Source organism: Hippopotamus amphibius, chromosome 8 (assembly GCF_030028045.1).
Source record: "Hippopotamus amphibius kiboko isolate mHipAmp2 chromosome 8, mHipAmp2.hap2, whole genome shotgun sequence".
Lineage (NCBI taxonomy): Eukaryota > Metazoa > Chordata > Mammalia > Artiodactyla > Hippopotamidae > Hippopotamus > Hippopotamus amphibius.
In genome coordinates this window covers 53,954,432-54,098,610 of record NC_080193.1, presented here as the reverse complement: position 1 = coordinate 54,098,610, position 144,179 = coordinate 53,954,432, and the positions used below count along the sequence as shown (strand labels likewise).

The 144,179-nt window shown below is 37.9% G+C and overlaps 1 protein-coding gene across 1 annotated transcript; it reads left to right on the top strand.

Annotated features, from left to right (window-relative positions):
* Positions 1-66,030: 66,030 nt before the first annotated feature.
* Positions 66,031-132,830, top strand: DARS1 (aspartyl-tRNA synthetase 1). The gene is made up of 16 exons (XM_057744765.1): positions 66,031-66,226; positions 68,198-68,255; positions 72,029-72,121; positions 83,160-83,262; positions 102,938-103,040; positions 105,711-105,791; positions 106,799-106,858; positions 108,541-108,652; positions 109,570-109,704; positions 111,752-111,899; positions 124,670-124,816; positions 126,274-126,316; positions 127,697-127,777; positions 128,851-128,962; positions 129,143-129,214; positions 132,468-132,830. Exons 1-16 carry the CDS (start codon positions 66,161-66,163, stop codon positions 132,557-132,559), a joined length of 1,506 nt encoding a protein of 501 aa, XP_057600748.1. The 5' UTR covers positions 66,031-66,160; the 3' UTR covers positions 132,560-132,830.
* The last annotated feature ends 11,349 nt before the right edge of the window (positions 132,831-144,179 follow it).

Sequence of the window (144,179 nt, the reverse complement as noted above, 5' to 3'; positions counted from 1 at the left end):
TTCACGGCTTCTCTTATGCAAACTAACAGGGGCTCCGCAAACATGTTATTGCGTAATTCTAACACTTCCTCCCAATTAACAATGATATGCTAGAGAAGTCCAAAAATAATTTTTAAACCACTTTACTGAGGTATTATTAACATATTAAAAGCTATACAGGGACTTCCCTGGTGGCACAGTGGTTAAGAATCCGCCTGCCAATGCAGGGGACATGGGTTTGATCCCTAATCCGGGAAGATGCCACATGCTGCAGAGCAAATAAGCCCTCTAGAGCCCATGAGCCACAACTACTGAGCCTGAGTGCCACAACTACTGAAGTCTGTGAGCCCTAGAGCCTGTGAGAAGCCACCTCACTGAGAAGCTCATGCATCGCAACAAAGAGTAGCCCCCATGCGCCACAACTAGAGAAAGCCCGCATGCAGCAACGAAGACCAAACGCAGCCAACAAATAAATTAATAAATTTATTTTTTTTTAGAAAAAGCTGTACATACTTAATGTATACAACTTGATGAGCTTAGGGATGAGTATACACCCATGGAATCATCACAACAATCTATGCCATAAACATATCCATCACGTCCCAAAGTTTCCTCCTGCCCTCTCTAAAAACAATTTTTGCATCCCATTTATATTTTAAACAAATCTCTAGATTTCGTTATAATATATGCATTGGAACATGACTATAAAATGATTTTCAAAAAAGAAAGTCTTGGCTTCAGTGCTATCCTAAAAATTGTTATCATATTATAGGCAGTGGCAGGCATCACTATTTTAAAAGAGAAACCAAGTACCAAAGGAATATAGTGGGAGCTTGTTCAGGGTGTACATTGCCTACAGAAAACATTGTGGTGAAAAAGCAATTGCTCAAAATCCTTTTGAAGTTCCCTGGAAATCACTTTCAGGGTTTAAAAGAAAAATTTTTTTAATAATGAATAGCCTTACCTTTATTCAGAAGACTCAATAGAATCATGGCATGCTAGAGCTGTAAGGAATCATCCTAAAGGTAATTCTAGGACAAATGGCCCTACTCTACAGATTAGGCACTCAGGTCCAGAGAGGTGATAAAAGCAGCTCAGGATCAGTCTTTTAGTATCTCTCCAACAACTAGTCAGCCCTGGGCCAGAGTTCTTACATTTGCACTAAACTCAAGAGCTATTCCATCTCTTCCCAGACTGCAAATTAGATAAATGTGAGAACTAACATACACGCACCCAAGGGGGGAGAATTTATACCTCTGAGTGTACGTGAGATTAGTAAGAAAAAAGGTAAAATGGCAGCATGATTGAGAAATATTCCTTTAGTGCAATTTTGTTTTATCAATGACTTGGACTATCCATCATTTGTTTTTTTTTTTTTTTAATTATTATCTAAAAACTACCTAGCCAAAATCTCATTTTTTGGTGAGGCCTAGGAGGGTTTGACTAATCAAAGGTACAAACTCACCAGAAGGCACACACCGAGCCCTCATGTCAGGTCAGGCAGATTACAGGAATAACCCCAAGCAGAGTTGTATTAGTCAACCTGATATATATGGTTATAATGCATGTTTATGGAAAGCCCCGTTACGCACAGCAACTCAAATAGAGCAAATCCTTCACAGATGCTGGGCTACAAATTCTGTTCTCAAGCGGACTTAACACTGTCCCTCTCCAAGCTATTGATCACTCTGCCTCCCAGAGGAAACCAGCCAGTACCCCATATGGGCAGCTCAAAAAATGGCTTTGAACAGGTGCTTCCACGATCTCTTTTCAATTCCATTTTCTTGGACTTTGTAAAGGGCTATCAGACACCAGGATTAGAGACACAATGCAAATACACAACCAGATTTATTTCCCCATTGTCCTGATGTGACCTTCTGCGCTGAATATTCCATCTTGTGTATGGAAGCTAGTCTCCTCCAGATTATGTAAAAATTATTGGGGGAAGGGTGTTGCCGTCAAGGCTGAAGTTCTTTGATGGGATGGAGAGAGTGATTCACTAAAATTCTTGTTATATTCCTGCTCCCATAGCCTCCTCAGTCTCCTAGGAATAAGGAAGGGATATGGAGACAATCACCTCAAGGTACCCCAGTTTCCTCAGTGCATTTTCTTCGTTATTATTTTCTAGATTTGTAAATGTGGGTTATTTTGAAACCTTCACCTCCTACTTTCTTGGTCTCCTATTAATTAACTCCATTGTTATTTCTCTGTTCATTAGCACCTCCGAAAGAGAAGACAGGAAAGGAGATGAAACTTGCCTGTAATTAGTCAATACCAAGAAGATACTTGATTTGGTCAATACTGGAGAAAAAAGAACCACAGAACAAAGTGACTTTAGAAATCATCCCTTTGTAGTGGTTAAGATACCTTAAGATGGACTTTGGCTGCAAGGAAGAGAAAACCTGACCTTGCTAAAGAGTTAAATTTGACTTTAAGAACTAAAGACGTGATTGACTTCATATGCAGTAAGTCCCCTACATACGAAGCTTCAAGTTGCAGACTTTCAAAGATGCAAACATGGAGCTTACTAATGAAGACCTGATGGAATTGGAGGCCCAGAGAAAGAACAAAGAGAGACAAAGTGAAGAAGAGGTAACTGAAGAAGCAAAGAGATTCACGATGCAGGAAATGACAAGTGGATTTTCTTTATTTGAGGAGGCACTGTTAGTTTTTGAGGCACAGGACCCGAATGTAGAACAGTAGCAGAGAGTGTTAGTTGGGTACCTAGGCTAACTTTGTTGGACTTACAAACCAATTGGACTTAAAAATGTGCTCTCAGAACAGAACTCGTTCGTATATAGGGGACTTGGTATAATAAGTCCATCAGTGAGCAGTTCAAAGGTTGATGCAACGGGCCAAAGGTCAGCCTCTTCCCACCTCCAGGCCCCACCGTGCTCAGAGCATTGGCTTTTCATCCTCATGCTTGTTTACACATGGAGGCAAAACAGTTGTCACAGTTCCAGGCATCTCTTTTGCCCACAATTGCCTTCAAGGCAGGAAGAAGAAGGCAGGGAACAGGCTTTCTCCCCATGTCTCTGCCACTTTCTCTAAGAAAAGAACCCTTCTCAGAAACCCTCCAGCAGCCTGTCCCTCAGGTCACAGGAGCCAGGCCTAGCTGCAAGAGAGGCTAAGCAAAGTCATATTTCATCTTCCAGTCTCTACTTCACACCGAGAAGTAAACAAGGAAATGGGGGTGTTGAAATGGTTACAGGGTTAGCCAATCAATAACATTTGCCATAGGTGAAAACCATCTTATTTGTCAAATGTGAAAACTGAGACCAAGAGAATTTAAGAAACTTACATTTAACATTTTTTGAGCATCCAGTGGATGCTGGACCCACAAGCTAGTTGGTGACAAAGCCAAAGCAAAAAGCTGGGTCAGCCTGACCCGCAGCTCTAGGCCTGGTGTATCAGATCACACCACAGAGGAGAGGACGGTGCACACTGGAGAGACAGCAAGCAAGTTTTCTGCATTAGGTAGATGAAATCGCTTTTTAAAAAATAGTTGGGTGTTATTTGATTTTTCTAGAATAGTATAGACACAAACACCTCTAGGAATCCCCTGGCAGTCCAGTGGTTAGGATGCCACACTTTCACTGCTTGAGGACCTGGGTTCAACCCCTGGTTGGGGAACTAAGATCCCACAAAAACAAACAAACAACAAACAAAACCAAAAAACTCTCTACCAGACATTAGCATTGGTAAAAAGAAAAAGATGCATGGGCAGGGGGAGTTTTGAAACTATTGGCCAGTAGTGGTACATTGGGACCTATGATCCTGCGTATTAATGACCATTGTTAACACTGATGCACCTTTAAGATCTGGAGGAATTAAATATAAATTTCTTCTATATCAGGTATCCACAAAAAATTGAGAATCTACCATTCAAAAGACTAAAAAATAAAAATATGAAAACACTCCACTGTTTTGGAAACATTTTTATCAACCGTGATTTCATGAATGAAGAAAATGGAGCTAAACAAGTTTCAATGACTTGTGTTGAGTTTTAAGGAGACTCAATGACACAATGCAGATCAGTGATCAATGTAATTTTTATATGATATCAGGCTGTAGAGCTTAAGTCATACATTTAAATAGAATACATATTTTATTATTCTGGAGCATGTCATCTCTGCCTAATTTCCCAGATAACTCAGGTGAAGACAGGGACATTCACCTGAATCACCTTTGGAAATTCACCCCAACGTCGACACTATTTCCTGAATGACCAGGATAACTACAACTATGGGCCTATATTCTCTATGGACCTACAAACACCTTTACGTGGAGACTTCAAACGACAACTGCAAATTGTCTAATTTGTAGCTTATATATGGAAATGAGAGTTTCAAACTCATACTCTGGTATGAATATTAACAACTGCAAATTACCAACACAAGCTTTGGCCTAAATAAATGGTCACAATAACCCTACACACCGAGGGCACTGACACAGGTACCCTGAGCTAGATGTGTCCTTAAATCTTCCAAGGAAGGAGTGGGGATGGTGTCACAAGGCTGAGGATCTGGGAGCCAAAGAAGACCAGGTCTAGGCCAGATCAGGAGCAAATAGGTGGGTGTTTACCTCTGCTCAGACTACAGACAGCTCCCAAGAGACCCTGTGTGACTCAAGCAACTACAGTAGCAAAAGCACTGAGAAGTGGCCTTCTACTCCATGGAAAGTGTGCTCCCACCTTGGGCAGGGCTTGGAGGGAAAGGGGATTTCACTCTCTTCGCCCTCTTCCCTGAGACAGTGTTCTGGTCTAACCAAGCCCAGTTCTTTGGAGAAAGACAGAGCCCTCTTTGTTATATCCAGGGGAAATCCACATTAGATTTAGCAGGGAGGTCCTTTTTTTATTAATTATGTCACTGTGTAATTCTATGCATATGAAGAAGCCCCAGAAAAATACGAATTTATAATCATGTTCTTATTCTATTGTACACAAATGATTTTTGTTCCCTAACTCAAACTATTTACTTTAGAGAGACAGTGAATATTAGGGACAGAAGGGGCTCTACAGATGACCGACTTAGACCCCATCCTGCGACGGAACAGAAAAAGATGCCCTAACATTGCTAAGAAAGCAGCCACGCCAGCACTGTAATCCAGAGCTCCTAACTCTTCGATTCTCTTATGTAAGAGAGAAAATGCCGCCTTCTCTTCTGTGGCCCTGTTCCCGATCACCTATTGTGGGAGACATGTCCTTCGCTGGAATCCAGAATGTATCTTACTGTGAACAGTTTTGTAAATGGCAGTTGGTAAAGCTGAAATCATACTACTACTTCAGAGTTATGTTTTGGTATTTTGTGGGCTCCCAAGTCAACCTATTATTATTTCTATGGGGGGGAATGTATTTAAGTTTCTAAATAAGCAACTTGCGCATGCAATTTTGGAATAAAGTCAGTTCGTAAATAGCCTAAAGCTAAAAACCCTGTAGTGTAGTTCTTGGAAATTCTTGCGTGGTGGCAGACACCCCGTGACTCTGAGGTGGCAGCAATGATCGGTAGGGAGTTCCCCAGGCATTTTCACTGGGGTCTCTTCTGCTCGTGCCCTTCCAAGTGTCAGAATAGCTGCACCTCCAGCAGATGCTGCGGCATAACAGAGCTTCGCTGACGTACACAGTGCTGGTGCGGTGCACACGGAGATGCACCACCCAGATCCCTGTCAAGGAGGGACTTGCCACCCAGCTGCAAGGAGCGTGGCTGATAGAGGACCTCCTGCTGTCAGCTCCTTCAGGGCCAGCCTCAGCTAGAGAGACACTCTGCCCAAGACTGTGCTTTCCTGGCATAGTCTGCATCTAGTGACTGAGCGAGGCAGCAGGATAAAGGCCAGACATGCAAATGGGCAATTCTGTCTCCAAAGCCCCCCAGTGGGTTGGCCAAGGTTCTATTGGGCTTGCACCGCAGTGCAACATTTTCTTCTGCCCAATGCTCTTACTTCCTCCTTCCCTTGACAGATGTTTGTTTATTTTATAAAATACTTTCTTTTTTAGAATAGTTTTTAATGTACCGAAAAATTGATAAGATAGTAGAGAGTTCCTATATACCACACATCAAGTTTCTTCTGTCACTAACATATTTGCATGGTATAGTTGTTACAAGTAACAGACCAATACTGATACATTACTATCTACAAATCTAAATTTATTTAGGTTTCCTTAGTTTGTACCTAATATCCTTTTTCTGTTCCAGGATTACATCCAGGATACCACATTGTATTTAGATGCTACGTCTCTTTAGGCTTCTCTCCTTTCACAGGTTTCGATCTTAATAAATAACTTGCATCCCAAATTCTATCTTATCTGTTTCCAGAAAGTCTAATCTGTGATAGTTGGTTGCCTACTCAACAGCCATTCTCCCTTTTTCTTGCTAACATCTTTCCAATTTCTTTCTGAGCAGTGGGCCCGGCCTCAAGACATGAATCACAATGGTTCTAATCCAATAGGGTAATCCCAATCTAGTTTGCTGGTGATTGATGCAGTGGTGGCCATGTGACCCAATCATGACCAACGAAATACAAGGAGACTTCTGCCAGGGGCTTTCTGGGAAGATTTTCCACCCTGATAAAAATGATCATAAAAGTTCAAGGAGAAGGGTTTTTGTTTTTGTTTTATCCCCCACTCCTCTCCCTATCTACTGAAGGCTCTGTCCTGTGAGGCAACAAGGCAATGCAGAGGGCAAAGGCTCCTGGATCTTTCTTGACATCATGAAGCTGCAGAACCAAAACTAGAACTGGAATTTGTGTTACGTAAACGATAAACATCTTTACTTTTAAGACACTGCCAATTGAGTTTTCTGTTCCTTGCAGCTGAAAGCATTTCTAACATGCACTCACTCAGGGTGGCCCAAGCAAAGGGCTTATAACTAGGAGACAGAATCTCATTAAACTTTAATAACAGGTCCAGGCTTCACAGAGCCTGAACTGAACAGGAGTTCTGGCAGAAATCCTCACTTGCAATTTCAGAGGTCTTCACTCTAGCACTTGACTCTATATATCTTTTTTCTGCCTCATATTTTCTGCTTCCTCACAAATACAGCTCACTTAGGATATTTTGAGTCTCTCTTAATTTAATGAACTTTCAGCTTCAGACCCCACTAGAAATTCTCAGTATATCTCTGTTGAAAATCTTCATGGAGAGAGTATAATTGACCCAGCATATCTTTTTCTGCCAGGTCATACAACAGGTCACTGGCCAGTCTACAGATTGTCTTTGGCATGTCCATTCAACTGTGCTTGGAGGAGCAAGGTCACATGGTATAAAACCGAGCCAGACAGAGCTGCCCCTTCAACAGGACTGTGCCTGGAACAATGGGTTGGTCAGTCACAGTGACATATGGGGCCTGGCAGAGAAGCAGTTGGGAGCAGAAAGGTGGAGATATCAATGCCCTGCACTCTTATCCCTCATCTCCGTCCCTCCCCACCAAATTAGTCCAGTTTTTTGTTTGTTTGTAAAGTACTGGAAACATTCCTATCTCACACAAATAAAAGACAAGGTGTCTCCAGATAAACTTTGGTCACTACTAACAGGAAAGAAAGCAACCAAGCAAGCAAGAGGGAGAAGGAAGGAAGGAAGGAGGGAGGGAGGGAGGGAGGGAGGGAGGAAAGAAAGAAAGAAAAAAGGAAGAACAGAGCAAGGGGCTATTGTCTTTGACAGGCACAGACAAGTGTTGATGACAAAGACTTGGCACATTAGCAAGAGAGGAAGACAAAAAGCAAAGCCATGGAGAAATGAGGTCCAAGTCAGCTTCCAACTCAGCCCAGAACCAATGGGAAACAGAGATGGTTTCATGGAAGACAGAAGTTTTAATGGGTGACATAAATTATACTAATCCAGCAGGCTCCTGTGGTACAATCCTGCCTCATGGAAAGCATTCCATGGATTCAGCCTTACCATGGGTCTTACCATTCTTCCCACAGGAGTGTCATCTCCTTTCCCTGACATCGGCATTGTGATACATTCTTACTGCACATCTCATCAGAGAGGCCCGAGTTAATTCCATTTCTAAAAAGGCAAAAGTACCCAATTTACCCCTGAGAATAAGACATACAACAGGAAATGCCGACCCAATGTATCTAAAAGCAAACAGTGAACTATGAAAACGGGATTTTACTCCATGACTACCAGAGGTTTCTTGCAAGCATTTGCTTTGCAGAAACCTTGGCTTTCATTCTTCTCTTGATTTTTTTAAGCTGGTCTTTGAACACAACTCAGTAGGTAGTTGGCCCTTTTGATGTTTGGCACTGCAATAAAAAGGATGAGTTATTTAATTTTCTGCAAAGGCAACCAAGCCTGTTCTGTATGTAAAGAGGCAAGCCATTCAGGCATATATGACTGCAGGAGTGAAAGCTTTTCTTCTTTGAAGGTTCAAAGTTAACCTGTCAACTGAATTCCAAGGAACTGTGCATCAGACCCTGAAATGTAGAAACTAAGTCAGGCAACCTGAAGTGTGGGCTTAAAGCAATTAACAGGAACATTAAGAGGAAGTGAAGGATTGCTTGTGGTAGAAAAACGTTTTTTTTCTTTTTTGTCTTCAATTATCTAGGTTGACTGTCTTCTTACCAAATAGAATATTGGCAATCCAAAGGAAAATCCCAAAGAAAATGAAGTTGGCTATGTCGACAAAAGCAAGACCAATTAGAAATCTGGCCTGATGTATAGGATAGAACACTGGCTAGTGGGAGAGATCCCTTTAGCCTGAACGGCCTGGATTGGTCACTTGCATGGAATTGAGTTGCTGTGTTGTGACAGAAGTTTTTATTCGTGTATAAACAAGGCCTGAGTGGAAGTGAACAACGTTCAACAAACTTACCGAATGCCTATATGAGCTAGGTTGTGTGGTAAGTGCCAGGAATACAGAAACAAAAAAGACAAACATCCACCAAAACTATTCCATGAAACAAATGTAAAAAGGATAAAGTGGAAGTAAACTAAAATAGATGTGCATAGAGTTTATGGGTTTGCAAGATGGTTAGGCACCTTGAGTTTCATGAGCTTTCCAAAGCCTCTGGCCTACTTGAATCCAATCCAATCACCTTAACATGAAACTAAAGACCTTCTACAATCTGGTCTCAAACATTTTTCTGCTCTTCTCCCCTACCAAACATCTTCAGCCCCACATTATGCACACTGGGGTGAACACAACTATTTTCAAATGCACTGTAACTCTGCAGTTTCAGTCAAGCCATTCTCTCAGCCTGGAGTACTCTCCCTACCTGCATTCCTCATGTCTCCCTTTCTCCCTGCCACCATTCCTTCCGTCCTACCATTCCTGTTAGATAGTTGAAGCCTACTGAGTGCTAAAGCCTACATGAGAAACATCACCGATTCCTCTTGGTCCAACTTCCATGCACCCTTCTGGGCTCCTATTACGTTCTGTGCATGCCTCTGGATGGGTGCACACTGTCTACACCCAGCATTACAGTCACAAACATAGCTACATCCTCCACTAGATGGTTGTTTTCCGGCAGGGAGTCACCGTCTTACTCATTTCTGTAGTCCTGCTAGATTTACACAAACTAGGTACTCAAACATGTTCTTTAATGGACTGCCCTGAGTTGAAGAAGGACAAACAAGACACAGGAATGTGTTCTTAAATAAGCCTAGCCAATTTGTAAAGTGCAAGTGGCCTATGAAAATTCATACATGCTTTTATTAGTATCTTTTGTTATTTTCTATAGCAGCATGTTGTTTTTTCTACGGCTTTCCCCTCCAGATTTCTGTATTTCTTGATATTTCTTGTTTTTAAAACTTATTTTTGTTCTGAACCACTCGTGTTTTGTGTCTCTATCTGTAGCAGGAAGTCAGGCCACTTCAGGAAAGCATGAACCAGTATACGCTAACAGAGCTTCCTTATCATCAGAGCCCCTGTGCTAGACATGTCAAGGAAATGGACATTCTGAAGGAATGTTCACAACACCATCAGCTGGATAGGGTCTCTTTGTTCCAGAGCATGTCGCTCAGCTATACAAGGAGAGGCATGTGGGCAGACAAACCTCAAATAAGGAGCTTCCCATTTGCATCCCAAACTGATCTCTGGGCTAATTTTAGTTAATCCTTCCAAAGACTAAAAGTGGAAAACAAGGTCTAGAGAGCAGACTGTTTCATGTCAAGACCTACAAAAATTCAGAATGGACGGAGGAGAAGGAGAAAGGACAACAGGGAAGGTGTCCCTTAAATGAATCAAGTTGCTCTGGCCTCATGGACTTTTGAGGTTTCAAGAAAGCGGTCAACATTACTATTGGCAGCTCACAGAGTCACTCATTCAGTCAACCATTCAATAAATATTTGCTGAGTGTCTGCTAGGTGGCAGGAATGTTTATAGAACTGAGGAGGACAAACATGGTCTCTGCTCTCAATGAGCTTTCAGTCTAGTGAAGAGGCCGGATCTTAAATAAACAATTGCACAATTAATTGTGAGAAGTATCACTATGGAAAGTATATGGTGCTATGAGAATGTGTAATGCGGGTGTGTGATCTAGTCTGTGGGGTCAAGGAAGGTGGCTCTGTGGAAATGACATTGAAGGGCTCAGGAAGACAAGTGGATGTTTGCCAGGTTAAAAAGTGAAAAGAATTTGTTTCAAACAGAGAGAATGTGAACATAGATGCAATCAGGCCTAGAAGTCAAAATAAGAAGGTAGACTTGAGAAATGAGAAAAATGGGGTGTGGATTTATATATTGGTGGAACCCTTCTCTGACTGCACCCACTAAGCAGCAGTGTGTTCTTACAGCACCCTGTCTCTGTCCTCCAGAGTTCATAATTGTGTGGAAGATCCATTTGTGAGTGTGTGAGAGTGTGTGTGTGTGTGTGTGTGTGTGTGTGTGTGTGTAAGATCCATGAGGTTGAGATTCATTTTATGCTTTATTCACTGTTGTAAGCCTGGCACCACCACAGAACTTAGAACATCGTATGCACTCAGTTTTTGTGGAGTGAATGAATGACCAAGTGAATAAATGATTGGTAAAGTAGTAAAAATACCACAAAGTGTTGGGTTCCAATCCTGGTTCCAGCACTAACTCACTATTGATCTTGGATATTTCATTTAATCTCTTTGGGATTCATTCCTTTTTTCCATGAGAAAAATTAAAATGTTGAACAAGATTACCTCCAAACTCTTTTCCAATTCAAAATTCAAATGTGCCCTATTCCCGCAGGTTTTATTTTTTGTTCCTTTTCTCGTTTTCATATTTTCCACGGAGTAGTGTATGTTTTCCCCAGTGCTTATTATCTGCCTGCTCACAGGCAAAGCCCAGCACTCCAGGTGCTGTCACATAAAGTTAGAATTTGCAAGTTTTCCAGACCCTGGTCAATGGAAGAAAATTCTGAAGAGCTGGCCTTTCCTCTACCCCAAATCACTTGGGTTATCAAAAGACTAACATCAAAGCTGATTACTAAGAGGTTCCCAGCCAGGTAGGCCTTTGCTTGCTTTTACTACTTACATAGTAAGATAACATTAGTTAAAAAACAAAATTCAAAAGCTCTTTTCATTTATATTTTTGGCTCTTCCAGTAAAACAGATTATGTAAAACTAATTAACCATCAGAGGGGTAAAATTACCCCTACTATATCCTATGCTGAAACACACGCTCACACATATATACATATGCAGGATAGATTCCCAGCAAGGTGCATTTTTTCCTGAAAATTTTCTTAGAATTAACATGATTCTATTTCAGTGGCTTATTAATATGTGGTTTTTAAAATGCCTGTCTTAAAAATGAATGTGTATAAGATAGCGTATTTATTTTTCTATCTGAAAAGTACCCCAATTAATAACCTAAAGTATCCCTAGTGGCAAGAGTTGAAATAGCTTATGCTTTCATTCTATGGATTATAGCAGGAGAGAATATGTTAAGTGCCTAGTTATTTACACTAATCTTGGTCATAATAATATCAAAAAGTTGAATTATAATATTTTAAATACCCAATCAACTCTACCATTCTTTGTGTATATAAAGCTTTTTTCAGCAGAGAACAAAATTATTTTTTAAATTGATTTGGAATCCTCTGAAACACTGTTCCTATTTCTCTGAGTGTCCCCACCCATGAAACTCAAGACATAAATCTACAGCAATTTGCACAAAGAACATCTAACATATAACTATGTATCTGAAGGAGGACAGCCATGTTCAGGAAAATATGTCTGTTTTCTGTCAGGAAAGAGAGGAGTATATCAGATCTAATCTTCAAGCCTGCCTCTTAATTATTCTGCCTCAAGTACTCGTCCCTTATGCAAGTAAAGGCTGCCTTATTTAACTCAGGATGATCATATTATGAACATAGAAAGTAATGGCTATTCTGGCTACTTGAAAAGACCAAAGGCAAACCTTGGGTGTGTATTCTAATAATACAATATAAAATATAGTAAAGGGGAGTGCTTGGGTGGAACTTTTATCAATTTTGTGAGAAGTGGTAACATGCAAAAGCTTAAGAGCAATGTGCTGAAAAGGATGACATCTCAACAAAATAAAGTGGCATCCATCTTAGTAGAATTCATCTGTTTAGTCCGCAGGAAGATTTGTGAGAGCTTAAGCAATTTTCTTCTTGCCAAGAAAACTGGCTTTGCTGTCCAGTTTTTTTCCCATAGAAGAGGGCTTTTATTTTTTATCAAGATAGTTTATATATATTGATATTTCATATATTACATATTTCAAAAGTATGTATTTCTCTCTTGAATCTTAATTACAGAAATACCTTTTTTAAATAGTTTAATTGAGGTATAATTCACATACCATACAATTCACCCATCTAAAGTGTACAATTCAATGGCTTTTAGCATATTCAGAGGCATGTATCAATCACCACTACTAATTTCACAACACATTCATTACCCCCAAAAGAAACCCCCCATCCTTTAGCCATCACCTCACAATCTTCCCATTCCCTCAAGCTCTAGGCAACCACCAATACACTTTCTATCTCTATAGATTTGCCTATTCTGGACTTTTCATATAAATGGAAGCATAGAATCTGTAGTCTTTTGTAACTGACTGGCTTCTTACACTTAGTATATATTTTTAAGGACCATTGCAGCAAGTATCAGTACTTTATTTTTACTGGAGAATAATGTTCCATTGTATGGATATACCACATTTTATTTATCTACTCATCAGTTGATCGGCATTTGAGTTCTTTTCACTTTTGGAATATAATGAATAATGCTGCTATGAACATTCGTATACAAGTTTTTGTGAGGACATATGTTTCATTTCTCTTGGGTTTTTCTATAGCTAGGAGTTACCATAGATCATACGGTAACTCTAGGTTTAACCATTTGAGAAACTGTCAGTCTGTTCACTGAAGCAGTTACACCATTTTATATTTCCACCAGAAGTGTATGCGAGTTCCAATTTCTCTACATCTTTGTCAATATTTTTTATTGTCTTTTTTAATACAGCCATCCTAGTAGGTATGAAGTGGTATCTTATGATGGTTTTGATTTGCATTTCCCTAATGACTAATTATGTCGAACATCTTTTCATGTGTTTATTGGCCATTTGTCTATCTTCTTTGGAGAACTATCTATTCAGATCCTTTGCCCATTTTTAAATTGGGTTGTCTTTCTAATATGAGTTGTAATAGATATATAGTTTTAAAGGAAACTCAGTATGTAAAAATACAAATTAATAACTCAATACACATATCTTGATCACCTACTATGTGCAGTTTAGGGAAGTGTTGTGTGCAGAAAGCAAGGAAAAGACACATCAAGAAGCTTACAATTATTAAATCGGGAGAGTGAGACAAATTCACTAATTAAGGAAAATCATATCACATTAGAAAATCAGAAAGGGCTTCATGGAAAACTTTGTGTTTATAATGGATCTCCTAAAGTGGGGAGAATTTTGAAAGACAGAGAAATGCAGAGGGCGTTTCAGGTAGAGGGAACAGCATAAGACAGGGCACAGGGGCACTGTGTTCAAGGCATGATAGAACAGCAAGCAATTGTTTGGCTAGAGAATGGAATGAATAAAAGGCTAGATGACGAGGCTGGGAAAGGTTAGGTGGGACCACATCTTGGAGACTTAAACGCCAGGTTGAGGGGTCTGTGTTCAAATCCCTAAATCAGTGCTTCTCAACTGGGAAAGCAATTTTGGCCCCCAGGGATACTGGCAATATGTGGAGACATTTTTGGTTGTCACAATTAGTGGCACTATTATTAGTGGGTAGAGGCCAGGAATGGTGGTAAAAATCCTCCAATGCACTCCAGCCCCTCCAACAAAGAATTACTAGCCACAAATGTCAGTAGTGCTGAGGTAAGCCCTAGAATTACCTCAACTTGCCACTTTGAGAGAGTTTTTATGCTGCAACACACAGAGAATGATCCCAGCAGAGCCCATTGACTCCCCCATCCATCAAGTTGAGAAGATGGAGCTGAAACGCTGGGGGGATCAAGATAGCCAGAGTTCCTTATACAGAAGAGGGGAGAACTGCACAGAGAGAGAACTCTAGAGATGTGCAGAGGGTTCCCCTTGAGAATTCAGCTAAGTACTGTTAAACACATGCATGTGAGGAAGACCCAAGTTCAAGCCAGGGGAAAGAGTCACCTGAAACAATTGAAGAGAACAATGCCTATGTTCACACAGGGTAGAGAATAATGCCTGTTACCACCAGCTGGAATGGAAGACATCATGATTCACACTGTTCCCACCCAACAAGGTAAAATTCACAGTGTCTGGAATCCAGTCAAAAATTACCATACATTTAAAGAAGCAGGAAAATACAACCCATGATGAGGAGAAGAAAAAAAAAAAAAACACCAATCAGTTGAAACACAGATCTTAAAATCATCAGACAATGATAAAAAAAAAAAACCCTGTAACTGTATTCCATATTGCAGAAAGTTAGGTAGAGTCATGGAAGCTATACATAAAAAATAAATAAAACTTCTAGAAATGAAAATTGCAATGTCTGAAATGAAAATATACTGGATGGGATTAAGAGCCAAGGAATGGCAGCAGAAAAGTTGACTTGAAGACATAGTGATAGAAACTATAGAAAATGAAATGCAAAGGGAAAAAAATTTAAAAAGAAAGAAAGGAATAAAGGAAAGAAAAGGGAGCCAGTGAGCTGTAGGACAATTTCAAGGGGCATAATATACATGTAATTGGAGTCCTCCAAATGGTTTCGATATAGAAAAAATTTTTCAAGAATTTACAGACAAAATTTTTCCAAATTTGATAAAAAACTATAAAGCCACAAATCCAAGACTCTCAACAAACCCCAAGCACAAGAAACAAGGAAAACTATACCAAGACACGATAATCAAATTGCTCAAAACCAATGATGAGGAAACAAATCATTTTAAAAAATCAGAAGAAAAAAAAAGTATTACACACAGAGGAACAAAGATAAGGATGGCAGCAGATTTTTCAGTAGAAACAATGCAAATGAGAAAACAGTGGAGAAACATCTTTAATGAAGTGGGGAAAAAACCTGTCAACCTAGCATTCTATACCCAGGGAAAATATCTTTCTCAACAAAGGCAAACTTTTAAAAAGTTAAACCTAAAAAAGCTGAAAGAATTAATTACCAGTTACCCATGAAGTGGTATAGTGTTATTTGAAAGTAGACTTAGATTAGTTTTAAAGAAATATTGCAAACCCTAGGGCAACCACTTAGAAAGTTATTTAAGGAAGTATAAGTGATATGCTTAGGGAGGAGAAGAAATAGAATCACATTAAATGATCAATTAAAACCACAGAAGGCAAGAAAAGAGAAAGATAAATGGGATGAAAAAAGATATACCATGCTAATGCTAATCGAAAGAAAGTTGTAGTAACTATATTAATTTCAGACAATGCAGACTTCAGAATAAGGGAAATTTTCAGGACTCAAGAGGGGCATGACATAATGATAAATGGGTCAATTCTCCAAGAAGATATAACAATCCTTAACGTGGATACTCCTAACAACAGAGCATCATAACTCATGAGGCAAAAACTGGTAGAATTGCAAGGAGAAATAGATATGATAGTTGGAGACTTCAACACCGGTCTTTCAGTAACTGACATATCCAGCAGGAAGAAAATCAGTGAGAATATAGTTGAACTAAATAGTACCGCCACAATCAACTGCATCTAATTAACGTTTATAGAATATTTCATCCAACAGTTACCGAATACATATTCTTCTCAAGTTCACATGGAGTATTCACCAAGATAGACCATATTCTGGGCCATAAAACACACCTAAACAAATTTTAAAAAACAGAAATCATATAAAGGGTGTTCTCAGACCACAGTGGAATTAAACTAGAAATCAGTAACAGAGAGATAGCTGGAAAATCCTAAAATATTTGGAGATTAAACAGGATGCTTCTAAAAAGACTAATCATACCAAGTGTTTGTGAGGTGTACAACTGCAACTCTCATACTGCTCATGGGAATGTAAAATAATACAACCACCCTGGGAAATAGTTTGAGTTCCTTAAAAAGTTAGACATACACCTACCACATGACCTACCCATTCCACTCCTAAATATTTACCCAAGAAAAATGAAAGCATATATTTATATAAAGACTTACACATGACTATTCACAGCAGCTTTATTTGTAATTGCCAAAACTGGAAACAATTCAAATGTCCTTCAGGTGTATGCATAAATGATTGCGGTATATCCGCACAACAGAATACTCCTCAGCCATAAAGAGGAATGAACTATTCATGAATGGTACAATCTAGGTGAATCTCAAAATAATTCCTGAGGGAAAGAAGCTAGACAAAATGAGAGTGCATATTGTATGGTACCTTTATGTAAAATACTAGAAAAATGCAAACTAATCTATAGTGACAGAAAGCAAATCAATAGTTATCAGGTGATGCTGGGTGGGATGGGGCAGGGAGAAATTTGGGGAGTAATAAATATGGAATATGTTCATTATCTTGACTGTGGCAATGGTTACATGGGTGTATACATAAGTCAAAATTTATCCAGTTGTATATTTAAGTGTGTGCAGTTTATTATGTCAATTATACCTCAAGAAAGCTATTTTTAAAATGTATATAATAGAAAGGTTTGGGGGGAAAAATGAATTTATATAATGTACTTATTTCTTTTGCCCTGAACCAGATTAAGACATTTTCTAATCTGTGTCCTTTTTTTTTTTTTTTTTTTTTTGGCCACATCACATGGCATGTGGGATCTTAGTTCCCCGACCAGGGATCAAACCTTCAGCCCCTGAACTGGAAGTATGGATTTTTACCACTGGACTGCCAGGGAAATCCCTTAATATAAGTGTCTTTTACTGGTTAGTTCACCTGGCTATCACAAATCACTGAAATCTAAAATCATAAATGATAAACCAACTTCACTGCAGCCCATCTCATTCTATTTTGTTCCATGAATTATTCTTTCAGCAAGCAAATACGTGCTTGGCTGTGAGAGTAGCAAGGTGAGAGTATGTGGAGGGAAAAGAGCCTCAAAATAAATGATAGTAGGTCAGGAACATTATTTTCTTATACAAAAGACAGCACACTATATTTCTACAATAAGGTATTTTATGTCTATGCTTTTCCTGAGCATCTTCTTGCAAATGTCAGCTCCTAGATACGGAATCACATTATTTATGAGTGTTTTATAGAGCATCTGTGGCTTAAACATACTATTTGATGAGAACAAGGATGTTCCTATCAAATCTTAATTTTGCTCTAAAAATCTGTTCAGTTATTTTGCAGCTGCTTAACACAAGTGAGGCCTTCTGGGGCTCTAAAAAAAAGCAAATGAGCAAATATTATCCATTCTCTAAGACACTATCTGAATATCATGAGGTTCACTTTGTGTAACTATGTTTTAGATTCTGGGCATGTGAACCTTTACTTGTTTTCATGGCAGACTTAAGTTCCTTTTCAGGCTTTCCCTGGAGATCTGTTGATGGCCTCTTTCATTATGGGAATCTCGACCAAAGGGCAGTTTACCAAGCATTTAACTTGCTTCAGCCTGTCCCCTTTACATAACATTGACTTAATCATATTTAAGTCTATTCTACTATATTGAGAAGGAAGAGAGTAAGATTAAAATATTTTTATAAATACTTAGTAAATAAGGTGATGATATGAAATAAAGCTATGCTTATAAAAGTTTCTGTTTTTATGGATAACATGAATAGCATTTCTCCAAAGAACCAGCTTCTTCATTTCTCTCTTCCATGAGTTGGCTTTTCTTTCTTGGCACCTCTGAAATCATTGTCCACTGAGAAGTACAATTAGAGCCTTGTAGACTCTGCCTACGATAGTGAACACTCTTCACTCTGAACTTGGATTTAACATATTGTTGGAACCTCTCACATGGATTTTAGCAGAGTGTACTCAGCATTGTTAGTTCTAATTTTCCGTGTATAGATCCTTTCTTCCCAACGAAAATTGTGAGTTAACTGAAGAGGCTGTATCTGCCACTTTAAGTCTCGATATTGAACGTATCTAACTCTTAGTACTATTACTTTTAAAACATCTTCTTCAGAGGTTCCATATAAAAGGGACAGTAGAATTTGAGCAGATTACATTATCTTACATCAACACGTACGGAGCACTGCCCTTGATGCCTAGAACTGTGCTAGGTCTGCAGGAAATACAAGGATATGTCAAGTCATCACAGAAGTTGAATGAAGTCAGATTGAAGAGGGCCCCCGGGTGCAAGGCGAAGGGGCTTGGACGGGATAGGGAACCATTAAAATTCTTTAGGCAGGAGGGAGACAAAATGAAAGACAGTTTTTAGGAAGACTGATCTGATAGAATGATACAGGATGAATAAATTCAGGATAAACTAGAGGCAAAAAGACTAAATAGTACAGCAGGTAAAGACTGAAGTTGTACAGCTGTGGGATTAAGATGCAAAGGAGTGGAAGCAGTTTAGGGAGAAAGGAGGACCACCTCGGGCAGAAGGCTTGATAATGGAAACACAACATCCATTAGTTGAGTCCTAAGTATTTTTCCCTGTTATTTTTATTCTTTACTTATATATCTCTCTTCTTCCAAAATAGAATTTCATGAAGTTTACAACACTCCATGCAGGATAACATAAAATTTAAAATAAGTTGGTCGCAAATTTGGAACAAATGAATGATTATAGTTAGAAAATAAGATAAAGCTAAGAGTAAAGTTGTTATATAAAATGCATGCTGTGAGGAGGACACAATTTGATACTTGAATCATTGTGCAAATAAATGTAAAAAATAAAAATAGGAAAAAAATTTCTCAGGATAAGCCCACTAGTTTCTGATACCAAAAACAGAGAAAAATTTCTCTTCGAGGTCTGCAGACAGAAGATACTGTGCTTGCTCTTTGGTGAACAATAACTGTCCGCAACAATATTCTTAGAGTAAAAACATTTAGTAATGTAGGCAGTTGGTATAACATCAGAGGAAAAAAGGCAAAATTAGTGAAAATAATGGCAATGAGAAGCTCCAAAGCAACAGGATCTGTTTTTGGCTGGTCTGTCTTAATTTGGGGATGGATTTTTTTTAAATCTCTAGATGTCATGTTCCCCAAAATATGACCTATATACCATCAATATTAACTAGGGTACTTGATAAAAATGTAGACTCCTGGACCTCCCCCGAGATGTTATGAATCAGAATCTTTCAGGAAGTGGCCTCAGAAATTTAATTTCTTAAAAAGGTTTTTTTTTTTTTGATAAGTAAGAAGTGGATTTATTTAGAGAGATACATATTCCATAGAATGTGGTCTGTCTCAAAAGGCAAGAACAGCCTTGGGAGAAACACATTCTGCAGAGCTTCCCAAGTAATTCTGATGCACAGTGATGTTTGAGAACCTCTGACTAGAGCCAAGTTTTCCAATCTATGGATAGACATGTTGCAGGGTATGAATTCAGCAAGTCATGATAAAAGCATTTTTAAAAATGAAATAAAAAGTAGAACAGACTAGAATATATCAGAGTGCCCCAAGTTGTAAGTATATGGAATTAGAGTAAATATTCTTCAGGGTAAATTTTGTGAATATATACATATTATTATATGAGATAAATATAATTTAATGTAATAAATAAGATATATGTTTGTATATGTATATAAATATATATATAAAGCATAGTGACTAATATATGTATTTATGACATCATAATATACATAATTGCCTTACAGTCACTACATGTTTTTTCATGAAAATACTAGTTAGAGGAATTCTTCAGACAACATTCCCTCTGGATTGCTTTCCCCACTCAGTTTTTATTAAGCTCTGAGCAGCAGTGAGTCTGAACTCATATCCAAGAGAAGGACCTTGTAACCAGGTAGGTGTCATGTGTCCTAAACTGTCAGCCCAGCTGGGCAGGACTGAGTTACATCCGTGAGGCGCTGAGAATTTAGACAAGAACTAGAAACTAAATAGAAGGCCAGAGACCTCAACCATCCTCCTGAAGGCCAGCCCAAGAGTCTCCTCAAGATATAACTGGGGGACTTCCCTGGTGGCACAGTGGTTAAGAATCCACCTGCCAATGCAGGGGACACGGGTTTGATCCCTGGTCCAGGAAGATCCCACATGCCACGGAGCAACTAAGCCCATGTGCCACAACTACTGAGCCTGTGCTAGAGCCTGTGAGCCACAACTATTGAGCCCACATGCCACAATTACTGAAACCCACGTGCCTAAAGCCCATGCTCCACAACAAGAGAATCTGCCACAATGAGAAACCGGCACACCCCCACTCACTGAAACTAGAGAAAGCCCACATGCAGCAACAAAGACCCAATGCAGCCAATAAATAAATAAATATTTTTTTTAAAAAGTATAATTGGGGTCCACCTAACACAGAGGTAGAATGAGCAGGTCTGGGTTTATCTCCGCAGCTGAACCCTTCTTCTCCTATCTGACCACTTTCTCTTTCTCTTCCTAAGTACAACCTCCCCTCCTACTCAGGAAAGATCTTATCTCTGTGAATCCAGGGCCTTAAAGTTGAGGCATCTGTTCCCTGCCACATTTCAAGGCAGGGCTGAAGTTCTCCCTTCTCAGTGGGAACGTCCCAAACCACAGCCAGAGCTCCTTTCTCTGAATTTCCACACTCATTTATTCACTATCACACTTTTGTGAATTTATGCATTCACTCAAAACAAATGTTATTAAGCGCCTATGATGTGTCAGGTTCTGCGACCAGTAGAAAATTTACATGGCTTTGAACTCTCCACAGCCCTCAAGCCAATGACTTGAGTATAGTAAGTACTTAGCATGCATTGTTGACTAAAATGCATTTTTGCTTCCTACTTATGTTTTTATTTTTTTCCTTTTTTTTTTTAATAGTAAGAATAGATGCACAGAAAGAACACGAAAATTTGTAGCAAATTGAGTGGCAGGTAGCTGTGCTCACTTTTTCATACCAGGCTGCGCTTGAGGGTGCAGATATGACCTTCTTAAATCATATTTAACCAAATTAAAAACATTTATCAGGAATGTATCTGAATACATTCTAAGCATCATTTATCCTAAAAAAGCAAGTAAATTGAATTCATAATGAAATCTTTCATTTGTTTCCATTTGATCTACCTGAGATGCTCAAATGAATACACAATATACTCCTGTCTCCCTAGGAATATCCTAAACCAAAAGCTAAGAATGACTTGCTCCTTTCTTTGTTAAACAAGCTTTGGGAGTGAAAGTATTGCCTTTATGCATTTTTAAGCAATCAAAATATCTTCATGGGATGAAAAAAATTTTTACTGAATTTCTATGGTTGAATAATATGAAACAACTAGGAAACTGGATCCATTAAACCCACTTAATATTTAAAATACACAATAATATATATTAATTGTAGTAATTTTTGAAATTGTAGTTTTTATTACTTATTAAAATATCTAACAAATCACCTATAACCCTATCACCTATGAATAAGTACTTGGAAAATATCCTGCTACATCTGTTTTAAGAAATCTTTAGTTTACCAGTTATCTATGAGAAATCTTTGAATTTACTAGCCCTAAGGATGGGACTTTGTCATCCAGCCTTAGACACAGTGGTAGAATCAGATAGAAGAAAACAGTGTGGAATAGGCAGTCTTTTCAGAGAAAATTCATCATACATCTTTCTTAATGAAGCTATTAAAATGAGGGAGAGAAACTGCTTAAAAAAAAAAAAAAAAGTAACTTTATCACCGAGACAAGATATGCTATTATTGCCTTAATAACCAAATTACTCTGCAATATTACTTTCACTTGAGAATGTTATATGCTTAATAAGAAGTGCCAGGATGGGATGTGCTCAGCATTTGCACATTCATTTACTACAGTACCTCAGAGCATTATAGAATGTTCAATTGAAATGTAATTTTCCAGCTAAGTTACAGCTCTGCAAAGAGTTAGGGAAACTCAAACTCTAGATTTTGTCCTAGAGATTTTGAAGCTTAATGTTATTATGACTATCTCATATGCTAAGGTAAAGCCAACAGTGTTAACTTACACCCAAGAGAAGAGAGTGAAACTACAATCACTGACTGACAACTGACTTACAACAAAAAATCTCCACAGACTTAAACTGCTGCTTTAAAGGAGACATAACTAATGTCAGTACTGCAGAGATGAAAGCAACTCAATCCCTGCGTTTTCATGTCAGTATGTCAATGCATATCTATCTGACTATGATGACAATATAAAAATGGAAGAAGGTCAGGATATCTAAGCATGGCATTAAAGTCTAGACCAAATTTGATCAAAGATCAAAGACACTGTAACTACCAGTCTTAACCGCGTTCTGTTAAGTTTAATTACAACTGAACTCATAATTTATTTCCAGGATCTGTAAGACATCCTGGCTAGTACTCTGGAATTTTTTACCTAACCATACAGGGATTGAAATATTTTAAGATTCTAAGCCTATAATAGTATATTTGTAGTTAATTATATGCTGTGGGATGTATAATATGATTCCCTGATCTTTTGATAACACAAGCCCCCTTTGAATGAGAGCCTGAGTGAAAGCAGTAATTCAAAGTTTCCTTCCTTTGTGATTTTTTGGTCTAAATCTCACCATTACTTTTTCATTGTTTGGACCTTATTGTATTAAAAGGCAGGGCAAGCCTGATAAGAGCAAAGGAAAGGCTTAACACAGTTTGGAGAAGGCAGCATGGATTTCCTCCAGAATAGGGACCCACCCTAGGGGCCAGGAACCATGGGAATTTCCTACTGAAGGATGTACCCGTCTATAGCTTAATTTTCACCCTAAGATTAATGGGACCTGGGATATGGAACATTCTCTAGCTCTGGGTAAAATCAAATACCACAAGTTAGAAGTTCAGGTAAATTTCTCTTTTTTTATGGATACCAGTGTATTGTCAAGGAGACTCACAGACTACATGAAGGGAGGAAAAAATGTTTTCCCTGCTACTCCTATGAACTGTGAAGAATTGAAATTACATGCTTGAGGATAGCAACAGCAAAAAGCCTCAGAAGAAAAAAATAAACTTTTAAGCTGCTTCTGAAAACCAATGAATGTCACATAGTATGCTCACAGGATATCCTATCCAAAAGGATTTGCCTCTTTCAACTGTCCTGAAACTCACAGCTGTGACTGTCACATTCTTGAGGTGAAGCTATGCTCCATGTCCACTTAAGCTTGATCTGCCTATGAAAGCTGCCAACCACAAATATGCAGGCACTAGAGCATCCTGTCCCCCCAACACTACTACAAACACTTGGGATAGTGCTTGACTTATTAAAGTGATAAGTGATTCTACTACAGCAGCAGTTCTCAACAGGGGCTGGTTTTACCTCCTTGGGGACATTTGGCAATGTCTGGAAACATTTTTGTTGGTCACAACCTTGGGGGTTGGGGTGGGTGTTGCTATTGGCATCCATTGGGTAGAGACAAGAGATGCTGCTAAACATCCTACAAGGCACAGGACAGCCTTTCCACAGCAAAGAATTATCATGCCCCAAATGTCAATGGTACCTAGGTTGAGATACTCTGAACTAGAGTTTTCTTTTTCTCACAACTGCTTCATGGAGGTGGGTATGCAAGCATGGCAGAGGAGTGTATTTGCTCCCTTATTTCTCCACTCCTCAAAACCCTCTTCTCTACCTTTGTGTAATTGGTCACCATTCAGCTTTCACTAAAATCTATGGCTTCTGACTAAAGGACACTAAGAGTCACTTTTAGCACAAAACAAATGTTTCTCTCTTCCAGGAGCCAAATGGTCTGTGCTAACTTTTCAAGTGTCTTCAACTCTTTTGATGAATTGAGGTTCTTCTCTAGCTGGTGAAGAAAAACAACATAGATAATGGTCTCTGCAGCTGTTGGGAGGTTTGTGTGCTGTGTATTTTTTTTTTTTTTTTTTTTTTTTTTGTCTAGATTAGCTGCCCTGGCTACATTAATTCATGCACTTGACCAAGCAAAATGCCTCATTCCTAAAATAGGGTAGTCAAAGAAACCAGATCAACCTGGAAGGAAACATGAAACTGTGGGAAAGAAGATAAGGTTCACCACCCAACAGCCTCATTTGCAGCAGAATCAAAGTCTTGCAATGCCTAGGCCACCTGCTAAAGTCCAGAAAAAGAAACACTGGAAGAAGAAAGAAATGCTGATGATGATGCAATGATAGGCCAAACTAGAAATAGAAGTTGAGGGGTCAAGGGAGAGCACATTCTTTTCCCATAACTATTGATATTTCATAACCATGTTCCCAAATAGAGGCATTTGCCTGCCTTCTGTTAAAAGCATTAAAGGATAACCCATGTCTTCCCTTGGTTGCAGACCTCATAGCCCTACTCTAATCAAAAGGAAGATAATGCTATTTCCAAGAATGTTTGAGTCTAGAAGCAGAGTGGCCTAAATGACCAATAAGTCCTTATCTGTTATCACCCTTTGACATAGAACACATTTTCATTCTATGTACCTGTGTTGCAGAGAATACAGTGTGAGGGGAAAAGGCTAAGCCTTTACCAAAAACCATATACCATTATTGGGGAAATGTACGTGAACTTATATTTAGGCAGAGTGACATAAAAGGGGATCCTCTGCTCAAAATAGGTTTTCTAGTATCTATCACAATTAGCCATTAGCCATCATTCCTCCTTGTTAATTACATTCCAGTCACATAAGGAAGTGTGGTTTTTCCCACTTCAGGATTCTGTTTCCCGGCCTCTTTCCCGTTATCATGTTCTTCCTCACCATCGTATCTTCCTTTAAGATTAGCCTCAGGTGTCATTTTTAAGGAACTTCCCTATGATCCTACTCTTACCCTTTTTCTGTGCTTCTATAATAACTGATTATCATCAGCATCATTCTACACTGGACATTTTCCCGTCTACTCACATTTCCAGTGGATATCAAATGTTTAGTGCACAAGATATTCACTTGAGGAATTTGCTAAAAATACAGATTCCCTTGCCCTATGCAGAGATTTTCAAATCAGTCAGTGTGGGGTAGGCCCAGAAGACTGCATCTATAAATAAAAGCCTTCCCTAACAACCCTGATGCTGGTGTCCACCAACAACACTGGAGAACTCAGCCTTGTCTGCGCTCCAAACCCCTTGACAGTTGAGGCTAGAAGCCATCTTTAATTCTTCCTCATAACTCCAGCACCAATTCAGGACCAATTCATGGCAGAGAAAATCCATGCTTCAAAAAGTTGTTGAATGGATAAGTCCTGAAACATCTCTGGTTGCAAAAAACAAACATCAAATAAATTCTTTATGTGAAGCAGTTGTGAGTCTAAAGCCAGGAAAAGAAATTAGATGATAGGAGTGATGGAAAATCCCTGAAGTCAAATTTACGGTTGCTTCATATTTTGCCAAGAAACATTGCTGCAAGTCTCTTCTTCACTTTCAGCATCAACTCCCATTACTGAGCTTCCCTCTGCCCACTGGTGTTACACCAATCAGCTACCTGTGGACTTTTACATCATCTTCATACTGCATCCCACACTCTTCTAGTATTGCAGTTGGGAAGAAGGTGTGCTTTATGTTAAATGCCCTCCTGCACTTTCTGATCATCCATTCTTAATCAGTAGTGCCCAACCTGAGGTAGAAAGTTTTGTCTCAATTTGAAAGGAGACAAGGAAAGAGTCTCATAATATCATACCACTTTTAGACAAAGACAAAGAATAGTCTGTATTCGAATAACTAGTAAAATCAGGACAGGAAAACAGATCCTGGTTTGTAAAGCAAAGTTTTGTGAGTGCTTTATTTGGTATAGATGTTAGCCATACCAGGAAGGAGGAAAAAAAAGTGTGTGTACATACGTGGGTGTGTGGTTAAAAAATGGATTTGATCCTTTGTCCTGGTGTCTCCCACCCTGGTTCAGCAGGAGCTGCAAATATTCTTCACCCAAACCTCAGGGTGAAAAAGTTCTGTGTTATTGGAATGCTATTTTGTTTTTAGGCTGTGTGATGTTAATGGCTTGATTGCCAATATGGTGGTGTAGCACAGAATTTCATTTTGGCAAACCTTAGTACCATATGTCAATAAATACTAAGAAAAATATTCCTTTATGTCTCCTACACACGTGTGCATGTGCACGCGCACGCGCACACACACACAGCCAACTTTGATTTATATCCCCAATAACAAATCCCTTTCCAAATGTTCCATCTAAAAAGTTTGCCATTTAAATATGTTTAAATAAACTTTTTATTTTGGAATAATCTTAGATTTACAGAAAAGTTTCAAATAAAGTCCAGAGAGTTCTCATATACCCTTCACCAATTTTTCCTAACGTTAACATCTTTCATAATCTTGGTACATGTATCTAAACCACAGGATGGCAAACTGTAGCAGCCTGCTGGCCAAATCCAGCCTGCTGCCTGTTTTTGTAGGGCCCACAGAGTTCTTATATTCTTAAACAGTTGAAAAAATCAAAAGAATAATATTCCATGACACATGAAAATTATACGAAATTCAAAATTTAGTGTCCATAAATAATATTTTATTGGAACACAGCCACACCCATTCTTGTACGTATTTTCTATAGACCCTTACCACTATTATGGCAGAGTTGAGAGGTTGCAACAGGAGACCACAGAACCCTCAAAGCCCAAACTTTTACTTTCTGATCTTTTACAGAAAAGTTTGCTGACTCCTGGTCAAATCTAAGAAATTAAGATTGTTACATTACTATTAAATAAACCAAAGACTTTTAATCACTAGTTTTCCCACTAATGTTTCACGATGCAATGCAGGATGCCACATGCATTTAGCAAACACTTTTTTTATGGTGAGCATCTGTTTACCCACCAGGTGCATGATCCTACTTTGGAAAATATTCTGGCCTAACAAATGGATTTCAGCTGGCCACCTGAATAGGATTTGTTTTTGTTGTTTGTTTGGGATTGCTTACATGTTTTACACAATAGGCAGACAACTTAATGCAACATTTGGGCTAGGAACGCCCTGAACTTGAAGATGGAGGAAGAGCTATATTTGTTCACGCAGTCCATGTGCTGGGACGAGGCAGGGTACCAACTCGGACCCTTCAAAAAGGAGGCTCCCAGTGTTCCCCCTCATACGGTGGGAGGCCTTCCCCTGGTCCCAGGCGATCCCTGCCCCAGCTTCCCTGTCCTTTGTTTCCTCTTCCACAAGCCTGGCCTGTGAACAGCGTGGCTCTCCCTTTCACTGGGCTCCGCAGGCACAGGCGGGCGGCGTCCGGTTGCCGGGCAACGGCCAGAAAGGCTGCGCACTCTGCCGCCAGGGCCGAGACACATCCGCACCAGCCCGTCTGCGCAGCGAGCCTGTGGCCTGATTTCTCCCTCTCCATTGTTGTAGTGAACACAAAAGACTGCAACTCCAGTAGAGTCACGGGGCCTGCATTAACTTACGCGCCGGCCATTCTTTGGACCACAGCTTTTGCGGGCTGGGATGCGTCCCCTCCCGATCCCAGAACTCCAGGCCTGTCACTCGCAGGCTGAAGCGCTTCGCGAGTGTGGGCGAGTTGTCTCCCTCCCTTCGCCACATCCGCCCACCGACCGCCTTTGTTCCTTTCAGCTGGCGGCCAGGCTCTCGTTTGCCTTTTGGCTGGTATGAGATCACTCCAGCAGCGGTCTTGGGCATTCCTGCCCACTCGCTTCCTTCTCTCTCAAGTTAAGCGTCGCATATAATAATCCCAGGCGTATTTGGTCATCTTTTCTTATCTCTTTCTCAACCATCTCCTGCCCCCGCCCCCATCCCTCTCTCTGAAGTGTCTGAGGCTGCTGTTGCCATGACACTCAAACAATTTAAGAGATGAAGGGAGCTTTTCTCTGGTGTCTGCCAAACTCTCCAAACTTCAGAGGTTGAAGTCACCGCTGAGTCCTTGAGATTTGCTAACGCTCCCCTGTCCTCCAGTCTGAAGAGAGTTATGTTTAATTCACCATCTCCATTCCCCGATCCACTGTTCAACATCGTGGGTGGATTCAGGGAAATTCGGTGGTGAATTGGGAAGAGAAATTTAAGTCACTCTGAGGAGCAATTGCATGTAAAAGCTGGAAGGGGTCTCCTCCAAAGGAAAAACATTCCAAGATACGAATCTATTTTTCTTCAACAGTGTAACACGGACAAAGTGCATCCCATTAGCTATTTGATACCAATTCTTACTTGCTGAGGGAGAAGTGCATGAAGGTAACACTAACTTTTCTGGCTCTTTTAAAATATATATACTATGATGTTAAATGCTTGCTGTTCAGCTAGGGTTCCCAAGTGTGGGCCCCACCCACAGCGCCTTCCCAGGCCAGGGGTGGAGGCAGGCACTCGTCCCAAATCTCAGCACACAGGTTACTGACAGTGTGGGAATCTAGGTGTACCTTGCACCTGCAACCTCCTGACATCTTTGTGTTTCTCTCATTATTCCAGCTCCCTTCCCCATAATATTCTGCTAAGACCCAGGCACAATGAAATAAGGTAGGTCATGAGAGGGATTCAACCTACACAGTTACAACTTACTTGTAACACAGAATTCATATTATGGGGGTGGAAGGGAGAGAGTAAAAGCCTGTATGTCTTTAATATATTTTAACTTTTTCAGTTGGCTGATGTCAAATTCCAACTACCATAAATTAATCAAGCAAGGAGGATGTGCAGCTGTGGCACAAGCACTGACCCATCAGAACAGATACCCTAGCAATGAACATGGACCCTGGCCAGTAGCCTGCATGGGTATGAACCCACAGAACACTACTGCTGACACCCACGAGGATCACAAATCCATGCCAGGCAAATGAGTGGGGGGTGAGGGGAGTTTCAAAAGGCAAAACATTTTTTCCTTGATTTATTTATTATTTGGTTTTTAAAAAAATGAAACTAGCATACATGAAATGATATCAATTGATAGAAGACAATAAAATTAAGTATTCATAGCTTGGAATTTTTCTTAGTAATAATAATAGCTACATTTTTACAACAGCCCTATGAAGTTATTGATACTATTATTCTCCCCATTTTACATATATGGAAATATAAAGAATTATGAGGGACTTCTTTCTCCAGAAAAAGAAGAGGGAGGCACTTATTAATTGCCTGCGGTGTTTCAGGTATGGTTCCAGGCAATATAGTCATGCATACAGATGACCACACTTTAGAAACCTGGATTTAGTAGCTATGTGCATGGCAAATAGGAGGGAGAAAATGCAACCAAGGGCACTGGGTAGCAGGAGTTTGGAAAAATCTAGGTCAAAGACTGTAAGAAGGAAACCAGGGTGATGGAGGAAACTAGCTTCAGTTACCTAGCAAATTCAGGAGAGCAAATATAGGATAAGCATGTTTTGAAGAAAAAGAGAATAGGGATGTCAGGGGTTTGGAGGACCTCTGGGAGGAGGGCCTCTAGCCTCAACCACAGGCTAGAGGTGGAGGTTGTGTAACAGGGCCTTCAAGACAAGCAGATGAAGAAAGGAAAGAAGTGATGTAAGAGGCACTTGGGAAAGAATCCTAGCCACTGATTTATGTGGGGGATATGAGATGAAGGAGTAAAAAGTGACAGAGGTTTCAAATTTGCAAAATTTGTTATAATAAACAGCTCTCCAGCTGTTTACAAGAGTTAATTCAGCAACTCACAGTGCTGAACTCACCTCAAAGTAGTTTACTGACAGAAAATCTGAACCAATAAATAAATATTAAGTTACATGTGTAAAGCAGTCCTGGGCACACAGTAGAAGCTAATTGAATATTATTGATCGACTGACTGCTTAAATAAATTGAGGAACTAGGGTATGTGCAAATCCTAAACTTTTCTTCAAATCAGTGTGCCCTTGGGTCTATTTTCTTCAAATCAGTGTGCCTAAGGCCTTGGGCCCTAGAGTTTTTGCCCTTGGGACTATCTGAAGGTACCGAGGCAGGGAGGTGCAAAGGAAAGGACCAGGAGACTTGGGCTCTGCCTCTAGCTTGGATATAACACCTTAGAAAGGTCATTTAGTTCCTCTGTATCTGGTATCCTTGCCTGTTAAATGCTGAGGCTGGACTAAATAACCTAAGGTATAAACATTCAAATTTTACAAATGTATGTCCACCCAAAGCATTTGAAGAAAAACAAATGAAGCATTTGGCACTAAGCAGAGCGTGACCATTTTCTCCAAAGGTAATAGAAATGCATCTCACTAAATGGTAAAGGAGACAATCATGGTATTTCTAGGCTCTTTTCCTATAAGAATCCTGGCAGTTTTCACAAGTTTGGAGGCACTTTCCCATTAATTTTGATTCCCATGATTTCACACCCATGGACATTCCTCAGAGAAGCAGTTTCTTTGGCAGCCCCCTGCTCACAATCATCTTCGTGTCAATGGTAGTTCCACAGACATGTCAGCAGGGGAATAGGCCTCTTCTGGACAGTGGGAAAAAGGAGCTGTCTCCTTTTATTACCAAAAATAATTTCAGAAGACACAAAAGATTTTTACTACACTTGTCACATATGGTGGAGTAAGTTGAAGATGGAACTAAAGTCTCCTCCATAAAATAAAAGGCTTTGTGTGTGTTTCAAAGGCATTTTATCTTGCGTAACAAGGAATTAGACCCAGCTCCAGCCCTTTGAGCTTTGCATATTTATATATTGTCTAAAATGAAGAATTTTGAATTCTTTCTTATATTCACCCCCCCCCCCCCACCACCACCAGGAAATAAGAACACTGAAAAATTTTTTAAAAGGCTGAAAGGAAACATTGTTTGGGGAGAACTTCTCTGTAACCAATAAAGTGCCTTCAGCGGTAAACAGTTCCAACGAGTGGAGTCGTACCAGTGGTCACACACTGTGCTTTGGCTTAGTATTTGCTGTACTTTTAAAACCTAGACTTGGCTTTGATTCATGACTGTTCAGCCCATGCTCTTCAGTGTGGTCCGCGGATCAGCAGCCACAGCATCACCTAAGAGCTTGGTAGAAATGCAGACGCCCAAGGCCCACCCAGAGCTACTGCACCAGAATCTGCATTTTATCAACAGCCCAGGTGATTTTTATGACCAGCAGAGAAGCGCTGCTCTAGTCTACAGCACCCATCCAGTAGCAGTGATGTTTAAAAGTGGTTTGCTTATTTTGAAAGGGCAGTTTTCTGGGAAAAGAAGTTGTAGATATTATTGGCTGCGTCTGTAGTTTTAGGGCTCCTCTATCCACATTCTCTTGATACAGCCTTCCTGTGACCAAATACACACTTTTGAAAGATGACTAAGGTTAACAGTGCAATCTGGCCACAGAAAGGAGGAAAGCTCACTGACCCATGCGGGCCTCTGACCTTGACCTCATTAGCTAACCAAATAAGCTAACCAGCCATGGACATCAGAGAGCATTCTGTGTTGATTAAGACAAAGCATAAGAAGAACCAGCAAAAGATCAGTTGCACAGATGTCTCTACTTTGATCACCCGTATTTATTAACACAATATACACATATTCTTCCATCTTCTGGTATTTTCCCCACTGAATTTCAGATCAGGGACTTGAAGACAACAAAAGGTTCTTCTCTTTCATAGCTCTCTAGTCTTTTCCTTCAAAGCAGTTAAGACAAATTTAAACTATAAATTTATTTTTGTGTTTATTCTTTTATGATAGTTTCCACCACTAAACTCCCCAAGGGCAGAGACCTTCTCCCTCTGGCTCACCCAACACTTAGCAAGATCCCTGGCACCTAGTAGAAGTTCAAGAAACATTTGTTGAGTGACTAAGTGAATGAATAGTAAATGAGGATCATATCTCTCAAACCAAATCTACCTAAGCTACCTTGTAACATTCAATAAGCACTGAATATTCTATTATGCTAGGGAGTGGATATACAAATTTGCCCTGCCTTTTGGGACCTTATAGTCTAGTTGAAAAAAAAAGATTTATAATAACATTAATGGCTAACATTTTAGCCAGTGTTCTAAGAATGTTATTCTACTAATTTATTGATTCCAACAATTCTAGGAGGTAGATATTATGACTATCTCCATTCTGTAGATGTGGAAACTGAGGCTCAGAGAGGTTAAGGAACTTGCGCAAGGTCACACATCTAGTACAGGGTGGACCTGTGTGTGAACACAGGTGGTCTATCTCCAGAAGCCATACTCTTAATTAGGTACTTTGGTAACCGCCTTCTAATAAGCCATGAGAAGTGATCAGAGAGGTATACACAGGATCTAAGGAAGCAGAGGAGGGACAACTAGTTCTAAACCCAGCCTGTGCTCTTCAAACAAACAACCAAAAGCAAGCTCTTGCTGCCAGTGAAGGATTCCCTAGGAAGGTCTGTGTGGCAGATGCAGCCCAGTGCTCCCCAGGGGTTGGAGTCAGCCTGAAGTTAGTCTCATCTTCCCTCAGCTTGCTCTTTTCAGCCTTGGTAGCCACAGAGATCCAAGTCCAATAAAACACATATTAACCTATACTGCGAGCTTGGTGCAGGAACTTAGCAGAGGCTTCAATGGATTAATGAATTCAGAGAAAGCCTGTACAGGCTATCATGACACCCAGATCCAGAACTTAGGACTCAACAGGATAATCAGTTCCCCAGGCACAATGCATGTAACTGTTTTCCCTCTTGGTCATCTCTCCATCTTCATTCTCTCTTTCTCCCCTCTCTGGAGAGGGAGCCATCTCCTCCAGTGTTGTCATGCATTAGGGTCTTTCAAGTGGAATCACTTCCTCTAATTCCTGATAGGTTATGAGTGTGACCTCAGGTTCCAGTTCGTGTGTTTCAAGCTGAGATACCATCAGAACTCACATTTCCCTTCCAGGGCTCCACAGATTGCTCTGGTGTTCAGATTACATAAAAATATAACTCTCAGTTCCTCGAAGTAGTTTAACAGAATTTGGAATTTAGGGGAATTTATGCACTCTGGAGCAATCTTTAAATAACGTGATTAGACCAGTTAAGTTCTAAAAGGGAAGATGCCCTTTAATTCAAGTCTCTCTGAGGTAGCTATCTATAATTAGCTCCCTGGTCACTGAACTGATAAAGCAGGTATCGTTTTTAAGGGATGTCATAGGAAATAAAATAAACCTTCTACTACATTAGAAGTTACCCACTCTAGTCTTTACACACTTTGCCTCTTTCTACCTTCTGCCTCTGTTTTTGGATAACTGCACCTCTCAGTATGTTTTTCTTTGTTTCTCTTTTCTTATTTCTTTTATACTTAGAAGGTACCTCAGTGTTTTATTCAAAAGAAAATCTCTTCCGACAGCAATTCCACTTACTCTTTGCTGTTTGGTTGTGCTTCCCTCTTCTCCTCTTTTTTACCAGCCCCTCCCAAGTTCTTTTCTTTCTCTACTTCTCCCTGTCTGCAGGTTTTCCCACCACCACCATTTATCTTCTTTCTCCCCCTCTTACATGCCAGGATGGTACAAAATCGACAGTACAAGCTGAGGGTGTTTTTCTACGTGTTGTGACATCTAACTATATTCTTTCCTCTCTGCGGATACGTCATCACAGAAGTTGGTCACTCCTTGGAAAACACAACCAAGGGCCTGCAACTCAGCATGAACAATCTCCATAATCCCCATTGTTTTAAAAAATAAAGCCATGTCAATTTGCAGCCATATCAAATGGGACTGATGGCCAGTGTGAAGGCCAGATAGTGGTGAGTGTGCTCTCCTCACTGTTCAGTGACCCTCCCTGCAGTGGCTGGAGGAAGGGGGCCTATCAAATGAGGGCACACTGAGTGGGAATGGCTGGGGGAGAAGGGCGCAGCAGTGGTAAATGTTCTTATTAGAAACCATTCTCTTTTTCTCATTTGCTCTGCATGGCCTGTCAGCAGAACCTGAGAGCTTTAAACTTGATGTGAATAACTAACCACCTATCTGTGATTTTCCAGCCTTGTCGACTTTCTGTGTACCTGAAATATTTTTTCTCTTCCTGATTTCATACAAGTATTACTTTCAAGGCACAAAAATTGAATATGTAAACCCAATGAAATTTGGTAGAATTATTAGTGTAATCATACAGTGTTTCACTATTAACCTTCTGCGGCATGACATGGTTCGAATATTTTTAATACTTGGGTAAGTATTCAATTTAACTTCCTAATTTTAACTTTCTTAAAATAATTTCTCCCTAAATCTAGCCTTTAACTAATGCTCACTAATAAGAGTAATCCTAAACTGCCTGGAGTTTCCATCACCTTCCTAACCAACAACGCTGTCACCATGGTTTAACTCTTCAGCCCACCAAAGGCATAAACAAGATTATCCAGCAATTCTACTTTCATTGTGAAATACCAATTTCACTGACACACAAAGAAAGTATGGATGAAATAAGTCCAGTGGAGTGGTTGGACTGAGGTAGTGTAGCTCTAACACATCAAGTTTTCTGCTAATAGTATTTCTAAATCTATTACCTTATTAATATAAAATATAATTGATAATTTCCTATGTGTGCTGTAACAATAGAAATCAAGTTGGAAGCTTGTTTCTGTCATAGGTCTTCTGCACTGTCACTGTTCAAAACAAGGTCTCTTTCAACAAAATGCCCACATCCGACGAGTGATGTTGAAATGCTAAGTGATTTGTAACTCCTAATAATAACTTTCATTTCGTTAATCCCTTTCTGCCCTTTAGCATCCTTCAAAGCTTTAATGATCCATATAATTAAATTATAACTCAGAATGAGAACTTTCTAGAAATATAATATACAATGCTAGAAATATAGATTTTGTTTAAAATCAGAGCAATGTAATTTAAAGACAAAAGGTTAGATGTGATTGAAATTGGGGGCGGGGGGGGCCCCTGGGCCTGAAACATGAAGTGTTTCTCATAAAGAAGTGAGTTGAAGGTGTGTGAGAGGACAGAGAACCACACCCCAGGGGCCAAGGTCAAGATTAATTCACTTTCTAACCAAGACAGATGAGAATCATTGCACAGGAGCCCACGGAGATGAGGGCCATGCATCAAACCCTGATGCCTGTGGATCTCAAATGCTATAAATGGCCACTGAAAACTCATCAATTCCTTTTCAGAGGGGGCAGTCTTAATGAACAGGGAGCGGGGCTCACACAATCTCATAGTTCAGACTTCGGGGACTTTCTGCCCAAAGAGTAAATGGTGTCAGGCTCCTGCTACAAACAGACTGACAAGGGAAAATAAAAAATAAAACTGGGTTTCATCATCATAAAATGTGTTGCTACTTTGTCATCTGGAAAGAAATAACAGCACAACTGCACAACTGACACATTTGGATGAGGTTCTGCTATCCTGGGAGAAAAGGGGATGTCTGATTGAAAAGCATGGCAAGTTTCGATATGGATTGGCCACTTTCATAGTTTAGGAACGATGAAAAGGTGAAGGTATGAAGTGAATGTGAGCGTGCGTGTGTGCATGTGCACGCACCCAGCCTCACAGTTGAATATGTTGTGAGGATTCTTATTTGCTAAACAAAGCAAATCAGACATGCTGTTCCAGGTGGTCAGAGGACAAAGAGCTCATCTCCCACCCCCTCCCTTCCTACAGGCGAGGAGAAAATGCCTCCTAGCCATTACAGTGCAGGAGGCACATAAGAGGATGATTAGCCTGGTCAGGTCCATTCTAGCATAGCATTTTAGTAGAGCACATCTGTTAGAATTTCTGGACTGGTGCCTCAATGTCTTCTCCCCAGACACTTCATTTAAGACACCTACCAGAGATCAGAATCTCTGGATATTTAGTGCTACCCACAGATCAAAATATTTGGCCACGTAACAGCTCTAGCTCCATCTAGCAGTTTCCACAACTCAGTTCTGACCCATTATCTGCAATGCCAAGAATTCATATTATCTTGGAATTGTGAAGAGGTAATCAAAATTCAGATTAGATAGAGACTGCCCTTGGGTTTCTCTTTCTACCCCTTAGAGACTTTTACTGTATCTTTCTTACATCCTTTTAATCACACTTTTAAAAAATTATAACCGTGGGGCTTCCTAGGTGGCGCAGTGGTTGGGAATCCGCCTACCAATGCAGGGGACACGGGTTCGATCCCTGCTCCAGGAAGATCCCACATGCCGCGGAGCAACTAAGCCCGTGCGCCACAACTATTGAGCCTGCTCTTGAGAGCCCGTGAGCCACAACTTCAATGAGCCCATGTGCCGCAACTACTGAAGCTCATGCACCTAGAGCCTGTGCTCCACAACAAGAGAAATCAGGGCAATGAGGAGCCCGCGCACCACAACGAAGACTAGCCCTGACTCACCGCAACTGAAGAAAGCCCGCGCACAGCAAAAAAAGACCGAACACAACCAATAAAAGTAGAAAAATAAATAAATTTAAAAAAAAATTATAACCGTTCATAGCTCTACGGCACTTTCAAAATATGAGGGAGGAGGTTTTCCTGGACAAATTTGCCAAACGTGGAGAGCCCACACAGAGGGGTAAGTAACAGTTTACAAAGTACCCACTTGATTTGGGTTGGTTCATGCTCCCTTTGACCAGCTGTATTCAAGCATGTGAGGCTCTCTCTCTTAGACTTGAAGCCCAGTCTGAATCATTCTGTTGTGTTTTGATAATGGCAGTGCTGCCCGCACAATTGGTCTTCCAAGATGACATCTATTGGACTCTCTAAGAATTACTGAAAGCCAGTTCACTGAAATTCCAGTCCTGTCTGGAACCCTCTGGCATCCCAACCTTGTAAGTGCCTCTTCCACACCTCCTAGATTTTCTCCCCTCCCCTCAGGAGGGAGACATTCAAAAAGAAGTGCTAGGAAACAGCAGAGGGAGAGGTATACATGTGCCTGAAGGAGCTCGGAAAAGAAGAAACGTCTCTCTGTGAAGCAGAATGCCAGTAAAAAGCTTGCTCTGTGTTTGGAATGCCAACTGAACAAGAGAGGGATTTTTTAAGTAACGTGTATGTATTTATGCAACCACCATGTGATACTTAAAGTTAGTAGGGAAATGCCAAGTGAAAGGCAAATATGCCATACATTCCACATACTCCAGTTAAATATTCCCACTGTAACTTGTTTGTCCTATATTTTATACACAGGAATTTAGGACAATATAAGCCCTTCCTTTGAAAACAAGCAGTTTTCCCTCCTGGTCACCACACTGTAATACAATTGTAACCCTGGCGTGTAGGATGGGCCCCGTGCAGGCTGCAGCCTCCCTTCCTCCGCACACTGTGCGTGCTCTGTTTGCTTTGACTTTGCCTGTTTATAGCACTGCGGGAGGAAGAAACAAAGCAATTGTGAAGCTTGTTAAGAGGCAGTTCATATGATATTAAAGGTGACCTTGCCACTTCCAGTCCTATTTATTCCACTTCCTTCCAAACCGGGGCAAATCCTTCCTTTCAGGGCAAGAGCACCGCTCTGTGGATGCAGTCTGTGGGAACGGAGAAAAATTCAAGCCCTCAGAGGTTATTCATTACCCAAGTCTGGAAATACAGTCTTTCCCATTTGCTCACATGTTAGGTCTGTAAATCACTGCTGCTTGGCAGAGGGAGAGGACCTTTGTTTGGTGAAAGGTAGTTTTTGTTGTTGTTTACTGATAAAAACAATTCAGTGAGGCTGAATTTTGCTACACTAAGAAGTTAAAAAAAAAAAGTAACGGTTGCCCCCAAACTCAAACTACATACGTATACACATGCATGGATTTATACATATATATATAGTAGAATCCATACTACATGCATTCTCCATATTTATAAGAATTTTTTATATAAGAATTTCTTTTGTGAACTTGGTCATAGCATAACTTGCAAATACTAAATACCCAAGTACCTAATCCTGTCACAAAGGGAACCACAGTTCACAGTTTGCTGTCAGCTGGCTGCAGTGGTGTTTTGTATTGTAGTTTGTTGCATTCTTCAGGAAGTAAAGGCATTTCCTGAAGGCCCACAAAGCCAGCAGGTGTATTGGTAAGTACAATATAACACGTAGGTATGGGTTGTACCAGGTGGAGACAGAAAATGCCTTAGCAAGACTTAAGCTTGACTATTTTGAATAGTACTTCAGCTGCTCAGCTTAACTTCCTCACTGATAGTGTCAAGGCATTTTCAACATCAACATGAATGTTATTTATGCTATCTATTGAGTCTGGGAATGTATAAATCAATGTGCATCATGAAAACTCAAATTCCTTTTTCTCCCACTGAAAATATTTTAATTTTGCCCCTCAATTATCTGGATAATCCTCATCCCTTCATTTTGTTGCAAATGTGCTGTCTTTAAGACCTGCTGATTAAAACAGATGTTATTGGGACAGTAAAGGCACTGATAATTGATCAGAAGGACTTACTTTCCTTAGCAAAGGTCTCCATCAATTCCCCTTCTTCCACTAAATGGGGGGAGGGGGATGCGTGAGGATGGATGGGAGACTGCAGTTCGCTTCATTAATCTGGTCTCCCCCTCAGACCACTCCTTTCAGTCCTGATCTTTACTATTCCCATCAACGTGGCTCAGATGGAAGACATCAGCCCCCTGCCACACAAAAGGGAGGCACCAAAGAGCATCTTTTGCATTTGTCACGTTCATCCCATGCCTGTGGAGATCATTAGAATTCGACTCCAAGGACACTTCTGCATTCACTCACTCACTCACTCATTCATTCAACAACCACACCCATCATGCTTTATAAGTATGGGGGATATAAATCTGAACAAGATTGGCCCCTGTTCTCAAGTTGTTCAAAATCTAATACAGAAAATAAAATTTATATTCAGATCATTCTAATATAGGATAGAGGGTGAGAAGGGCCACCTATAGCAAGATAAACAAATTGCCAGGAGGGTAGAAAGAAGGAATAAATCCTTCATCTGAGTGAGGTAGGAGAACATTATTGTAACATCATGTAAGGCAGCTTACAAAACTGAGTCTTCAAGATGTGAGACCTAAGAGATTATGGAAAGGTCCTCGAACAGCATGAAAGGCATGAGCAATGGCAGGCAGGCAAGAAAGTGTACAGGGTCAGTTCAGGGCACAAAGAGTAAGTGGCCCTGTTTGGCAGGCGTACAGAATATCTGAAGAGAAGGAAATGAAGGGGAGGGGATTTGACCCTGGGGAAACTGACTTACACTCAGGAAGCTTTTTTTCCAGACCATGGTTTCTAGGTTTCTAGGTGAGTGAACCATCACTATTTCCTTCCTAGTATAATGCAATACCTTTTATTACCCTGTTTAGGGGCATTTATTTCTTTACTGGTTCTTCCCAATAATAAACAAAGCACTGAGGGATATTTTGGTACATGAGTATTTGCACATATCTGTACTGTTTCCCCAGAATATATTCCTAAGAAGTATTGATGAACTGTAGGACATGGACTGTCCTCCAACTATGATGAACCAAGAAGTACTTCACAGGCAGAAGGAGGAGACCTGTTCCTCCCATCCTCCCCAACACTTGGAAGCCATTTAAAATCTTTATCAATTTGATAAGCCAAAAACAGTTATTGTATTATGTTTCAAATTTTCATCTTTTTAATCACTAATGAGGCTAAATATTTTACCAAATATTAGTAGCCACATAGCCAACATATAAATCCCTTAAATTGGATTTTCTTAGTAAGAAGTGAACTAAAAAGAATGCATCAGATTCCTTTTCAATTTGCTTCCTAAAATGAGAATGTAAAACTATTGATCTCGAAACTACATCGTCAGGAAAATAAGGGAGGGTGCCCTGATTTTCTCATTGACTGCATCTACCCTCATCTTCGGTCTTCATCTGACTGTGAACAGCTGGCCTCTGAAAACTGGCCATGCAGTAATCACTGCACCAGAACTCCAGTTGTACGCCTTATCTTAGGCTCTTTGAACCTTGACCTCTTTTGCTTCCAGCTCTTTGAAGCCTCATTAAAATTTATTCTTCTCTAAAGGCATGTATCATATTCTGCTTCAAATAGGTACTTATCTTTCCCTTCTACTAGGTTATAAGTTTCCTTGGGAGCAAGTTACTATGTCATATTCAGGTTCTCCCACAACGCCTAAAATCTGCCTCCAGTATTTTCGAATGGAAATAAATGTAACAGCTTAAAAAGTATTTACTTCCTTTTCTTGAAAACAATTTTGTTGTCATTTGGATTTCTTATTCTTGGAAAAACTCCTACACACACAAAAAAAAACCTCAAAAAAGATATAGCCAAATTAAATAGCACAATGAATTAACCAAAGCCTTGAATACATAAGTAACACCTGAAGGGGTTATTTTCTCCTTTCTAGAAACTTTCCCCTTCATGGGTCAGCTGTCACCGAATCATTAAATTATTTTACATCCAGTGGATATAAATATATACATATTTTTAGGTACTTATCTTTTGATTCACAAATAAATTCGGATTTTTTACTATTTAAGGAATATTGAATTAATTTCTAAACAATGTATATTGTATTTTTCCACTGAAAAGATTCACCTCTGTTGAGCAGAGGGTTTCTGAAAGGGAACCTTAATAGCATACTTAGCAAAGGAATAGTTGCCAGCTGACTAGCTATTGATTTAATGTTCCATCATTTCCATGGTTCAATCACGCCTACCATGGTGAATCAGATGGAGCATCCTCAATGAACCAGTAAATGAGCAATTTCCCCCACCAAAGGGATATGTTTCCTGTGTGGCAAAGGCATACATAACTTATCACAAACAATGTGAGGCTCCACTGCAGCATTGATTTACCTTGGATCATCCAGCCTTCTGTTTTCGGTAATGGTTTATTCTTCTAATTGGCACTCGCCACACACCAGCTTTTTGTTTAAATGTTTGGGTATGTCATCTATCTCTGCTTGAGGTCAGGGACCATTTCTCACACACTTTATCATTTTCTATGGCATATACTGGGTGGTCAATAAATACATGTCAAATGAGAACCACATGTGAACATGGAATAGGGCCAGAGTTTGCTATATGCCTGTGGTTCTCAACCCTGGATTTTCATCAGGGTCACCTCGGGATCTTTTTCAAAAATACCCAGGCCCCATGCCAGAGCTGTGGATTTATTTGGTCTGAGGTAGGGTCTGAGCATCCTACCCAGAACCTATGTTTTAAAGGTTTTGAAGGTAATTCTAACGGACAGCTAGGGCTGAGAATCACTGCTGTAAGCCACTGTGATACAAGACAGGCAGGCAGGTTAGCAAGCAGTCTAACCAGTGGGACCATTTCGCTTTCTCTCAGAGCAGAGCTTCTCAAAGCCTGGTCTCCGGATGGCAGCATCCGCATCTGCCTGCGATCTGTTAGAAAGGCAGATGCTCAGCTCCTCCCCAGACCCAGAGAATCAGAAACTCTGTGAGGAGGTCCAGTCCTCCAGGTGAATCTGATGCCTGTTTGGGAACCACCACAATAGAGAAATATGTTGAATTAAAAATGACAATGTTGTGAATGTCTTAGGGAAATTGATTTTAAGAATATATTCAACTCAAAGCTTCAGGTTATGCTTTATGAAACAATGCTCTGATCAATAGTTTTTCTTAGTATCATCCTTCTGGCACCTATGGGTAAAAGAAAGTAAATTTCGGCATATGCAAAAAACACTCTGTAAAACCTGACAGTGGAAATGACTGCAGCTGACATTCCCTACACAGAAACAATTGACCTGGAGGAGGGAAGCAACCACATCTCAACCAGCTCCTGTCCCATTGCTCTATGCTTTGTGGTGGCCCTCAATGCTTGGGCAAGAGATCTGTTACTCAACTTCAGTTTCCACTCATTGTAAAATCAAAGGCGGCAGGAAATTCAAACCACGGGCCCAACATTCTACCCAGGTTTGCAGAGCTCCTTACGAAGCCAAGGTCAGAAGTAGGTGTTCCTTTGCTCCCAGACTTGGGATTGTGAATGCAGAATGAGAACTCCCTCAGCCTGTCTTCCAAAACGTGCTTCCCCATGTGCTTCCTCAAGGGCTCCACAATGGATCTGACTCAGCCTCGGACGGGGAGGGGCCCGAGGGGTAGTGGCAGTTGGTGGTGGCTAGGGGAAGTGACAAAGGGAAGCCTGGGGATAAGTGGTAACAGCAGAAGTGGTGACGGGCACCACATGCTGTGGTGAGGGGTGATGCCTTGACTGTCACACCCCACCGTGGCAGGCACCTTCTCTACCACACCTTTATCTGGGGCCCATCAAAGGGATGGACAGATTTGGTTTACTGGTTTAAAAATGGTTAAAGGCCTGACATAAAGTAAGATTGGTAATTTGGACCTGTGAGCAGATTTATCCTAGTGCAATCCTTGTGCTGCCCACATTGAAATCACTGGGAGGCACTTGCTAAAGTTGTAGCTTCCTGGACCCCACCCCGAACCTACTGAGTCAGCATTTCTGAGGGTGGGAGGTCCAGAAATCTTCACATTAAACAAGTTCCTCGGGTGGCTCTGATACAAGTGGTCCTCAAGATCTGACTTTCACAAAGCTGCCCGATCATAATTTTGTTGATTTGAAATTTGAAGTTATTTAACATACAATGATGACGCTATGCAAAGAACTGCAGGAGACACAGAAATATGTTTTAAGACACTGTCCCTTACAAAAGGGAATTAACCACAAGAGTAGTAGCGGTAATGGTGGTAGCAGTAGCAGTAGCAGTAGTAGTGACAGATAAACAAATACACATTAAATTGTAACAGGGTAAAATCAGGCAAGGAAACTAGCAAGGAAGGCCTGTGAGCATTCAAACTAGAAAGATTAAAACTCGGGGTTCAGGAAAGGCTTTGGGAAGGAGGTGGCATTTCAGATTTTAATAACGTTTTTTCCTAAAACAGGAATACATACCTAACGGTAGTTTCTGTTAACTTATAGACATCCAAGATCATTCTCGGGAGAATGGGGAGAATTTCAACAGGAAGGGGAAAGATAGGGATTCCAGGTAAAGGGAACAGCATAAGCAGTGCTGTGCACTGACCAATATTTCTGCCTTCTCTGAATTTGCTCTTATTAAGAATACTCAAGGGCCTTGGAGTTAGGAAGCTGGGTTCCCTTTCAAGCTAGCTGATGCTAATTTACACTTATGGTGTCCAATGATTTTTTTGGTAATTTTTTCTGGTTCCATAATGTGTATAAAATTGGGGTATCAAATAATTAGACAAATAATGATAAAGCAGAATGCTAATTTAAAGGAAGAGTATAGCTGTCTGCACCCAAGGGACTTCCCTGGTGGTGCAGTGGTTAAGAATCCTCCTGTCAATGCAGGGGACATGGGTTCGATCCCTGGTTCAGGAAGATTCCACATGCCGCAGAGCAACTAAGCCCATGCGCCACAACTGAGCCTGCGCTCTAGAGCCTGTGAGCCACAACTATTGAAGCCTATGTGCCTAGAGCCCATGCTCTGCAACAAGAGAAGCCACTGCACTGAGAAGCCCGTGCACTGCAACCAAGAGTAGCCCCTGCTGGCCACAACTAGAGAAAGCCCACGGGCAGCAAAGAAGACCCAGCACAGCCAAAAAAATAAATAAAATTTTAAAAAATAAAAATAAAATGCATCCAAAAAAATAAGGTAGGATGATAGAGGGATGGATAGATGAAGAGATACATGAAAACAAGCTTAATAAAATGCTAACTGTAGAATCTAGGTAATGGGTATATGGGCATTTCCTGTAAAAATTCTTCTAACTTTGCTGTGTGTTTGAAATTTTTCATATCAAAACAGGGGGTGGGGGGATGTTCTGCTTCCATAGATCATGTGACCAGGAGCAAGTTTCTACTTAACTGTCTTGGCTTCACTTTGCTCAGCTGTCAAGGGGGTTGAGCTAGTTAATCTCCAAGTTCCCTTTTGGTTCCCAAATTCTCTCATTCCCTCTACTTTTCTGACAGGGAATAGAAGGGTTACTTCTGACCTACCATGACTTAGCTCAACTAATAAAGGTAGTTAATCTTCCTCCTAGCGTGGCAGGGATGACCTAACTCAGACAGAGTTACACCGCCGTCTGTGGTTCTAGAGCAGGTGCCGAGAGAGTCAGACCTTGAAATTTGTTTTGAAACCGACCACCTGTTACTGTGATTGTGTGGCTGTTTTCCTGGCTTATGGGATTTTTCTTCAGCTGTTGTTCTCAGGCGAGAGTTTATTTCCTCTAGGAATCACCTCGTTCACTGGCCCTAAACTTAGCATTTGTGTGCAGGGATCTTCCGGAGACTGCTTCTGCTCTGCAACAGTGAATATTCTGCCAAAAGTCCTGAAGTCAACTCACAGACTTGAATAACAGATTTTTTTCGGGGGGGATGGGTTAAGGATTCTTTTTCAAGTCTTTTGTTACAGATAATCATCTTTTTGAATTTTGCTTCAGGGAGAAGGATCGAAAGGATCAGATTGATAGTAGCTCCTGACTTTTTTTTCCTGCAAACACAGCATTGTGCTGAGTCAGCACTTCCCTGGCCTTCATTGCAATGCTGAAAATTCTTGTGCCCATAAAATTGTACTGCAAGTTAAAAACTTGCCAGATGCAGATTCAATTGCTCTCTGACAGTTTGAAGGAAATGATACAATTTTGGAACTAGAATGGACTTTAGTGATTAACGAGTCCAACCCTTCATTTTGGAACTGAAGCACGTGAAGCTCAGTGACATTATAAACAGACTTGTTCAAGGTCATAAACCTCATTAAGGACTGAGAAGTCTACTTATATTATGGAAAATACTCTATAAAGGAAAAATAACAAAAATCTGAAAAAGCCATACTTATATATATTGTTATTTTCTTTAAAAAAAAAAAGTCATGGTGTTCTAGTTTCCTATCGATGCCTAACAAACCACCACAAACATAAGTGACTTCAAAGAACAAAATATTATTATCTGTCATGGTTCCAGGAGAGAAAACAACTCTTGGCTCCTCTAGGCAGTCCCCACTTGGGGTGTTTGGCGCTGTTGCCAGCGGATGGTGATGGGGGCTGGACACCTAAGAAGGCTTCTTTACTCACGTCTGGTACCTGAACTGGGATGGCAGGGAGAGCTGGGGGCTGGTCAGACGTCTCTTTCTCTCCATGAGGACAGGTTGGGCTTCTCACAACCTGGTGGTTCCAGGGAGTCAAATCTCTTATGCGGCTTCTCCCCAAACAAGTATCCATTGTGTGGCTTCTTATGACCTGACTTCTGCTACATTTTATTGGCTACACAGGACCAGCCTAGATACATGGGAGGTGGATTATAAAAGAGCATGAATACCAGGAGGCAGGGCGCATTGGGGACCATCTTTGGAGACTACCTACCACACATGATATCACCGCTACTCTTTAGAGATAAATGTTTTAATATTTTGCAAACAAAGAGTGAGAAGTCATTCTAAAACCTATGACATATGCTAGGGTAACACTAGGGACCACATGGGCTAGGTAGAAGAACATAGAGTTTGGGGTCAGAAAAAGCCTGAATTCAACTCTAAGCACTATTATTTACTGAGACCTCAAGCAAGTAATTTAATTGCTTACAGTCTTAAGTTTCAACATGTACATAATTAGAATAGCATTTACTCCAAAGTATTATCTTTAAAAACCAGATAATGTATAAATACAGCTGATTCACTTTGGTGTACAACAAAAACTGGTGCAACTGTGTAAAGCAATTATATTCTAATAAAGAGCTTAAAAAATAGATAAATGATGGGTGTTAAAAGCCCTTTACACATAATAGTTGCTCAATACGTTTTAGTTTCTCTTACCCTCAGCCACCTCTGGAATCCAGAAACCTAGCCAGGTATTCCTTGAATATATATTTGTTTGTCTGACTGACCAGGTTCTGTGCCACTAGGTGGTGATTCAAACATTAATAAGACATGTTCCCTTCCTTCAAGGAGCTCATGCTTTGATGAGGGAGAAGAAAGTATACACATGCATGCAACCCAGTGAGAGGGGTACTGTAATGAAGGCAGACTACATGTTAATTTGGGAGCACAAAGGAGGGAACAGTCCACACCAAAGAGGAGTCTTCAGGGAAGGCTTCACAGAGAAGAGAATACTGAACAGTATCTTTTTTTTTTTAACTTTAGAGTTTAGATTTATTTAGGGCCATTTGCACATGTTCACAGAATAGTTAGTTTACCCTAACAAATGACAAGACGGCTCCCCCTCAGTGAGTCCCTGGACTAAACATGCCACCCCTCCATATGCAGGGGGTGGAAAGGGAAAATCAGTAAAGCAGAAGTACCACGTGCAAAGGCACAGAAGCACAAGACATCATGAAGAGTGAAAGCAGTTGGGTTACACTGAAGCAAGGAACAGTGGGAAATAAAGTAGAAGCATAGATAAGGGGGCCACTTTGGAAGCCATCATGGTGGCCTAAGCCGGAGAGGATGAAGGCCTGCGGTAGAGCTGCAGTGGAGATGAAGAGGAGAGGGATTAGAGAGATGTAAGGCTAAAATGAAAAGACTGCTTGACTATCCACAGGGAGGAAGAAAGGAATCCAGAGGCAATGCCTAGATTTCTGGCGGGGATGATTCAGTGGATGGTATAGTCATTAGCTTATAGAGTAGTATCCAGGAGGAAGAATGGGCAGGGTGGTAATGAATTTGGTTTTGGACACTCCAAGTTTGAGGAGTCTGCAGGACATTCAGGACGGAATTGCTCTGCATGCAGTTGAATTTAGGAGTCTGCAGTTTGTGGAGTTGGTTGGGCAGCAGAGAAAGATTTGGGAGTTACCTGACAATTTGGAGAAGTCTTCTTGAAAGTTAATCTTTTCTAGGCTAGCCAGGTAAATAAATGATGTCTGAGGTTGAAAAGATTGCTTAAACAGCTGTAGCTTTTGGCTTGAAAGAGTTATTTTCTTTTTCTAAAATGTTCTTCTTAATTAGAAGATGTAAGCAAAGGAAAGTAAGCATAGCAGTCAGTAAAGGACTGCAGGAGTACACCAAAAAGGTCAAATATCTTACAACAATTCCCACAGCACAAAAAAATTTTTTTTAAATTCCTGTATCACAAACTAACAAAATCCACCAAACCATAATTGATGGTCCATTTAGCTAATTCCATAATAATCACAAGTAAATCAAATACTAAAAACAGCCCATTGTCATTGGATTTGATTCTCCCTAGCTTATAAGGATAGCATGTAGAGTTAGGGGTCTAAAAAAAGTGACAGAATTATTGAGACTTTGGTTTAACTATTTTCACTAAAGACTAACAATTTGTACTTACTCTTCTCAAGACCCTATAACAGCAGCACATTAGAAATGAAGGGCTATGTATTCTAATTCCCATTCTTCTATTCTCTAGCAGAATTGGTTATCAAACTTTTCAGAGCTTCAGATTCTCCTAGGAAGTTTGTTTCTTTTTTAAATCCAGCTTTCAGAGCCTCAGTCCCAGTGATTCTCATTCAGTAGGTCTGGGGTAGAGCCCGGGTATCTGCAATTTTAACAAGTTCCCCAGATGATTCAACTGCATGACCGTAGGCAAACCGAATCATTTCTTAGGGCTCAGTTTCCTCATCTACAAAATGGCAATGACACCTGCCTTGTCTACTTCTCAGGGCTTTTTTGAAATCCAGAAATATGGTGATATATGTGAAAGGGCTTTGAACACTGCAGGTTCTCTACACAGGTAAGCTATTGGTATTGTCTTGGGTGGTGCATCAGAATCACCTGGAAGCCTTGTTAAGACACAGATTGATGGAATTAACAATTTAATTGTAAGTTGCTGAATCAGGGTTTCTGATTCAGTACATCTGGTGTGGGGCCTTGGAATTTGTCTTTCTATCAAGTTCCCAGGGGGTGCTGCTGCTGCTGGCCCGGGGACCAGGTTTGAGAACCACTGATTTTGATCTCAAAAGCATAGATCTTAGGCCAGTTAACTGAAGGCTGTTGAGTTGGTTCAGAGGGCTCCTGCTCTTACCTTAGAAGCGTCTGGGCATAGGTTCTCACAGTTCATGATCCCCCAAATTTTATTCGTTAATAAATATTTACTGAACACCTTTAATGTGCCAGGCATTGTTTCGGGCACTGAAAATACAACCCTCAACAAAACAGACCCAAACATGAATTAATAAAATGATTCCAGATAACAATAAATGCCATAAAAATATAAAACAGAGTTATGGGATACAGAGTGGCTGGGTTGAGGGTGGTTCTTCATATACAGTGGTCGGAGAAGCCTTCTCTAAGGAAGCAACATTTAAGTTGACATGGCAATGAAATAAAGGAGTCAACCACAAACTAAGAGGGAGAAAGAGCACTCCAGGCAGAGGGAACAGTGGGTGCCAGAGCTCAGAAGCCAGAACTAGTGAATGATCAGTAGGGTGCAATGGGAGGAGACTAGAGAAGCCGGCGGGCTAGAGGATGCAGGATCCTGCAGGCCTTGGTGGTGTGGATTATGAGTCAGGTCTGTAGTGTGATATAGACCAGCCCTTCACAAACTGTAATTTGTTTGCAAACAACTGAAGATCCCCTTAAATGCAGACTCTGACTCAGTAGTCACAGGATAGGGCCCGAGAGTCTGCATTTCTACCAAGCTAGCTGCTGCTGCTGCTACTGCTGCTGGGATCCAGACCACACTTTGTGTAGCAAGAGCATAGAAGAAAATGTTAGGAAGTAAATAGGTTCTGTCATCCTTCACAGAGGGTGAAGTGGTATTTTCCTTGGGAGTATGGATGAAAGTTAAAGGAAATGGTAGAAGATGGGGGACTGAGGAAAAATCATGATGTTGGAGAATTCCAGATGCTAAAAATTATTCAGAAGGATCTACTGTGTTCCTTTAGCATACAGATTAAAAAGTTTAAAAGGCTGTCATCAAAATGAATATAGATAAAATAAGAATTCTCTTGGTAGTTTATTTAGAAGCAGCTAAAATAGATTTCCAGAATGAATTTGTCTGCCCACAGTTTAGTGCTGCTGCTCCGTCCTAGGCCCCCACCAGCCCTGCTTTCCCTCTGCTTGCAGAAATAGTGATGGTTTCCACGACCTCTGTAACGTTCTACAGCTCCCCATGACTACTGCCCACAGCCAGAGCTCAGAGCTGCCTGCCACTGCATCTCTCACACATTCTCTGCAACCCTGCTAACCAATATTGCCAGCCCTTCTCCCTCCATCCGCTTGGAAAGGACCCAGGACTTGGCTGGGGAAGCAGAGGACTAAGGACAGCAGGGAGAAGGGGGTACTGAAGATGCCTGTTGCCTTTAGAGTATTGCCTGCTGTGTAGCTTTGGAAATAACAGTCAGAATCTGCTTCCCCTCCTCCCCACTGCTCCCACTCTAGGGGCAGGGGTGGGAACTGAGTAGTTTTATGTTATAAACCATATGGCTTTTTCTTTTAAGGAATAATCTTCCTAGAATGCATCCAGAAGCACAGCACAGTAAAAAAAAAAAAAAAAATCTTAAATAGAATCGGATGCCTCTTTGCGTAAACTTCTATACCACAGGATAGATCCCTTGTTTGTTATCATCAGCACGTGTTTCCCCTAAATTTCCTGTTTTTTAGATGATTTGTGAATTGAAAATTTTGTCCATGGAAGGAAAGCCACATTATTGAAGCTGTAAACAATAGAATGACTATGGCTTTAATCCTTTGAATAAGGCTTTGTTTCCCATTGACTGAAAACTTCCTAAAGGAAGGAAAGCTAGGAACATTCAGGAAGGATTTGTATTTTATTTTACAACAGCTTTGTGAAAGGGGAAAATCATTTGGAAACCTTAGATTCCCTTTCCTGGTTGATGGGCATCAGAACACACAGCCGTGCTGGGCTCTGGTTGCAGACGGTAGCTCCCTGCCCCCCGCCAAAGACTTCCTGACCCCAGTGCCAGCTTTGTTTTGTTATTGTCACAGTGACACCAACAGACATTCATCCTGTAACAGAGTTTCATATATTCCCTGGACACACTAGGAACAGGTGCACCCACCATTTATCTCAATTTATTTACACAGATCAAAAAATGTTTCCCTAACATATTCTATTGCATACTCCATACTTCATGGATTACCTATCTGTTAATTAAAGAGATGTAATAACGACAATTGCCAAATTAGTCATCATCCATTGAACTCTTAAATTACTTTAAATCCCCACCCCCAGGACTGTATTTTCATTTATTTTATACACCAACAATCATTTTCTTTAAAAATAAAGTAGAATCAGGGAACTATACTCAATATCTTATAATAACCTATATTATATAGGTTATTATATATATATAACTGAGTATATATATAACTGAATCACTTTGCTGGAAATCCAAAACTAACACAACATTGTAAATCAACTATACTCCAATAAAATTTTTTTTGAAATTTAGGACATATTACAAGAAACTAGCAAACATTAAACTTAATAAGATGTTGAAACTTTCCATATTAAAAAAAAATGTTATCAATTAGCTGAATCATCCTTACAATTTAGGGGAAAGGGTCTGTGGATAAGAGAAGCTGGTCTTAAATCCCCAAATGCTGATGTGGTCATCCCTGCTTTGTGTGCATTCTGTGCCGGAGGCATAAATTACAGAGCCCAGTGCACGGGCTGTCAGGCCCCACTGCAGAAGCCAAAAGGGGCTCTTGGACACCTGCCCCTTCCGAGATTCTGAGTGATATCGGCCTCGTTTATTAATCCCCACTGAATGAAGAATACCCCACACACCCCTTGTGGCCATCAGCCCTTCGGGCTTTGCCTCAGGTATGTATCTGGGGAAGTAATTTAGGTATTCGTCATGCTGAGAATTATGTTTCAGGTAGCAAATCCTCATTATAGGTCTGCTCCATAAGTGACTTCCCAGAGACAGAAGGTGCAGCTGAGGTTAGGCTTTGGTCTTTGTCAGCTGTAATTAGAGAAGGCAACACCTCTTCATCCACATGGTCCTGCCTTTACGGCATTACCTGTGCCAGCGGGAACAGCCAGCCCCCTACTCTATTAGGGGCACACTGGGGAAAAGAGACGGGCTGAAAGACAGGATCCATTTCCAGGGCTTTCCAGAGCTGTGCCTGCTTTGTCTTTAGTCAGGGAAGGCCTCCAAGTTACTTTCAGTAGGAGATTTAAAAGGCTGTTTCTATATTAGAGATTTTTAGTCTTTTGTCTAAGCACGGACCCTTCTGAGAGTCTGCTGATAATTATGAATCACTACCCCCTCAAAAGTGCACATAAATGTAGACACACAGAATGCTGCATACCGTTTCAAGGGGGTCATGGACTCTTGGAGACCAGGAAATCTTAGATTAAGAACGTGTGATCGAGACAGATACTTTTTAAGCTTAGCGAAGTCATCGAGACTGAGATACTTTTTAAGCTTAGAGAAGTCAGTTTCAAACCACATATCACCAAAGCATTTAGGGGATGAAAGTAAAAAGGGAAGGGTCTAAAAAGACAGCACTTTTCCAAAATAGACTGTAGCAGTTGTCTTTTTCCTGAGCAAACATTATGTAGTAGAACATGAAACACCAGCTCCAACTTTTGCAGCTTATACTCTACTCTAAGACCGCATGGTAATTCATGGTTATCTAGACGTCCATATATACAGTGTATGGAGATAATCGGCACCCTCGTTGTTGCTTGGTATACAGGAAGCCAAGAACTTTGCCTATACGATTTATTTATTCCTCACAACAACCACATAAGGTAAATATCACTAACCCATTCTACAGCTAAGGACATTGATGCTCAGAGAAGAAAGCAACTTTCCCAAAGCCACACAGCAATTAAGCAGCAGAGATGAGGCTCTGACTCCAGAGCTGTTTGTCTCCAAAGGCCTTCCTCTGAATACGGCATGAGAACACAGACCTATTCTATTTTATAACTAGCTTTTTTATTTCTCCCAGAGTTCCTGAGGCAGTTATCAGGCAGATAGGGAAGAAAAGAACTTTAAGGCTACTTGAAGCAAAATCCCACCCCTCCCTCGCAGTGCCGTCTCTAGAGCGGCTGCCTAGGAGGGACCTGAAGGCAGGCGTCCAGTTGGAAAGTGGCCCTGGGAGCTCATCCTAAGGCTGCAGTTGCATAAGAAGCACGGAAGCTTCTTCCCACTTTACGTCTGGCTGGCACGGCTTTGGCTGCCCCTGGCCCCTGTTACAAGAAGAAGCAGCTGCTCCCTCCTTCACTCTGATGGGTGCTGAGGGACTCTGTGCTGTGTTCTCCCCATCCAAGAGCTCCGCCCCACGCCGGCATTGCCTCGGTCCTCCCGCCAGCTCCGCTTCTCTGCCCCCTCCTCTGGTCGCTGCCTGCCTGTCACTCTGCTGCCCTCTCTGGTGGCCACAGGAGGATGAGGAACCTGTGAAAACTGAGCATCCGCTCTAACCTATCCTGAACTGTGAATGTAGAAATAGTCAAGCATTTAGACTTTTCTAATATTATGCTTTTCTAAGTGCAAGTGGCAGCATGGGACACAGCCCAGAGTCTAGTACAAGTGAGTGAGGCAATCAAAGCCTGAAAGGACTTTCTTAACTAAAGTACAAGGATCAAGTAACATAGCGAAAGAAATTCCACTCACCTAAGTCACGATAGGGATAACCTGATGAGCTTGAGGCATTATTTGTGGGATGCAGTACATCGCAGTGGCTAAGTATGTGGCTCTGGGATCTGATGCTTGGGTTCTGCTGGTGATTCCATCACTCGCTGTTGGGCTTTGAACAAGTTACTTCACCTCTCTGTGCCTTAGTTTTCTTATCTGTAAAATGGGGATAATAATAGCACCTAGCTCAAAAAGCTGTTCTGGAGGTTATATATATTAATGAATATATTACATTTAAAAGAGTGCCTGGGACTTCCCTGGTGGTCCGGTGGCTAAGACTTCATGCTCCCAATGCAGGGGGCCCAGGTTTGAACCCTGGTCAGGGAACTAGATCCCACATGCCACAACTAAAAGATCCTACATGCTGCAACGAAGATCCTATGTGCGGCAACCAAGGCCTGGAGCAGCCAAATAAATAAATAAATAAATATTATTAAATAAACAAAAAATAAAACAATGCCTGGCACGTGATAAGTATTCAAAAAGTGTTATGACTATTACAATTATCATTTGGCCATTTTCATAATCAATGAAGGGTGAACTATCTTGTCCATAGGGGCAGGAGGAGACTGGAAGACCCAGAAAGTAAGTTATACTTCTTGCAGAGGACTGAGGGTGGTGAGGTAAGCAGGTGAACTTGGTGCAAGACCTCAAAAACAAGCTGAGTCGGGGACTTCCCTGGTGGTGCAGTGGTTAAGAACCCACCTGCCAATGCAGGGGACACAGGTTCGATCCCTGGTGCGGGAAGATCCCACATCCCATGGAGCAACTAAGCCCGTGCGCTACAACTACTGAGCCTGTGTGCTGCAACTACTTAAGCCCACTCGCCCTAGATCCCGTGCTCTGCAACAAGAGAAGCCACTGCAGTGAGAAGCCCATGCCACAAAGAGTAGCCCCTGCTCACCACAACTAGAGAAAGCCCCGTGCACAGCAACAAAGGCCCAAAGCAGCCAAAAAATAATAATAATAATTTAAAACAAAAAAAACAAAAAAACAAAGTGAGTGGAGCCCCAGTGGTCCAGTTAGGTACTGCTGCATCACAAACCACCTCAAAATAGAGTCGTTTAAAAAAGCAACAGTTTATTATTTCTCATGTTTCTATGGGCTGATCAAGCAGTTCTAGTTCACAGCGTGTTGGCTAGGGTCCTGAGATGGCTGGAATGTCCAAAATGGTCTAATTCACATCCCAACTGGGAGCTCAGCAAGGATTGTTGGTCATTGTCTTTGGTTTTCTTCCATGAAGCCTCTTCTCATGGCTTTTTGGGCTTCCTCACAGCATGGCAGCTGGTTCCAAGAAAGAACATTCCAAGACATGAAAGCCGAAGCTGCAGATTTCTTAAGGCCCAGCCTTGGAGGTTGCGCGGCATCATTTCTGCTGTATCCTATTGGTCAAAATAAATCATTGGCCAGTCTAGATCTACGGGGAGTGAAAATAACCTCTACTTCTTCATAAGGGAGTAGCACAGTCACACTGCAAAAGAACATATGGGGTGGGAGATATTGTTGCTGCCATCTTCAGAAACATGATCTACCACAGTTCAGGGAACAGGAACTAGATTTTCTTGACAATGTTTGGATAGACTGACTCAATTAGGAAGACCAGTCTGAGTTTGGATCAGAGTTACCCATTGAAAGGAGAAGTAAATGGAATTAAGTGTTTTAATTTAGCATAAGTTGTTTATAAGCAACTTAAAGTTCCTTTGGGTCTAAAGTCATATTCAGAAATATTAATGAGAATAGATAAAGGACATCAGGCTAGAGAACATAATTATCAGTGAAGAACACTTTTTAAAGAAAAAATCTTTTCCTTAAAGAAGAGGTAGATGGGACTTCCCTGGTGGCACAGTGATTAAGAATCCACCTGCCAATGCAGGGCACACGGGTTCGAGCCCTGGTCCAGGAAGATCCCACATGCCACGCAGCAACTAAGCCCATGCAACACAACTACTGAGCCTGTGCTCTAGAGCCTGTGAGCCACAACTACTGAGCCTACATGCCGCAACTACTGAAGCCCACACGCCTAGAGCCCGTGCTCCACAAGAGAAGCCTGTGCACTAAAACAAAAAGTAGCCCCCACTCGCTGCAACTAGAGAAAACCCGTGCAGCAATGAAGACCCAATGCAGCCAATAAATAAATAAATATACATACATACATTTTTTAAAAGTGCAATACACTTTACATTTGCTTTGTATTGTACATTTCAATTTATTGTGGGGAGGGAGTTTAAGGCCTTTATAGAATTTCTGGATGTGGCTATAGTCAAACATGGAGATAATCTAGCCAAATGAGTTATTATTTACCCTGAACTCTCCAGTTTCCCACAATTGTACAAAATCTCGTCTTTGAGATAAGTAGAGATGGATAATGTGAAAAAGGCAACAGCGAAAAATTTTGGTAGATTTTTCAACGTTGGGGAGAAGAGAATGCAATAAGGAATGACACCAAGATTTGGGATCTAGATGGTAAATGAATGGCTGTGTTTCCTAGAGTGATTAAAAAGGTAAGTAGAAGGGAAAGTGAATTGGGTATTGCAGGGGAAGATTACAAAAACAAGTTTGCCACTGAAAGAGTATTTTAAGGCAAAGTAGCAGCTAGGCAGCATTTTCATAACATACTGTTATCCCTGGCTTACTTCTATTTGAGAAAGGGCCCCCATTCAGTCTCCTTTTATGAGACTATAACTTTTTATTATTCATTTTACTGTGTGTCATTTATTGAGCTGTTTCTACCCAGTGTGTTTACAACTCACATAAAGTACAGAAGACAATCAAATATACAGAAACAAGGCTGGGAAATGCAACTCACCCAGTGAAAATATCATTAGCATCTAGTGGCAGCTGCACACTGTAAAACAATTGGAATCATCTCAGCTAGAAGGCAAGTGAAAAACAAGGGAAATGAGTATCTAGATGCCTCAATGGAAAAAAAAATTTTTTTTAATAGAAGGTGGTTTTAAATGGGCCGTCAGGGAAAGAGGATAAGTTGTCTAAGCGAGAAACTAGACAATCTGTCAAGAACAGAACGCAAAGAAGAGAAAAAGGTAAAATTCTCATGGGAACAGGATATAAAATTGATGACAATGGGCTGTCACAGAGGATGAAGGGCAGCATAACAATGTGTGCTGTGTATTATTTGCATAAACTCCAGAGAACTTGGCACCATCTATGTTTTTCACATCACAATCATAAACCAGGAAGTAGGAAAGAAAGGGTTTCGAGCAGCCAAACTAGGGGTGAGAGTATTCAACTTTACTCAAGGGAGTCCCCAGGTCCTCTCTCTGCAAATAATTCCAATAAGCTTGGCTACTATCTTTTCCCAAACCCAACCATTTAAAACAAGACTCAGATTCAACATCCACATGTTCTCCACTATAATAATAGTTCACACTTGTTGAGCATTAACTATACATTAGGCACTGTTCTAAATTCTATCTGGATGGACTCATTTACCACTACAGCAACCTCAGAGATAAGGACTAGGATTATCCCCATTTTACAGATGAGGCATTCGAAACACAAAGAGGTTTTCAAAGGAACCCAAAATCGCACAGCTAGTGAGAGGTGGAGTTGGGATAGGAACCCAGGCTAGTCAGGTTCCTACATCCTGAACAACTAGGTCAGCCCCACTCAAACTTGAGCGCACATCAGAATCATCCAAAAGGCTTTCAAAACACAGAGTGCTGAGTTCCATCCTCAGTTCCTGATGTGGGGCCAGAGACTTTACATGTCTGAAAGCTTGGGCTGCCATAACAAAGTACCACACACTGGATGGCTTGAAAAACAAAACTTTCACAATTCTTGGAAGCTTAAAGTCTGAGATTCGGAGTGCAGGTAGGGTTGTTTCTTTTGAGACCTCTCTCCTTCGCTTGCAGATAGCTGTCTTCTCCCTGTGTCTTTAAGTGCTCATCCTTCTGTGCGTGCCTATGTCCCAACCTCCTCTTCTTATAAGGACACCAGGCATTTTGGATTAGGGCCCATCCTACTGACCTAATTTTAATTTAATTACCTCTTTAAACACCTTATCTCCAAATACTGTCACATTCTGAGGTACCTGGAGTTAGGACTTCATCATATGGATTGGGGGGGAGTGGGGGGGGGGTAGTTCCACCCATAAAATGAGGTGATGCTGATGATACTGTTGGTCCGGAAGTCACAATTTCAAAACCGCTGAACTAGTCAATACTGTGTGCCATGGACATCTTGCGTGATTTTATGTATGTTTTCTCATTTCAATTATTATGTCATTTACTCCTCATCTGACAGAAATACAATTATCTTCATTTTCTTGAGAAAATTGAGAATCAGAGATGTTAATTGACTTTCCTCAAATCACACAGCTGGTGTAGTAGACACTGTTGGCTGTACTATTACAACTATGATCTGCTTCCACTCACAACACTTCTGACACCAAATGTGTGGGTTTGCCACACCAAGCAATTTTCTGCAGACACCAGTTGGGTGTCCTTCCACTCAATTCAATTCTGACACTATCTGGAGTTAGCACAGACCCCACAAGTTAAGGGCTCAGTCCCACAAGACTGCCCCCCACTTCAGATACCAGTTGTAAATAGTGGGTTCCCAGGTTACCCACACTTCTGTCTCATGGCTACGAATCAGCAGTTCCTAGGACCCCTTCCTCAGTTTTGATAACTTGCTATAATGGCTCAGAGAACTCAGGGAAGGATTTTACTTACTATTATTGTTTCATTACAAAGGATATTATAAAGGATCCCATTGAACAGAGCCAGATAAAGCAGTACATAGGGCAAGGTCCAGAAGGATCCTGAGCACAGGCGCTTCTGTCCCCATGGAGTTGGGTTGTACCACCCTCCTGGCACATGGATGTGTTCACCAACCGTGGCTATCCAGACCCCTTCATCTAGGGTTTTTATGGAGGTTCCATTAGTAGCCGTGATTGATTAAATCACTGGCTGTTGGTGATTAACTCAATCCCCAGACCCTCTCCCCTCCCCAGAGGTTGGGGATGGGGGTGAAAGTGGGGCTAGAAGTTTCAACCCTCTAATCACCTGGTTGGTTCCTCTGGCAACCAGCCCCCATCCTGGAACTTTCTAGGGGCTTTCAGCCACCAATCACCTCATTAACATAAACTCAGGTGTGGATGAAAGGGGCTTGCTATGAATAACAAAAGACACTCCTAACACCTCTATCACTCAGTAAATTCCAAGGATGTTAGAAGTTCTGGGGGCTTCCCTGGTGCTGTGGTGATTAAGAATCTGCCTGCCAATGCAGGGGACACAGGTTTGACCCCTTCTCCGGGAAGACCCCACATGCCGCAGAGCAGCTAAGCCCATGCGCCACAAATACTGATCCTTCGTGCTGCAATTCCTGAAGCCCGTGCACCTAGAGCCTGTGCTCTGCAACAAGAGAAGCCACTGCAATGAGAAGCCAGCGTACCACAACGAAGAGTAGCCCCTGCTTGGCACAACTAGAGAAAGCCTGCGTGCAGCAACAAAGGCCCAATGAAGCCAAAATTTTTAAAAATTAAAAAAAAAAAAAAGCTCTGTGCCAGGAACCAAGGATGAAGATCAAATATATATTTCTTACTCTATCACAGTATCACAGCTGTCTACTCTGCATGTATTCTCCCCTTCCTCCTTTCTAACAGAATCTGCTTTTGTTTAGTATTCACCTCTCCCCCATCTACCCATGTGCTTCCATGGAGGCAACACTCCCAACACATCCCAGTAACTGGTTCAGGCATGTAATATAATTTTAGCCAATTAGATGTGAAGGAAAGTTTCATGCAGGGATTTTGAGGAAAGGTTTCTGTGTCTAAGAAAGAAGAACAAAATCCAATGCTGTCATGACTGGATGTTATGAACGAATCAGCTGCAGCCATCTTGCTACCAGGCTGAGGATAAGACCTGCAGAGCTGAGAAAAAGAAAGAACTGTTCAGTCCTTGATGACATTGCTGGATGGCTGGATCAACCAAACCTGAGCTCTTCCTTCCTCCAAACTCTGTACTATGTGAGTAATATGTTCCTTACCGTTGGAAACAGCCTGAGTCAGGGTTTCTCTTCCTTGCAGCCAAAGGCATCCTATCTGATTCAAGTGGGAAACAGGGGTTCTAAGATTTGAATTACACGTAGTCATGAGAGAAGTGATAGCAGAAAGAAGGATGGCAAGGCTGGAGCCAGAATAAATGTGCAGTACAAGAACTCAAAAAGCCTGGCAATTCACAAAAGGACAAACGTTGTCTGATTCCACTTATATGATATACCTAAAATATTAATGTTAAAATCATGAAAACAGAGATGAGTATGATGGTTTTCAGGGAATTGAGGAGGGGGAAATGGTGAGTTGTTCTTTGATGAGTATAGAGTTTCAGTTTTACAAGATGAAAAAGTTCTACAGCTCTATTATGCAACTATGTGAATATAGTTAAGAGGGTAAATTTTACATTGTGTTTTTTTTAATCACAATTTGAAAAAAAAAATAGCTTAGCAAACTAGAGTCATTTAAGCCCACACTTCAGAGGCCCAGAAGATATGACTCTGTACAGGACACTGGCATTGTTCCTCTCACCTTAAATCCCACTGACTGTTCCCCTGCCTGGAATGCTCTTTCCCCAGATATGTTCATGGCCACATCTCACTCTCCCTTCAAATCTTCAAATGTCACTTTCTCAATGAAGCTCACCCTGACCACCATATTTAATATTGCAACTCAACTCATCCCATCCTCCCACCCCTCAGCACTCCCCATTTCCCTTACCTTGTCTACTTTTCCTTTCTTTCTTATTATCACCTTCTAACATGTTATAGAACTTACTTATTATAATTATTTTTTATTGTCTACCACCCTCCTCTAAAAGGTAAGATCTGTAAGAGCTGGGATCTTTATATTACTTTGTTCCCTGATGCATCCCAAATGCCTAGACTAATGCCTAGCACATAGTTGGCACTCAATAACTATCTGTTGAGAGAACAAGTGAGCATTAGTCATCAGCTAAAAGTTTTATATGCACTGACTTTATAAAATAAATATGAAAAATGACTTCTGTGCTAAGATGTCAGATCCAGTTTTGCTCCTGCCCCGTCCTTCTAGAAACTAGAATCAAAAGGATGGGCAAACAGAAGCGGAAACCACGCCCCCAAAATGTGGGAAGCTAGAGAGCAGACAGCCCAGTGGTAACCAACTTTGCAGATGTGAAAAGCTAAATCCTAAGGTAGTAGTCAGGAAAGCTGAGAATCAACCTAATTTATATCACAGAAACCTCAGAAGAGTCAGGACAAGCAGCACCAAGTACCTCTGCAAATGGAGGTGGGGAGGAGGTTATAATAAGGGAAACTACATGAGAAGTGTGATCCCTACATCCCTCCCTACTCCACTCTTTTGGCAAGAGTCCAAAAGATGTATTCTCTGGAGAGGGTGAAAGAGTGGGTCCTTGGACTTCAGGAACTAGGTAATGAACCCAAACTAGGAGGATTCAGTGACCACACACATGTCGAATGCTGAATATTCCCAGAACACTGGCAGACCTTTACTTTTCAGATAGGAGATTAGAAGAATTTTATCCCGAACAATCTGACCAGCCAGTGGGAGAGATCTAAAGATACTGACACCTAGGGTTGCCCATCAAACAGCCCAACCAGATCATCACATATTAAAACCCGAAGTTGGCGAACCCCATTCAAATGCTCAGAGTTTCCAATTAGCTTTTTAGTCCCCACTTTTAACATGAGCTGACAAAGATTCACCCACAAACAAATGAGTGAATGAATGGATGGATGTTAAAACATCGCAATATACAGGAAATATAAATTAAAATAAATCAGGATTCACCAGACAGCTGACGTGGGTCTCTAACACGGGAGATAGAGACCAAAAACAAACAAAAAGCAACTTGTAAGAAATGGACTATGCAGAGAGAATACTTAAAACCTACCCCCCAAAATCACCTTATTAATATGCTCAGAAAGATAAGATATTGCATTCATGTAAAAAGATCAGGATTCTATTCTTTTAAAACACAATTCAGAGAATAAAATGGTGCTTTGGGAAATTATACACATGATGGCAGAAATGAGAAAATCTCAATTCAAAGATTAGAAGATAAAGCTGAAGAAATTTTCCCAAACGCAGTTCAAACGGCAAAGAGATGGAAAACAGAGAGAAATGATAAGAAAATAAGATGACCCGCTCAGAAAGGCCAATATTTGAATACTAAGAAGTCAAGAAAGAATGCAGAGAGGAAATGAAAGGGAGGGAATCATCAAAGAAATTTTTCAAGAAAATGCCCCAGAACTAAGTGAGTTTCCAGATTGAAAGGCCTGCTGAGTGTCCAGCACAATGTTGAATTTAGACCCACAGGAATGGTACACATTGTGAAATTCCAGAGAATTAGGAAGGGGCCTGTGGTAACCTACTTAGCAGATATCCTGCAAACTTCTTTTTCCCAGGGGAAAAAAAATCACATACAAAGGATTAGGAATCACAATGGTGCTTCAAACCTCTTAACAGCAACACCTAGAATATGTCCATCAGTCCCAGAGTCATTTTCCTGGTCCCTAAATGCATAGTTTGGAATGGACACATTTGGTAGTTGGCAGAACCCCACATTGGTTCCTGACAAAACAGGAACACACAAGACAAGCAAGGCCAAGGTCAAACCCTGACTGATTTGATCGGTAAAGGTATAACAACCACTTTTAGATTTAAACAGTTTGCTACTTACTTAGTAAAAAGAAGAATAGCCAAAGGTGCCAGCCCCCCTTGATCCTTGTCCTACACATCAAAAAGGACAACACTGAAACAAAAGGGACCAGATGACTGCAACGTGACTCATGGGACACCCTGCTGCTGAGGAGGATAGACTTCAGCTACACACTTTTACATTGTGTAGCTGTAGGGGTGAGAGGCAGGTGGCTGAAAGTCCCATAATTCATCAGACAGCCTTCCAGAGAAGACACAGAAGCCAGTGGGAGACTGGCTCATTCCCTTCTGTTATAGGAGGATCACAGGGTGTTTTTCCAAGACTCAGATTAGCTGCACTTCAAGTCAACCCTTGCCTATGTGGCTTATTTGGATACCTGCAAGGAGGTCGGGTGACAAGGCAGAACTGTTCCCTTACAGCTCCTTGGCCTGTGGGTTAAGGCTATCATATTACAGAAAGCTAACAGGAAAACTCTTAAATTTGCTTCTCCCGTCCCCAACTAGGACAGTAAATTATAAACAGTATCACATCCACAGGGGAAATGGCAGAGATGAGAGCAATCCTTGAAGACCTGATAGCTGACAGTTCCCATCATATTCCAATTTTCACCAGTCTGGCTCCTGCAAAAACCAGACCCATCCAGGAGGCTGACAACTGACTACTGCAAATTCAACCAAGTCTTAGCTTTAGTTGCAGTTGTATCTTTACAAGAGCAGATACATAAGACCTCAGGCACATGGTAGGTGGCCACTGGTCCAGAAAATTTTTCTCTCCCATAACCACCAGGAAGGAGAGCCAGAAGCAAGCGTATTCCCCCAGGGCTATGTCCTAAATAAGAATAATCTATCAAAGTAAGGGGATCAAAGTAAGTGCACATAGAGGCGTCATGGGCAATGAAGTGCACGTAGAGGCATCATGGGCAATGAAGAGCTGGAAAGTTAAGATTCCCTACTATAGCTAAGGAATAATATATGGGATTTTTATTCAGATTTCTGACCATCAGTTTATACATGAGGACTATACCTAGTTGAGGGAATAACAGCTTAAAAAAAATCCCAAGATGGAACAGCTTCATAGACTCCCTTCTAAGACTATGACAGAATGTTTCCTTGATCACAAAGATTCAGTGCTGCTCCCTGAGGAATGAGTAAATTATCCTGCCCTGCTGACCTCAGGAATGGCCATGTGACTTGCGTGGCCAATGAAATAGGAGTAGAATGTGAACTACATCACCTCCAGGCAGCCACTTTAAGAGCTACGTTCTCTTTTCCCTGCCTCTGTGATCACGAAGCATGTGTCAAGATGGAGCATCTACCAACCTAGGTGCCTAAGTGACTACAGGAGTACAGCCCCTTGGTTAACCTACTACAGACATAACATGAGCAAGAAATAGGTTTTAAGTTGCTGAGATTTTGGGAGTTACTTTGTAAGTAACTAACACAGCATATCCAAGCAACCCTGACGTGATAAGAGGAGGCTCTCCCTTAGAGTCTGCTTATCTGCCCAGAGCCCAGATCTCCTTGGCCTTTTCAGTGGACATTTGTAGTTGCCTTTCCAGGATCCATTTCCCTGTCCCATGCTTCTGACAGTGGTTGCCAATGATTCCAATAAGGCTAACACTGTCCCAAGCTCCAGGGGAAATGCTGCCTAGGCTAAAAAAATCAGAACATTCCATTTCCCTGACCATAGTGACTGGGTCAGTAGTGGGCATGTACCCTTAACTGCCCACTCAAAGTGAATCTTAGGGCCCTTTCTGGGAATGCACATACTTACCAATATTACCATTTTCACATTTCTTTATCATTAATTACACAGTCTTCCTAAGTGGACTATGTATTAATGAGAACCAGGATCCCAATTTATCTTTTTATTGCCAGAACGTGGCATAATGGTTGCCATGTTTATAAATAATCATTGATCAATTAAAAGGGGAATAAAATTTACTCCTTTTCTTCAAACTTCACGCTTCAAATTTCAGGGCCACCCATCTGTCTGCATAGCCACATTCAACTATTTGCATCTCTGTCCTTTCCTCCATCCTGATTTAAGAATAAATGATATGCTCAATGTTGCTCTTTCAAAAAATTACAGGTAAAAATTCCCTTCCCATTTGCCTGGGATGTGTATGGCATTTGTACGGCTACTCAGGGCAGACCTCTCCTGGGCTCCCTTCCGCTGAGCAGCACCAGCACGAAAGCGCCCACACTGACTGAAGTAACTGTCTGCCTCTTTGTGACTGCACCATACCAGCCACATGCTACTGCAGAAGTTTCAGTTCCATGGTCAATTTATGGGTTCTTCCTAAACGGGTCCTTACAAGGCCTAGAAATAATACCAAATACCAAAAAACCTCCAGGACTAGTCTAACCTTTTCTGTTTTCCTCAAATCACCAATCTCCCTTTTCTCCCTCCCCTCAAACCCTTAACCCCGACACTCATAACGTAGCCTCCTCCAGGGAAAACAGAAGTTATCACATGGGAGTTCTCTCATTTTCCTAAAATCAAACACCTACAATATCCTAGCTTCCTCACCTCCAGCTGTGATAGAGGAAATGTCCCTCCTCCCCTTGTCCCACTGTCTATGTTTTGAATACCATCTCTCCCTTAGTAAAAAAAAAAAATCTTAAACCATCTCTAAATCCTTCTCTGTCTCGCATATTCATATACTTTTTCATGAATCCTTCCCATTCGTTTTTTCTTAAGATGTTTTTCATGTGGACCATTTTTAAAGTCTTTATTGAATTTGTTACAATAGTTTCTGTTTTATATTTAGGGTTTTGTTTTTTGTTTTTTGTTTTTGGTGGGTTTTTTGGCCCTAAGGCATATGGGATCCTAGCTCCCCCACCAGGGATTGAACCCACACCACCTACATTAGAAGGCAAAGTTTTAACCCCTGGACCTCCAGGGAAGTCCCTCCATTAATTTTTAAATGCACTCAAGTCTTTTCTTTAAAAAAGCTTCACGTGACTTATTTCCCATTAGCTACCACCTATATTTTTCCTTCACCTCTCATCCAATCTTCTCATTCTCTACTGAAGACAGGAAAGGCAGTGAGGTATAGTGGTTAAGAACATGGATCTTGGCACCACACTACCTATTTGAAACACATCATTTAATGGCTCTGGAACTATGGGCAAGTTACTTCACCTCTCTCTGCCTCAATTTCCCCAGATGCAAAAAGATTACAATATTATCTCTCTGGTGTAAGCATTAAATGAGTTAATATTGATATATGTGAAACACTGACAACAGTGCTTGGCACACAGTAAGTGCTATATAAAGGTTTGCTATAATTACTTTTATTTCTTCACTTTCACTCACTTCTCAGCCCATTCTGACCCCATCACTTCATCATGAAGTGTTTACTAAGAACACCAGTGACCTCTATGTTGCTAAATCCAACAACTATTTTTCAGTCATCATCTTACTTGAAGTCTAGGCAGCAGCTGACAATGTTAACACTCTCTTCTTGGAACATTCTCTTCCCTAGTCCAGGGTTTCAACTACCGCCTACCTGCTGGTGTCTTGCTCATCTTTACCTGTAACCCAGACCTCTCTTCTATGCTCCAGACCCCACAAAGCCAGAGGTTACCTGCACATTCTCCCCTTAAATGTCTCAAAGGCATCTCATATGCACTACATCCAAAACTGAGCCAAGGTCTTTCTCTCCCTAACCCCCTCTGCCTTGAATATTCTTTAGGGCCCTCTTCATTTGGCTGACCTCTACTCCTACTTTAGAGTTTAGATGAAGTATCCCTTTCTCAGAGAAGCCTTAGGGGAATGCCCTAAAAGAAACTCTCATAGCACTTGGTACCTCTACTTCACACCTGCAATTAAGATGGTAAGCTACACGAGTGCAGAGACCATGCCTGTCTTCTCACTGTTGTATCCCAGGACCTGAATGCAGTAGCTTCCAGAGACCTTTCATTTGCACTAGGGTCTAGCTGCACTCCTGAGCAAGTATAAACGGTGCCACTTTGTGCCAAGCTAAGACTACTAGGATAGTTAAAACAGAGTACAAAGAGGTCTAGCAGAGAAAAGAGTATTTGACCAGGCCCCAAATTACTTTCAATTGCAATAAGAGGCTCGTGGTTGGCAATTTTTTTAAAGCCTAACATGGGTAAATTCACGCATTGGACAACCAACATTTTGCATTGCCTCAAACAATCCAACAGGTTCCAGGCAATCAGCGCAGTTATGTGCGGGGTTTTATCATTCTGTTTACACCTCACTATCACTTGGGTACCAGTAGCGATTCCTACCTTAGCAAGCCAACTGCCTATAACCCAGCACTCCTGTGTCCCAGTACATAGCAGCTTTTTGCGAAGAGGTCTGCCATGAGGCCAGGCAGGTACACTGCCGCTGGGGAGTCTTGAAGGCGGAGAAGTTCAAGGGAGGAAAAGTCGAGTCCCGAGCGTGGGTGGATGTTTTCGTGAACAGTCTGCTCTTAAAGCGAGGAGGAGTAAATACGGCTGAAAAGAGAACACAGTACACTTCGCAAGTGGGATAGGGGTAAAAACTAGACTGCCACGGCGCGTCTACTGGTACCCTGGGACCCTTCCCCTCAGAGTCAATCTCGCGAGACTATAACGAATTCCTGGGGATTCCCTCTAACTCCAGGCGAACACCCGCAGGGGCGGGGCAAGAAGAGAAGAGGCCGGCGCTTGGCCGTCCGCTTTACAGCGCTCCGGGATCTCGAGAGAACTGCAGATCTCGCGATCTTTCCGGAGCCGCCCCTCCACGAGTTGTCGGAGAGCGTGTGCTGTGTGACAGGCGTGGAGGGAGGGCGGAGGCTGTGCGGGAGAGAGAAGCCTCTTTGGCCTGCCCTACGGAAGCCTGCGAGGGAGGGTGGTGATCGCTGCCCCGTCCATTTGTCCAGATGCCCAGCGCCAGCGCCAGCCGCAAGAGTCAGGAGAAGCCGCGGGAGATCATGGACGCGGCGGAAGTGGGTTTCCTCCTTCCTCGGGCCTGGGCGGACAGACCCCCTGGGCCGGGACCGCGCTGAGGGAGGGAGTAGGGTGAGCGGGGCCCTGGCCTCTGGATCCCTGTTGGCACTTTGCGTGCAGGCCACGGGCCTGGGGTCCGGGGCCCTTTGTCCGGGCAGCATGGCCAGACCCACTCCGGATCGCATTTCTCACTGGGGCGCCTGGGAGGCCTGGTCTACAAGAAGCGTGTCCCGGGGCTGGGGGGTGGGGGGCGCCATGAAGTACCAATTGCCCCGGAAGTAGGAGCGGCGGGGTGACACTTAAAGCTCCCTGGGTTAAGCACGTCCTTCACGTAATCCATCTCTTACCCGGAAAATTTTAATGTCCACTAGTAAATCGATATTTGCTCAGGCCTCGTGTTCCTAACGTTTTTCAAGTAATGGCAGTACTTCGTAAAACGATCTGCCAGTATCTTTAATGACCATTTTCCATGTCACAGCTTTAGAGAACACTTGTCATTTTTATTTCCTTTCTTCCCCTAAGTAACCCAAGTGAGGTAGGTAAGGAAGTTTGCAGAGAATGCGTTTCAGATGAAGTGACCCAAAATCATCTATGTAATTCGTAATACCCTGTGGTCCTTCAGTGCTTTTCAGAAATGAAAGTTTGAAACTATTCTACAAACGTTTGCTCTTGGTGAAATTGAAATCCCTACCTGGCTCCTAACTTTTCTATTGAGGAAATATGAATTTGTGATAAACTTCATAAGGAATAGGTCATTATAAGAACATTAAATGGAATAAGCGTTGCTGAAATATGAACAGTACTAATAAGTGCCCCCACCTTTTTTTCTATTCACGTGCTGTTACCTATTTATGCTGCCCTCCTGCTACATTGTGTGACTGTATCTTTCTAGTAGGAATGGAGTTCTCTTTGTCTATAAGGTGTATTTTTTTAATTCGAAAAAAAAATTGTTTAGTAAGCACCTTAACATGTTGTCTGGCTTGTTTTGGTATAAACACAAAATGTCAAAATGTAATATCCTCCAAATCTAAAGGAGAGGATTCCAAAAGATAGCTATAGTGACAGAAACTGTTTCGTCGACATCCTAAGTTACCTTGTAAAATTTAAGAAACCATTTTTGTGTATTGATTTGATAAATTATGTAAAATACCAGTGCATCTTTGCAGATAGTCTATATATAAGGTAGACACTGTGGCAGAGTTATGTCACTTTATAGGTGCAAAGATCTTAAGAGATCATTCTCTATATAAAGTGAGGTTCAAATAAAAGGCTACTTAACAATTTAATCAGTATAGCTTGTTAATAATAGTTTGGACTCTGGATCTCCTTTTTCCTGTTCCTCACTTGAAATCTGTAACAAGAATTTTGGTGTCATATTGTCAGTGTCAGACCGCTTGCAACCTGATATCATGAGGATGGTTTTTAGAAACAGGAAGCTGGTGAATTTTTTGATGATGTTTTACAAAAGGAAAGTTGTAGTTAGCTTATATCCAACATCTCTGATTTCTAAAAACTGGACATCTGGTGCTCAGAAAGCTTACCCCTAAATGTTGATTCTCTTTGAACATCTCTTCCTGTAATAGGAAGTTAATAAAACTGTGGTACCTCATCCTTCTCGCTTCACAGAGGAAATTTTATAATCCTGCTTTGAAGTGGTTTAACCTCCTTTTTGAAGAAAGTAGTTAAGATGTGTTGTACATGTGTGTAAATTTTATTTGAGAGTGCTATTGTGTATGGTATATCAGTCCAGAAGTGGTGATCTTCAAAACCAGAAGTTGGGTACTTTATCTTGTTTCTGTGGAGTGCATAAATAAATGATGTGACAGATTTCCACACTTTAAAACTACTACTCAATTAATAAAATGGTCCTAAAAGTTAAAATGAATTCTTTTTCTGTTATTTGTATTTCTGTGTTTACTATGCTATTAGCGTTTAAATAAAAAGTCATAATATAAAAACTTTTTTTGTAGGATTACGCAAAAGAAAGATACGGAGTATCTTCAATGATACAATCACAAGAAAAACCAGGTTAGTAGTTATGTGATAATAAATAAACCTTTTTTTTCTTTCTAATTCCAGGAAAGTTCTTCATGAAGTTTTAAGTAAGGTTGACATAACTGAAAACATAATTCTGAAAAGCTTAAATGGCAAGCATATGCCATAACTTTGTGCAAACATTGTCAGTTTAGGGTCCCTAATCTAGAAAAGGAAGAAAATATGTTAAATTAGTATATTGTAAATGGTAAATTATATTAAAAAGATATTCCTAAGTGATCACGTGAGAGATTTGACTCTGGCCTAGGAGATGAAAGATGGTTATTAGTAGCTGCCTTCATCATACGGAGCCTTTTTTGCATGCTTTATGAAGCTACCTCCTTTACTTTCCTCTTTGACTTTATTATATTTCTTTTTTTATTGAGATACAGTTAACATACAATAAACTGCATATATTTAGAGCATATATTTATATTTCTTTGAAATTGACTTGTTAATTGTTTCTCTCAGACCTGTAGGTTTTCTGTTTGTAAATATTTGTCTTCCTTTTGTTGCTGTTATATATATTCAAATTCAACAAAGTTATCCTACTCAACTATTTAACAATCATTTTTCTTTTGTTAGACACCCCAAATTATGTCTTTGAAACTTTGGTACAACTGCAGACCTTTAAGCTCTGGCCCATTGGAAGCACTGAGTACTTCTAATTTAGATGCCTGCCTATGAATTTTATGCTTTGAAAGTAATATACCTCAGGTCAATTTCAATTGTTATTTTGGATTTAATTTATTGCATGATCACAAAATCACTTTTCCTTCCCAACTTTGTTGGAAAGGTGTGCAACGAAAGGCCAAAGTAGGTTACTAAGAATAAACCATTTCCAAAAGATAAAGATGGTGAAGTAAAATAATTGAGTGTAAAGTGGGATACAAGCAGTATGTATAGAAGAGGACTACCCCTCCCAGGACAAACAGAAGGGGTCATATGAGACTTTTTTTTCAGCTTAACTATCTTCCTGAACTGGACTTCCTTGAACTCTAACACAAAAAGTCTGATTGGAGTTTGTCTCTTACATAAGCCCCAGTCACCCTTTGCTGTGATTACTATTCTTATTTAGCTAGCAAATCCAGACTACTGTCTTCCATTTACAAGCTCTCCCCACCAAAAGGAAGGATAAACTACCTATGTAATCTGATTACATTAAATAACAGTAAAATTCTGCCCTTGGTTTTACTTCTGTTAAAATCATAACACTGTGTTCAGCATAAAGTTTTCTTTCCTGTCTGCTTCCATTTTTCCAAATTCTTTCATTCTAATACCAGTGACTTAACTGTGGAGGAGGTAGTAGTTTTTCAAACTGAAACCCTACTGCCCCTGATCATTGCCTCAGCCAGTCATACTGGTGGGAGTGTGACATGCGCCTCAGGTATGTGTGGATGTGTTAAAGGTTGAGAACCCCTGTGCTAACTAATTGGAATGCCACATGAAAGAAGGGCCATTACTCTTTCTTTTCCAAACTACTATTAAAATTGCTGTAATCGTGATGCTGATTTATGAGTCTGTTCTTTTAGACTTATGTTATGCATTTTGTTTGGTGTTGAGTTTTGATTGCCTAGTAAGTTGTTTGCTTTTTCAATCTTGGCATTTTCAGATCTGTCTTTTAAAATATTACATTGCTTTGTCTGTCTTTTCTCTTTCACTTTCGTCTTGAGTTTACACAGCTTAACTTGGAAATTGGTTTAACTCATAAAGTCCATGAACAGTTTTGCAGAAATTCCCTTGTGATGCCCAATGCTTGAAAATTTCTCATTCATTCTCTTTGCTTTTGGCAATGAGAACCATGGTATTCTCCTGTAAATCAAATTCTCTCTAAGCTGCATCTTTACTTCAAGAGACAAACTGTAAATACATTTAGACAAAGGTAAAATATATTTACAATTTGATTTTATTAGAATATCCCCCATAAAGATGTTTTTAGTATTACAGTAACTAGGTTTTACTGCATGTGATATTGATAGATTTGGTTACAATTAGGCACCATAACTCTTGAGAATAGAGAGCTTTTCTTATTCATGATGTTGTGGTATCATTTCTATTAAAATATTTTTAATTAATACTTAAATCTTTCTCTTTAATAAATCATTGCATATTTAGAACAATAACAAAATGATTTCTGGATCATGATTGCCTTGTATCACTATCTTCACATCATAGTTTTTTCACAGTTTTCCTGTTTGGGGGACACCAGATAGATGTAGTACTTTGTTATTAGTATTGGGGAGCATAATTGTTGGGGCTCACCAATAGCCGAGAGGGGGATTTACAGGTTCACGTAACTGTAGGATACCAAGTGTGCGATGGCATAAGGCATGATAGGATTTAGAGGTTTGCGCATTATCTTCAGGGCTTTTTGTCTCTACTTCTTGGCTCTGCTTCCACTAGGCTACTGACCTCATTCTCTCATCCTGCAAATTCAGGTAGTAGGAAAGATGGTGGCTGCAGCCCTGGGCCTGCACCATCTCAGCTCAGCGACCCTGGGAAGACAGCTTTATTCCCATTATCTGTATATTAAGTACCAGAGAGGGACTGTTGATTAGCTCAGTTTGAGTAACATGCCCTTCCCTGGATCAGTCACTGTGTCCTGTGAAATGGGGTACTATGACTGTCCAGGCCTGCAGAGAATCCTGCCATATCCGCTTTAGGCACTGGCAGGTGAAGACAGGCTGTATTTGGCTTTATAAGTCATTGAAGTGTTCAGGAGATTTGCCTTTTGAAATTATCTCTTTGACTCCAATGTAGACTGAATTAGCGGGTCAGGGGATTGCCAGTTAGAAGGCTTTTGCTGTAGTTTAGGCAAGTTATAATAGTACTTTGCTTTGGAATGGTGGCTGTGAGAATGAAAGAGAATTGGATAGATTTTAGAGATATATTTAGAATGTACAATTCATAAAACTTGAGGCAGACTGCATATGTAGGTGATAGAAAAGAAGGTGTTAACCCTCATACACCGTGGGTAGGAATGTAAATTGGTACAGCCACTATGGAAAACAGTATGTAGGTTCCTCAAAAAATTAAGAACTGAACTACCATATGATCTAGTAGTTCCACCTCTGGGTATTTATCTGAAGAATATGAAGACACTAATTTTACTGCAGTGAAAATATGTTCACTGCAGCATTGATTACAATAGCCAAAATATGAAAACAACCTAGGTGTCTATCAACAGATGAATGGATAGAGAAGGTATGACATATATATATATATATATATATATATATATAAAATGGAATACTACTCAGCCATTAAAAAAAAAAGATGAAATCTTGCCATTTGCAACAACATGGATGGACTTGAAGGGTATAATGCTAAGTGAAATAAGTCAAACAGAAAGATAAGTACTGTATAATTGCACTCATATTTGGAATATAAAAAGAATAAATAAATGAACAAACTCATAAAGAGAGCAGAGTAGTGTTTACCAGAGGGGTAGGAGCATGGGGGAGGGTGAAATGGGTAATAGGTGAACCGTATGGTAATGGATGGAAACTAAACTTTTAGTGGTGAGCATGCTGTAGTGTAGACAGAAGTTGAAATACAGTGTTATGCACATGAAACTTACATGATGTTATAAACCAATGTTATAAACCAATTTTTTTTAAAAAAGTGAAAGAAAAGAGTGTTGCTAGAGATTGAGAATCATTTAAGATAATACCAAGTACTTATGCCAGCTACCAAACCAAAATAATTTTGATCTTGATCTCTTTGTAAATTCTGAATTACAAAATTGTTTCACTTATTTGCTGCAGATCGAGTTTTGGTTCGAATTAGTGACTTGACAGTACAGAAAGCTGATGAAGTTGTTTGGGTGCGAGCAAGGGTTCATACCAGCAGAGCTAAAGGTAAGATTAAATAATTACAGCTATTCTGGTAATCGGTGAATTTTTTTGTTTTGCAGATTTCTCACAGATCAAAGTAAATCTTTAAAAGAAAACAAAAACGCCTGTTTTCCATTTATTTATTCTTTCTTTCTTTCTTTATGGCTACATTGGGTCTTTGTTCAGGGGCTACTCTTCATTGTGGTACATGGGCTTCTCATTGCAGTGGCTTCTCTTATTTCAGAGCACAGGCTCTTGGTGCGAGGGCTTCAGTAGTTGTAGCATGCAGACTCAGTTCTAGTGGCGCACAGGCTTAGTTGCTTTGCAGCATGTGGGATCTTCCTGGACCAGGGCTCAAACCCATGTCCCCTGCATTGGCAGGCAGATTCTTAACCACTGTGCCACCAGGGAAGTCCTGTTTCCCTTCTTAAATCACTATAAAGTATTAGTCCGTGTTTAATTAATTTTAGGTTGTTATAAGACATCCTTAGAAATTATCTGGCCTTAAAACTCAGATGAAATCTAAGACTCTAAGGTACTTTTCTAGCACCTCTCAAAAGTTTAATATTTTGAAATGAAGACTGTTTTTGACAAGTTTTTCATTTGTTAATATTCTTATGTTTGTAATATGTAGATAGGGAGAGAGGTAGAAGAAAGATAAAGCTAAGACAAGGTTGTCTAGTAGCCACTGGCTATATTTAGCTATTTAAATTAAAATTAAAATTCTATAGCTCGGTCACCTGCAGTATTTTGAGTGCTTAATAGCCACAGTGGCTAGTGGCTCCCGTATTAGACAGACAAGACAAATACAGAATAGTTTTATCATTGTAGAAAGTTCTGTTGGATAGTACTGAGAATTTAGCATTGGGACTTCCTAGGTGACACAGTGGGTAAGAATCTGCCTGCCAACGCAGGGGACACGGGTTCGATCCCTGCTCCAGGAAGATCCCACATGCCGTGGAGCAACTAAGTCCGTGTGCCACAACTATTGAGCCTATACTCTAGAGCCTGTGAGCCACAACTGTTGAGCCCATGTGCTGCAACTACTGAAGCCTACGCACCTACAGCCCGTGCTCTGTAATGACAGAGGCCACTGCAATGAGAAGCCCATGCACCACAATGAAGAGTAGCCCCCGCTCTCCACAACTAGAGAAAGCCCGTGTGCAGCAACGAAGACCCAGCACAGCCAATTTAATTAATTAATTAATTAATTAAAAAGAATTTAGCATTAACAACAGAGAAGAAATATTAGGGGAGTTCAGACAAAGCTCAGCTCCTTATGGGAAATTGTCCTAGCCTAGTGTTCCAAATTGTCTGAAACTATTAGTGACATTTATATTAGTTTATAACTTTATACTTCTCACACTTGATCATCCCCACAAATTTGTGAAGTAGGCAGAATAGGCATTGTATTGCACTTTATAAATGAGGAGACTAAGGCTCAGAATGATAAAGCTACTTGCCCAAATTCTCATAGTAATTGGTGGAATATGAACAGAATTCAGAAGCTTTCCAGGACACCTTCTGTCTCCCTAGCAGAGTTAATTACTTCTATTTGATACATTCTGTGGTATAGGATTTCTTACTTTGTGTTTTAAAATATTTATTATATAATTAATACAGGCCATTTATTTATTTAATTTTTGGCTGCATCGGGTCTTAGTTGTGGCACACGGGATATTTCGTTGCAGAATGCAGGCTCTTTTAGTTGTAGCATGTGGGGTCTAGTTCCCTGATCAGGAATCAAACCTGGGCCCCCTGCATTGGGAGCACAGAGTCTTAACCATTAGATCACCAGGGAAGTCCCAGGACTCCATAATTCACTTCTGAGGGCCCAGGTGCAATCCCTCGTCAGAGAACTAAGATCCCACAAGCCACAAGTCGTGGGCAAAAAATAAAAATAAAAATAGTTTATTCTTCCATTATCTTCCCCCAAATAGATGAATACTGTTGGTGTTTGAGAAGAATGCTGGTAGAATTTTAACTTTTTAAAAAATGTGGGTTTGCCTTCCTGAAAGGTTGGGCCATTTATTCTAACAGTAGATAATCACATTGTATTGTAATCCTTTATCTATTTGTCTGTCTCGCATTAGACCAGGAACCTTTGTCCTGTCCAAACTGGCACCTTGTTTCCTAAACGTAGTTATTTAGCAAATTAAAAGATAGAATGCACACTACATGTAAGCCTGAACTGAAAATACTTCCCTTCACACTCATCCAAAAAATGGAAGTTTGAATTTAAGGACAACTGCAATGAATTGAAACACATCAGATATGTTTAAATCCATGTTTGTAATAATGCTAAGGCAAACAAACAGAAAAACCTAGTTAGTCATCAATGGAACAAGCTCATTATTTTCAAATCTGGTAAATACTGAAGTGAAAGTATCATTTCTGTATGAATTGTATATCACTGCCTAACCAAATGGTAGATATGGGCAAGTATCCAGCTAATAAAATGAAGAATATTAGAACATCATCATTTTGCCCCCAGTGAATTATGTAGGCATTGATCATCAGTGATTGCTAACGACATAATAGAGAGACAACCAGGAATATTTTATGTCTATTTATGAAAGAACACAACACCACCCAGTGAAGTAGTCTTGCCCAGAAAATTGTTCCTGAATCTCATTAAGCCTTTAGCAATAACTATCAACTTACAGGACAGAGGAACATGTTAAATGACAATGGGGATGCAATCAGCAAAATCTAGTAGTAATCTACTGGGCAAAAAGGACTTGGTCTCTTCAAGAAATAAATTGCAAGGGGAGGAGGGGGTACCTGTTGGATTAAAATAGATTTAAGATATCTCTCAACCAATCACTTATTTCGGTCCTAATTTAAATATACAGTAAAAAAAAAAAAAAAGACTCTGAGACATAGATATTTGAAAATTGACTGGATATTTGATGTTAAAAGTTGTTTTGTTTGTTTTGTTTCAGTTGAAATAATAATACTGTCATAACATTATTTTTAAAAAGATCTTCTCTCTTAAGGATCCATACTGAATTATGTACAGATGAAATAATAGAGAGTTTGCAGGGGTTTGCTTCAAGATAGTAGAGGAATTGAGGGATAAGTGGATTGGGGCAAAGCTGAAACAAGAATGGCCATGAATTGATAATTGTTGAGGTACATGAGGATTGTAGGTAGGCGTTGGTATCATTTACAAATAACGATCATTTTGTCCTTTTCTTTCAAATGTTTATCTCATTTCTTGTTTCTTTCTGCAATAGTTAGTAGATTCTCCATTATTGCAGGGATTCTCACAATGAAGAATTTTTTAAACAGTGGAGATATAAATTCCTGCTGAGTTGTTTTATGACTTTAGGTGTTGTGCATAAAATGTTATTAGACAACAATGCCAGAGTTTAAAAACATAGGTCAAAAGAAGTTTTCTTCTAGTCCAGTTTTTTTGTTATCAGGAGTAGATATTAAATTTTATCAGACCTTTTCCAGAAATTTTTCCCTCAAAATATCATTGTGTTGAATATATTTATATATTCATTATGCTGTTCTCTTTGCTTTTGTGTGTGAAATTTTCCACATAATAAAAAATTAAAAATACAGTTGATCTTCATTTTCCACAGATTGTATATTTGCAAATTTACCTACTTGCTAACATGTATTTGTAATCCCAAAATCAATACTTGCAGTGCTTTCACTGTCATTCATAGACATGGCAGCCATTCGCATGAACAGAGTGGCAAGAAATTTGTCTCCCAATGCACACATTTTCAGCTGAGGTTAAACACAGTGAAGTTCTGCCTTGAATTGGCTCTCATAAGCAAGTGTCCTTTTCGCAGTCTATTTAATACCACATTCTTCACAGCTTTGTGCTTTTTGTTGGTGACTTGACTGTTTAAAATGGCCCCCCAAGCATAGTGCTGAAGTGTTTTCTAGTGCTCCTAAGTGTAGGAGAGCTGTGATATGCGTTATGGAGAAGATACGAGTTGTTGGCTAAGCTTTGTCCAAGCATAAGTTATAGTGCTGTTGGCCATGAGTTCTATGTTAATGAATCAACTGTTTATACTTTTAAAAAGTTGTCTTTAAACAGAATTACACACAACAGATTTGCATATTCATGGACTGATGAAAATATTGTAACCAAATATTCACAGAAACCTCACCCTCTATTTTCCCTAGGAGCAATGGCTCTGTATTTGCTGATTTATTTTTTCTGGTGATTTTATAAAACATAACTACCCCAAATAGCAAGAATCAACTGTATGTAATTGCAGTGGTTTACAATAATGGATTTTTGGATATGGTTTTGGATAAAACCATTTTTGGATTCTTGGAATAAACTGAATTTGGTAAAGGTGTGGGTAGTATTCTTTTAGTATAGTGCTAAGCTAAGTTTCAATAATATGTTTTTCTGGAATATTGCTTTAATCTGGTTTTCATAATTTTTACTTGGAAAATCCTACTTTGTTTTTAAGTGTGTGTGTGTGTGTAAGTTGTAAGTTACACAAGTAATACATTAATATTTTCACATGAATTTTTCAAAGAATACGGAAATTATATTCCTTTTTCTTCTCTAGTGCCTATCTTTTGCCCCAGCCTTTTCTTTTAATTCTTAATAATTTGTTCAGTGTCTTTCCAAAAATCTTTTTAATGCACATATGCACACACACATACATACATAGATACAGGTTTTTGTTTTGTGTGTGTTTTAATTTGTCTCATTTTATGTAGATGATGCCATATTTTTACATGTTATTCTATAACTTTTTTTATTTTCAGTTAACAGTGTTTCTTGGTGATACTTCCATGATAGTAATTATAGATCTGTATAAGGCAGTGTTTCTCCAGGATAGATAACTAGAAGTGAAATTGCTGGGTTGAAGGGTGGGCATACACATATTAAAATTTTCCAGTACCAGATTACCCTCCAAAAAAGCTATACTCAGTTATACTCCCACAAGTATATGACAGTACCACTTTCTCCACATTCTTGCCAGTAATGATAGTCAGTGTTTTTTATTTCTGCCAAAGAATATTATCTGAAAAAAATAAATAAAATCTTTGCGTTTGCAGAACCCTGATTGCTGCTACTCCCTTCTTCCTTACATGGAAAAAACTATACCAATAACCATGATTTATTTGGAATCATTTATGTGTTTTAATTCCAGAAGTAGTAGCACATTAAAGTTGAACTTGGAAAAACAACCTATGCTGGCGATTTCAAGTGAAGCAGAGTTCTGAAAAACCATGAATGAGGAAACGAAAGTGTCAAAATCATAGTGTCAGAAGTATGGCAGCTAGAATCCTGTTAAGCAAAAAAAAACAAAAAACAAAAAAACAAACCTAGTCTGTTTACATAACAAATATCTGTACATTTCTCCTCAAATTAAGGGCAGTGTTTTGCATATTTTTAAAGATTAAAAATCTTTTGTCCTGACAACCTACCATGTTTGCTGTGAAGGGAGGTTTCCAACTTTACATTTTTCTAAAACACTCCACTTATGTAAATTGAAGAAATAAACTGCCTCTTCTAAAAACTTAAGAATCAAAATGCAACACAAATTTTTAACTGCTAAGGACTTAAATTTAAAATACCTAAAAAGTGAATTCATTCAGCTGTTTTGAACATTGACTTTCACTTCTTTTCTTTAAACTTTCTCTTGATTGGGAAGTTCCTTGAAGAGAGATGAATAATATGTAGCAGTTGATTAAGGTGTCCTATAAAGTTCCTTTACTAACTTAAGCAATGAGAACTCTTTGCTAAACTGAGAAATTACATAATTGCTTCTTACAATAAAAGTAATATATGGCTATAGTAAAAATTAACTTCCTATAGTACAGAAAGATATAAAATGAAAAATAGAACTACAGTATGATCCAGCAATCCCACTCCTGGACATATATCCAGCAAAGATGAAAACTCTAATTCATAAAGATGCATGCACCCCAGTGTTCATAGCAGCACTGTTTACAGTAGGCAAGACGTGGAAGCAACCTAAGTGTCCATCAACAGATAAATGGATAAAGAAGATGTGCCGTGTGTGTGTGTGTGTGTGTGTGTGTGTATACATATATATATCAATACACACACACACAGTGAAATACTACTCAGCCATAAAAAAGAATAAAGTATTGCCATTTTCAGCAACATGAATGGACCTAGAGGTTATCATACTAAGTGAAGTAAGTCAGACAGAGATAAATATTATATCATTTATACGTGGAATCTAAAAAATAATACAGGTGAATTTATTTACAAAACAGAAATAGACTCACAGACATAGAAAACAAACTTACAGTAACCAAAGGGGAAATGAGGGGGGAGGGATAAATTAGGAGTATGGGATTAACAGATACACACTACTATATATAAAATAGATAAACAACAAGGATTTACTATATAGCACAGGAAACAATAGTCAATATCTTGTAATAACCTATAATGGAAAATAATCTGAAAATACATACATATAAGTGAATCAGTTTGCTGTACACCTGAAATTGATACAATGTAAATCAACTACAGTTTTAAAAAGAAGACAAATAGAAGTCTCACAAATCTAGCTCCTCTGTCCAATCACAGTCTGTTTTCCCCAAAATAGCCACTGTTGTTTCTTGTGTATTCTTTCAAGAAGAAAGTGCATTTACAAGTATGAGTATATCCTTTGTTTTTTAAATTTACATAAAGGAATCTCACACACACACACACACACACACACACACACACACAGCCCCTTGTTATCACTCACCAATATCTGTAAGAAAAGGCCTTGCAAGACATTGAACCAAGCAGACCATACAGTATAGTGTATTGCTGACCAGAGTCAAAGAAAGAACAATTTTGTTTACTAACACCTTTCAAGAACTTGGGTGTTAAAAATACTTGATAGAGGTAGTCTGAGCGACAGCTCTGTTTATCAGGAAACCAGTACTGACTTCTTAAGTCTTTTAAAAAATCTTTTTGAGTGTACCATCTAGGTTCTAGTATTTGAAAGTGCATTGATCACAGAAAACTTTGGACCATAGCATTGGAGTCCCATGTAGATCTGTTCCACTAGTGAAGACAACATAAATATGGAGTGATAATAGAACCTCAGTTTTTTTATTTAAATAGTGCTGCTATGAACATCTTTGTCACTAAGACTTTCCATACTTAATTTCCTTAACATATATTCTAAGAAATGTATTTCTTGAATCAGAGAACATTTTAAGCCCATTTTCAGTGCCCATTGCCAAATTGATCTCTGAAAGCATTGTACAAGTTCACCTTGCTATCAACAAGTTATGAAGGAACAGTTTTCACTTAATGTTCCCAAGCATTGTTAATATTGTATATTTTTAAATCTTTACTAGTATGAGGTATAATGAGTCATCATCATTGTTTGCTTCAACTTGCATTACTTTCATTTACAGCAACATTTTTCTCCTTATGTTTACTTACTAGGTTTGTTTTCTTTTTCTTTCAGATTATTTGTTCTAGTCCATTACCCATTAATCTATCGGGATCTCAGTGTTGTGTTTTTTTTTTTAATAAATTTATTTATTTATTTATTGGCTGTATTGGGTCTTCGCTGCAGCACATGGGCTTTCTCTCGTGATGAGTGGGGGCTCCTCATTGCCATGGCCTCCCCTGTTGCGGGGCATGGGCTCCAGGTGCTTGGGCTTCAGTAGTTGCAGCACATGGGCTCAATAGTTGTGATTCACGGGCTCTAAAGTGCGGGCTCAGCAGTTGTGGCACATGGGCTTAATTCCTGGGGCAGGGATTGAACCCATGTTCCCTACATGGGCAGGCGGATTCCTAACCACTGCGCCACCTAGGAAGCCCGGATCTCAGTGTTCTTTACTCATACATCTTTAAGATCTGTATGTGTTAAAGATATTAACTCATATAGGTTATATGTCATTCAGCAAGTATTTTTCCCAGAGTGGTTTTTTTTGTATATAGACATTCTATAATTTTCAAACTTAGAAGGTTCTCCCCTTTTCTGTTGTATAGTTTAATGTTCACTTCCAGTTTTTACTCAGTTTTTTAGTTTATCTCCTGAATTCCATCTAGAATTAGAATCTCTTTGCTCTAATAGGGTCTGTTCTCAGTTCTTTCTTATGCTGTATTAATCCGGCTGTTTCTGTACATTTTTACTTACTGTAGGTTTGTAGAATAATATGCTAATGGTATTGGTCTCACCTCTTCTCCCCTTTCCTCCCATCTATTGGCTTTTTTAAAAAAATAAAAGGTTTAATTTTTAGAATTGCATACAATAAACACATTAAACGTTAAAAGAGAACAATAAACATTCTTTACTTCACCCACAACCATTAATTTCGTGATTTCTTTTCCCTGGCAGGTATGTCGGATCTTAGGAGTGCATTTGCTTCTGTTTAGCCTCTTGAACTTCCCAGGTTCTGCTTAGTGCTTGTGTTGAATCTGGAACATGGCCACAATTTTCTTTCAACCCTTACCTTTCTTATGTACCTACCTCTTTGATTGTATTGTTCTCTTTAAAAATGTTTTTTCTGACTAGAAAAATAGTACATGGTTATTATAGAAAGTTCAGAAAATATGAAGAACAGAATAATTCCCCTTGATTTCCCCATCCATTAGTAGCCACATTCTGGTGTTTTTCTTCGTATACGCTTGATTTCACATTTGGGTGGTTTTTTTCTTATCCAGTCAATTATAACTTTCTTACACAAACAGAATTATGATTGTCCTGTTTATGTGGCTTTATCGTTTTTTTCACATAATAGTCTATCATGAGTGTCTAACAAATATTTACTTTGTGTTCCCAGCACCACTATAGTGTTTGGACATAGTAATCTAGCTGTGAAACAGAAGTGGTCATCAGTCCTCAAATAGGCAGTGGCACTGGTGCTATTAGTAATAATAATAATTGACATTAATTAATGATATTAATTCATAGTTAACATTAATTGGTTGTCTGTCACAACTCTAAACTTCTTATATAATCCTCAAGGTTGTAGACGAAAACTCAAGAAAACCCCATGAGTAATAATACTGTTATTTTCTCCATTTTGCAGTTGAAGAACTGAGGCATAATTAGTTTAATAATTTTCCAATAGGCCTCTTCATAGGAAATGGTAGAATATGATCCTACATCTTTTGATTAAAAAGCTTTTACTCTTTACCAAACCCTTACGCTAAATATCACCCCTTAGTGCTGCCCTAAAGACGTTTTCTTGTGCTCACCCTTTATAACTACTGTAGGGCCCTCTATTCTCTCTCAAGGTCTTTGTGTAGCACTGGAGTTCATCACAAGATTGCTTTGTAGTGCAGGCAGGTCAGTGCTGCACTAATAGAGCAGCTAAAGTACTTACTAAATCATGCACATTACCTTCCATTTCATGCTAACATTCTGTTCTAAGTGGGCTAGTATCTGGCTGTGGTATGAGTAGTTCTTGGGATAATGTCATTTGATTCATCTGCAGATTTCTCTACAGTAGCAACCTTTATCCATTCAGCATCTTAAAATCGCTTTGAATTTGTTCAATTCTTGTAACTTTCTTTTTTAAGATTTTACTTAGTGACTGGATCATACTCCAAAGGAAAGGGAAAATAGAATCTATTTAGTGGTAAAAATATGTCATTCGGAAGTCCATAGATTATGTCTCTGTTGGCACTCTGTAACCTTTTTTTTAATCTCATAATTGCTGTTAGATTTACATTTCAAAACTGTATATTAAAAGTATTAACTATAGGGACTTCCTAGGTGGCGCAGTGGTTAAGGATCTGCCTGCCAATGCAGGGGACACGGGTTCGATCCCTGCTCCAGGAAGATAGATCCCACATGCCACGGAGCAACTAAGCCCATGTGCCACAACTACTGAGCCTGTGTGCTAGAGCCCATGAGCCACAACTACTGAAGCCTGTGCTCTGCAGCAAGAGAAGCCACTGCAATGAGAAGCCCACACACCACAGTGAAGAGCAGCCCCCGCTCGCCACAACTAGACAAAGTCCGTGTGCAGCAACAAAGACCCAACGCAGCCAATAAATAAAACCAATCAATAAATAAATTTTAAAAAAAAGTATTAACTATAAGTCTGCTTGCATTTTTGCTTTCTTTTGGTGGGGGTAGGGGAGGCAAAGCTAATTCTCAATTTAAAAGATAATTCTCTGTTTAAAAACCAAAATCTTTTGATGTTTTGAAAGACAATCTGATGAGAAAAGTGGTCTGGAAAAGATTTAACTTGTTTTATGAGGAAGTTGTTTTCTAAAACTTGATCAGAGATTTTTAAAAAGGATCTACTTTGGAGAAAAGACCTGTCACAAGGACAGTGAGTGACTGGATCTGTTATGAATAATATTCTTGAAAAGGTTAAGAATAAGGAATGACAGTTCCTTGTGAAAAGGAGGGGTGTGGGGTGGTCAAGAGGCCCAGAATTATGTAGAAATAAAACTGGTTATAGGGCATAAAGAGAATGATCTTTTATAGACAAAGTAAACTACTTGGAGTAGGAAGAAAAAGAAAAAGTGGAACTATTATAAAGGATGAAATAATTAGGAAGAAAATAAAGGAAAAATGAGGAAAATAGAACATGAAATAAGCAGCCTGTTATTCTAAATACTCTTTAAAATGTACTTTGATAGGAAATAAAGTGAACTGCCCCCATAAGATGTTTATGTTCTTGTGACTATGCACTTTATTCGTACTTTTGTGGTTGCACCATTGAGGCTTCTGTGATGGTTAGCATAGTACCTTTGCCTGTAGAATATACTAACTATTGAATGAATGTTGAAAGTGATCTGAAGTTACTTGAAATTTGTTTAATAAGTCCATACAATGACAAAATAATTTTCTTAATTGATAATACTTTTTTGAAATTAGTGATTTGCCTATGTCCTCATAACAAGCATATTAAAAGCATTTTAAAAGCATAGGAGAAACTTGGGTTTCTTTAAAGCTCATCAACCGAGTGTGAGTATTTTGGCTACCAAAGCCAGATACCCATGTGTATGTCCCTGTTGAGTATAGTAAATTTGGGCACAATTTTAAAGTAGAGAAGCATTTTTCTTCTTTGTAAAACCTGAAGTAGCATGTCCTTAATACACTTGTATACTTTATGTCTTCTTCAGGGAAGCAGTGTTTCTTAGTCCTACGTCAGCAGCAGTTTAATGTCCAAGCTCTTGTGGCAGTGGGAGACCATGCAAGCAAGCAGATGGTTAAATTTGCTGCCAAGTAAGTAAGCAATTATATCCTGTTGTCAGAATAAACAATGGTGGGAACCAAGACTCCCAGGGCTTTGGACCATTTTCATACATTAACATCAATGCTTCGTTTGTTTAAAAATGTAGTTATTTAAATTGTCAGTTCAGTGTTGCTGAATACATTAAACTTACAAAAGAGAAAATATGGAACACAGGCTTGAAATTCATTTGGAACTGCTGAAGCAGCACTCTCTACAGACAAGTCACATTTACTTTCAAGTAGAGTAACAAAAAGCCTGGCAGCCTCAACACTGCAAAGCAACTTTATTTTGTTGTATTTGTTGAGCTTCATTTCCTTCCTCCCTCCCCTAGTTTGAGATTTGCATATTAAGCAACAAGTTTCCTAACTGAATAATAGAAGTGTTTAAAATAAAAGAATGTAATTTTGCAAACAGTTCCATCCTGAAGGAAGTAAAACAAATGCTATAACGTGTTACAGCTTTTAACTTTGACACCTAAAAGGTTTAAAAAAAAAATAAGTAAAGAATGCTTTTTTCCTCCATAAAAGTACTACTGTCTGGCTCGGGGTTCCTGTAGAAGCTCACTGTTTTGTTCCATTTGCAAGGGGCAAGATATAGAGATAGTGTAGTGGTTGTGCATATGCTGGAGCTCTAAGGTAATAAGAGTTGGTGGTTTGGCAAGTTTTGTTTGCATGTTTTTCTCAATTTAATCAAAATTTTATTTCCATGATAATGATCAAAGAAGACTTGGAAAAATGGACAATTTTAAGTAGTACTTCATAAATGTTTTTGAAAAGAAATTCAGTTGAGGGACTTCCCTCGTGGCACAGTGGTTAAGAATCTGCCTGCCAGTGCAACAGACATGAGTTCAAGCCCTGCTCTGGGAAGATCCCACATGCCGCGGAGCACCTAAGCGCATGTGCCACAACTACTGAGCCTGTGCTCTAGAGTCTGAGAGCTATAACTATTGAGCCCACCCACGTGCCGCAACTACTGAAGCCCACGCACCTAGAGCCCATGCTCCACAACAAGAGAAGCCACTGCATTGAGAAGCCCGCACACCACAACGAAGAGTAGCCCTGCTCGCTGAAACTAGAGAAAGCCCGTGTGCAGCAGCGAAGACCCAACTCAGCGAGTCAATCAATCAATAATTTTTAAAAAAAGGAAATTCAGTTGAGTAAATGTTACATTTTTTCATTGATTTTTATCTCTGTTCTTTATATATATATATATATGCTTTCAAAGATGAGTTATATAGATAGAATTACCAATTTTAGAACTAGAAAAACTAAAAACTGATCTCTTTTTTTTAACTTTTTATTTATTTATTTGCTTATTTATTTATTTTTGGCTGTCAGGTCTTAGTTGCAGTACACAGGATCTTTCATTGCGAGCTCTTCTTTGCTGCACTTGGGCTTCTCTCTATTTTTGATACACGGGCTCTGTGGTTGTGGCATGAGGACTTAGTTGCCCCGTGGCATGTGAGACTTACTTCCCTAACCAGGGATCAAACCTGTGTCTTCTGCATTGGTAGGTGGATTCTTACCCAATGGACCACCAGGGAAATCCCCAAAATGATCTAATTTAATATCTTAATTTACATCTGGGCCCTCCCTAACTCCAGCACAGTGATTTACATGTAATGGATGCTTAGCAACTAGTTTTGGTTTACAGATTTATTTATCAAATTTAGTTTTATTGTATCATAGCAATACCTGCCCTCTGGTTTAAAGACTCCAGTGCCATTAATTACATCAATTTACTGAGGCACTCAGAGGTATCAGTACTACTAGACCTCCCTCTCCCTATCTCCCAGTCCTGCTGCCCAGAGACTGTCACTTTCGTCTCTTCTACTTGTATCTTTTAGTGATTAGGTTTGCTGTTTTAGTACCTAGTCCCTAAGGGTATGTGCTTGTGGGGTGCATTTGTCACCTAGCCTTTTCAGGCCACTCTATATCCTGTGAAGTGGGACATAAGTAAACTTGGTCCTTAGAAATAAACTTTATCTATATGGAGAGGCTTCTATAAGAGCCCCTGAAAACCACAAACATAATATGCTAAATTACATTTAATGTACTGTAAAATACTGGGAAAAAGTCAACTTGAAGTCAGCAAATTTTATGGCTTCTGTCTTTTATATATCAAATTGGTTCTGAAAACTAATATATGAAGCTGATGCTTTCATATAGAATATATTTTTTTGTTAAATTGCATTATAATCTCAGTATTACATTCTTAAAGGATTATAGTCCAAGTCTTTTGGAAATTCCATTTACCCTTAGTCATTAAGAGGTATTCTACTATCAAGAGAACAGTCAATTCATTTGATATCTTTAGAGGGAGACACTGTTAAAGTAGTCCACAAATAGTTATTTCTTATTTTGGATCTTCTCAGACTTCTGGGACTTGACTGACAGCAATTGACCATATCAGATGTCAACCAAAGCTTACCAGCTGGAAAAGATACTTGCACACAGAACTTAGTTCACTGCTTTAGTTCACTGATGCCCTTATGACATATGTTAAAGAAAGGCTTTCATCTAAAAGGGGTAATGTATGGGTGATCTTTTTTTTAGAATAAGGGAAGAATTTAGATTTCATAATCCTGAAGTAGATGGAACTCAGTCAAGATCTAGATCTGATTTTAATCATTTTGTTGTGTTTTGGTTTTGGTTTTGGCTGCTCCACATGGCTTGCAGGATCTTAGTCCCCTGACCAGGGATTGAACCCAGGCCACGGCAGTGAAAGCGCCAAGCCCTCACCACTAGACTGCCAGGAAATTCCCAAGATCTAATTTTAATCTTAATTCAGGTTTAACAATTTAGTTGTGACTTTGATTTCTTTTTTAAAGCAAAGAACATGTAGCTATTTTTAGTCTGTTTAAAAAACTGGACTTTATATAATTAGTAGTGTGTGGGAATAATTGCAAATTATAAAGCTTTTGACCGGTTGTATACAGGTGAGTGGAGCCAATTTTATACAATAGGTTTAACATGTGGTACTTAAGTTACAATTATTTAACTTTTGACACTATTCATATGTTAAGGTATCTAACCTGACTGATTAAGAATAAATATGTTAATAGCTTTTGCTACCTTGTGAAAAAGGAAAGTTCTCATGACTCTCTAAGGTGAAAGATGATGAGTTTTTCATTTTTGTGGCTGGTTGATAAGATAATTTTCTTAGGAACATGATTTCTTGCTTCTGAGACGTCAGTCAGCTTGTCTTTATGTGATTTTGCTGTACTTCTGAGGTAGTTCAGAAATCCTGATCTTTCTTGGTAACAGAAGTCTAAAGCACATGTCCTTTCTAATAGAAAGCCAGTAGTATGATCTTACATTCAAAGTACCAACTTTTAAAGAAGAAAATCAAGAGTAGAAAAATTTTACTTTGAAAAGTACCCGCTCTATTTATAAATAATAATAAATCAAGTGAAATTGTGAGGTAAATTCTAAAGAACTTTCAGAACTTTTTTAGGAAAAGGATGTGTTGGTTTTTTTCTTCATCCTTCAAAATCCTTTTCTTAAAAAGTCCATATTTGCCAGAAGTTTCTTTTTAAGTGCTATTTTTATCTAAAATCTTTAATGGCTTCCTATTTCAACCATGTCCAATATTAATTCTGTCTGCCGGTTCCCCCTGTTATTTCCCACTACTTCTCAATATACACGCTTCAGACTGGGCAGTCTCCAAGTCTACAGTGACTTCTTTTCTTATTTTACTTCTTATTTTAAAGGCTTTGGCTTTCTTAATTGAATCCTCATTCTTTGTCACTTAGCTTATTAAGCCCACGTTCTTCATGATCCTCACCGATTGGCTTCTCCTTTCATTTCTCTGAGGTCCACAACTATGTTCTTGGGAGATTGGAAGTTTTCTGTATTTTTTTAAATTTTAGTGTACATTTTGGTGATTATCTTAAAGTTACATAAGGATACTATGCCATGTCATTTTACAGGCTAACTTACGGCAGAGAACTGCTGTGTAAATTGTGTTCATACCAACTGAAACTGATGAAGATTTCATTGTAGTTTAGAGACATGCTGACAAATTGGGTTACTAGGTAGTACTTGGTAATTATGAAGTATTCTGAACTTTAAAAGCCTGTGCTGCTCAAGCATATTTATTGAATCCTATTTTCATCTGTATAGGGGCAGCAGATAACTCATAGTACAGTAGTTTCCATACAAGGAAAAATGTTTCTGTTTCAAGTTCTAGTATTTATCAGATGAGATACCCATTTGATTCAGATTTCAATTAACAATACTACATTGTTAACTTTTACTGGAATAAGATAGTTTTATAAAATTATCAACTGATATTTAAATTGTCATTCTTGGTTGCTCTTTGCAGAACTTAGGTTAATAATGAGACCTAATTTTCCTGAACCAACCTCAAAGTTAATGTTTTATGTAATTGTGAACAAGCGTTCTTCATATTGCTAGTATTAAAAACACAGAAAATTAAATCTAGACCTGGATATGAGGCTACAGCTTTATACAGTAAACCAAATATCAGCAATTTAGTTTTAGCAAACTTTAAATTAATATTGTTAATTTGAATTTTGTTGTTTTTAATATTTGTTTTTATTTTTTTTAAAAATTCACTTTCAGGGGAGTTCCCTGGTGGTTCAGTGGTTAGGATTCTCTGCTTTCACTGCCACGGGCCCAGGTTCAATCCCTGGTCTGGGAACTAAGATATCCCCTAAGCCGCACAACGTGGCCAGGAAAAAATATACACTATAAAAATTCACTTTGATTTAAAGTTAAGGGCTGTAACCATAAGGCATTTATTTTTATAAGTTTTATATTTGTAGGTATTTAAGTAACATGATAAAGCTAATTTAAGTGTTCACTGAGGGTCCCTGATATTGCAAAGAGAGCCCACTAATCTATGTCACATTGAGTTGTGCTTAATTCTTACCAAGCTTATTTTGAACTTAAAATTCTTGGGGTTTTGGTGAAGAAAACTGAGTTCACAAAATAAGTCATTATACAACTACTAGGATGATTTAAACCTTTAATTTCTACAAAGTGCCAGTGGACAATGAAGTGTAATAGAGGGCCAGAGAGCCCAGAGACTTGGCTTCTTACTAACTAGGCACGTGGCTTCATAAATTGTTTACTGTATGTTAGCCTTACTTCATTCTTTACAGCTGAGACCCTTCGTTGAACATTTTTATTTCTACTTGCCTGGGAAATATTAAAGTCTGAGATTGGGTGTGGTACTAATTCATTGTAATTGAAAGAAGTTACTTGACATATAAACCAAGCTTGTGCCTGTTTTAGAATTGGAATACAGAGTTTTATTATGAAAAGGTAGTTTATTCTTCTAAAAAATATTTACGCAATTGATTTTTTTTGGATGCTGTTTTGATTTAACTGGCAAATATATGGTTTCTCATGTAAAGGCATTTTGAGTTCTTTGCCTCAATGAATTGTTTATTTAATTTGTATCATTGAAGCATTTTATGTTGATGTACATTACTAGAAAAACCAGTGTGTAGCAACTTTATAGCCTGTCTTCTTTTCAACCAGTCTTTTATTACACCTTGCCCAGGGTTTAAAAGTTATTAATAGAATGTGGATAGTCATATAAATTTGTGGAACATATTTCTCATTGAGTACAGTAAGCTTCAACAAATTATTTCTGACAACCAGAAGGCTAACAAATTTGTTGCCAGTTTTGCTGAAAATCTTTAATACTCAGGTTTCTATAAGTGTTTAATGGTTTTTGTTGCTTTTAGAGTATGTAAATAGGTGGAAAGAAAAGCTTAGAATAGTGTCTTTTTCACCATTATTGATTTTGAGGAGGAGGAGAGAAGGGGTTAAATAGGAATAAAATGGGAATCGTTTTGAAAAATGTAAACTAATGACCGCCTAAAATTATAGTTTTGGTCATCACCTAGCTTTCACCAGCTCCCAAGTGTATCCCTGCTGTTAACAAGGAACAGCATATATCAGTATAGTAGAGGATTTCATAACATATTTTAGGCCTTTATTGTGTCAATCTAGTATAATAAAGCACTTTAAGGGACTTAAATCTATGGTGCCTAAAACAATGTAAAATAAAAGGTAAAAACCACTATTCATACAAAGCTTATGCTGCTAACCTTCCGTCATTATCTTGGGTATGTTGAGTAGATTTTATGATGGGATACTCTTCAGTGACCTCTGTAACAGGTGCCATGTATTTTTTAAATGAAAGGCTGTGGAAAAAAGCTTCTCTCCCCCACTCCCCCTGCACACACAGACACATACACCTTGACTTTTATTGCACGTGAAATATTATTTTTAATATTTAAGAAACTTAATCTACAACTAAAATTTAGTATGATGATGGCCCTTGTTTTATCTTGCCAGGCTTTCCAGGATCTTCCATGAATTTTTATATTTATGGGGTGCATCCCAGTAAAGGTTCAGAGCAGTGATCACCGGTAGGTTCCCTACCTCATGTACAGGGGAAATAACAGATTTGCTCATAACGGTGGCAGCAGTAATAGCTAACTGTTACTGTACTCTAAGGGAGCTGCAGAGTGCCGTACTTGCGTTCTTCCCCTTGATCCTCATAGCAGCACTGTGAGGTATAGATTCCATTTTGTCTTTTTTTTTTTCTTGTCTATGCATTTTTACAAACAAGGACACTGGTACTTAAAATACTAAGGTCTCTTTGACTCTAGGCTCATGCTGCTATATCATTCTGCCTCTCTAAGACTGTATAAGGATATTAGATCAAGGCCCTCCACAATATATGTAGCTCACTTAGAATACAACCTTAATGTCATTGAAATACATTGGTGACTGGGAAAGGGAAATCCCCTTGCTTTTTGCTTCAAAAGTATCTTTTCTAGAGTGTGCATTTATTCTGGTATATATCCTCAAGGAGTAGTTAGCTATTTTTTTTCCTTGTGGATGATATTGACTTAAATACTGTCTCTAAGTTATTGAGAATCAAAACTGGTGAAAAATAGTAATTTTGGTTTTAAAAAGTATAGCTGGTTATAAAGTAATAAAAAAGATTTTTGTGTTGTCATAAATTGATGCTAGAAACAGTTCCAAAGACGGAATAAAATGTTTTTCTAACCATCGGTAATACTAATGAGGTTGTCTCCTCTAGCATAAAGCAGTAGTTGCCTTCCTAAGGAATCACCCATTGTTAAAAAGCATGCAATAAAAATGGGGGGGGGGGGGGGGTTGGAGTTAGAAACTAGAAAGTTTCCTGTTTGCAAAGACAGTTATTTTTCTTGAATAATTTCAATGTAAAAATATTTGTTAGCTATAATTACATATGAAGTCTAAAACTCACTAGGCAGATTTACATCTACCTTGCTTAATCTTTTGCCTTTTCCTTATCATCATCAGCACTGCCACACAGTGCATCTTACATATTCTTATCACTCTTGTTGTGAGAAGTAAAACACAAAGTCACCCAATAAAGCAACTGTGTGGTATGTGCGGTTGATGTGGAAAATAAGACCATGCTCAGAATTTAAAATAAGGATTTATCCTTTACCAAGATTCTGGACTCAGAAAGGAAATGAAAGAGTTTCGCTAGATAACTGATGCTGTTCCTTAACATATCAGGCTCTTTGTAACACACGTGTACAAACTAAACTTCTCTCTGCTAGAATTGCTCTATTATCAGTAAAGGAGGAGATCTTGGACATTGAGATATGGGTGTCCTTTTGGGTTAACTTTTGTAGAGTGGTGCTAATATTCAGTCAGTTCTGTTGTAATAAATGCATTCCTGAAAATCACTGTGCTATGCAAAATTATGCAATAAGAACCTCAAGGTTTATGCAGAAAATAGGTAAATAGCACAACAGTCAAAAACTTCAGGGACTTCCCTGGCTGCCAGTGGTTTAGACTCTGCGCTCCCAATGCAGGGTACATGGGTTCAATCCCTGGTCAGGGAACTAAGATCCCGCATGCCTCATGGCACGGCCAAAAAAATCAAACAAATAAACTTCGTCAGTGACATAGTTTTATTAAAAGAACCTAATTTTATTAAAAACATAGAATAGTTTTATACATATTGAATGGTTGAGAAATACATAAATACAATAAATCTCTCGCTTTACCTTTAAAAAGACACGCTTGTTTCTGAGTGGAAGTGGGTATCAGCAGAGTTGCAGCTTGTAAATTATTATGAAGTGGTACAAGGAAGACTGTCTGAAATTGGAGGGAAAGTTGGACCACCAGGTGGGGATGGGTGTGGCTTATAACGCAGGTAGATGTTTGAGGTGTGTGTGTTTTATATATTCCTGTGTGGCTAAGTTCACCAGAATACAGTTGTCAGCATTGACCTAGTGTTTCTCACTGGTGAATCTGGTATAGACAAACACAAAATTCTCATTATGCTCAGACTGATACCTAATATATCAATTGTGTTGGAATTAATTCACATTTTTAAAACAAATGTTAAAGCAAAACTGACTATACTCTTAAAAAAGATAATGATGCTTACACAGTGAGTTGGTCCAAATATAGGAGTCTTACCTGTTTGCTAACTGCTTATGTGTGGAGGTGAGGAAAAGAAAAAAGTGGAAAATGACTTCAAAGTTTCTTGTTTGGGAAGCTGTGGAAAAGACACCAAAAATCTGGAGTGAATTCCCAGGATGGGCTAGGACTGAACACAACTCACTCTCTGGAGCTGGATGGGCTCACCTTCCCAGAGAGTTGGCCAAGTAAAGTGTGGATACTGAACAGGGGTGGGGCTCTGTTAGCAATGAAGAAGGGGAGAGGGATTTGGATAGACAGCTGCAGTATCTCCTAAACTTGCTTACTATGTTGAGTAAATTGAAAAGAAGTTCTAAGACTTTTGAGTTCATGAAAAGCCCAAAGATTAAAATAGATTGTTTTTCTGAAACCATTTTATTTTTCTGGCTGATAGGATTCTGCTCCTCCTATTCTGGGTCATCCTCTCATTCTGAATGTTTTCAAGTGACTATATGGAACAAGTTGGCCTTAAAATTCCTTACTTCTCCTCCAACTCTCTTCACCATTGCTTCACTTTAACAACTCATTCCTGAGGCTACTGCTTGTATTTTGCCCTTCAGAGTTTCATTTTAAACTCCAGGACTTCCTAGGTGGTGCAGTGGTAAAGAATCCGCCTGCTAATGCAGGGGACACAGGTTCAAGCCCTGCCCTGGGAAGATTCCACATGCCACGGAGCAACTAAACCCGTGTGCCACAACTATTGAGCCTGTGCTCTAGAGCCTGTGAGCCACAACTACTGAGCCCATGTGCCGCAACTATTGAAGCCCACGCACCTAGGGCCCGTGCTCCACAACAAGAGAAGCCACTACAATGAGGAGCCTGCGCACCACAATGAAGAGTAGGCCCCACTCACAGCAACTAGAGAAAGCCCGTCTGCAGCAATGAAGACCAATAAATAAATAAATAAAATTATTTTTAAAAAAATAAAATAATCTCCAGTACCCATTCTCTCTAACCATAATTTCCACCTTTGTACCTCTAATGCCTCCTAATCTTCTGTTGGACCTTATCCCGACTCCTAGTTTTTTTAATCAATCTCCCCATTTTCTCCTAGTTTTTTCTGACCCCTTTTGAGCTCACACAATGCCAGTTCCATTCCTATAACTACTTTCACTGCATCCTTATCCACTGTTCTCCATCTCTTTGTTTCTTTTGCCCTGCAGATACCCTGCTAAGTCCCTGCCCCATATACTCCTGATCCCATAGTCTAACACCAGGCTTAAAGAGTGTATTGTGTATTTGTGGTAGAACAATTGATTTTTATTCCTCAGCTGGGCCCAGTAGAATATATCCCATTTTATAATGAAAATAGAGGTTTATTGGCTGCCTCTTTTCATTGTTTCAATGAGCTCTTCAGAATCTCATTCCTCTTTATCCCTTAGCTTCTGAGTACAGTTATAATAAGAAAATAAAGATTTGGAAAATTCTATGAGTTTCATTGCTTTAATATATTATCAGCCTTCTATTATAATTAAAAACAGCATATGAACAGAACATATAAATTCTAGTGGATTCTGTTACTTAAAGCACAGGTCCTTATTTATAGATGTTTTTTGCTTACTTTAGAAATTGGAGAATCAGTGAAGCATGAGGTAATTCAAATGAATATTTAGTAACACATTCAGTTTGGGAGGCTAACTGTTTAGTTAGTAAGCCAGCTAACCAGTCTGCTAGAATCTTTGCTTTGGAAAATATCATAGCTAGAAATATGTTCAGGAAAAGGCCATTTCTTTTTTTTTTTTTTTTAGGAAAAGGCCATTTCTAATCCTCATTTAATTTTCATTCTGTCTTAGATCTATTTTTGTATTAAATGCATGTAATTATCTTTAGTACTATGGGAGTGCCTAAGGACTATTTATTCTCAAGGTGTTTCCATCTTGAATAGTGCAACCCAGAGAGACTGGATATTTAAAACATGTGAACTCCTACACAAAAAAGTGGGAGAAATAATGGTATTTATATGTTAATTCCATGAGGCCCTACATTTAACTCTATTCCCTCTGGCCATATACCAGGTGGGAAAAAGCAAGAACTCCACTATTAAAAATATCAAATCAGATAGTTCCAGCTGGGGTTTCCTAATCATTTAAAAGGCAAACTATGAGGTCACTTTTAATATCTTAAGTAGATAACTATCTTAGCATTTGCTTTTGATATTAAATCTGAGGTGCTTATCTTTGTCTTACTGACTGGATTGTACCACTAGCAGGTTCTAGCTTTTTAGTATTTTCCTTAAGAGCAACATTAAAGCTTAATATGGGGTCAGTTGTTTTCCCCAAATTATCTTTCCTAGGAATATCCAATTCATCAATATACTAATTCGAAAAGTTGACTCACTAATTGCATTTAAGTGCCACAGGACTCTTCAACGCATTACTTTAATCAATTTGTTGGAAGGATCAGTTTTCTCATGGTTGAATGCATATAGAAATGAAACAGCTAAATGAGTTACATAGGAAAGTTGGCACATCTCATTCCCTAGAGATCTTTAAGAATGATTCTTAATTGTGTATCCAAAATGGTTTGAGGTCTTTAAATGAAATTCGTCTGGGAGCAGAAAGATAGGATACCTATCCAGACCATTGTTTCTGGATCCCCATCTTATGTTGACATTAATGTTCTCATATTTAGTAGCTGGTGTTTGATCTGAGGCAAGAAGACATCCCTTTTTTTTCTTTTTTAAATTATTGTTTATTTAGTGCATTTAAAAACAATGGACAGAGTAGTTTGTGTTAGTTATGGTTGAATCTTGAAAAGACAAGTTTTTTTAAAGGCAGCCCTGTAGGCCTTCTTGTATTGACTGATATTAAGGACTATAGTGAATGTAAATGCAGGTTTTTTAAGTTTAAAATTAAAATTATAGTGACTTTGTGTAAAAGGCTACAGTTCGTTTGAAGAGTGGGTGTTAAAGTTAAAAAATCATATTTTGCTATTTATGCTTATGTAACACCTCTCACCCCCAGCATAGAGATGTCCGGATTCTGAATAAAAGGCTTATTCAGTCTGTAACATTTGTATATGTATATATTTTATTTTCTTTTTCTTCGTATTAGTCATTGTGGTTAGGTTATTTATTGGTAGCTGGTGAGTCACAAGTACGTTTCTCTTTCTCTAGTGAGTCACCTAGCTACCTACAAGTTTGTTTATTTTCCTTCCTTTCTAGATCTTTCACCTGAAAATAACTGTTTTACTTACTTGGTAGGTTAAATTTTCAGTCTGCACGTTAATTTTTAGAACTATAAATATCAAAATAATACGCAGAAGAAGGTTCATAGATTTAGAAAACTTTTATTTAGCACCTGCTCAGTCCAGACACTCTTCCGGACTCGGGTATTCAGTGACACGGTATATCACATAAGGAACTTAATTTGGGTAGAAGACAAAAATAAATAAATAACTGCATGCAGAGGCATGTTACAGGTCCTATGATGGAAGTATGTATATACATCATCTACAGTTGAGGCCTGAGGGTGGTGGGCATTTGGGTACCCCTTGAGCATCATGTGGATAAGTTGTGAACATAGGCCAGGTCATTATAATGTTCTGGATTGCAGCTCTATGAACAACTGTACCTAGGTGATTTATACCTCTTCGTTGGAATGAGATACTTATCTATTGGATCAGAAATAGAACTTCTGTATTTGGCCCTGCCCAGTTCAACATTTGTATTGAAAACTTTGATAAGTATGTGTTTTAAAAGTGGGTCTAAAATCTGGTGTCAGAAGTTCCTAGTTTATGGGATTAATTCTTCTAAGTTAAATATAACTGTAAATAATAACTTTATGCTGTTTTATACAAAGATTCTGATGAGTATATTTTGAGGCTGGCAACAACAGGACATCAAGATACATCAGTGTTAGCAGAGAAGGCAGTATGATTCTTGGGCATTTTGAAAACTGTTTGTGAAGGGCATGTTATTTCCAGTTTCTTTCACATAAGCTGCTAAAGAATCTGGCAGCTCATGAGCTTGTAAGAATGAGAATGCATTATTTCAAAGTGAGCTGATGTTGCATTCTGGAGTATTTTCAAAAACTCTCAATTCCTGCCTAAAACCTACCAGCAAACTAGGATTGTGATAGTAATGAATGATATGACGAAGAAAGTTTGACCAAGTTCATTTTTTCTTGTTCTGAATTTGCAATGTACATTCTTAACTCCTTTTTAAGAATGTTGGTGGATGGGTATGAAGATGCTAGAGGAACTTTGCTCAGAGTCTCACTGTAAGTGTCCCTTCACCTATATGTTGTAGAATTTCACATTGGTCACTGATCATATTTCTTTAGTAAGAATGTGTTCAAGTTACAACAATCTTTTAAAAAGATGATGCAGTTCTATATTTATTGTGCTGTGCCTGGTCCTAAGTGGAGCCAGTTAACAAGTTTCATATGTATTTTTCCAGTGTTAAATCTCACTCATTGTACCCTTTGGAAATTTCCTTCCATCCTGACAAACGAATAGAAGAGGTCATATATATTGCCTCCTTATCCTTGAGGTTTCATTATCTTTATGTTAAAAGTTGTGTATAATTGTTAAAATCTATAAAAGAATAAAAAGTGGATTTAAAATTAAAAAAAAAAAAGAATCTCAGGTTTTTTTTTCAACTATAAGATGGTACCTACCTTGTAGGCCTTTGTGAGGTTTAAATGAGATGACATATGTGTAAAGCACTTCACATAGAAACTGGAACATAAAAGGAAATTGCCAAAGTGACATGGGAATAATAATACTTTAGGTATTTATATATATTAAGATAATTTCATTTGAGCTGTAAAAATAAAACTGCTTCTTCAACCTTAAGTACAAAGAAAATGAACAAAACTACTGTAGAAGAATGACACAAAGTTTATGATATATTCCATATGAGAAGAACATGGAGGAGTATAGTAAATAGTGATTAGAGGAAGAGGGGGATTGGGTCTATGATGGCGAACTTAGAATTTTAAATTTACATGTTATTTAACATTGGAATTCTTAACAATAAAAAAGTATATTCTTTTATAATAAAAAATAAGTTTTTAAGATAATGTTTAAAAAACACTGTTTAAAAAATAATTTAAAAATATAAGAGCAAACCCTGCCATTTCCCATCCCTCACTGGTGAGGTGCGGTGTGAATTGGGGGTGATTCTCTGTTCTCCAAGAGGACCTGTCAGAGTCAGAACCTCACACTGGGACCCAGTGACAAGAAATGGGTGAAGTACTTCTTTCCCAGATCTATTTCTCCACCATTTATTTGCAAGATGATGACCTCTTTGACTATAGTCACAGACTGTTAAATTCTTTTTCACCTATAAATCAGCTAACTGCTCCAGCACCTTTTCTCAGTCATTGTGATTCTTATGCCCTATCCCAGTGTTCTCCAAAGTGTGATTTGCTCAAGATTACCCACTGAAGGAAAGAAAATCATTAAACGTCCATTTCTATCCTTTCCTTCCTTTCTTTTTTTATCTAAAAGTATAAGACAAAATTTGAGTTTTTCTAATAGTTAATTTATAGCTAAACACTGGGCCTATTACTTGGATTGCATCTCAGAAGGTCACATGTCACCTATAGCATGTGAGGTCTCTGAAGGAAGACTTCAGGAGTCCAGTAACACAAAGGAGCTAACACTGGTACCCCAACACTCTGATTCACTTTCAGCATATTGTAGCCAATTGCAGTTTTCTGTGCCTTGTTAATTGGTTTGGGGGGGATTATATTTATATTTTTTAAAATAATAAAGTGACCCTCAGGAAATGGACAAACAGCTTAAAAGGATTTCTACCAAGAGACTGTAGAGCGAAGATAAAACTTAAAACAGGGACTTCCCTGGTGGCGCAGTGGTTAAGAATCTGTCTGCCAACGCAGGGGACATGGGTTTGATCCCTAGCCTGAGAAGATCCCACATGCAGTGGAGCAACTAAGCCCGAGATGCACAACTGCTGAGCCCATGTGCCGCAGCTATTGAAGCCCATGCGTCTAGAGCCCGTGCTTCGCAACAAGAGAAGCCATAGCAATAAGAAGCCCCACGCACCACAACGAAGAGTAGTCCCCGCTCGTGGTAACTAGAGGAAAGCCTGCATGCAGCAGTGAAGACTCAGCGCAGCCAGTAAATAAATAAATAAATTTATTTTTTAAAAAAACTTAAAAGATAAGCACAAACAACAAAATGTTAATGCTGACACTTCTACTCATAGTGTGAGATCTTTGTATCAGCCACATTATGAAGTGTTTTTTTGGCTTGTTTTGTTTTTTTTATAATAATCCAGTCAGATCTGACAAGATTTCAGTACTCCCCTGGCTAGATTGAAATTAATCAGGAAAACTTGTGAAGTATGGATTTGCTATTGCTAATTATGGATCACCGTTGGTAATTATGACTTTCTCCCCAAGTTTATATTTGCCTAAACATACTACTTACATTTAGTATTACATGTATGTAATTTTATTTATTTTTTAAAGATTTATTATTTATTAATTTATTTTTGGCTGCATTGGGTCTTCATTGCTGCACGCCAGGTTTCTCTAGTTGTGGTGAGTGGGGGCTACTCTTCATTGTGGTGTGCAGGCTTCTTATTGTGGTGGCTTCTCTTGTTGCAGAACACAGACTCCGGGCACACAGGCTTCAGTAGTTGTGGCTTGTGGGCTCAGTAGTTGGGGCGCATGGGCTTAGCTGCTCCGAGGCATGTGGGATCTTCCCAGACCAGGGATCAAACCCGTGTCCCCTGCATAGGCAGACGGGTTCTTAACCACTACGCCACCAGGGAAGTCCCTATAATTTTAAATAAATAGCATGTATACATATTGGGATATGTACCCCTCATTTTTTTTTACTGGTAGAATAAATCACATTATCAAAAATGTTTGGAAATAGCCACTCAACCCTATAGTTGATTTATTAACTGTCTATAGCTATCATATTAAGCCTGTATATAAAGGTTAATGTCTGTCTTTTAACCCCAAATGTTCTCTTCTTTTTGAAACATGTTACTTCCTTGGACCTCTAATGCCATTCATTTAGGCTTTTTTTTGAAGTCCCTTCTCTCCCACCCAGGGTTCTATCAGGATCTTCAGCATTTCTGAAGGATAGTAAACAATAGGTGTGAGATTTGCCCCCCAAAAACTGATTTGTGTGACAAAACGAAGAAGTAATTCCAGATAAGTTGTTTTAAGATTGTTTTAGGCAGTGCTGATTTTGAAATGTGTTTATAATCCCTACCTCCTTCCCTTGAGCAGTCAGTTTGAAGAGGGCACTATTCACTTGAATGGATAAAATCTACTGTATATGATAAGAAATCAACCCTAATGTTTCATAGTCAAATTTTATGTATCTGCTTTCTTAAAATCTCTTTACAATGCATAATACCCACTGTAGGTTTGCAGTGTGTATGTGATGATATACAGCATTAAAGAATAAGACATTACTCAGTAGTGCATTATTTTAGACTGTGAAGCTTACTTCCTTCAAGTACTGAAACTATTTTGACAACTTTAACAAAATCTTTAAAGCCTATTTTATACATTCTTCCTTTTTGTTAATGACACAGGGCCATTATTGTGAACATCTATTACTGTGCTAGGTTATAATGTGTTGTTTGCCACTTTCATGTTTTTGTTTGTTTTCTGCTTTGTTTTTTGATATGTGTTCTTCATCAGTCAGCTGTTACTTAATACAACAGTTTTGCCTGCTTCTAATAGTTCCAACAGACTTTTAGTTAGTTGCTTCTTATGTAATGTAGAGATGAAAACTTATAATCAAGATTGATAGAACTACAGACAATGAAAGTATCTCTGTGGTTATTAGGGAGGGCCTAGATGGTAAACTGTATGGCACTCATATTGGAAAGATGGGATTTTATTCCTTCAGATAATTGAGTACTGTTGTTTTTTTCCCAAGTTGCATGCCTTATAATTGCTTGAGTTATTCATACATTATATCCTTTGTTTAAAAATTGAAAAAAACCCACAAACTTGATAGCCCACTTAAAATATTTTTATAAAATACTTTATATGAAGAATGGTGATTTGTACAATTTTCTTTTCCTAAAGACAGTTTAAGTTCAAAGTAAACTAATTAAATTGATAGTTCCTAATAGATGACATAAAATCTGTTGTGCCTATTAAGGCATTTTTAATATCGAGGCCCTACTAATTTTATTTGTAGAGTGATTCCTTATATACAGGGGTAAAGGGGTGGTTGAAAAATGAAAGAGGTATAAAAAAATGCTGTGACACAGTGTGTTTTGGGAGGTGTTGGTAATAATAAAAATAGTTGACTTAGCTCTTGAAAAGGTAGGTTTAATTTACTTCATCCATTTCGCCTATAATAAAGTAGTTCCCAGGAGTTCCTCTGCTTCCACCATGGATTTTTTTTTTCCTGCCATAGTCTCTATAAAACCCGAACACTTTTAGTTGCCTGTTAGACATAACAAGACATAGTGATATATTAGTTTCAGAATGTAAAGCAAACTTTAATAGGATCTTTTTATGGCAGCAGTCAAGCTATAGTCTATACACAATATAGTATTAAGCCATCTTAACACACAGTGTCAGTTAAAATCATGTTAGACTTTTTCTACAAAGTGGAATTTTATCCTTCTATTGGCAGTTAGCTTATTCAAGTATTCCAGTCCCTCTTGTATTGACTCTAATTATAGACACACATATACACATAAAACCTCATATATCCTTTTACTGGTTTTAACTAGCAAGTTCTAGTCTGATCGTTTTTCATAAATTTGACTCTTTTTTAGTTTTGTTTTAATGTTTCTTCTTCTGCATTCATTTGTGTCCACAAGTAAATAGGGATAGATAGATGTAGATGAGGAGATAGAGATAATAAAACTAAACTTATTTTACCAAGATCTAAGTCTGCTATTCTGTTAATAGTATATAGCTGCTAGCAATAAAAAGGGGAAATGCTGAGATTGGAAGGGCAAAAAAAAATTAATTGTAAAAATCTTTTATATCTAGTTACTCCTACCTTCTTTCTGATATATTCAGTAGACCAATTTGTGATAGCAGAAGTTTAGCTTTGGCCCTAGCTTAGAAATAGGTCAGATTTTCAGAAGTTCTTTTGTGAGTTGTTTGGTACTGGAAACAGTGTTTAAAATGGTAGTAGTTTTCTGGTCTATCAAGTATTTTAGCACATTATACTACTTAATGAACTAAAGGTAATCTTAGTTTCAGGTTTCAAGTTCTGGGTAAAAGGCGTCATCTGGTTACTTTTGAGAGAGAAAGAAGAGAAAATTTTGTTTTCTTTGATTGGACCTTTAGCTGGCCTTGGGCAGAATGTATTTGACCACATTCCCGCTTCTTTTTGGAAGGACACTCGCTTAGTGCTCTATCTGTAAGAGTAGATGTGTTTAACGTAAAGTTAGCTTGAAGAAAACTTCCTGATAATGGCAAGCCTCCTACTAGGGAGTTGAAGAGGGTGAGGTAAGAGAACCAAGTGGGCCAGGGACATAGGGGACTGTCTCAGGTTGGGGCTCTAGTTGGGGCAGGTAAGGTTACTCCATGAAGCAATACACTGATCAGTAAGGGAGAGAAAACCTTCCTCATAGAAACATGTGAGGTAAGCAACAGAATTCTCACGAGGTCTGAATTATATACTCAGGTATCAAGTATGCCCATGCAAACAGATGAAGCAGTGGTAGGTGGCAGCCCCATTGAAGAAAGATTCAGCGACCCTAGATTTCCAGTATTAGAAAGCCCTTTTGTCAATAAACCGAAGCCTCTTGATCTCTTCACGTCTCAGAGGAGTCTTATTTTAGTTCACCAGCTACCTCTTTTACCATAGTAAATTTTGAGTTTCTTGAGTACACAAGATTTTTAGCTAGATACCAGGTGATAGGTCTAGTGCAGGAGATTTATGAGAGTCCAAGAGATATGTGTACTGTTGATTTTTTTTAAGGTAGTTGGTAACAGACATTATAGAATTTGAGGCAGTGTAGTAAAGTGAAGTGAAACTTTTTCTGTCTTCACCACTTTTCACCTCTTATCTTCATTATGATCTTTTTCCAGCCCAGTGTTTGCTGAAGTGGATTGTAGTGTTCTCCTGTGTAAAATAAATGTTAGATTTCTGGAATCTTGTCAAATAGCACCACAACTACTAAGGACCCAGTTCCTTATCAGAATGAACAGACTTTTTCTTATGAAAGTTAAATCTTGTTGTTTTGCTTTGTTTAGATGATGGTCATCCATCTTGCAGGGTTTTGAGTAGGGACTTGAGCCATGAGACTGTAATATAAAAGTTAACTGGGGCTTATGACAGCAGATAAACAGGGAGTCCAGGACAGATTTTCCTAATCCATTTCTGCCCTTTCTGTTATGCCTCTGGAAATCCACAGTCTCCCAGTTGTCACTTTGGCGTTTTTCTTCCTTTCTTCTCTTTTCAACTCACTTCTGCAGCTCCAGTTACCACCTGAGAGTTTTAATGAATAGTTTTATGTCAGGAATTGCCTTTGGCCAGTTGAGCTGCCATCATACTGACAGCACTCTCCGAGATCTGAAAGTTGAATCTTATCCTTTTCCACAAATGTACAATGACACAAATAATGAATTATCTCAGAATTTGAGTATCTGATGTTCAGAATTCAAGTTCGTTATAGAATTACACTGCTCAGGAGATGCATTTATTTTACTCTTGGTATATATTAAGCTTCATATAGACATTCTTAAATAGAATTACGCAATCCAATAGGATATCTGTCACAAATGCAATGACAGTGTATACTCAGAAACAATAGGCATTTTAGCACCCTAATGTCCTCTTATTACCTTGAAATCTTTTCAGTTGACCTTCTTCTGTTATTTAATTTCACTACATACCAGTAATTGCATTTATTGAAGCCTATGTTTCTCCTTATAGGAAATGCTGATCTTAGTAAATTTCAGCTATGGGCCAGGAAATGTTCTTTAATAAATAATCGAAAGACTTTTTCACAGTTCAGTGCTGGTCCTGTTACCTCTTACGCCTAGAGTATTTTATAATGGTAACTAAATTATGGAATCTGGAAAATCATCTTGTTAAGAAATCTCACAAGGTGTGCTACTTAGTAGCTTATTGTAAAAAGGTTAAAGAGACTGGCTTTATCTCAAGTGGCTTACTGTGTTAAAGAAGAGTTTAATATATTCAGCTTTACTGTTGAAACACCAGGTGAATTCTGACATCTCTGATGAGATGGTTAAAGTTGGGAACTTTTTTCTTTTGACAGCGTCAACAAAGAGAGCATTGTAGATGTGGAAGGTGTTGTGAGAAAAGTGAATCAGAAAATTGGAAGCTGTACACAGCAAGATGTAGAGTTACATGTTCAAAAGGTAATTTTTTTTACAATGTAAAATTGTATACAGAAATAGATTTGAGCTAGTTCTTACATAACTATTACAAGTCTATATGTTAATAATTAGATTTGATATAAAATATTGAGATTTATAATTTAATTACTGACTTAATTAGCTTTTGTTATATAACAGACCACCTCAGTACTCAGTGGCTTATAACAACAAACATTCATTTGCTCATGATTCTGTGTGCAGTAAGGGAATTGGGGTTAGCCTATCTGAGATGGCTTATCTGCGCTGTATGACATCGCCTGGGTTCGCTGATACTTCTGGGACATCTCTCCCTGTGGCCTCTCCTCATCCAGCAGGCAGGCCCAGGCTTGTCGACATGGTACATCTACCGTAGTCACAAACAGAAAAGTAAAAAACACATCTAAAAAGCTTTATTCACTATTATGAACCTATTTCACTGTGAACTTTCTTTTAATGATGTACTTCTGAAGGTTGATTAGTTATACTAACTTTTTTTTTGAATTAATAAATGAATTTATTGATGATCTTAAATTCAGTATAAAAATTGCTTTTCTTATATCAACAATAAGGAGAAAAATGAAATCGTACTAACTCTTAATCATTATATTTCCTTATAATCACTGTATTTCTAATATTTTACAGTATAAAGAAGTCAAAAGAGACAATACTGTATTGGTCTTACATTCTAGCAATAACTTTTTCATACAAGATTTATCCCACATCTCTTTTCTTAGACATAAAAACTAAAATACTCACTATCATTGGCTTTTAAAATCTTATAAGTGCACTCACATATGTTTAGTACTATTGAAATAACGCTGCAGTTTCGAACCTGCAGTCTCAGATCCAGGCCTGGTTTATATCTACAGTATTCATCATTGAATATCTCTTATGGAGTAGTCCTTTCCCACCCTCACCTGTGTGTGTGTGTGTGTGTGTGTGCGCATGTGTGTGTTTGAGTATATGTGGATTGAACAGACAGACAGATACAGAAAGACAGATTCATCCATACAGACTACTTTAGGAGTAAGGTTGTATTTAATTGAAATTGATTGTCATGGAATTCTGAAAGACTTCGAAAATCTTGTATTTTTTACTGACCTAACTTGCCAAATTATTTTGTTCTCTTTGTGTAAGTCTTACATCCAACTAACCCCACCAGGAAGTCTATAACCTAGTAAAGGCAAACTGACCTAAAGTAATGCTGACCAAAACAACAACACAGTAACAACAAAAAACCCCTATCTTCCAAATAACATATTTTTCAATACTTGAATAAATAAGATTTTAATGAGTAGAGCAAGTAAATGTATTTCTAAAATATTCTAATTATCTAGTATTTGGTTAATAAACGTTAAATATAAAGCCTAAAGAGCTTACAAATTTTGCCTCAAAAATAATTATAAAGTATCTCACAAAGCATAAAATATTGTATACTAAATGGAATTTTATAATAAGCAGTGACTCTCTTTTATCATTTATTTATTCAGCCAGCAGTTACTGAGTATATTCTTTGTGCCAAGCACTATGTGAAGTTCTGGGGATGAAAGCGTGCACAGCCTAATGAAGGAGATGATGAATTTCTACTAGTTAGAAAAATGAAAGAGGTAGCTGTCCAGTTCTCCAGCTTTGCATTGGAGATCAGGTTTCTGTTAACTCATCAAAGGGAAGCGCAACAACTTGAGTATAGGAGGTGGTGACAAATAATTCTATTTTAATACTATGAAGAGGACTGGAGTATCCTTCTGGTACTTCTTGAAGTGTCTGAGCTGAATGCTAAATGTGATTTACAAACTGGAAGAATATAATTTCCTTTCTGAAATTAACTAAATAAGGTCTATTTCCCTCTTGTGCTTTAGCAGAGTTTCCAGGCATAGTTGAGAATAACTAATAGGGTAACATGTTTTTTAACAGTGGTTAAAAAAAACTCAAGCTCAGTCTTTATGACCTAACTGCTTTTTAGCACTAAATATGCAGTTAGTGTAAGTGAATATTGAGAGATTTTAACACTGTAAAGGAACACCTACAGCGGCTCCCAACCAGGAGAGCAACAGGAAATGAGATATAACATACTTGATGAAAGAAGTCAGTGAAGGGATATTCACTTAGAAAATGAATGAGGAAAAGAAGAAAACGTACAGCAGAGTTAGCTGAGCTGACTTTGGTTCTAGGTGTAGAAATGGCCAGATGCTGTTAACAATTATAACTTAGTTGTTAATGGCTCCTTCAGATGAGCAGAGTGTTTTATTCATTATTCCATTTGATTCTTACCACAGACCTTATTTTACAGAAGCATATTGAAGCTCTAGGTAAAGTGATTTGCCTAACAACAGCTTTTATGTGACAGAGACCTTAAGCCAGACCCCTGAACTCCAGTTATTACTTATTTACCACATTGGTATGCACCTTAGAGATTACAAAGTATTTGTACATATATTATCTTATTTGACTATTCCTACAACCCAGGGATGTACACAATAAATATTATTATCCCTATTTTATAGGCAAAAAAACATAAAACATGCACCATCTTGTTTGATTTTAGCAAGTAGTTTCAGTTAAAGATGTATGCAAACATTGTTTCTCATGTTAAGTCAACTGTAGATTTTTTTTAAACAAAAGATAGCAGGTTTTGTGTGTTTCTTGATATTTTTGGTAATCTCTCACTTTCAGATTTATGTGATCAGTTCAGCTGAACCCCGCCTGCCCCTGCAGCTGGACGATGCCGTTCGTCCTGAGATGGAAGGAGAAGAGGTGAAAATTATACTTTTGAAATAACGTGCTTCCTCTGTATGTTTAGTCTGCAAAACATTGAAAACTTGATGTCCTGCTTTTGCAGGAAGAGTACCTATGAATTGATTTGAGCTTCACTTATTTAAACGTACTCTTACATTAACAATTCTCATACTTTCTGGTTTCAGGATTCCTTTACATTCTTAAAAATAATTGAGCCCACAAGCTTTGGTTTTTGTAGGTAAACCTGTCAATATTTACAGTATTAGAAGTTAAAACAAAATTTTTAATATTTGTGACATTAAAAATAATAATATAATTAGATTATGTGTCTGTGTATTCCTATATAGATAATAAAAACAGCAATAACATTTTATGAAAAGTATTTTTGGAAACAAAAAATTTAGTGTCAAGAGTGACATTGTGTTACGTGTCTACAGTCTGGGCTCAATACACAACAATTAGATTTTCATATCTGCCTCTGCGTTATTCTGTTGTGATAGCACACATCATGACGCCTTTGGAAAACTTCTCAATATAGTCAGGAAAAATGAGAGTGAAAAGGTATTATTATGAAAAATAGATTTGACTTAACAGATTTTCTGAAAGTGTCTTGGGTACCTTCACTGGTGCCCTGAACATACTTTGAGAACATACTTTGTTCTATGTCAGCTTTTATCTGTTCCTTCAATCTTCAACTAGCAAGTAAAATCCAGGGATCAATGAAGGTGCCAGTTGTTAATTATCCTGATATCCCAATAATGAGTCAAGGGTTTGGAGGGGTGAGAGGCAGAAAAAAAAGCATTAACCTCAGTTCATTCTCATTTCTCTTCTTTCCAGCTCTTTCTTTTAACAGTAACTTCTCTGTGACTCCACTTCTTGTAGCTTGGATCTTTGATTGGGGGCGGGGGGGGGGGGGCGTGTAATATGAACACACCTATTCTCACTTAAAAATTAACATAACTTCTACAAGTGGTGTTTGTGTCCTTAAAAAAATTAGTAAAATGTTTTTTCCGTCTTTTTTTTAGGAAGGAAGAGCTACTGTTAACCAGGATACAAGATTAGACAACAGAGTCATTGATCTTAGGGTATGCCTCATTTGTTTCTTTAGTGACACAATTGTGCTGAAATCAGAGTAGGCAAGGATACCATACCTGACTCAGTTTATAGAACTAATTGGCATTTGCCTATATGTAATATGATAATAAAAGAGGTAATTTACCTTTCTGACTGACCCCTCCCCTAAAAAGAATTGCAGGCAACAAGGGCAGTCGAGTAATAGTTCACAAGATAACTGACTTGCTTCATGTTAAAATGGCAAAGGAACATGAAGTTAATAAATGGGTTTGCTTCCAGGTAGTCCCTGTTTCAAACAAGGTAGTCAGCAAGTGAAAACATGAAAGAAGCTATGTGCACATTTTAGAAAGACCAGGTGGAGATCCGTAGTTAATACCTCAACCCTTTGCATTTGATCTGAGCACGGAGTTAATTATAATAATAAAGAAGTAGCTGGCCCTGGTGGTTGATATAGTAATCTCATAGGTCTTTCTGTTTCCCTTTCTAGTTTGGTTGCAAGTGAAAGAGTTTGGTGGTTTCATCATTGTAGTAAAACCAATGTCATCTCTCTTTCTTAATGTTTGACCACATCTTCCTCCTTTACTTAAATAATCTACCTAAAGCTTAAATGCTTTGTCACCTTAAGAGTTATTTCCAACTTTTCTGCCCTTATTGTACACCCATGTTTCCCCTGATTATTTGCTTTTTGTCTGCTTTTACCTTTTCCATTTTAATTTATAGTATATAGAAAAGGCTAGCAATAATCAAAAGTCCTCTTGGTACTGTCTAGAAACCTCAGATTTTTCATAATTTGGGCCACAGTACTTAAACATCCTACTGTATTTGCTGTTTGTTCACACAAGTTATTGGTTGTGCCTCTAGAATTTGGCCTGAAGAGTATTTTTCTTTGACCCACATCATTTCTTTTTTAATTTAAATTCATTGCTATCATTGAAAAACAGAGGGTTTTCACATTAAATCTAGATGGCTTTGCTTAAAAAGTTGGAGGTTAACCCATCAATACTGGGCCCATGTAGCAAGATTAGCTAGTACTCTAGACGGGGCATTCTGTTCTCTACCATGCCCTGCACCACCCAGGGAAGTACCATTCATTCATTCCATTTGTTATTTGTCTGGCCCTTGTAAGCATTCACTTTTTTAACCCCTACTTTAACTTTACATTTTGGGAAGCATTCTATACATTAGTAACTTGAAATCTTTTACACACCCTAGATTTTGTCTAATTTAACTCCAAACCAGTTTTTTTATAGACTCTCAGTTTAGCAAAGTCAAGAAGAGTTGGAAAAGGGAGTCCAACTCGAGGATGGAAGATGCCTTAGAGGACTGGGGCAGGGAGGGTGGGGGGGACTCGAGGGGGGGGGGGCGTCAAGGAAGGGAGGGAATATGGGGATATGTGTATAAAAACAGTTGATTGAACCTGGTGTACCCCCAAAAAAATAAAATAAAATAATAAAAAAAAAAAAAAGAAGAGTTGGAGAGGTTGGAAATAAAAGGCAAAATTGTCATTCTCCTATCTATAATATGAAAAATTTCAAGACATATCCTTACACTGATTATCATGTAACCTGACTTTTCTCTCATATAATGAATTGTTCTCTCTGTGAAGTTTCCAGGCAGGTTGCCTGATTAGAAAATACTCCATCTCAGTTAATATGTCAGATTGATTTAATTAGATTTTATTATTGTCTTATAGACATCAACTAGTCAGGCAGTCTTCCGTCTCCAGTCTGGCATCTGCCATCTTTTCCGAGAAACTTTAATTAACAAGGGTTTTGTGGAGATCCAAACTCCTAAAATTATCTCAGGTATGCTTTAAGATATTTCTCTTAATTTTTTAAAATAAATTGCTTTCCCCCAAGTAGCTTCATATTAGGTTTTTGGTTTGGGGGGTGTTTTTGTTTTGTTTTGTTTTGTTTGTTTTTTGTTTTTTTTCAGTTTGAGAATCCAAGTGTCCCTTGAGTTTATTGCCACGAGACTGTTTTCAAGACTGTGCTGTAGAGCAGCAATCACATATCACTAACACCAGTAGTACTAAATCCCCTTATATCAGGAGTTATTATGTGATAAGATTATAAAATGAGGCAGTAACACATGAAGCAAGATTTTTGTTAGTATATGGTATACCAGAAGCTACTTTCATTATGTAGGTTTCTTTCTAATTGGTATTGCAATTTTGTTTTATATAAACTACATTGTAAAATTACTAAATACTACAGATGGGAAAATCTCATTAATTCTCATTCTTACATGAGAAACTTATCTTAATCATTTTTAACCATTTAACCTTTTTAGAGTTACTTAACACTAAAAAGTATGTTATAATTTAATTATAAAATTAAAAATTGAACATTGCATTATTGATAATTGGAAAATTATTAAGAATATCATATCTTTTTTCCTTTAAAAAACTGTTTTAAACTCCCAAGTAGCTTTAATAGATTTGAAATTGATGCAGAAACAGAACATATATATTCCAAAGAACTAAAATGGAGGTATAGCCAAAGATGTAAGTTTGTCCTAAATATAAACTGTTTAGAATCAGGTGTAAGACATATATAGATTATGGTTTCTCTGGAATTCTTGATTTTCCAGTTTGATTTTGTTTGTTTGTTTTGTGGGTTTTTTTAGTGAAGTACTTGAATCAAAAGTATAAACTGTTTTTACTAGAAGTTTGCACTGATTAAGCCTACAAGTAGTTATAACATAAATGTTTACATTTCAGCTGCCAGTGAAGGAGGAGCCAATGTATTTACTGTGTCATATTTTAAAAATAATGCATATCTGGCTCAGTCTCCACAGCTGTACAAGCAAATGTGTATTTGTGCTGACTTTGAGAAGGTTTTCTGTGTTGGACCAGGTAAGGTTTTTAGCAGTTACGGTTTTCTCAGAATTCATTTATTGTACCTTAGTAGTGATTTTAGAAACATATTTTATATGCAAACATTTTGAAAGCTTAAATCCCTTTATATGCTGACTACATAAATACTAGACTTTGAGGTAAAAATGACCATGTACTTAGGTAGACATTTCAAAAAAAAATTGTATGCTCAGTAGTTCTTTAAACAGTTAAGCATTATTCATGTAGACGGAATCATAACCATTTTATATTCCTATAGAGGAATGCTGAAGAAAAAGTTTATCTTAGGAATATCTCATTTTAATCTTTGAAAATATACACCCTTTGAAATATACCTGAATATATTATTTTACTATATACTTAAGTGTAATTAGAACAGAATTAGCTCCCATTTGGACTGTCCTTTCAACTGTCCATCAACACTAAAGAACAAGTAGTCGCAGTCTCCTAGATAATATATTTTGTTGTCCTTGATAGCCCCTTTACTACTGTTGTAAGTTTACAAATGTGCCACTGTTTACTTTGCTACCGATTTTATTCCAAAGCTATTTTGTTTTACTTTTACTATTTGTACTGTTCTTAGTATTGATAATATGCTAAAGTCCATTAGAAATTACTACAAATGTCTGATATTTAATAGGTTATAGTAACATGTTTTTTAAGATATAGTTGCTACAATCAAACATGGACACATAGTCATGTGGCAGCTTCTTTCATGAAGCTAATTATAAGCAAAAATCAGCTTCATTCTTTAAAACTTACCAAATTATTTTATATAAATAACTTTTTGATAGCTTAATAAAAAATAAATACTCGTTAATAGGGAACCTGGCAAGATCATTAAGTTTCTTAATTTTCTGAATTTATTAAACAGTTATATGTTAGACACCTGCTGCATATACAGCCTTGCTCTTGGTCCCATGTACATAAAAGAAGAATCAAGCAGCACTTCCCAAATGTTAATGTGCACGTGAATCACCTGGGGACCTTGGTAAAATGCAAATTCTGACCAGTAGGTCTGGGGTGAGACTTGAGATTCTGCAGTTCTCACAAGCTCCCAGGTACTGCTGATGCTGCTGATTTGCAGACAGACCATACTTTGAGCGACAAGAGAATAAACATTGTCCCTGCTTCCAAGACAGAATAAGACATGCATACATACAGCAGTCGCAGGGAGTAATCAAGTCATTTTCACAGCAGATAGTCAGATTGTGCTGTACAATCAGCAGATTGGTGTTAATTATATAGTATAGATAGTGTAGAAAAAGAGAGAAGGTGGAATTTGCTAGAGTCACCATACAAGAGAATTCATACTGAAGTGGGCTCTAAGGACAATGTGGGAGGTATAGACAACGGAGACGGCATTCTAGTCAGAGGAAGCAGGATGAGTAAAGAGCATGGGAGAAAATAAAAATAAGACTAGTTATATTAAGAAATGGGAAATATAGGGTAGGACTAAATTATGAAAGCATAAAGGTTTTAGACATTTTGTCATTTTATGTCTTATTGTGGTAGTCATTTGGGAACCATTGTAAGTTACTGAGCAAGGCTCTGTTATAGGAATATCAATCTTGCAGTGATATGAAAAGTGGAGCAGAGCTAGAGTCAGGAAGACTAGAAAGGAGGAAAGTGCAGTGAGGATAATAACTGGACTGAGGTAATGGCTGGAGTGTGTATAACATTACTTCACTTGCACAGATTTCATTTAGCTTGAGTCCAGTTTTAATAAAATTGAGAACTCACTATATTGAATCTATTTTAATTATTGAGAAGGCACTTCAGGATCTTGCATTCCCTCGGGATTTTCATGAGCCTCATTTATTAATTTACATTTGTTACAGTTTTTACGTGACTGTAGGAATTTGTAATGAACTTGCCATCCATGAGAATGCTGAAACAGATGGCTTATCGAAGATTTTTCCAACCCTATAATGATAATGAAAATAGTGCCATTGGAGTACTAGTAAATAGAATTTGATATTTGAATCCCAATTTCTCCAAAATTTAAAACACTATTTCCTGTGCATTTCTTTTATTAATGTTACAGTATTCAGAGCTGAAGACTCTAATACCCACAGACATCTGACTGAATTTGTTGGTTTGGATATTGAAATGGCTTTTAATTACCATTACCATGAAGTTGTGGAAGAAATTGCCGACACTTTAGTACAAATATTCAAAGGACTTCAAAAAAGGTAAAATATATATATATATTTTATAGCTTTAGATGGATATAATTTTCAAATCAGTTTAAGTTCTTCAAAATAAAGCAATTCTTGAAACATGTAAACTAAGTTTTTATTGGGGGAAAGAAAAAAGATTTGCCAGTTAGATGATCAGTTAATTAGTGGAAAAATCCGCGGAATAGCACTTCTGAATCCTAGTCAGTTGGGACTGCAGCTAGTTAATCTTTGTGGGGAAGTCTACCAAATTGTGAACAGCCTAACTATATTTGTTTTTTCCTCTATGTTGACATCCTGAATTTCTCAGAAATAGAGTGTATGTTACTTTTATAGCAGTTTATTATTTGGGAGGTAGTGTCAAGCAGTAGTTCAGAGCTTGGATTCAGCTAGATCCAGGTTGTAGGATCAAATCCCAGCTCTACTGTTATCTCTATGGGCATTGTGCAGGGTACGTAACTCTGTGCCTCAGTTTCCTCTGCTGTTATAAGCGAAGATAATATTACTACTTAACTAGAGGTAAAGAATCCTATTAGTTTTTCAGTTTCTTATCTTTACTGAATCTGTGTAAATTAAGCCTGTGTCAGGAATGTTTAAATCTTAGATCAGTGTATATTTACAATGAGTGGTCAGTACAGATTAGAAGCTAGTTAGTATACTGAAGGGATTTTCAGTTTATTTGGGCCTGGTGAATTGACACATTTATAGAAAATTATTAGGCATGTTTTGGGTGTTCAGAAAGTTGAATTATGTAAAATGTTCACTTTAGGTACACCCTCTAAACTGGCAAATAGTTTCTCCCTTAAAAGGACATCAAAAGTTGTTTACTTGTGATAATGTTTACAATAGAGAAAAGAAGATGGCAAGCAAGTTAACTAGGATTGAGTCTTTTTTTTTTCCTTTTTGCCATACTTGTGACAGTACTCCAAGTATTAAGTTGGATATAACAGATTTATCTAGCACTTTGATAACTGACAAAGGACTGTATTTGAAATTTCTATTTGAAGACCACTGATTTAACTATTAGTTGATGTATTTGGATAGGCTTCATTAATACTTAAAGAGTTCAAAAATATGAAACTTATTTACTCCATTGCAAGTCTAATGAGTAATTTCAAGAACACAGAAATTAATCATTGATCTTAGAAAAATACTGTAGCATAGCACCAGTATTTTCCAAGCATTCTCTTCTTTGCATTGTACCTTTGATGAATAGTTAATTGTAGATAGCCTTTTTTTTCTAATGACATTTATTGTTTTCTTTCTGATTTTATTAATACAAGCAATACATGTTTGTTGCCGACAGCTAGAAATAAAAGCATAAAGTAAAAATTAACAGTCACCCATAATCCCGCCCCCCAGAGATAGCCATCATTAACATTTTCATGCATTTTTTAATTGAGGTATAGTTGACCTACATCACTATGTTAGTTCCAGTGAACAGCATAATGATTCCATATTTCTACACATTATAAAATGATTGCCATGATATGTCTGGTTACCATCTGTCACCATACAAAGTTTTTACAGTATAATTGACTATATTCCTCATGCTGTACATTTCATCCCCATGACATTTTTGTAACTGGAAATTTATTCTTCTTAATCCCCCTTACCTATTTCAGTCATTCCCCAAACCCCCTCCACTGTGGGCTGCTGGTTTCTTCTCTGTAACTGTGCATCTGTTTCTGTTTTGTTGTTTCTAAATTTGTTTTGTTTTTTAGATTCCCCATATAAGTGAAATCATATGGTATTTGTCTTTCTCTGTCTGACTTACTTCACTTAGCATAATACTCTCTGGATTTATCCATGTTGTCACAGATGACAAGATTTCACTCCTTTTATGGCTAAGTAATATTCCATTGTGTATATATACACTACATCTTCTTTACTCATCTATCAGCAGACACTTAGGTTGCTCCCATATCTTGGCTGTTGTAATCATAAATGCTGGAATAAAAATAGGGGTGTATATATTGATGTTTTTATTTCTTCAGAAAAATATCCAGAAGTGGAACTGCTGGATCATATCTATTTCTAATTTTTTGAGGAACCTCTATACTGTTTTCCATAGTGGCTGTATCAATTTACATTCCTACCAACAGTACACAAGAGTTCCCTTTCCTCCACATTCTCACCGAAACTTATTATTTGTTGTCTTTTTGATAATTATCATTCTGAGAGGTGTGAGGTGATATCTCATTGTGGCTTTGATTTGCATTTCCCTGATGGTTAGCGATGTTGAGCATCTTTCCATGTGTCTGTTGCCCATCTGTGTGTCTTCTTTGGAAAAATGTCTACTCAGATCCTCTGCCCATGTTTTAATCAGGTTGTTTGTTTTTGTAATGTTGAGTTGTATGAGTTCTTTTTACATTTTGAATATCAGCCCCTTATCAGATATATCATCTGTAAATATCTTCTCTCATTCAGTAGGCAGCATTTCCATTTTGCTAATAGTTTCCTTTGCTGTGCAAAAGCTTTTTAATGTAGTCCCATTTGTTTATTTTTGCTTTTGTTTCCCTTGCCTGAGGAGACAGATCCAAAAGAATATTGCCAAGGCCAGTGTCATTGAACATACAGCCTTTGTTTCCTTCTAGGACTTTTATTGCTTCAAGTCTTATGTTTAAGTCGTTAATTCACTTTGAGTTTATTTTTGTATATGATATGAGAAAGTCCAGTTTGATTCTTTGGCATGTAGCTGTCCAGTTTTCCCACCACCAAGAGGCTGTCTTTTCCCCACTGTATATGCTTGCCTCCTTTGTTGTAGATTAATTGACCATATAAGTGTGGGTTTATTTCTGAGCTCTCTGTTCTGTTCCATTGATCTATGTGTCTGTTTTTGTGCCAGTACCATACTGTTTTGATGATGGTATCTTTGTAGTATAGTTTGACTCAGGATGCATAATACCTCCAGCTTTGTTCTTTCAAGATTGTTTTGGCTATTCAGGTCTTTTCTGTTTCCATGCAGCTTTTAGAATTATTTGTTCTAGTTCCATGGAAAAATGCCATTGGTATTTTGCTAGGGATTGCATTGAATCTGTAGATCGCCTTGAATAATATGGTCATTTTAACAATATTAATTCCTCCAATCCATGAACATGGTGTATCTTTCCATTTGTATCATCTTCAGTTTCTTTCATCAGTGTCTTATAGTGTTCTGAGTACAGGTCTTTTATCTCTCACCTCCTTGGTTAGATTTATTCCTAGATATTTTAGTCTTTTTAATGCAATTGTAAATGGGATTGTTTTCTTAATTTCTCTTTCTGATAGTTAAATGTTATTGTATAGAAATACAGCAGATTTCTGTATATTAATTTTGTACCCTCAACTTTACTGAATTCATTGGTGAGTTCTCATAGTTTTCTGGACACGTCTTTAGGATTTTCTATGTATAGTATCATGTCATCTGCACCAGTGACGGTTTTACTTCTGTCTTTTCCAATTTGGATACCTTTTATATCTTTTTCTTGTCTGATTACTGTGGTTAGGACTTCAATTCTGTGTTGAATAAAAGTGGCAAGAGTGGGCCCCTTTATCTTGTTCCTGATCTTAGAGAAAATACTTTTAGCTTTTCACCATTGACTATGATGTTAGCTTTGGGTTTGTCATTATGGCCTTTTTTATGTTGAGGTATGTTCCCTCTACCCACTTTGTTGAGAGTTTTTATTATAAGTGGATATTGAATTTTGTCAAAAGTTTTTCTGTATCTGTTGAAATGATAATATGATTTTTATTCCTTAATTTGTTGATGTGGTGTATCACATTGATTGATTTGTGGATGTTGAACCATCTTTGCATTCCTGGGATAAATCCCACTTGATCATGGTATATGATCCTTTTCATGTATTGTTGATTTCAGTGTGCAGATTTTTTATGATTTTTGCATCTATGTTTATCAGGAGTATGGACATATGATTTTCTTTTTTTGGTCTGGTTTTGGTGTCAGTGTAATGCTGCCCTTATATAATGAGTTTGGAAGTGTTTCTTCCTCTGGAAGAAAATTGTTTTTTTTAATACGTTGAGAAATATACATGTTAATTCTTCTTTAAATGTTTGATAGAATTCACCTGTGAAGCCATCTGGTCTTGGACTTTTGTTTTGGGGAGTTTTTTTTATTACTGATTCAGTATCATCACAGTTAATTAGCCTATTCACGGTTTCTGTTTCTTCCTGATTCAGTCTTGGGAGATTTTACATTTCTAGGAGTTAGTCCATTTCTTCTAGGTTGTTCATTTTATTGGCATATAACTATTCATAGTAATCTTTTATGATCCTTTGTATTTCAGTGGTGTCAGTTGTAACTTCTGTTTCATTACTGATGATGTTGATTTGGGTTCTCTTTTTTTCTTGATGAGTCTGGCTAAAGGCTTATCTATTTTATCTTTTCAAAGAACCATCTCTTAGTTTCGTTGATCTTTCCTATTTTTTTTGGTCTATATTTCATTTATTTTTCACTTTGATCATTATTACTGTTTTCCATCTAGAAACCTTGGGTTTTGCTTCTTTCTTTCTAATTTCTTTAGGTGTAAGTTTAGGTTGTTTTGAGATTTTCCTTATTTCCTGAGGTAGGCTTGTATCACTATAAACTTCTCTCTTAGAATTTGGCTGCATTGTGTAGATTTTGGGTTGTTGTGTTTTCATTTTCATTTGTCTTCAGGTATTTTTTAATTTAATCTTTCATATCTTCTGTAACCCATTGGTTGTTTAGAACCATACTGTTTAGCCTCTATGTGTTAGTGGTTTTTGCAGGTTTTTTTTCCCTGTAGTTGATTTCTAGTCTTATTGCATGTGGTTGGAAAAGATGCTTGATAGGATTTTAATCTGCTTAAGTTTACTGAGACTTGTTTTGTGGCTTACCATATGATCTATCCTCGAGAATGTTCCATGTGTACTTCAAAATAATGTGCATCCTGCTGCTTTTGGAGGCAATGTTTTTATATATATATTTATATGCATATTATATATTTTTTATATTTTTATATACATTTAAATATTATACATATTTTATAATATATATATAAAATATATATATATCCATTTGGTCTAATGTGTAATTTAAGGCCAGTGTTTCCTTATTGATTTTCTGTCTGGGTGATCTGTTGATGTAAGTGGGGTGTTAAAGTCCTCAACTATTTTGTCTTATTGTCAATTTCTCCCTTATGTTTGTTTTTACTTACTTTATGTATTTAGGTGCTCCTTTGTTAGATGCGTGTATAATTGCTAGCTCTTCTTGTTGGATTGATCCCTTTATCATTATGTAATGTCCTCATTTTCATTTGCATGCAATACTCTTTTCCATCCCCTCACTTTTGGTCTGAATGTGTCTTTAGATCTGAAGTGAGTCTTGGAGGCAGCATATTTGTGGGCCTTGTTTTTTTATCCATTCAGCCACTGTGTATCTTTTGATTGTAGCATTTAGTCCATTTACATTTAAAGTAATTATTCAGGACTTCCTAGATGGCGCAGTGGTAAAGAATCCACCTGCCAATGCAGGGGACACGGGTTCAAGCCCTGCCCTGGGAAGATTCCACATGCCACGGAGCAGCTAAGCCCGTGCGCCACAACTACTGAGCCCATGTGCTGCAACTATTGAAGCCCACGCGCCTAGGGCCCATGCTCCACAACAAGAGAAGCCACTACAATGAGGAGCCTGCGCGCCACAATGAAGAGTAGCCCCCACTCTCAGCAACTAGAGAAAGCCTGTGTGTAGCAACGAAGACCCAGCACAGCCAATAAATAATTAAAATAAATAAATTTATTAAAAAATAATAATAATAAAAAATAAAGTAATTATTCATAGGTATGTTCTTACTACCATTTTGTGACTTGCTTTCAGGTTGTTTTTGTATTTGTTTTGTTCTTTCTTCATTTTGCTTTCTTCTTCCCTTTGATTTGATGACTGTCTTTAGTATCAGTGTGAATTCCTTTCTCTTTTGTGTGTGTGTATCTATTGTAGTTGTTTGGCTTATGGTCATCATGAGGTTTATATATAGCATCCTATATATGTACATGATTATTTTAAGTTGATGATCTCTTAAGTTCAAATGCATTTTAACAACCCTGTGTTTTTACTCTCTTCCTTCACATTTAATGTTTTTGACGTCATATTTTATGTCTTTTTATTTTGTGTATTTCTTAACTACTTAATGTGGATATAGATGATTTTACTACTTTTGTCTTTTAACCTTCCTGCTAGCTATATAAGTGGTTGACCTACCTTTACCATATATTTGCCTTTACCAATGAGATTTTTTTCTTTGTAATTTTCATATTTATAGTTGTGGCCTTTTGTTTGGTTTTGGCCATGCTACGCAGCTTGTGGAATCTTAGTTCCCTGACCAGAGATCGAACCCAGGCCCCCATAGTGGAAGCACGGAGTCTTAACGACTGGACCACCAGAGAATTCCCTAGTTGTGGACTTTTTTTCCCCACTTCAAGAAGTGCCTTTCACATTTCCTGTAAAGCCAGCTTAGTGGTGCTGAACTCTTAGTTTTTGCTTATCTGTGAAACTCTATCATTCCTTTAAATTTGAATGATAGCCTCCCTTGCCAGATAGAGTATTCTTGACTGTAGGTTTATTACTTCAGTCATTTTAAACATGGCGTCACTCCCTTCTGGCCTACAGAGTTTCTGCTGAAAAGTCAGCTGACAGTCTTATAGGAGTTCCGTTGTATGTAACTAGTTACTTTTCCCTTGCTGCCTTTAATATTCTCTGTCTTTAATTTTTGCCTGATTACAATGTGACTTGATGTCAACTTATTTGGGACTCTGTAATTCCTGGACCTGGATATCTGTTTCCTTTCCAAGGTTAGGGAAGTTTTCTGCTATTATGTCTTCAGATGCATTCTCTGCCACTTTTTTCTCCTTCTGGGACTCCTATGATGTGAGTATTAATGTGCTTGTTGTTGTCCCAGAGGTCACTTAAACTGTCCTCATTTCTTAAAATTCTTCTTTCTTTTTTTATTCAGCTTGAATGGTTTCCACTACTTTGTCTTCCAGTTCACTAATTTGTTCCTCTGTATTATCTAACCTACTGTTGATTCCTTCTAGTATATTTTTTGTTTGTTATATTCTTCATCTCTGTTTAGTTCTTCTTTATATTTTCTTACTCTGTTAAACTTCTCACTGTGTTTATCATTCTTCTCTCAAATTAATTGAGCACCTTTATGACCATTACCTTGGTTTTTTTTTTTTTCTGAGCTGCACTGCTTGCAGGATCTCAACTCCCCAACCAGAGATTGAACCCAGACCCCCGCAATCAAAGCACCCAAGTCCTAACCATTGGACCAGCAGGGAATTCCCTACCTTGAACTCTTTACTGGGTAAATTGCTTATCTCCACTTCACTTAGCACTTGTTCCTTTGTTTTGAAAATATTCCAAGGTCACCTTATTTTGCCTGATTCTCTTTTTATTTCTATGTGTTAGGTAGGTTGATTATGTTTCCTGATCTTGGAGAAGTGGCCCTATGTAGGAGACATCCTGTCGGGCCCAGCAACACACTCACCTCTGTTCACCAGAGCAATATACTCTAGGGGGTGCCTACTATGTGATCTGTGTAGGCCCTTCTGTTTTGGCAGGGCTAACTTCTGTGGGCATGCTGGTAGGCTTGGCTGGCCCCCAGCGCAGTTGGTTGCCTAGCCTTGCCTAGTGCCAAGTCTGCTGGTTGTTGGTGGGCAGGGCAGGTGCCAGAACTGGTGCTGGCCCACTATTTGGCAGGACCCTCTCCTGGGCCCTCTTGTGGGTGGGGCCAGATCCTAGAGTGACTGGGGGTTGGGGGGAGAGGGGTTCTGTGGCTGCTACTGGCCTGCCAGTGGATGGGGCTTTATCTTTGTGTGGCTGGCTGCTTGGCCTAGGCCTTCCCAGGACTAGTGCTGACTGGCTGGTGGGCCGGGCCTGCTCCCTGCACTAATAGGCTAGAGAGAGGAGTCTGAAATGGCGCTTGCCAGCACCAGTGTCCTCACGATAGAATGAGCTCCCAAAAATGGCTGTTGCTAACATCTGTGTCCCCATGGTGAGTCCCAGTTCCCTCCTGTTTGTTTAGGAGGCTCTCCAAGATCAGCAGGTGGGTCTGATCCAGGCCCCTTTCAAGTTACCGCTTCTGTTGTAGGTCTCGGAGCTTGTGAGATTTTACATGCACCCTGTAAGTGGATTCTGTTTCCTACAGACCTTCAATTTTCCCAAATCCAAGCCCCATTGGCCTTCAAAGCCAGATGTTCCCTGGGGTTTGTCTTCCTGGTGCAGGATCCCCAGCCCAGGGAACCCAATATGGGACTCGGGCCTTTCACTCCCCATGGGGAGTTTCTGCAGTCGTGATTGTTGGTTGCTACCTGGGGGTATGGGTGTTGACTGTGCCGCATCTCTGCCCCTCCTACCCATCTCTTTGTGGTTCCTTCTTTATACCTTTGATTGTAGAAGATCTTCTCTGCTAGTATTCTGGTCGTTCTCATGGATAGTTACTCTGTAAATAGTTGTAATTTTGGTGTGCCCATGGGAAGAGGTAAATTCAGGGTCTTCCTACTCTACGATCTTGGCCATTCCCAACCTTTTGTTTTTTTTTAATCTTTGTTCTCTGAAACATTCCAATACAGTTTATTTTAAGCAGCTTTTGTTCACATAGTCTACAAAATGGCTTATGTTTCCCTATAAAACAAAATGTCTTTTGAAACTATAATGAAGGAACAGAGCTTTTTTCATTTTCTTTTTATATTTATAATTCAAGGAGGTTTGTGAAACTCATTTATTTTAGGTATTGATATCTTCACTATTTAATATTGAAATATGAAATTTTCACTTTGGTTTTTATAACAACAGACCAAGCATGAATTGGGCCCTTGGAATTAAAATCAAATCTCAAATTGACACCATTATCGCTGGGCTTATCAGTAGTCTTAACATGGCAGCTTGGAAATAAAAAACTTCTTTCTATATATCATCTAGGAATTTTAAGTTTCTATGTCATTTGTAAACTGAGTTATCTGGCTTTTGTCATAACCCTCTCATGTTTACCGTTTGTACTTATCTCTCACAGAAGAGTATACAAATATATTTTAACACATTATTGACCAGGGGACTTTTGCAGACACTAACACCTGTGGCCGGCAATTTATTATGTAAGTGAATATTGAAACACCCGTGTTTGTGTAAATATCAGCAACTTTTTTGCACTTAATGTATTTATTTGAAACTTTGTACATGTCTTACTAAAGCATTCTAATATTTCATTAGAGTGTGATAGGCAGTATAGCAGTCACCTCTGTGCAGGGGAACAGAACATCTATCACAAATATACCATGTTTCATTGCACTTTCCCTTGGAAGAGCAGACTCTACACTTTCTGGCAGCATTTTTTTTAAGTCATATGGTATTATTTCCTCTAGAATATGTTCTTTTATTTTACATGATAGTCAATAAGGTGGACCTTTGCAGGGGGCTCTTTTAGAAATGCCACAAGAAGGATCAGGTGCATTCTGACCGGAATGGTCAGATACCCATTCTCTAGTTACTGCTAAGTCATTTTATTCTGTGCATTAAGGCTACAATAAATTTTAAATGCATTGAGTGAACCACAATTACTGAAATAGAAACCCACTTTCTTACACCATTTTAGAGTTTTCTGGAGGATATTGAAGTTTGCCAGATACTGACCAGATCGATCAACTCCTTTCATGTATTTATTATTCTCTAATATACAAGTGGGCTTAGTAATCTGATGGTCGGTCCTCCTGTCTTCCTTTCCTGTAGATGCTATGGAGGCACCATGGATAGTTGTCACCATGTGGACTAGCCTCTTGTCTTTCCATATAAGAAGAATCACCTCTCCCTTCTATAAGAATGGCATTTCTCCCCTCTGTAGATTTTTAGATTTCTCCTTTAATTGGTTTGGTAGACACGATTCTCTCTTATAGTCCCACAAACTCTGGTTTTATTTTTCAACAGTATTTCAGGGGCTTCCTAGGTGGCGCAGTGGTTAAGAATCCGCCTGCCAATGCAGAGGTCACGGGTTCGATCCCAGCTCCAGGAAGATCCCACATGCCGCGGAGCAACTAAGCCCGTGTGCCCAAAAAAAAAAAAAAACTGAAAACTCAACAGTATTTCAGATGTGGACATACTGTTATAATAATTGTCTTGGTAAATATGGTGCCATGAACCAAGATAAGATTGTAGGACCAATAATATTGTTTCTTGCAGTTTCTTTCCTTCACCCATGTAAATCTCAAGGTTGCATATGTATCCAGTTTCACTTTAACTAACTATCCTGACCAAAATTCCGTATTTCATAAGTTTTCCAGTATTGTAGTTTTTGAATCTGAGTCATCCTGTCCACTTTATCATTGCCTCCTCTAGTGATAGCTCTTGTTTGGGTATATAGATCGATTGAAAGTTTGGTAGAAAATCACCCAAAAGAGGTTTAACTCTTGAAGTTCTGTCTGCAGGAAGTGGAATTTCCGAGCTATTGTTAAAGTGAAAAAAATGTCATTATTTGTTCGAGTCTTCTTCTCATCATAATCTTTGGAAAGATAGGTGTTTCAAGTAAGGGATCAGTCGACCAGTATTCTTTGCAGTGTGACTTTATTATTTGTCCTATCAAAATTATTAATCCAAGAAACTTCATGTCATAATTGGTTACATCAGTCTATTTTAAAGCCTTATCTTACCCTTCATATAAGTTTTCATTCTGTTGATGATAAAAGTTAGTTTGAGAAGCAACCAACTCAAAAAAGTCGTTACCAAAAATTAATTCTGTTATTTCATGAAAACTTTGTGGGTTAGTACATTAATAGTTACACCTAACACACCTGTAAATTCTTCTAATTTTTGTGAAATGTTGTCTTCAATCCACTCTTTTGTAGAAGCAAAGGAACATTCTCTAGCACCGTGAGTTTCATTTTCACTTTCCATATCAGAATCAATCACTAAGGTTTTTTGTCTTTTTGTTGGTCTGATATTCACATCATCTGAATCAGAACTATATTCTGAAGAACTATCATCTTCTGAGATACTAGTATATATTGTCACTTTGACAGTCAGAGAAAGTATCTGCATAAAATTCACCAAAAAATTCTTCACTTAAGATTTCACGATGCATCATTTTTTTTAATTTTACAGTAATAAACTTGTGTTTATAATATACACAAGGTTGGGACAAAAACCTAACAGAGCAAAATGTGAATAGTAACGACAATCATAAGTTGTATGATGAACGCTTCATAATTTTAAGCTCTGACAACTTCACACAGTGAGGTTAATTGTATCACTCTTTAAAAACATATTGATATGTCTCTGGTCAATGACGTTCCGGTAACAAAAGACATATTAATACATCTCCAGTCAATAATGTGTTAAAATATTGATATTCATATTTTTTAATTACCATTGATTAACATGAGCGGGGGTTAATATTCAAAGCAAAGCAATTAAAAAATTGATTATTGGGGTCATCTTAACCCTTTTATATCAAGGTTTGAATAAATCAATGGCTAAAGTTTATTGCTTCCATTAAAATTTTGAGACTAATCAGGAAGTAGTAGTGTTTTTATTTCTACTGTTTTCATAGAATATAAACATACTTTTTTCAATTCTATTAATCATGGAAAATTTTAAATCTCATACAAAAGTAGATAGACTAGCCTAATGAACCCCCATATACTCATCACCTGATTTCAACTGTTGTCAGTCCATGGCCCATTTTGTTACCCATTTCCCCCCTGCCCTCTTATTTTGAAGCAAAGCTTAGCTATCATTTCATCCATAAATACTTTGGTAAAAATATACTTTTTTAATCTTATCATTCCTCCACAACAGCAGGTTAGTGCAGTAAACATTTATCTTGTGCCTCCTTTTTAGAAGGTAGACAATAAACATACTATAGTGATTATTAAAATGAGAAAGAAATAGGCACTATCCTAAACAAACTTATGGTATAATGGGAATGGGGGAAGATCAGAAAAGTATTTATTAATTTGGTCTTCCTTGATGGTAACAAGTGTTATTAAAGTATTAAAAAGTCAAAATTTTTTAATGCCTCACAAAATGGATGTTTTATATTTCTACAGTGTTAGCTGATATGAATTATAAAAAAAGTTTTTTGTCCTTTAATGCCACTGTGGTGACAAAAAATATGAGATTGAGAAATGGTGTTAAATATTTTTTAGTATTTAAATTTCATTTAACTTAATTTCTTGATAACAGTTTTTTTCTGGTGCATACACCGATTCAAAGAATGATTTTGTATGACATAAACAGATATTCAGTACCTAACCAGGTATTTTTTTCTTAGCTCCTGTTTCTGCTACTGAAGAGCCTGAAAGTCCCCGAGGCAGTTTCTACACTGAGGCTGATTTGACATGAAAGAACTTTGCTCTAAAAGCATTTCCTTTTGAGTTATCTCTAAATACAAAATTGTTATCAGTGGAACCATGGAACTAATAGTGTGTAGGCTCTTGCATCCATGTCAACTAGCCACTTGGGTACAGGCTCCCAGGACAGCTTAGGAGATCTGTGGCAATGAGTAGGTTCAGCTGGAAAGGGCATGTTTCCACCCCGGAATCTGTTCAAATTGCCCTTTCCTCATAACTGTACATATAATAACTCTGAGATGTTAAAAATGTTTCTTTGTTTAAAAAAAAAAAAAGTGTGTATCAAGTGTGTGGAAGAATAAAGCTGTATGTTCCTTATTTCAGCAGTATTGGTTAAAAAATAAATTTATGTATTGCCACAGTGACCTCTTGTGGGGAAAACATTTATTTCACACATTTTTATTAACTCTTAATCATTGTACAAATAGGTTTCAAACTGAAATTCAGATGGTGAATAAACAGTTCCCATGTGAGCCATTCAAATTTTTGGAGCCAACTTTAAGACTAGAGTATTGTGAAGCATTGGCTATGCTTAGGGAAGCTGGAATTGAAATGGGAGATGAAGAAGATCTAAGGTTTGTTTGTCTTTGTGATTTTTAAAACTTCAGTAATTAGATTTAAGATACGAAAGAATGAATATATTGATGAATGATTTTTTTTCACCCAGTTGATAAACTTCAGTTTTATTAATTTTGGTATATAGTATGATGCTGTTTTGTTCAATGTGTGATCTGAAATAAAATGGTATGTTTAATGTGGTTTGCCTAAGCTTCAGTATTTTTGTTTATAAACACTTTTGTCCGTTTTTCCTCCTGCCTCATATTTGTAATGCTTTAAATAATATAGGGCCTTTTGCCTTTGATTTTATTATCTACTATGTGAACTCTCTTTCTAAATCAGTGGTGTTAGAGGGGATAGACAGCAGCCTAAATCTGTCCCTATATAGGATTAGGGTATTAAACTTTTAAAGATCTCTAAAAATACTATCTAAATTCAAATCAAACAGTTTATAATTTTGAAATGAATATATAGTTTAATAAAGATTCAAGGTTTCTGTCTGATGTTTTATTCAAGGGTTCTAAGATAAAATATTTAAGCCAACACAATGATTCATATCAATATAGGAAGAGAGGATTATTTTTTAAGGGTTTTTTTTTTTTTTTCATCTCTATTGGAGTATAATTGTTTTACAATGTTGTGTTAGTTTCTGCTGTACAACAAAGTGAATCAGCTATGTGTATACATATATCCCCAGATCCCCTCCCTCTTGAGGCTCCCTCCCACCCTCCCTGTCCCACTCCTCTAAGTCATCACAAAGCATCAAGCTGATCTCCCTGTGTAGGGTTTTTTAACAAATATATTTCACTCAAAACCCTTCATTTACTTTTATCTGTTTCACAGATGTATGCATGTATGTGTGTGTGTGTGTGTACACACATAGGTATATATATTGTTTTAATCATCCTGTACATTGCTAGATGCCATTTTAAGGAAAACCATAAATTCTATAATTACTTTAAGTTGGATAATATTTTTATAAGTATTTTGGAAATTTTTCTTAAATAGAATAGTACTTAAAGTAGCAAATACCTGGCTATAGCAATGTAATTGGTTTATATATACCCCGTTACATTTTACTTGGAAATACTGATTTTTTGTTTTATAAATCTTTGATAAAGAGTAAAAAAGGAGAGACTGTTTTGAAGTAGAACCATTTAACGACAAGAGTAGCCTATATTGGTATAGTAAATTTTCATTATCTGTAAATGTTATTTCTGAATCAGTGAATTGCTAAATTCTATTTATACTTTTATTTAAATATTATTGAGCAGCACCTACTAACTGTACCAGGTGCTCTCAGAAGTGGTTTTCAATAGTAGTTGCCTTTTTAAAAAGGAGAATAGACCACTATGTATTTTGGCTAAACTTCTTATCCTTTGAGAACTTCAAATAGAAGCGGTTCCTATTAACTTAAAACTCTTTTAAGTTGCTGTTTGATCTTCAAACACCTGATTTCCTGTTTCTTTTTCAGTACACCAAATGAAAAACTGTTGGGTCGTTTGGTAAAGGAAAAGGTAGGACTCTTATACATGCTGGATTTCTTTTTATAAATCTGAAACATACCCTTGGTACTAAAGAACAGTCGCAAGGGGGGCTAATCTTCCTAGAATGGTAATATTCCAGAATAAATAAAAACCAAGGGGGATTTTTTTTTTAATTCTTAGAAAAATGAAAAGTACTCAGACAGGCTTTGCCCAAGTGGTGTGATTAGCTCATTATTTGATTTTTGTATTAAGTTGTACTGAGGTATCTCTAAAAGTGATGTCTAGGTCTGATTGTCAGATCAGTTAGAGAAGACTTCAAGACGATTTGAAATTATTTAGGAATGGTCTTCCCTGACTACCCTTGCTGACTCATGGAACTAGAGGGTGAATGAATTTCTTTTCTTCCTCTTAAATGAAAGCTACTTTCCTATCTCAATTTCTGAAATTTCAAAGAAGAGAAAAGCTAAACTTAGTGTGATCTTTAAAAAAATTAAGAGAATTGTGTAATTGAATAAAAACAGTCCTTGAGCTCCTCCTGCTGGTTACACTCAAAACTGTTCAGCTGACTGGGAACTAAGCTGTTTGTGAAACTGCACAGCACTGAGTTTATACCTTTAAAATGCTGTTTCAGTAGGGCTAATTCTAATTTGTCAGCTCTGTTGACATTCCCTCTACGCTCCAGTTTTAGGAAAAAATGTTTAACATCGAAACAGTTGAAATGTGACTGATTTCTTTTTAATTAAATGTAGGTCAAATATTCTTTCTAACAAAAATGTCATAATTTCATGTGAAATTTATTTCAGTTGTAGTTTTCATCTGAGAAAAAATTACCAAATTAGTATCTAAGATATTAGATATCTAAATTAAAATTTAAATTATAGGGGAATAATCAAGATTTTTTTCAAGATGAATATAGTAAAAGACGTCAGTTTTTCCCAAAATAATTTATAGGTGTAATGTAGTTTTTGTAAAAGCCAATGAGATTTGAGATAATTTAACAAAAAATAGTTATAAAATGCATCTGAAAAATTAAATGAGCTAAAATTGCTATGCAAAAAAGTGAAAATCAAAGAAGTTTATCACAGCATAATTTTCATTGGAGGAGAAATTAGAAAGAGATTACATGTCCAAGAAAAGAATAGAAAAATGCGTATTTGAACTGTGATTGAATAGTCAACAGCTCCCCAGAATTAAGTATACTGGAAGAATTTATAACATGGCAAAATACTATAGGATACAGATGTTACTTGAAAGAAGCAGAATAGTTACTGTATATAGAGTGTAATTATAGTAATTTTGACGAACAAAACTTATGTATAAAAAAAGACAGTTAATTACTGAAATGGTAGCCTTTTTACTTTAATTAAGCTTCTTAAAAATCTGTTTTAATCATATTTATTCTTTTTATAGTATGATACAGATTTCTATATTCTTGATAAATATCCATTGGCTGTAAGACCTTTCTACACCATGCCTGACCCAAGAAATCCTGTAAGTAATTTGATTTGAAATAACCTGTTTAGGGGAAGAGGGAAAATGTAATTGTCACTGTGTCAAGTTGTACAAGGGGAATAATGGTTTTTATTAGTAACTTGCAGTTTTGATAGACACATTTTTATATGTATTGCTACTCATTTCTGTCAGTCAGGTCAAAATGATGTGAAATTTGAATATTCTAGCAAATTAGTCACCAAAACCTGTATTAAAAATAATTTTCATGTGTTGTTTTTAAAGATATATGAGGAAGTAACACTATATAAATAACAAATAGTATTAATAGATTTGAAGACTTCACCAAATCATTTTATCATTGACCTTGAACGAAGAATTCACATTCTGTCCTGGTAGTTAAGCTAAATAAAGGCTTGTGGCCTTTCACTGTTTTTCCTCTGCACTGGTTCCCCAACTTTAGTGGGCATCAGAATCTCTTGGAGGGCTTTTAAACCACAGATTGGTGGGCCTCATCACCAGACTTTCTGATTAGTTGGTCTGGGGTGGGGCTTGATAATTGGTATTTCTGATAAGGTAATACTGAAGCTACCAGTCCAGGGATCAAACTTTGAGAACCATTGGTTTATTGAAAGACAAAGTAAGTCTAAACCCAATAAGGAATAGTTTGAGCTATGGTAGACTGATGTTCTGTTTACTTTCTTTAAAATAATGGCATTTTAAAAATTGAAAAGACTAGCACCTGTTGGTAATTCAAAGTTCCAAAAGTGATCCCAAAATCCTATCACACTGAAAAACATTTCAGATAATAAAGTGAAATAAGAATCAGCACTACTTCTTAAAAGAAGATATAATGCTCTGATTTGTTATTGGAAGGTGTGGGAGAAAGGGAAGATAAAATCTGGTAGAGGCAAGGAAGAAGTTATTATTCAGCTCTCATTTGTTTAATCCTGTTTTGGAAAAACATATCATGTTTATTGGAACAGGTTGCATCATTAATTATAGGAAAAAATGGACTTGCTCTTCATGCAACAAAAGGTGTTTTTCCATGTGTGTGTGATGGAATAGGGTGATAGCCACTTGAATGGTATTTTTTTTGCTTGATTTTCCTACAGAAACAGTCCAACTCTTATGATATGTTCATGAGAGGAGAAGAAATACTGTCAGGAGCTCAAAGAATACATGATCCTCAGCTACTGACAGAGAGAGCTTTACATCATGGAATTGGTAAACAGCTTAAATGTATGGAGGAGGGTCATGTATATTCTGAAAACAATACGTTTTAAAACCCTTTAAAGACTTCAGAAACAGTCATTTGTTTTAATCTTCATTGTGCAGTAATTGCTTTTGCAATTTTTTTAAGCTAAATAAGATGATAAATTAGGTTTTTCTGTTTTATGTTTGTAGATTTGGAGAAAATTAAGGCATACATTGATTCCTTCCGCTTTGGAGCCCCTCCTCATGCTGGTGGAGGCATTGGTAATATTCCTTTATATTATGACAATATTTCCAACCCAGATTTCATTCGGCAAAGTGTTCATTCAGTTCTAACTAAATTTCTTCAGTATTAGACTTCAAAAAGTAAATTTTGTTTATTGTTATTGCTTACAAATAAGTTCACAAATGCTAAATGTAATACAAATTTGAATTACAAGAATTTTTTAAGTGAGTTATAACTGAATGAAAATTTGATTTTGAGTATTCTCTTTTCTCTCTGTATTTATGAGTTCATTCAGATTAGCCCAGATTTAAAGCTCTCCCTCAGGTTATTTCAGATTGCTGCTAAATGTTTTTGTTGAAATGTAACATTACATTGGCTTTTAGAACCACTTCTAGAGTATATGTCAGATACTGCTCTGTGATTTAAAATGAATAAATATTTAACTAACTCAACTTTTGGATGTTTGTATCAAAAACTTAAAAAGAATTCTGAATTTATAGTTTTGATGAAGTTTTTTGTTTGTTTTGGGTTTTCTGGTAAACAGGTAATTTACTTATAAAATTTCAAATTCAGAGCATACAGAAGAGTGTAGATTCACCTCCCTACAGAAAACTATTGTTTCTGGTTTCCTCTTTACCTTTGCAAAGGTAATCACTTCTTAAAATATATTTTTTAATCACTACATAGAATCCATTGAAAGGGCACATGGTAATCTTGTTAACCAGCTTCCTATTGATAGACATGTAGGGTATTACCAGCCTTTTGTTATTATAAACAATGCTATATTGAATATATACATAATTTAAATTTCAGTGGGAAATTTATGACTATTTTCTCTTAGAATATTGAGTGATGTGCAGTTTACATGATACTTTACCAACTTTTATAACTGATTGACAATGTAAATTTTAATCATGCTTGTGAAGAAAGATACTTGAATGGTTATCAAAATATAACCTATGTTTTTTTTACTGATAAACATTTTAAGTCTCTATTGTATTAAATATAAGTTGTATGTATGTATTTTTTAATACATAAAATATAAAATTTATTCTGCAAATTACAGAGGATATTTCCCAACTTATACATAATAGGTAAATGGTATGTATATTACATATACAAGTATATGACTCAGCACAAGCTTTATATATGACTCATAATGAAGTTGGTAGTAAGTTCTTTACTGTTTTGTACATGTTTATATGTGTATTGCTTTTTTTTTTAATACATCTTTATTGGAGTATAATTGCTTTACAGTGTTGTATTAGTTTGTGCTGTACAACAAAATAAATCAGCTATATGTATACATATATCCCCATAATCCCTCTCTCTTGAGCCTCCCTCCCACCCTCCCTACCCACCCCTCTAGGTCGTCACAAAGGACCGAGCTTATCTCCCTGTGCTCTGCAGCAGCTTCCCACTAGCTATCTATTTTACATTTGGTAGTGTATATATGTCAATGCTACTCTTTTACTACGTCCCAGCCTTCCCACCCCCACTCTGTGTTCTCTAGTCCATTCTCTACATCTGTGTCTCTATTCCTCCTCTGCCACTAAATTCATCAGTACCATTTTCCTAGATTCCATATATATGCATTAGCATACAGTATTTATTTTTCTCTTTCTGACTTCCTTCACTCTGTATGACAGTCTCTAGGTCCATCCCCCTCACTACAGATAACTCAATTTCATTCCTTTTTATGGCTCAGTAATATTCCATTGTATATATGTTCCACATCTTCTTTATCCACTCATGTATCCATGGACATTTAGGTTGTTTCCATGTCCTGGCTATTGTAAATAGTGCTGCAAGGAACATTGTGGTACATGTATCTTTTTGAATTATGGTTTTCTTAGGGTATATGCCCAGTAGTGGGGTTCCTTGGTCATATGGTAGTTCTGTTTTTTAGTTTTTTAAGGAATCTCCATACTATTTACCATAGTGGCTGTATCAATCCACATTCCCACCAACAGTGCAGGAGGGTTCCCTTTTTTCCACAGCCTCCCCAACATTTATTGTTCCTAGATGTTTTGATGATGGCCATTCTGACAAGTGTGAGGTGATACCTCATTGTGGTTTTGATTTTCATTTCTCTAATGATTAGTGATGTTGAGCAGCTTTTCATGTGTTTGTTGGCCATCTGTATGTCTTCTTTGGAGAAATGTCTATTTAGGTCTTCCACCCATTTTTGGATGGGGTTGCTTGTTTTTTTGATATTGAGCTGCATGAGCTGCTTATATATTTTGGAGATTAATCCTTTGTCAGTTGCTTCGTTTGCAAATATTTTCTCCCATTCTGAGGGCTGTCTTTTTGTCTTGTTTATGGTTTCCTTTGCTGTGCAAAAACTTTTGAGTTTCATTAGGTCCCATTTGTTTATTTTTGTTTTCAAAATACAACCTATGTTTGATAATTAACATTTGAGATGAAGATGGGATATGGTGATTTTTTTTGATTAGTGTTAGATTACTATAATACAAGGTTCAAATTTATGTCTGCAGATGTTTTTTAGTAAGAAATAGCAATAAAAATATTAATTCTTTTATTTGTATTACTTTTTAGATGTTAAATATATTAAAGTTGTTGCTATATAAAAATATTCTTTGACCTTGCCTTCTTTGTGGGATGTATTAGCCTGCTACAATTTCAGTGAAATAGATGTATCATATTGGACACAAAAGATTCATTTGCTAGTTTTGCTGTTTCTTAGGTGGTACTTGTTCTTAATTCTTGTCAGTAACATAGTATTTAAGTCACGTGTCAAAATCAGACTCTTCTACATTCAAAACACTTAGTACAGTAATGTATTATAGAGTCTTTTATGCTGGGAACCACCATGTTACATGTGTATTGAATTATAATAGATTTCTGGTACTTCCATTAAATCACATTTCCTTGGACAAGTTTATGACTCTCATCTTACACTGATAGCCTGGACTACATAATTAGAATCTGGTCTCTTTTTGTTTGAAAACATAATATTAGGCTTATAAAATATTTTTTGTTTGTTTAAATCATAAATTTTGGGTATTTTCATAGTTTTTGTAGTTCACATTTTACAGAATCCATACATCTTAAGAATATCTCATTTAGTCCTTACCACATACAGCATCATCTCTATTTCTGAATCAGGCCCAAAATATTCCATTTTAAACTCAAAATAATACAAGTCATTTTCCTTTCTAACAAGGAAAAGCATTGTTTTGATCGGTGATATTATTTTGGTAGTTTTCAATAAGTAAGACCCTGAGAGGTTTTCAGAAAATGAATTAATGATAATTTTGTTTTCTCCAGGGTTGGAACGAGTGACTATGCTGTTTTTGGGCTTGCACAATGTTCGTCAGACCTCAATGTTTCCCCGTGATCCCAAACGACTTACTCCTTAAAGAAAATGTTTCTTTTTATTCTTTCCAGTACCTGCTATTAATCAGGCTGTACCTTAGGTACTTAAAATATGCAATAAAATAAATGTTTTATCCAAAGTGCCACAATTACTTTTGGACTAATTCAGTATAGGTTACTTTAAAAGAGAAGATTTTTATAACTTTGGACATGTTTCAGTAGGAAATGATTGAACATTTTAATGAAAAATTCATATTGTTATGTTAAAAGTTCATATTGCATTACTACAATAAATGTTAACAATTTTAAACAGTTCATATTGTGTAAATTTTCTTTTCTATATTACGGTGGCTACAATATTAATGTCTTAAATTTTCAATATTTGGTCTTATTTTTTTAAATTCTGACATTGAGATAAGAACAATTTTAGGGAAGTATCTGAGATTTTAACGAATGTATAACTGGCATATGGAAAATTTTGCAATCTCAATTCTTAAAAATTGTGCCCAGAAATCATGTAAAGCAGGTGAGAATACTGGTTAGAAAATATACTATACAATATAATATTATATTAAATTGTTAAATAATCTAAACCTGAATTTCAATAAAATTTTAAAGCTAATTATGGTTGTTTCTGTGTAACTTCATGGTAATGTGATTTTATAACTGGTTCTTGGCATTTTTAATTTGAGAAAAGGGAAAAATAGACGATCAGTTTATGTAAATGCCTAAAAGCAAATGAAAACTGATATATTCATAACATGTATTAATCAGATATAAATTCTGATTGGTGTAAGGATAGAGTTTTTAAAGCTGAAAGCTTGGGTTGCTTAATAGCACATAGATTAAAAAATATTGCAGAATTTTCTGTTTTTGTTTTTAGCTAGTACTGGCATGTAGTGAATGTCACTAAAATGCACTCTCACTTCCCTCCCAAAAAGAAATTTCTGTGTAAGAATTGCAGTTAGAGACACTATTCCTCTACATTATTAAATATGTTGATGCTAATGTTAATTTTACAGTGAACCACACATAATGGTCAGGAACAAAACAGTGTAATGTAGTTATTTTCCTACAGGGAAAGGAAAAATAACACAGAAAAGCAAGAGGGTCAGAAAGGTAGGACATTACCCCTGGATCATAAACATCTGCCCGTTATTTTTAAAAGTTAATTTATTTTACTATCGAGCTTATGAGCTCTCTGAGAATAGAGACTCAATTTTTATATCTTTCTTGCATAACCTACCAAAGTATCTTGAGTTTGGTAGGTAACCCAGAAGTGTTAAATACATTTAATCCACACCAAGAATAAAATGGACTACCTATTTTTTACTGTTTTGCAGCCCAAGCCCCAAAATAGTATAATAATAGTAGCCCTAGAGCTATTCTTCTCAAGTTCATAGAATTTTAGCTTCTTTCAAAATAAATGGTTTATAAAGTCTTTGAATGATGTAATCTTTTTATTTAATTATGTTTTTATGCAGTATTCTCAAACCTGTCAACCAGATTAGAGCATGATAAAAAAGGACAGCCCTGTACCAAGCTTTATCAAATTTTAATGTCATATTTGCTTCAAATATTTTATTTTCTTTTTTTGGGGAAAAAGTAGTAGATACAGGTAAGTCTTCTCATTTACCCATCCTGATCGTATTCCATCCCACCCTAGTGGTAACTACTGTATATGTCACTGTTTTTTATTCTTTTCCATGTTTTTATGTTTTAACTAAATATGTGTTTCTGTAAACATTGTCTAGTATTATTTTGCAGATTTACTTGATATGTGTATTCTGGAATTTTGATGGAATTACCTTGAATTTATAAAATAATTTGAAAAGACTTGGAATTTTCATCTCTTCAGTCTACTAATGAGTGAACATGGTATATCCCTTCTTTTTTGGTAATTTTTTCTTTAATTGTGATAAAGTATATTGGTCTTCTTTAATATCTTTCAAAATTACTTTTTAATTTTTCTTGCATGCTGGAAAACCTTACCATTTTTTATCTATTGGAAATGGGACCTTTTTTTTCTATTACATTTTTCAGTTGTTAGTAAGGTATAAGAACACTATCAGTTATCAGTTTTTATTTGTTGCTTTTTTTATACAGCAACATTCCTGAACTCTTATTAGTTCTATAGTTTCTATTGAGTGTCTTGTATTTTCAAAGTCAGCAAACAGATGTGAGGAAGGATAAGATAGTAGAAAAAGTATGGATTCTGTAGCCATACTACCTGGATTAAAATCCTGATTTTGCTGTTTACCAGCTTTGTAACCTTGGGTAACTTGCTTATCCTCAGCTTTCCTCATTTTCATAATCTTTATCTCATGGGACTATTGTGGGAATTAAAAAGCATGAAACCCTTAGAACAGCACCTGGCACAGAATAGCATCTGGCAAATAAGGAAAGTTTTATCACTTCTTGTCTAATTCTTATGTCATATTTACTTACTGTATTAGTTAAGCCCTTCAGTAGAAGGTTGAATAAAAGCAGTGATGGGGGGCATGCTTTTCTAGTTTCTCAATTAATTTTAAACACTCCTAAAGTCTCAAGATTACGTGTGGTATTTTCTGTGGGTTTTTGATAGGTGCCCTTTATCAGGTTAATGAAGATTCCATTTGTTTCTGTTAACAATGACTGTCAAATTTGTCAAATACTTTTTCTGTATTTGCTGCAGTTTTTTTTCTTTTAGTTTTGAATATGATGGATGATAGTAATAGAAATTCCTAATGTTTTTCTGGAATAAATACTACTTGATCATGATGTATTATTTTGTGTGTGTACTACTGAATTCAACTTGATAATATATACAGCCAAATTCACTCGTCTTAAGTGTGTAGTCTGATGAATTTGGGTAGTTTTATATAGTCAGGTAACCTCCACCATAATCAAACTACAGAACATTTCCATCACCCTAGAAAGCTCCACAGTGCATCCTTATAATCAGTCTGCACCTCTGGCAACAAAGATCTACTTTTGTCACAATTATGTTGCCTTTTCTAGAGTTTCATATTAATGGAACAATACATGTAGTCTTTTGTGTTTGATGTCTGTCTTTAAGCATGATGTTTTGAGATTCATCCATGTTGTTGCATATATTAATAGTGTATTTCTTTTATTGATCAGTAGTATTCCATAGAATGGGTATGCCATAATTTATCTATTCACCAATTGATATACATATAAGTAGCATCCATTTTTTTATCTGTAGTGAATAATGGTGCCATGAGCATTTGTTTGCAAGTCTTTTTTGCAGGCATGTTTTCATTTCTATTAGGTAGATACCTAGGAGTGAAATTTCAGGGAAGTATTAGAAGTGTATATTTCACTGTATAAGATACTGCCATACGTTTTCCAAAGTAGGTGTATCATCTGGCATTTCCACCAGCAGTGAATGAGAATTTAAGCTGCTCCACAACATCACCAACACTTAGAAATGTCAGTCGTTTTAATTTAAGCTATTCTGGTGGTTATATAGTTGTATCTCATTGTGGCTTTAATTTGAATTTCCCTAGTGATTAATGACGTTGAGCATCTTTTCATGTGCTTATTGGCCATTTGCAGATTTTTTTGGTGAAGTGTCTTCATGTCTTTTGCTCGTTTCTTTTATTGGATTGATTGTCCTCTACTTGATAAGGGCTCTTTATGTATTCTGTATATGAGCCCTTTGCCAGATATGTTTGGCAGCTAGCTTCTCCCAGACTGTGGCTTGCCTTTTTTTTTTCCTTAGTTGCCTTTCAAAGAGCAGAAGTTTTTGTTTGTTTGGTTTGTTTTGTTTTTGTTTTTTTTTTAAGAACTTTCCTTGCGATACAGTTAACAGACTGCATGTATTTAGAGTGTACAATTTGGTATTTTTTTTCTTATTAGTCATGTATATATGGCAATCCCAGTCCCCCAATTCATTCCCCCCCAACCCTCCCCGCTTTCCCCACTTGGTGTCCATATGTTTGTTCTCTACATCTGTGTCAAAGAGCAGAAGTTTTTGATTTTATAGTTGTGCTTCTGTGATCTGTGTAAGAAATCTCTGCTTAATCGACTATCCCAAGTATTTTTTCTTAAGTTTTCTTCTATAATTTTAGTAACTTGAGCTCTTACATTTAGATCTGTGATCCATGTTGAGTTAATTTTTGTCTATGGTATTTGTAAGTGTCAGGGTTCTTTTTTTCTTCCCCCCATGTAGATATTTAGTTGATCCAGCTCATTTGTTGAAAAAACTGTCTTGGGTCTTCCCTGGTGGCACAGTGGTTAAGAATCCACCTGCCAGTGCAGGGGACACAGGTTCGATCCCTGGTCTGGGAAGATCCCACGTGCCATGGACCAACTAAGCCCGTGCACCACAACTACTGAGCCTGCACTCTGGAGCTCTCAAGCTGCAAATGCTAAGCCCACACTCTAGAGCCTGCGCACCAAGCTACTGAAGCCCACGTGCTTAGAGCCTGTGCTTCACAACAAGAGAAGCCACCACAATGAGAAGACTGTGCACCGCAATGAAGAGTAGCCGCTGCTCACCACGACTAGAGAAAGCCCACACACAGCAACAGACATCCAACATAGCCAAAAAAAAAAAAAGACTATCCTTTCTCTGTTGAATTAACTTGGCACCTTTGTGGGAAAGAGTTAACCATATAAGGATGGGTCTGTTTCTTTTTTTTTTTTTTTTTTAATTATAGCTTTATTTTTTGGCCACACTATGCAGCTTTCAGGATCTTAGTTCCAGACCAGGGATCAAACCTGTGCCCCCTGCAGTGGGAGCTTGAAGTCTTAACCACTGAACCGCCAGGGAATTCCCAGTATGGGTCTATTTCTACACCCTGTTCTAGTCCATTGATCTATGTCTGTTCTTGTACCAATACCACTGTGCCTTGATTTTTGCAGTTTTAAGTAAATCCTGAAATCAGAGAGTTTATGTCCGCCAGCCTTGTTCCTCTTTTTCAGGATTATTTTAACTATTGTTAGTCCTGTGCCTTTCCATTTGAATTTTTATATCATCAGTTTCTTCAGAAAAGCCTGCGAAGGTTTTGATTTGGATGGCATTGACTCTATAGATCAGTTTGGGGAAAATTGCCATCCTAACAGTACTGAGTCTTCCAATCTATGAATATGAAACCTCCCATTTTTTAAGTTTTTAATTTCTCTTCGCAATTTGTTTTTTTGTTTCATTTTCAGTGTTCTAGTTCTATGTACTAGTTCATCGCATCTCTTTTTAAATCTAATCGTGTGCTTTTGGAAAGAACATGTATTCTGTCCTGTTGAGTGTGGTAATAGAGAGTTGATAAAAGGTGTTACGGGTTTTTTGTCTAGTTCTGTCAGTTGCTAAAATCAGACAGATGATTTTGGAATTGTCCTTTCTCCCTTTAATTCTGTAAATGTTTGATTTGTGTACTTTGAAGCTTTGTTATTAGGCATATATACTGTTATGATTATTATGTCTTCCTGATTAATTGACCCTTTTATCTAATGAAATACCACTTTATAACTCTATTAATGCTGTCTCTTGAAATCTGTGTTATCTGATATTGATAGAGCCATTCCCATCTTCCTGTGGTTATTGTTTGCATGGTATATCTTTTTCCATAATTTACCTTCAGCCCACCTTTGTCTTTATATTTAATGGGTTTCTTATAGACAGCATATAGTTGGATGTTGTTTTTGCATTCTAACAGTCTCTACATTTTAATTGGAGAATTTATCCCAAAATGTTTAATGTAGTTATTTATATGGTTAGGTTTGTATCTATCATTTTTTCGTTTCCTCCTTGCCTCTTTTTTTTTTCATCTATTTTTCCTTTCCTGTCTTTTTTTTTTAATGACTATTTCAGTGGTTTTTAGAATTTCATTTTAGTTTTCCTGTTGGTATTTTAAGTAAAGTTATTTGTATTTTTTTTTTTTAGTGATTGCTCTGATGATTATAATATACATTCTTAACATTTACAGTCCACTTATAGTTGCTAATTTCATATTTAAAGATTTTTATGTCTATGTTTATGGCCACTGTTTTCTTTTTCATGTTGTTCCCTTTGTTTGGATATCCGTGGCATATCAGTCTCTGTTTTTTGAAACAGTTTGTTTAAGAGAGAGGGGTTTTTGTTTGTTTGGTTTGGTTTGGTTTGGTTGGCCACACTTGCAGGATCTTAGTTCCCTGATCAGAGATTGAACCGGGTCCCCTACAGTGGAAGCATAGAGTCTAACCACAGGACTGCCAAGGAATTCCCAAGAGAGAGTTTTATATAATGGGATAATGGTCATAGTATTCTCTTATGGTTTTTTTAAAAAATTAATCTCATCTTTTTGTGCCTTTTCTAACTTTTTTTAAATTATTGTCTTAGACATTTATCTATTTTTAAAATCTCTTCAGCTAACATTTTTAGCTTTTGATTCTATTGATCCTCTCTATTTTTATTTTTTAGCTCATTAATTTCTGCTCTTGTATCATTTTTCTTCCTTCTGCTTTCTTTAAGATTTTTTTTTTTAACACCATTAAATTCTCTTGTTGCCTGTGAGCAGTTTCCTGTCAGTATAGTTGTTTTTCTTTTGTAGATAATCTGGCCTCTTTCCTTGGTAACACCTAAGTTGCCTCTTTATCGTTGGTATTCTACTAATTCCTTATGTTCTGTCTGACAGTATTCATCTTGTTCATTATTCAGTGTGCCTTTTGTCTAGGACCTGTATCTGTTTTCAGTTATGGAAAATTCTCATCATCTCTTCAAATATTGCTTGTTTACCATTTTCTCCATTTTTTGTTTTTTTTGAATAAATAGCTAAATTTGGGCCTCTAACCATTCTATTGTGTCTCATATCTTTGTTCTGTGTATGGATGAGTTCCTTAGTCCTGTCATCTAAAGTATTTAATTATTCTTCAGATATTCCTGGTCTAAAATTAACCTCATTTGTTGCATTTTTTATTTCTATGACTATATTTTTCACATCTAGAGTTTTTAATTAGTTTTTATCTCATTTGTGTCTATTTTTGTTCATACATTCTTTGGTGGCAATTATACCATCATTTAAGTTTTCAATAAATTTCTTATTATACTGTCCTACAAAATATTTTTGCCTGTGTCTTTTTGTCTGTTCTTGACGTGTGTTCACATATAGAAGGGTTATCATATGTAAACTCATTGGACCATCTTGAGGAAGATGAGTATAATATGAAAGAAAAAGATAATGCTTAAACAATGAGTAGATGCTACCTCCTAGCACAATAGTTTTTGTACTAAGTTGTTTACCTGTTGACATTTGCAGTGGCTGAGTGTAGCAGGCTCCACAGGAAGTTCTGTCTAGCTGTGGTATGGAGCACAAAGGGTTCTGCTAGAGTAGAGTCAAGTTTGTATAGAGGCTTTTGTCATAGACCTTCTCTGATATTGCATAACTTCTGCATTTCAGATTTTTTTCTTTTTCTCTTTAACTTATTTACAGTAACAGTACTTTTTGAAGTAAAACTTTGTTAACTCAAGCTGAAACATGTTTAAGGCTTAAAAAAATTTTTTTTCCTTTAAGTGACTTATATACAGTACATTACTGCATAGATGGGTCAGATAGGAATATATTTTCAGCACAGAAGCTCCTGCAAGCTCTGGAAGGTTTGGGGGGTTTTGTTTCTTTGTTTTCATTTTTTACCAGCTTTATTGAGATATAATTGACATATCTGGAAGTATTTAGACCATTAAAATAGTCTTGCCCATGTATCAGCCTTATTTTTTATTAAAAAGTTATATTTTTACTTAATAATTGACCTATAGTACTACTTTCAGGTGTGTAACATACTGACTTAATATTTTTATACATAACAAAATGATCACCAAGATAAGTCTAGTTACCATCTGTCACCATAAAAAGTTATTGTAGTATTATTGACTATATTCCCTTTGCTGTACATTTCATCCCCATGACTTACTTCATAACTGGAAGTTTGTACCTCTTAATCTCCCTTGCCTGTTTCATTTGTCTCCCCATCCTCTCCCCTCTGGTGACCACCAGTTTGTTCTCTGTGTCTGTGAGTCTCTTTCTGTTATATTTGTTCATTTGTTTTGCTTTTTAGATTCCATATATAAGTAAAATCGTATGGTATTTGCCTTTCTCTGTTTCACTTATTTCAGTTAGCATAATATCTGCTAGGTACTCATGTTGTTGCAAAGGGCAAGAGTTCATTCCTTTTTCCAGCTACTATTCCATTGTGTATATATACCAGATCTCCTTTTTCCATTCATCTGTTGATGGACATTTAGGTTACCTCCATGTCTTACTTATGAATAATGCTGCAGTGAACATAGAGGTGTATATATCTCTTCAAATTGGTGGTGGTGTTTTCTTTGGAAAAATAATCAGGAGTAGAATTGCTGGATCATGTGTTCTATTTTTAATTTTTTGAGGAACCTCCCTACTTTCCATAGTGGCTATATTAGTTTACATTCTTACCAACAATACACAAAGTTTCCCTTTCCTCCACATCCTCACCAACACTTGTTATTTGTTGTCTTTTCAATAATAGCCATCTAATGGTTATGAGAAGATATCTCATTGTGGTTTCAATTTGTATTTCCCCAGTGATTAGCAATGTTGAGCTCTTTCCATGTGTCTGTTGGCCTTCTGTATGTCTTCTTTAGAAAAATATCTATTCAGCTCTTCAGCCCATTTTTTAATCAGGTTGTTTGTTTTTTTGATATTGAGTTGTATGAGTTCTTTGTATATTTTGGATATTAACCCTTTATCAGATATATCATTTGCAAATATCTTTTCCCATTTGGGAGAATGGGAGAAGATCCATCCAAGCTGGAAGCATTTCCATTTTGTTAATAGTTTTCTTTGCTGTGCAAAAGCTTTTTAGTTTGATGTAGTCCCATTTGTTTGTTTTCCTTGCCTGAGGAGACAGATCCCAAAAAAATATTGCTAAGGCCAATGTAAAAGAGCATATTACCGATATTTTCTTCCAGGAGTTATGGTTTCAGGTCTTCCATTTAAGTCTTTAATCCATTTTGAGTTTATTTTTGTACATGGTGTGAGAAAGTAGTCTAGTTTGATTCTTTTGGTTGTAGCTATCTAGTTATCCCAGCACCATTCATTGAAGAGGATGTCTTTTCCCCATTGTATGTTCTTGCTCCTTTGTTGTAAATTAATTGACTGTGTAAGTATGGATTTATTTCTGGACTCTCTTTTCTGTTCCATTGATCTATGTGTCTGTTTCTGTGTCTGTACCTTACTGTTTTGATGATGATAGCTTTGTAGTATGGTTTGAATCAGGAAGCATGATACCTCCACCTCTTAAGATTGTTTTGGCTATTCAGGTCTTTTTTGTTTCCATACAAATTTTAAAATTATTTTGTTCTAGTTCTGTGAAAAATGCCATTGGTGTTTTGCTAGGGATTGCATTGAATCTGTATGTTGCCTTGAGTACTGTGGTCATTTTAACAATATTAGTTCCTCCAGTCCCTGAGCACAATATATCTTTCCATTTGTTTGTGTCATCTTCAGTTTCTTTCATCAGTGTCTTACAGTGTTCTTAGTGCAGGTCTTTTACCTTCTTGGTTAGATTTATTCCTAGGCATTTTATTCTTTTTTGATGCAGTTGTAAATGGAATTGTTTTCTTACTTTCTCTTTCGGATAGCTCATTTTTAGTGTATAAAAATACAACATATTTCGTTATATTTTGTATTTTGCAACTTTACTGAATTCAGTTTTTTTAAAATAAATTTATTTATTTATTTATTTATTTATTGGCTGTGTTGGGTCTTTGTTGCTGCACATGGGCTTTCTCTAGCTGCAGTGAGTGGGGGGGCTACTCTTCATTGCAGTGCGCTGGCTCCTCATTGCCATGGCTTCTCTTGTTGCGGAGCACAGGCTCTAGGCGCATGGACTTCAGTAGTTGCAGCATGTGGACTCAGTAGTTGTGGCTCACAGGCTCTAAAGCACAGGTTCAGTAGTTGTGGCTCATGGGTTTAGTTGCTCCATGGCATGTGGGGTCTTCCTGGAGCAGGCATTGAACCCTTGTTCCCAGATTCTTAATCACTGCGCCACCTAGAAAGCCCTGAATTCAATTCTGATTGTTTTTTGGTGGTGTCTTTAGGATTTTCTGTGTATAATAGCATGTCATCTGCACACAGTGACAGTTTTACTTCTACTTTTCCAATTCAAATTTACTGAATTTTATTTCTTTTACTTTTTCTTATCTGATTGCTGTGGCTAGGGCTTCCAATACTATGTTAAATAAATGATAAAAGTGTTCAACCTTGTCTTGTCCTGATCTTAGAGGAAATGCTTTTTTCACCATTGAATGTGATGTGGGCTGTAAGTTTGTCATTATGTTGAGGTGTATTCCCTCTGCCCACTTTGTTTAGAGTTTTTATCATAAATGGATGTTGGATTTTATCAAAAGCTTTTCTACATCTATTGAGATGATCATATGATTTTTATTCTTCATTTTGTTAACCAAGTGTATCACTTTGATTTGATGTGTAGATATTGAACTACCCTTGGCTAGATCCCACTTGATCATGGTATGTGATTCTTTCAATGTACTGTTAAATTCAGTTTGCTAATGTTTTATTGAAAGCCTGGGTTTGGTTTGGTTTGGTTTGGTTTGGTTTGGTTTGGTTTGGTTTGGTTTGGTTTGGTTTGGTTTAAGGCTGCACTTACAGAATTTTTTTTTTTTTTTTTTTTTTTTGTCTTCATCAGGTCTTGGTTGTGGCACGTGGGATCTTCATTGAGGCATGCAGGTTCTTTTGTTGCAGTGTATGGGCTCTTTGTTGTGGCATGAGGGCTTCTCTCTAGTTGTGGCCTGCCAGTTTTCTCTTCTCTAGTTGTGCTGCGTGGGCTCCAGAGTGCATGGGCTCTGTAGTTTGAGGCACATGGACTCTAGGTGAGGCGAGTGAGCTCAGTAGTTGTGGCACGCACGGGCTTAGTTGCCCCATAGCATGTGGGATCTTAGTTCCCAGACCAGGGATAAAACCCACCTACCCTGCATTGGAAGGCAGATTCTTTACCACTGGACCACACCACTAGGGAAGTCCCCTGCACTTATAGACAAGTGACACTGGCTTTGGCACTAACTGTAGAGAAAATACAGCATTCTCCTAATTTCTGCTTTAATTCACTATGCTAGCTCTTGAGGATTTCTCTAGATTTTGAGTTGTATTTGCTAACTGGTGCTTCATTTTCTTAAAAGTCAGACCCAGATTAAAACATTTTTATTTTGCCACTTTTTTCCAAATGTCAACATCCTGTCAAATGTTCAGCTCACCAGAGTAGCCCTTTGTTTCACTGTGTGATATCTTATATTTGTCAGTACAGCAGAACCTCACCAGCTGCCCCTTGACATTCTGACCCCTCTTCAGAAAAGCTACATCTGTGATTTCTTCCCGTTGCTCAGCCATAAATGTCCTTTTCTCATGGAACCCTGTCGATGCTTTTTCAACCCTCCCTTTCCCAGGTTGCTTTCTGTCTCGCAAGGTCCCATACCCTTACAAAGATGACTATCTTGTCAGGATCTTCCAAATATTGATCTATCCAGTTGACTATTCTGCGGAGTGTTCAACCCAAAGAAAACTGTATTTTCTTACTGTCAAGACCACATAGTTTTGCACCTAATTTTTCTCTAAAATTCCTGTTATGCTTCATTCCTGTTGTTTCTTCAACTGGATTTTTTAAACAATTTTGTATAACAATGTGGAGTCA

Coding starts and splice junctions, on each gene's coding strand:
- DARS1 (XM_057744765.1), top strand. CDS start 66,161: ATGCCCAGCGCCAGCGCCAGCCGCAAGAGTCAGGAGAAGCCGCGGGAG. Junction 111,900..124,669: donor TTCAAAGGACTTCAAAAAAG/GTAAAATATATA, acceptor TTGTACAAATAG/GTTTCAAACTGAAATTCAGA. Junction 126,317..127,696: donor GTCGTTTGGTAAAGGAAAAG/GTAGGACTCTTA, acceptor TTCTTTTTATAG/TATGATACAGATTTCTATAT.